This window comes from Amblyomma americanum, chromosome 1 (genome assembly GCF_052857255.1).
Source record: "Amblyomma americanum isolate KBUSLIRL-KWMA chromosome 1, ASM5285725v1, whole genome shotgun sequence".
In the NCBI taxonomy this organism is placed as follows: domain Eukaryota; kingdom Metazoa; phylum Arthropoda; class Arachnida; order Ixodida; family Ixodidae; genus Amblyomma; species Amblyomma americanum.
The window spans coordinates 111,167,128-111,288,623 of NC_135497.1; the positions used below are offsets into that span (position 1 = coordinate 111,167,128).

General features: G+C 47.5%; 1 protein-coding gene across 1 annotated transcript; it reads left to right on the plus strand.

The window, feature by feature from the left end:
- The first annotated feature begins 23,815 nt into the window (after positions 1-23,815).
- Positions 23,816-86,543, plus strand: LOC144113452 (forkhead box protein F1-like). Its single transcript, XM_077646539.1, has 2 exons — positions 23,816-25,195; positions 83,501-86,543. Exons 1-2 carry the CDS (start codon positions 24,046-24,048, stop codon positions 83,662-83,664), a joined length of 1,314 nt encoding a protein of 437 aa, XP_077502665.1. The 5' UTR covers positions 23,816-24,045; the 3' UTR covers positions 83,665-86,543.
- Positions 86,544-121,496: the final 34,953 nt, after the last annotated feature.

Sequence of the window (121,496 nt, forward strand, 5' to 3'; positions counted from 1 at the left end):
GGGCTCCAGAATAATTATCGACCACCTGGGGATCTTGAACTTGCACTGACATAGCACAGCACACGGGCACCTTAGCGTTTTTCCTCCATAAAAACGCATCCGCCGCGATAGGGTTCGAACCCGGGAACTCCGCATCAGTAGCCTAGCGCCCTAACCACTGAGCCACCGCGGCGGGTCAAATGATGAAGAAACTTCGATTTTTTCCCGCGCATCACGTTTTTTTTTTTCTAGCGGTCCATACAATACAGGAGCACTGCCTACGTTTAAAAAGGGGAAGCTTTGGACGGCACCGAATAAGCGCCTGCGCAGAAAATTGTACGAAGTAGGTGTACAAAAAAATATTTTTGGACGATATACAAGATCCGAAGTTCCCGGGTACGAACCAGACCTCGGCGGCTGCATTTTTATGTTGGAAAAACGGTAAGGCGCCCGTGTGCTGTGCGATGTCAGTGCACGTTAAAGATCCGCAGGTGGTCGAAATTATTCCAGAGCCCTCCACTACGGCACCCCTCTTCCTTTCTCCTTTCACTCCCTACTTTATCGCTTCGCTTACGGCGTGGTTCAGGTGTTGTCCGCCGATATATGAGACAGATACTGCGCCATTTCCTTTCCCCGAAAACCAATTATTATTATTATTATTATTATTATTATTATTATTATTATTATTATTATTATTATTATTATTATTATTATTATTATTATTATTATTATTATTATTATTATGCAGGACGCTTCTAGTCAAATAAGAATACGAACAGTACATGCAGCACAGCATGCACGTGCGGTCGTAGAAAGTGCATTCTTAAACTTGAACGCCCAGCTCGGGCACGCTGTGGCTTGAATTTCACGGCAAAACAAGTATCCGCATATAAACGGCACGTACTGCGGTATCATTTCCCGCAACTCCTCCTCTCTGCGGTAACGTCACCACAGCGATCGATGCGTTTCCCGGTGTCGAAGAAAAAGACAAAAAGGCGAAGTGTGCGTAATTTGCTTAGCTTTGAAAGGTAGCCGATTGCGGTATTTAATGAGCAACTATTGTTAGACACCATCGCAGTGAACCTTCGCTCAAAACTGCAGTAAACAAAATTACGGCGGCGGAAGGCGACGACGTGCAAAGGCAGTGCACGAGCAGGGAGAAGAAGAAGAGAAAAGAACGCTCTTGCAGATGGTGGGGGCAGATTCGTTCAGCGTGCTTGGTCCGAGCCTTGGTGTCACATCTCCGTTGCCCAAAATGCTACACCGACACCAGACTCCAGATGCGGACGGCCACGCGGACGCTCGAGGAAGAGACGCCTTCCGCTTGACCCGCAACTCCGCCGTCACCACCGCCACCAGAAGCGACGCAGTCCTTCGCCAGCCGCAGCGGGTGAGCACTGCTTCTCCGGCGTCGCGGCGCCACATCCAAAACACCGATGCTTCCTCGCGCCTTCACCCCCGCCTCCTTTTCCGCGGTGGTGGCGTGGAAGCGAAATTTTGGCGTAGTCCGGGAGTTGCTTCGACGGCTGCACCTGGCTCAACTGCTCGGTCGTCCAGGACACCACGGTGCGGCAGACGTCGAAGTCATCCTTCTTCGGGGACGACGGAAGACGTTTGCGGGCAGGCATGGGCGTACCTGTACGGCTGAGGACCACAGCATCGCCCGCGGACTTGGGGTGGAGTCTCGGCCGTCGCTCGCGTCATTCGAGACGGTTGTATTAAGCAGGAAAGAGAAACTGCATAGAGCTCAAAGAAAAAGAAAATACGCAGTAATAAATTCGTTATTCGATAAATACCCGTGTAGCAAATGTCTCACTTCTGTCAGCCGCGCCTCGACTGAAGTCTCGATAAAAGAGGGGTGGAAAGCAGTGAGAGAAAATGGCGCCGTAGTTAAGGGCGTCGGATTAATTTAACCACCTGGGGTTCTTCAAAACAAGCACCGATATCGTTCGCACACGGGCGGCTTTTTGTATTTCGCCACCGTCGAGTTGTGGCTGCCGCGGTCGGACTTTGATACCGCGTCGTCTACAGCTGCTCAGTGGCCGAATCGGCAGCCACCCCACCAGGTTCGAGCCAAACGGCCAGAAAAAAAAATGCACCGTTCGAAAACGACGACATGAATTGCCAACTAAGTAAATTATAAAGAGAAGGTGTCGTAGTCGTAAAGCGAATCACATTGTGTGTAATAAAAAAATCAGCTGCGGTTCAACTACAGCTGAATCTAGTTAGCGAAAGCTGCAGTGCATCCGGTAAGTATACCCGGCTTGGCCTCTAACGTTGAGTGCGTTCCGCACACTGAATAGGCAACGCGCCTACCCTGGCAGGTGGCGGTTAAATTAATGGTTGATCTCGAGTGGTTGGTCTCCTAATGAACGTTGCGGCTTAGTGGCTTAGCTCGGCTATGCCAGCATATGTGTAGAAAAAGGTAAGGCATAGCATGGTTAGCCTTGATTAATCTTGATTGCAAGTCCAGGTTAGTCTGGTTGTCTAGCTATGTTGTTGTCGCATTAAAGACGACACGACTGTGGTTACGGCGCACGTGAGCTCTCCTTTTCAATCCTCCGACATGTTATCACGCATGCGACGGAGCTGGCGAAGCGAGCGGACGCGAGCGCAACGAGGAGGAGCGCGGTGTGACGTCATACCAAGCGACGGCGAGCCGCGCGGTGTGACGTCATGCCAGATTACGCGGCGAGCGCGCACAGCAGTGTAACCGTCTCACATATCTCTGTGGACACCCGAATCGCGCTGTAAAGGAAGAGATAAAGGAGGGAGGGAACGAAGAAACAGAAAACTGAAAAGTTCGCTCGGCTAAGGAAGAAAGAGGTGCCGTAGTGGAGGGCTCCGGAATAATTTAGACCAGCTGGGGATCTTTAACGTGCACTGACATAGCACAGCACACGGGCACATTAGCGTTTTTCCTCCATAAAAACTCATCCGCTGCGATAGGGTTCGAACCCGGGAACTCCGGATCAGTAGCCTAGCGCCCTAACCACTGAGCCACCGCGGCGGCTCAAATAATGAAAAAAACTTCATTTTTTTCCCGCGCATCACGTTTAGTTTTTTTTCTAGCGGTCCATACAATACAGGAGCACTGCCTACATTTAAAAACGGGAAGCTTTGGACGGCGCCGAATAAGCGCCTGCGCTGAAAATTGTGCGAAGTAGGTGTACAAAAAATTATTTTGGGACGATATACAGGATCCGGAGTTCCCGGGTTCGAACCCGACCGCGGCGGCTGCGTTTTTATGGAGGAAAAACGCTAAGGCACCCTTGTGCTGTGCGATGTCAGTGCACGTTAAAGATCCGCAGGTGGCCGAAATTATTCCGGAGCCCTCCACTACGGCACCTCTCTTCCTTTCTCCTTTCACTCCCTCCTTTAACCCTTCCCTTACGACGTGGTTCAGGTGTCCGCCAATATATGAGACAGATACTACGCCATATCCTTTCCCCGAAAACCAATTATTATTATTATTATTATTATTATTATTATTATTATTATTATTATTATTATTATTATTATTATTATTATTATTATTATTATTGTTATTATTATTATTATTATTATTATTATTGTTGTTGTTTTCCAAGGAACTTAGAACAGCGCTGAAACTTAAGGAGCGGGCCCACCATAAAGCGAAGCGCCCTGGGCTGGATACATGGGCAGATGAATTTTGCCGCTTGCGTTCCCTTTGCAAACGCCTGTACAAGCGGGATCATGAGTCATATCTTGAATATTTAGAGAATAGTGCCTCTAATCGTCCTACTGAATTCTGGAGATACGTTCGCAAACGCTCGAATAAATCTGATAGTCATATTCACTTAGTTGACTCTCATGGGAATGAAATTCGGAACGTCGCTGACGGCTTTGCTCAACACTTTTCCTCCGTGTACAAATATCCACGTTGCGATTCCGTATGCCTTCCAGCTGGCGCACCTAATTCCGTTCTTCTTCACGAGAAGTTAGTAAGTGAGAGTCTTAAGTGTTTGAAACCATCTTTGTCCCCTGGACCTGATGGCATTCCAGCCGCCATAATAAAAGCCTTCAATAGTACCTTCGTCCCTGTTTTAACCACGATATTTAATAACTGTTTGAAAAATTCTGCCTTTCCCCGCGTGTGGAAAACGGCGCGTGTTTTCCCTGTCTTCAAATCAGGAAACAAATCTGATGTTTCGAACTACCGCCCCATTTCTCTTCTTTGTGCAACCTCTAAGCTTTTTGAATTAGCTTTGCACAAAATACTTTCCTTCCACCTCAAACATGTAATCATACATAATCAGCATGGTTTCATAAAAGGTCGTTCTACTACAACTAACCTTGTGACTTTTATGACGTATACATCAGCTGAAGTCCTTCAGAGGAGTCAGGTAGACGCTGTGTACTGTGATTTGTGCAAAGCTTTCGACGTTGTTACTCACTCATTACTTCTTCAAAAGCTTCTGCTGCTTGAGATCGACGTTTCAATTGTAGCCCTCTTACGCAACTATCTTCTTGATCGGTCCTGCTTTGTCAGTGTAAATGGACAGACCTCATTTGTTTACACTCCAACCAGTGGAGTTCCTCAGGGCTCGGTATTAGGCCCGCTTCTGTTCTCTGTTTTTATCAATGACGTTTCCTCCGTGGTCAAAAACTCCTCGTTTCTCCTTTATGCGGACGATATAAAAATGTTCAAGGCAATACATACTCTTCATGATTGCTTGTCATTGCAATCGGACATATCCGCCTTCTCTGATTGGTGTTTGAAGAATTGGCTCACTCTCAATTCATCTAAAACCAAGGTTGTCTCATTTACGCGTAAAACGCACAGTCTTCTCTACTCTTATTCTCTGAATGGTAGGCCGCTGCCCAGGGTTGATGAAATTAATGACCTCGGCGTACTTTTCGACCGTAGCCTCAGCTTCTCCTCTCATACAAAACGCATTGCTCTACGGGCTATGCGTACACTCGGCTTCATCTGCAGGCTTTCGAGAGAGTTTCGATCCCAACTCCCTTTCTTAAAGCTCTACCTCTCCATATGCTTGCCGCTTTTGGAATATGCGTCTGTTGTTTGGAGCGGCACTTGCCAGTCGAACTGTGAAAAAATCGACAGAGTTCAGATAAAGTTTTTACGCATATTTCAACATCGGTTTTCTTGCAAAACTTCTAGCTCTCATCCCAGACGGAGTAACTCACTGCAGCTTCCTTCTCTTAGCTGCCGTCGCGTGAGGGCACATATAATTTTCTTGCATAAACTTCTTCATGGTCACATTCTATGCCCTCAGCTCCTAGAGCGTATCCTTTTGCGTGTACCGCGAAAGAGCATAAGGGAATTCAGACCATTTCAAGTTTCTGCGCTCCTGCACTCCCTCTCCCCTCTGGACAGAATGCAAAAGTTGTTTAATTCTCTTTGTCCTCACCTTGATATATTCGAAAATTCTCTCCCTTCCTTTATATTGAATGTCCGTGACGTTCCACTTTGAGCACTCTTTTTCTCATACATAACTTCCCCTTTCATGCATTTTGTCTTTACTACACTTGTGCGTTTGCACCGGTATTATATTGTTTTTTTCTCTCCTTAATTTTACATCACGTGTACTTGTTTTCATTAATATTATTTCTTTAATACTGTGTTCTCACGCCTGATTGTCTGTAACGCGTTCTCTAATTACATTTCTTATTGTGTATGATTGTATTTCTAGCTTGTATTTCAGAGATCTCTTATTCGTTCATATTAGTATTGGCTTTATTCTTGTTTGTATTTTGATATATGCTGTACTTGGCTGTTATCGGTCGTTCTTGCGTTCATTCTCTTTGTTTATTGTTTTGTTAGTTATTTATATGTCTGTTGCCTGTTCTAGCTGTTTTCATTTACCGCTGCTCTCGCTGTTTTCTGGTTCTCACTTTTTTGCTTCATGCTTGCTGTCACGCCTAGTTTATGTGTCTTTTTTTCCTATCGCCTTGACTGCTGCATTACCTCCCCTGAGTGTCTTCCTTTGTGGTGAAATAAATTTACATTTTGTGCGTGGGAATGGTGTGCCAGCACCAAGACCTTCGGGTTGTTCCTGGGCCCCGCCAAAACATGGTCACTGATTAATCATATCAGAGGCGTTAACAGAAATGAGTCTTCTTTTCAAGAAATATTTGCATGCAATCTTCAGGAAACCGCAGAATTGTTCAACGAACACTTCGCACGTGTGTCTCGCTCAAAATAATCCTTGCCACAAAACAGCTGTTCCTTGACGCGTACCATATCGGCGTCCGCCTATTTACCGAAGATGTCGTCAGTAGACCTTGCGCGCATAATCTTCAATTTCAAACGGAATAAACCACCGGGCCTTGATGGTATTACTGTGGCCCTGCTTCAGAGAAATTTTGAAGTTCTGGAGAATATCCTTCTTTTTATCCTTAACGGATTCTTAGAGACTGGTATGATACCAAGTACGCTAAAAACAGCGATTGTGAGGCCGGTATACAAGGGTGGCAAGAGAGAGAACCTTGAAAATTACCGACCAATTTCGATTTTGCCAATACTTTCACAAATTTTAGAAAAATTTATGCTAGAGTGCATGTCCTCATTTTCGAAAAAGTTTTCTGTTCTATCTGACCGGCAGTTCGGATTCATAGAAGGCCGTGGAACGATTTCACTGCTCGAAGAATTCTCGGACGAGTTATACGCGGCTTTTGAACACAATCTGTTTGCTTGCTGCCTGTTTCTGGATATTGCCAAGGCTTTCGACACAGTAAATCACGAAATATTGTTGCGAAAATTGTACCTGTACGGATTTAGAGGACCATTTCATGAATTGTTGAAAAGCTACTTACAAGATCGCTCACAAGTCGTAGCCCTCGATAACAACACAGTCATTAGCAGCCGTCAGATACTGAAAGCGGGCGTTCCCCAGGGATCTATTTTATCGCCATTACTTTTCAATCTATTTATAAATGACTTCGCATCAACAGTGTCTAATGCCTTGGTCTTTCAATACGCCGATGACACAGTTTTACTTTCAAAGCACATTCCTACAAACATGCTGTTGCTGTACTACAAGAAAACATCTGTAATGCGATGAACTGGTTTTCTCTGAATGGCCTTTTGATAAACCAGCAAAAAACGAAATTAGTCTGCTTTAGAAACCCCTTGAAGACAACTGTACTGAATGAATCCATCTTTTTAGACTGCCACAATGATAAAGACTGTCATTGTTCTCCAGTTGAAAGTGTCCATTGCATAAAATATCTGGGTGTTTACTTTGATGCTGACCTCACGTGGAACAGTCACTTGGCACATATTTGTAGCAAATTGCGTAGCACTGCCTGGTTACTGTTTACTGTCAAATCTTTCATACCATTATCGGTAAAAAAGACAATTATGCACGCTCTAGCATACAGTGTTCTGAGATACGGCATCACACTGTTCGCGCACTGCTCTCAAAAGTGGCATGACCGAGTAGACACGCTCTTAAAAAGTATGTTAAAAAGTACCGCATATGCACATTCCTTTCCACCTTCAGATAACTTATTTAATATCCTTGGTCTTCCTTCCTTTGAGCGCTTATATAACAAACCGTTGTTCTCCGACACTTCTGGAATCCTGCGTTCAAGACAAAATCAGTTGTGGCCAGAACGCTACGTAAAGGCCAACGCTTTAAGGTCCATAGATACGCGACCAGATACGGCAAAGCAAGACGCTGTGTATACGTCCCTACATTATTCAATAGCCTGCCTGATGATGTGTTATCCGCTACTTCTAAGGCAACTATTAAACGCATGATTAAAACTCTGTGAAAAGCGTTTGTGCCAGAAAACGAATGACACTTCAGATTTGTAGTTTTTTTTTCCTTTTTTTTCTTTTTTTTCTTTTCTCTTCATAATATGTATTCAGTGTGTGTACTTTATTATGTGACTTGTACTGCCATCACTTTTCGCTCGCCGATGTTGCCGGGCCTAGTCCTGCAAGCCTCCTTTTGGCTTTGACAGGCCGATTCTGTATGTATTTCAATGTGCTGTGACAATAAATTATTATTATTATTATTATTATTATTATTATTATTATTATTATTATTATTATTATTATTATTATTATTATTATTATTATTATTATTATTATTATTATTATTATTATTATTATTATTATTATTATTATTATTATTATTATTATTATTATTATTATTATTATTATTATTATTATTATTATGCAGGACGCTTCTAGTCAATAAGGATACGAACAGTACATGCAGGACAGGATGCACGTGCGGTCGCAGAAAGTGCATTCTTAAACTTGGCCGCCCAGCTCGGGCACGCTGTGGCTTGAATTTCACGGCAAAACAAGAATCCGCATATAAAGGGGACGTACTGCGGTATCATTTCCCGCAACTTCTAACGCGAATTTCAACGACATCTTCGGCTGCACGCGCTGCTGAATGTTCGCGAGTCCGCATTTTTGTCACGATCTCGGTGGCGCGTACATTTCTATCTGGCATCTGTCGGATGCTTTTGCGCCGCGCGTTTGTTGCCAGCGTTCTGTGCGCAGCTCGCATGTAACGCACTTACAGCGTTTGTGGGCCTCCGGCTGATGTTCAGCGTCCCGTGCATGACGCTCTCTCGCGGTTGCATCCATGGTCGCCCAGCGCTGACATTCGCCCTCTCTTCTTTCCGGCCATGGCTGCATGAAGCGTCTCAAGCACGAACTCTAGTTTTCCTCACGTGCCCCTTCATCCCTCCCCTTCCCCCACTCTCCGCTTGCCCTCCATTGCGAATTCCTCCGCCTATCTGTGGTAACGTCCACCACAGCGATCGATGCGTTTCCCGGTGTCGAAGAGAAAGACAAAAAGGCGAAGTGTGCGCAATTTGCTTAACTTGAAAGGTAGCCTATTGCGGTATTTAATGAGCAACTATTCTTAGATACCATCGCAGTGAACCTTCCTTCAAAACTGCAGTGAACAAAATTACGGCTGCGGAAGGCGACGACGTGCAAAGGCAGTGCACGAGCAGGAAGAAGAAGAGAAAAGAACGCTCTTGCAGATGGTGGGGGCAGATTCGGTCAGCGTGCTTGGTCCGAGCCTTGGTGTCACATCTCCGTTGCCCAAAATGCTACTCCGACCCCAGACTCCAGATGCGGACGGCCACGCGGACGCTCGAGGAAGAGACGCCTTCCGCTTGACCCGCAACTCCGCCGTCACCACCGCCACCAGAAGCGACGCAGTCCTTCGCCAGCCGCAGCGGGTGAGCACTGCTTCTTCAGCGTCGCGGCGCCACATCCAAAACACCGATGCTTCCTCGCGCCTTCACCCCCGCCTCCTTTTCCGCGGTGGTGGCGTGGGAGCGAAATTTTGGCGTTGTCCGGGAGTTGCTTCGACGGCTGCACCTGGCTCAACTGCTCGGTCGTCCAGGACACCACGGTGCGGCAGACGTCGAAGTCATCCTTCTTCGGGGACGACGGAAGACGTTTGCGGGCAGGCATGGGCGTACCTGTGCGGCTGAGGACAGCAGCGTCGGCCGAAAACTTGGCGCCGAAGTTCAAACGCTTCCTTGACGTCAGCGACGTCTCAGTTAATGACTCCGGCCTCCGCCGTGGCTGCCGCTGGGGTCAGTCGAGGCGACTTTAGTAGTGAAATAATCTTGTCTGAAGTTCAGCAATAAAAACCGCAAAACTTAGTAAATTCCTTAGCAAATTCGTTATGCAAAAATAAAACGTGCAGTATTGTCAGTCTCTCGGTGGACACCTCAATCGTGCCCTTGATGGAGGGAATGAAGACGGAGTGAAGGTAAGATCAAACAGGGAGCTGTAATGGAGGGCTCCGTATTGGTTTCGGACACCTGGGGTTCTTCAACGTGCGCTCACTTCGTACACCAAACAGACGTGTTTTGCATTTCGCTTCTATCAAAGCGCTACCGGCGCCGCCATGGTTTGTTCCAGCGTCACCGTGTTCAACAGATGAATGCCCTAAGCACTGGGCAACCGTGGCAGGTTGGAGCTCAAACGACGAGAAAATGTACAGCGCTTCAGAACAAACACCAGGAATGTGATCTACGTCAAAGATCAATAGATTGTTGCGAGCTTGTAAAGCGGAGCACACTGTACAGCCTTTGTCAAAAGTTTGAAGCACAGGGGGCAGTCTTGCACATAACGTGCTACAGGTAATTGATTACTAGTAATAAATTACATTTTCATCGAATTTTGTAATGCACTGATTTCTTTTAATGCGATATCATTAGACTGTCTTCTCACACACACAACAAAAAGTCCGTCACGAAATTAGCTTCTCTGTCACGAAATTCCCTGATTGGTCGAGGGATGTTACTCGACCTTGTGACGTCATCACAACATGGCTATCGTGACAGGCGGCAACCTGCACTCAGGTTTGTGAGTAAACTGCATAGGATGCTTAGGGGAGCTCAGGATGAGCAACCTGGATCTCACAGACCCCACCGGTGGCTGTGTTTGAAACAGGCAGCTGACGGAGGAGGAGGAGGAGGGAGGAGGAGGAGGAGAGGAGGAGGAGGAGGAGGAGGAGGAGGAGGAGGAGGAGGAGGAGGAAAAACGTTTAGTGACCAAAAAATAAGCGGAGAGTAGCCTTTGTCAAAAGTTTAAAGCACAGGCGGCTGTCTACATGCAGTGAGGTTTAAATTTAAAGCACAGGCGGCTGACTACATTCAGTGAAGCTCTGTCCCAGGTCATTTCAAGTGAGGTTGCTCATTCAACTGTTGGCCTTCCCGTTCTATCAACTAGTCCTTCCCATAGCCTCTCTGGTGTCTCTCCCCTGGCTCCTATTCCTGCTGCGTCCTTGTCTGTGCCTGTACATGGTGCCGGGGATACCAGCCTGTCTACCGTTTGCACTAGGGACGTCGAGATGGCGGATCCTTCCCAGAAGCGTCGAGCTCCTTCCTCTGCGTCGAAGTCTGCCCTTCCAAGCAACAAAAGCAAGAAAGGTTCCGCCAGTATACCGCATAAATCTGATGTGTTAATGGAGGCTGTCGCAGCCTCACTGCTTTTACAATAACAATGGCGGGGTTAAAAGTACTACAGTGGAATTGCCGTTCAGTTGTATCTTCTTTTCACGATTTACAGCACCTTGTCTCACAATTAGACCCAGACATAATTTTACTTCAGGAAACTTGGCTTACTTCTATTAGGTCATTCTCTCTCAAAAATTTCCGGGTATTCCGAGCCGATCGCAATTGCGGCCGGGGTGGTGGCTTGTTAACATTAATTTCTTATAAATTTATCACATCAAATTCAAAGACCTGACTGCGAACTGTTGGCTGTTGATATCGCAATTCCACAGTGTGCTCCCCTTACCGTTGCTAATGTTTACTTTCCTTCAGGTGTACACAGCACAGATCATTTAAATGTTCTTTTGCGGTCTAACAATTGAGTGGTGATTGCTGGTGATTTCAATTCCCATCACGTAATTTGGGGTTTTCGTACTAATGCATGTGGGCAGCTTCTTTGGTCATGGATGTCGGCAAGGAACGTGTGTTGCTGTAACAGTTCAGGGGTTACTTTCTTGCGTTCCGACTTTCGGTCTGTCATTGACCTAACACTGGCTGTGAACGGGGCGCAGGTTTCTTCGTGGTCTACAGTGGATTGTGGTTCTTCCAGTGACCACTTTCCGATATCTTTCACAATAGCAGCTTCTCCCCTAAGGACGACTGCATCTCCACAAAAATTCGCAAACCACACACTTTTAAAAAACTTGTGCAATCCTCTTTCTTTTTCATTGCATCATCTGATAATTTGGATCGCGCTAACCAAGTTCTCTGTTCCGTGTTATGGGCCTCTGAGCGTTCCGTCTTCACGATGCAGTCTACGGTCAAGAACAAACAGCCCTCCCTGTGGTGGAATGATGACTGTGAGAGAGCATATCGACTTAGAAAAGCAGTCTGGAAAACCCTCTCTCATAACCACTGCCGGCGGAATTGGATAAATTACAAATTTTTCGCGGCTTCATTTAAAAGGACGATTGGTAAGGCGAAGGAGGAGTACAATGCGAGTTTGAACAGTTATCTATCAAGCCCTAATAACCGCAAAGCTTTGTACCGATTCATGGAACGCAACCATAAAACGTCGTCCTATCATGTTACACAATCAGTGGTGTTAACACCCGAGGATGCAAAAAAAACAACTTGACCAGATAACACAAGGCCTTGCTCTGCGCTTTCAAGCGCGGTTGGTGGTTCCGTTCGTATTACCCCCTCCGCGCGCAGACTTCACTGCGGTTATACCCTCTGAATTATTTTCCATTGTTACTTGCCTCAAACCTGCAACTCCCGGATGCGATGGGATCTCTATCGGTATGTTGAAGTCTCTTGTGGAAAAATTTACCTCGGATGTATTGCATATGGTTAATATGTCCCTGGAGAGAGCTTGGCTCCCTCTTGAATGGAAAATTGCGAAAATAATCTTACTTCTCAAAGATCCGAAAAAGGGTTTTGTAATTGATAACATTCGGCCGATTACCCTCTTGTCTAATTTAGTTAAACTTATTGAACGCATTGTGCACAGCCGTCTTACAGATCACGTTCTTGCAATACAAGCCTTCAGTGCTTCTCAGATAGGGTTTCGTCGGGGGTGCTCGATTTGGACCGCACATTTGGATTTGGAAAGCAGAATTAGGATTGCAATGGAGAAGAAATAGGTCGCGGCTTTAGTTACTTTGGATATCGCTAAAGCATGACAGCGTAGAGCATTCGATACTATTGAACAAGCTTGACGAAATTCGGCCGCCTTTTTACAATCTTGCATGGGTTCAGGAATTCCTAAAAGATAGGCGTTTCTTCTGTTCTGACGGTTCCTTTACTTCCGAGACTTTTTCACAGACTAGAAGTGTGCCTCAGGGTTCGGTACTGTCTCCGTTACTTTTTTAATATACTTGCGCGAGGCATACTAATCCAGGGTGACGTCAAAGTGTATGTGTATGCGGACGACATCGCATTTTTTTTCTTCTGCTAGAGACATTCGCTCACTTTACCAACTTTCGCAGGCCTACCTCAATGCACTGAAAGTATGGCTGGGCAAGTTACATTAAATTCTTAACGTGAACAAATCTTCCGTTCTCATTTTTCCTCCAGCGTCCCCTCTTTAGAAGTATAGTCTTAAAAGGTGAGCGAGCTCTCGGTAGCCTAATGCGAATCAGGAATAAGAAATTTGGTATGCGCAGAAACACACTCTTGTTTCTCTATAAGACTTACGTAAGACCAATTTTGGAGTTCGGTTGCGTTCTGTTCTCCGGTTGCCCTAGATACAAACTTCAACCTCTGGTTATTTTGGAAAGGCGCGCTCTACGGCTTTGCCTGGGTTTACCAAAATCCGGGGCGAATTGTGTCCTCTTTCTGGAACCTCGCATACGGGACTTGAACTCTCGCTTCCAGCTTCTCACAGTGCGCACCTTCTTACGGGGACTTGAGCCAATGCCTGGAGTGGCTCCTCCAATTTTTTTTACTAACCCAGCTTTTTTTCTAGATAAACATTGGCCGCTTTACAAACTGCCTCAATTAATTTGTGTTTACTGAGCACCTTTTGTCTAGAATTGCAGTCTCGCTTAGGTCTATGCAATGCGTCAGCAGTTTGCAGGCTGCACCAGCTGTTTGCTTCGACCATATGCTGCCGCTATATGCAAAGCACTTATCTGCCAACGTGCTAAACGGTCTCCTGGAGGAATATCAGTTTCAGTATCCGAGCCATGCTGCAATCACAGATTCCTCTCAATAAGGCGAAAAGGCAGCAGTAGGTGTTTATTCCTACACACTAGATTGAAGTTATTCTCTCCGGGTCCCTGATTATACACCAATTTTCGCTGCTGAATTTCTCGCTATTGGTTTGGCCCTTCAAAAAGTTCCCAGCAATATTTCTTAAGTTAACATTCCCTCGGACTGCCTCTTAGTCTTGGCTGCACTAGAAAGTTCGCAAACTACTCTCCTGTACCGATCCCTAATGGACTTTGTGCCACGTCATGTCCTAGTGGTGCGCTTTCAGTGGATCCCAGGGCACTGTGGCATTACTTCGAATTCGATGGCCGATTTCTTAGCGAAATCAGCCATCAATTGCCCTGTTGCCCATGTCGTTCCAAACCTCACGCTTCTGACCAAGTCCCGTTATGAGCGTTACCAAATACACCATTACCCGAGCCATTTGAACTTCCCATGGAACATACGTTCCTGCGTATCAAGACAATGTGAGGTTTCCATGACGCTGTTGCGCTGTAGGATTCCTCGCCTTAATCTATATTTATGCCGTTCTTGGTTCACGCCGTCGAATCTATAGTGCGTCATGCGGGGACGTTGAAACGCTAGATCGTTTCATCCTCTACTGCCGGCGGTTTGCACGGCAGAGAATTCAGTTTTTGGAAAATCCTCTCGCTCAGTTAGGACTGCCGTTTACTCTTCCCGTCCTCCTCTCCTTAGGTGCAACCGTCAAAGGGCATGCCATTTGGCAGGTGTGTCAGCTCCTTCACAAAAATATTGTTGAAACCGGGAGATTTTTGTGTTAACTTCTCGATGCCTTTTTTTTCCTCTCAAAATTATTTTCTTTTTGATTAATTCTTAAAATTTAGTTATTGTACTCGCACCGCTTTGTTTCCTTGATTTCCATTCCGATTTCCTCAAGGTCTCTCAAAATTCGTGATTTTCTTTTTCACTCAGAGTCATCTCAATTTATGAGCCGCTTGAGATAAACCTGGATGAGATTATCCCTGTTTGAAGCTGCACCAAACCCTGGCCAATCCCCCACCGTGGGTATGCGCCATCGTATTTGAGGCAACAACATAAGTGTTGTCTGAGCTAGCGGTGGGAATTCTCAGTCCAGGGCCGCAGTGGCCTTGGCCGACTAGCGCGCCACTTGGACGAGCGCTTGTTGGCACTTCAAGGTGACGCCTCCCCCCCCCCCCCCCCCCCCCCCCCACTGCTCGGGTGGCGTGTCCGGTGTCTAATTGTTGCGGTTTAGCCGGGCACCCCCTTGATATATGAAGGAGTGTGTGGACTAGCGCGGCATCAAGGGCAGGCGTTTTGGTATTTGCTTGGTTGCATTGTCTGGAATCTTGAAAGGTTTGGAAATGTACCCGTTTGAATTTGACGACAGGCGTAGGCTTGCTCTGAGGTGAGGCGCCTATGGTATGGTGGTTAAATGCGGAGTCGATCCGCTGGGTCTCAAGGCCGTCTGGATACGTGGGAGGTAGCGGGTAGTGGTGCATCGCTTAACCGCTGCACCACTGCGCCACTAGTGGTAAGAAAGCATTCCGCGATCCATGAATGCGATTGCGAGGGAAGTAGCGTCATCTATACCACGTGACCACCAGCGGACCAATCATAGGGCACCGCCAAATTTGAAAATCTGAGGATCCTCGAAATTTGGAAGTTGGCCCACTTCCGAAAATTCCGTACTACCCCCCAAATTTTGAAAATTAGGTCCATGCCAGAAAATGGACTAAATAGATTAAGGTGGATTAGTGGGTGGGATAAGTATAACCCAATGTGATAATCCAATGGATGGTACTCGAACATTCTGGAATTTGATTACTCATGCATAGCATATAAGGGCGATGGAACCGGTTCCAACTGGAGTTCCGACGGGAGAAAGAGAGAGAATGAAAAGGAAACGCAGGGAGGTTAACCAGATGCGAGTCTCCGGTTTGCTACCCTACACTGGGGATGGGGGATAGGGGTTAGAAAAATGACAGAGAGGAAAACGGAAAAAAAAAGGAACGTGCACAACACACACACACACACACACACACACACACACACACACACACACACACACACACACACACACACACACACACACACACACACACACACACGCACGCACGCACACGCACAGGCGCGCGCACACACACACACACACACACACACACACACACACACACACACACACACACACACACACACACACACACACACACACACACACACACACGCGCACACACAACACACACACACACACACACACACACACACACACACACACACACACACACACACACACACACACACACACACACACACACACACACACACACACACACACACACACACACACAAGGCGTTGCAGTTAAAGTTTTTCACGCAGGCCGGTAGATTGTAAGAAGCGCAAAAGCGCTTGCACGGCCTTCTTCTGCACGGTAGGTCCTTTCGATGTTGTAGAATTCTTTTTTCGGATAGCGGTTGGTCGTCCAGTTGGTCAAGTTCGTGGCTAAGGCATGCCCTCTGTGGACTGTACTGCGGGCAGGAGCACAATATATGGCCAATTGATTCTTCATGACCGCAGTGGTCACAGGTTGGGGTGTCGGTCATCCCTATGCGGAAGGCATAAGCTTTAGTAAAGGCAACACCCAACCAAAGTCGATATAAAAGCGTGGCGTCTCTACGGCGAAGCTGTGATGGCGCTGAAAATCGCAAGAAGAGCATTAGACACTCATTGTAGACACCATATCAGGCAACGCAAATGCTATCACATTTTCTTCTTTAAGAATGTGGTTAAGAAGGCCCGCGAGTTTTTTAGAAGGCGTACAGGTTCTCGGCAATTCAATTATATTTTCAGTTATCAATTACTAGCAATCTGTTGCAGTTTCTTTTCCAAAAGAAAGTTTTAACCAGAGATATAACTTCGAGACCTTAAACTCGGTGGCAAACACTCGTGTATAATGGAATTGCCTCGTGTTAGAGTGACAACGGTCGAGCTGCGGAGCAGCCGCGCACGCAAGGCTTTTCACACACGTAAGCCCGAGCGGCCTGCACTTGACTTGCCCCGCGGTCCGTGTTGCACCCTTTGCATTTCATCGCGACGGCCCGACGGAAAGTTACGTTTAGTGAGCTTGGGCTTTGTCCCGTCAGAGCGCCAATAACAGCAGAGCGCGACACTTTGCGTAGCTTCGTGGTGATGCGCTCACGGTCTTCGTATGCTAAAGCAGCGCTCTTCCCTCCAGGCAGTACGAGACAGTCTTCGGTGTGGCTACTGATGCGTTCACAAGGAAACGTGGCAAAAATGCTGAAGAAAACTTCGAATAACAACTGCAGGGGAAATTACGAATATAAGCACTGCAACAGACAGATCAAACAAGCCGCAACAGCTCATTCTCGTCCCTGTATATTTGTGCTATGCTAATAAAAGATGGCCCAACGTTTACAGGAATCCATCAAAGTGGACTGGATTTGCAATAAGGGAGCAACTGCTCATTAGAATCCACTCCGGCGCAGCCATATGGCTACAAGGGAAAACTAAGCAGCTTCCACAGAAACTTCGAAATTAAATAAAAAAATCGTCCTGGTCTGGGGTTCCAACCCTCACCGGGGCAGTCGCTCTACCAACTCAGCTAACCGGGACGGCTAGCTAGCACACTGTAGCGCGAGGGCGAATTTATCGGCAACTCCAAGTGGGAACAGTGTTGTTCCAATGTTTAGAGGAATCCCCCAAGGTGGAGTAGATTTGTAATAGGGGAGTAATTACTCATCATCATTCAATCAAGCGCAGCCATATGGCTACAGAGGAAAGCTATACAGCGTCCTCATAAACGTCTTAGTTAAAGAAAAATTCGTCCTGGTCCGGCGTTCGAACCCGGGACCACCGTCTCACCGGGGCAGTCGCGCAAAACAACTCGAAGTGAGTTGATAAATTCGCTCTCGCCCGGCCATCTGCTAGCCGTCCCGGTTAGCTCAGTTGGTCGAGCTACAACCTCGGTGAGGCGATAGTGCCGGGTTCGATTCCGAGACCAGGACGGATTTTTCTTTAGCTAAGAAGTTTGTGCAGAAGCTGTATAGCCATCATTTGTAGCCGTATGTCCGCGCTTGAGTGGATGATAACGGGTAATTACTTCCTTACTACTAATAAAAATGGATGAAAAATAACGTAATTGTAATCGATAACTTCTCTGTAATTGTTCAGTTACTTTTTGAAGGCTGTAATTGACGACTGAAATCAGTTGCATTTCAGATGGTGGTTGTAATTTCAATCGGTTATTTGTTTTCTGTAACGTGTGTTTTCTGTAATACTGCCACGGGGGTTTGCTTCTAACCAGTGCAATGGGGCTACAGCAGTGTCCGTGTTGAGCCTTTACACTCAAACCCGCATACTACTGTGTGGCAGTAAAAAGGGAGTAAGCTGTCTTCTTTATCACACTGCCTTTCCTGAAAGGGAGTGTGCTGTAGAGGACAGCTTACTCTATTTTTACTCCTTTCTGTTTAGAGTGAACCTTCGAAGAGGGGAGGACCAGAGCTCCTCTTACCTTCAAGAGATTTGGCATAGCGAGCCACACGGCATGGCCCAGAAGCAAACCCCACGGGGCTCTAAACTTGTGACAACGGCTGTACGTAATCAAAGAACTAAATCCTTTCGCCTACATTGTTTTAGTGAAAGGGAAACAAAGGGATCTCTCTCCATCATTACGAGCGACGGCTACTATGGGTCATCTTCAGCATCATATTTGAAGCAGCTTGCGCTGTTCTATGGCTTCGTTCTTCGCTCTCGCGTATATCGTAGGTGTCGTCCCATTAGCATCACCTGCCTAGCACTACCTTCGTTGTCGTGTGAGGCACGTGCTTTCCCACAATCACGTGATCCCTACGTTAACGCAGCCCCTGTCTCACACCTCATGCTCATGTTATCTTCGTCGCCACAGGGTAGGGCGCGCGGTCACAGCAATGCGTCACCAAACACCTCGAAACGCTTCTCGTGAAAACACCCCAAAATTCGCCATGCCCTCCCACATCGCCGGTTTCTATCGCACTTCGCCAGTCGTCCTTGTTGGGGAATGGCGCCATTAGCTGTCAGAGTAGTACCGGGGGACTTAATTCACTCTCGAAACAAATTCAGTGCGGTCGTCAACGTCACGAAACACGGCCATTGATCTGGAGTTCAGCAGGCAGTGCACTGTAAAAGCGAGTAGACCTACAAGCACGCATTTGACCGACTAAAAACAGGCATAAGCTTCAAGAAATACCATACAAATATCATTATTGAGTATTTTACTAATATCATACGGAACGCGCAATAGAAGTAGGTGGGAGGGTAGCTAGACATGATACTGGCAAGCTCTCTGAGGAGACGAAAGACCAGTTTAAGGAAAGCCAAAGTATGAAAGTCTCATACACCATAGATAGGAGAGGACTGGAAAAACTGTAAAAGGTAATCAATAAACGGCATAAGGAAGCATAATATGGAGAGGATTGATCAGCTAGGCTCTAAAGAAGGGAGGTAGCCGAAATGCGGTCGAAAGGATATCAGTCATTGGCAAAAATCATATTTACACCCTAAGCGACAAGGAGAGCAATGCCATTACCAATATGGATAAGTTAGTTAAGGTAGCCGGTAAATTGTACCCAGACCTATACAGTAGCCGGAATAATCAGGATGGTAATGATGAAACCAATGATGTGGTCGTGTCGGACATCGTGTCGGTACCGAAAGAAGTAAAGAAAACCTTGCATGCAGTGCGAAGGGGGAAATATGGCTACTTGGGATCAGGTAACTTCAGATCTGTTGAAAGATGGTAAGACATTGTTTTTTGTCGACAGATTACCACAGCGCTATGGAACACGGACACAAGAAGAAGACACGCAATACAGGGCGGGCGCTGACTTGTCTTGCGTGTCGTCTTCTTATGTTCATGTTACATCGCGCTGTGGAAATCTGTCGACAAAAACAATGAACCAATTCGCCCACACGAATATCCTCGGCGAGACATTGCGCTAGAAAAACTTGCCAGCTGTATACGCAGTGCCTCACGACTTCGCGAATGTCAGAATCTTGGAAGAATGCTAAGATCACTTTAATCCATCAAAGGGGTATGCCAAGTACTTCAAAAATTACAGGCTGATCAGTTTACTGTCTGTTGTTTACAAGATATTTCCTAAGGTAATCAATAATCGAATTAGATCAACCTTAGACTACAGTCAACCAAAAGGCCAGGCTGGCTTTATGAAAGTCTACTTGAAAATAGCCCATACTCGCAACATCACTCAGGTGATAGAGAAATGCGCAGAATATAACCAATCTGTATATAGCCTTCACAGATTGCGAGAAAGCATTCAACTGAGTCGAAACCTCAGCAGTCAAGCAGGCATTGCGAAATCAGGGTGCGGAAGAGGCGTACTTAAAGGTACTGTAAAATATCTATATCGAGATTGCACAGTGATCATAGCCCTTCAAAGGGAAAGGGATAAAACACAAATCAGGTAGGATGTCAAGCAACGAGAAACGATCGCTCAAGTGCTATTCGCCGCGTGTTTACAGCAGGTATTCAGAGGACTGGAGTGGAAAGAGTTGGGGATAAAAGCTAGTGGAGAATACCTTAGCAATCTTTGATTTGTTGGTGACATTGCCTGGCTAAGTAACTCAGGAGACAAGCTGCAAAGCATGATTGAGGACCCAGACCGGCAAAGCAGAACTATGGGTCTAAAAGTTAATGGGAAGAAAACTAAAGAAATGTTCAGCAGTCTCGGAAAGTAACAGTTTACGATAGGCAGCAAAGCATTTGAAGTGGTAAGGGAATACATCTACTTAGTGTATGCAGTGACGGCAGATCCGGTCCACGAGAGGGAAATAACAAGGAGAACAAGTATGGGGCGGAGTGCATTTGGCAGGCGCGCTCTCGGGCACGGTACTCTCAGGTGATGAATAGCAGTTTACCAACGTTTACCATTGGACTAACCTATAGAGTTGCACTTGAACTGAGCGCAGCGCAGCGAGCTATGGGAAGGAAAATTATAGAGGAAAAAGGCAGAATGTGTCATGGAACAAACGCGAGTTAATGCATTTAACTCGCGTTTCAATGCCCCAGTGGGCATTGAAACTCCCCTGGACGTCCCGTGGACGTTCAGGATGTCCGCAGGACGTCCAAGGAAGGTTCAGTGACCGTTGGGAATGATATCCTTGATATACCGGTCCCTGAGAAAGCGAGGCTTCGCGGCGGGCACAATATCAAGAACGGAAGCTCAGTGTACGCGAAGACCTAGCTCGTCGTGCTGCCAAAACCGCAAGGCAGAGAGAGAGGGCAAATGTCAACGCTATAGGCTCCCATATGGATGTGGCCGAGAGGAAGCATCGTGCACGGGACGTTGCATGTCAGCTGTAGGCCACGATGAGCAGAGTGGGTCAATGAATAAACCCGAATTAATGACATCCTATCGTCGAAACAAAGAAAAAGAATTGGGCTTGTGCAGGACATGTAATCCGCAGTCCAGTTAACTGATGGTCCAAGGTAAGGGAGCGGATTCCAAGAGAGGGCAAGCGTAGTAGATGGGGTCAGAGAGTCAGGTGGGCGAAGGAGATTAGGAAATTTGTGGGGATGAGGGGGGCCGCAGCTGGCACAGGACAGGGTTGATTGGAGACATATGGGAGAGGCCTTTGGCCTGCAGTGAACATAGGCTAATGGGGATGATGATTACGAACTCGAGCTATGTGAAGCGCGGCTGCGATCTTTCGCTCGAATCTCACACAAACGACAACGCTATATACTTTTAGAAGTACCTGCGTTGGGAAATGGAATTGTTTACAGCATGCCATGCCGATGCAAGAGCAACGTTAAAATCAATCGATGTGGGTTTGCGCTACGATGGAAACGTTGCCAACTCTCGCATATCGCTTAGTACACTAAGAAGACGTTGAGACAACTATACAGCGATGCTTATAGCAATGATCAACGGCCGTACCATAACATGGTGACATCGCGTGCCTCTGGTGTCAAGACAGGATGTCACTGCACGCCCGTTTTTAGCACAACTGCTGGTGAAAACCATCACCTCAGCTCATCCTTACAGATTTAGTCTTTCCCTTGGTATAAATATTTCCCTTGCTCAGTTGCCCTGAAATGTCGTGTTAGGCGCCCTTGGGTAAGAAATTATTACAGGCTGAGCAAGCCACACGGTCATCAAAAGTCGTGTTGGGGAAATATTGCATACACGTTTCGTTTCCAGGTTAATGCTTGCCAATACGCCCTATTTTTCCTGCGTCCAGTGGCGTCACCGTACTTGACGTCAGCGCAAAATACCGCGAACGGCAAGGCGATGAGGGGTGGCGTGGCTCGGTAGGGTAGGAAGGGGAGGTTTCCTCGTTTCGTGAGGGCCATGTGTCGCTTTGCCGTCACAACGTTGTGTGCGAGCAAAATAAATAAACGCCTGTCATCAGGCTGCCTCTGTTCTTCCGTCGCAGTGACACACGTGGCCATTCAGACCGCTAGAGAGTGCAGCGCGTCGTGCGAGCACAGTACGATCAAGTTGCACACACACAAAAAAAAAAATACAAACCAGGCTGCTCGGATACGTGCGGTCTCATTTTCTACACGTAATGTTCACTCCTATACGGAGAAAAAAAAAAGGTGATGTCAGTTCTGACTCACACAGTTCAAGAACAGAATAAATAGCAAAATGTCTTCCTTGGGTGTCCTTGTATGACAACTTTGTACTAAATAGCATCGTTCAACACTGAATCGAAGTCGAGTTTACAACGTTTTGCCTATGAAGCGGCGTGGTCTGTCGTCAACGGCGTTCGGTTATTCAGTGGATGGCATGCACATGTCATATAGCAGTCGAGGTAAAAGGCCTTTTAAATGCCAATATCGCCTGCAGAACGAAGTGTTTAAATGCGATCCTATATTAAATGTTAGGTTCATATTAGAGATTGCTATATCAAATTCTAGTATAGTCAAAAGTTATGCCTTAGTGTTATAGCACATAAGTAACCAAAACTGCAGTAACAGGCATTCTATCCAAATCAAGACTCATGGGGGACCAAAAATTTCCACCGACTAGCTTTGGAATTCAGAACCGCATAAAAGTTTGTGTTTAAAGAGCCCAGAGTACGTTACGGTTAGTTTGCGAACGAGCAAAGCGCTTGGAAAGCATAAAGTGGGACATAAATGCGCGATAGAGCCTTGATGTCAGGTTACCACTTGTCCAGTCGACTTATTCAGATGATAGACAAGAAATGTTTAGAACAGGAACTACCCCCTCCCCTCCCCCTCCTCCCTCTCTCCTCCCCTCCTGAAAAATGCAAAAAAAAATGTTTGTCACGACAATACATCACCATATATCAAGCGGAAGTATTGTGATGAAAGATTATGTTGTAATGCTGGAGATATTTGAAGTGAAACTTTAATCTAAAGCCTGTCTTGAAACTTACAAACACGCAAGCATCGATATAGCTATTGTGGGCATGCAGTGTAGTTTTGTGGGCAGGCAAGGCACTGCACGTTTGAATGAGTATGAGAAAGGGAGACAGAGAATTCAAATTATGGTTTTGGTGCAGTGGCAATTGATAAAGACAAGCCGCGTATCTGACTCAAACGCAGGCCCTCTAGTAACAAGCAAAAGGCGTAACTACGCTATTTCGCTTCCTGTGCGTCTTTAGCGGCAAAATCTCGCGAATGCGTCTCTCTGGTGCATTTTCCTTCTCCTCTTTGAGCGCCAGATCGCGATGATTCTGGACGCAAAATAAACAGCTTCTTCCGGACCGACGCAGAAGTGAGCTGTGCGCCAGCAGCATTTTCGCAAGGGCTGGCCAGTGCTGGCCCTCGAGCAGCGGCAGCGGGGCAGTAATTGGAGGTGTCAGTGACTTTAACGCGAAGTGTAGCCGCCGCGCGGTAACCAGGGGGACCGCGTCAGCGGCGGAAACCGTCTGGGTGCGCGCCCGCCGCGCACGGGGCACGCGACCGCTGCCGCCCCGCTCAACGCCCTCCCCCGAGGCGTCCGCCCACTCGAGGGAGACGTTCGGCCCGTCCTGATTTACGATTAGCCCCGCAACCAATGTGGGCAAGGCCCGCCCCCCTTTGCTCTTGTTTTGCTTGCCCGTTCCCTCGGGCAGCCTCCCCTTCTCGCCGCGTGCTGGAGCCAGACAAGTGCCCCCACAGCCGTCAGCTGCCTCGCCTCTGGGCTCTTCTTCCCCGGCTGCGTGCGACGCGCGAGGAGTGCGCGCGCGACGGCTCCACATCGTCACGACTCCGCGGTTTCGGATAGTGAGCCCTCGTCGCCAGCGGTGCCCTGATTGACCGTAGCGGAAGCTACCATGGCCGCGCGGTACCTTAAGCGCGGACCTTCGACCCTGTGAGCGGCAGTTGGTCAGAGCAGCGGCGCGAGCGGGCGCCTCTTGGCAGGCACACAATGAAGATGGTCAAGATAGAAATGCCAATGGCCAACGCCATGGACACCACCCACGACGCCAACCAGCTGTGCGAGCACACCCGTTTGGACGAACTGTCGATCAGCATGCCAGCAGTGAGCACCACAAATAACTGCTCGTCCAGCAACAACGCCAGTCTCAATGCCTCCAGTGAGCCAGATTCTGAGGACAAGGTTGTGTCTACTACAAAGAAGTCTGGGGCAGGCGTGCGGCGACAGGAGAAGCCTCCGTATTCCTACATCGCCCTCATAGTGATGGCGATACAAAGTTCCCCTACAAAGAGGCTGACGCTGAACGAGATATACAACTTTCTTCAACAGCGGTTTCCCTTCTTTAGAGGAACCTACCAAGGATGGAAAAACTCAGTCAGGCACAATCTGTCGTTGAATGAGTGCTTCATCAAGCTGCCCAAGGGACTCGGCCGTCCAGGCAAGGGACACTATTGGACTATTGACCCCAGCAGCGAGCCAATGTTTGAGGAGGGCTCTTTTCGCCGGAGACCCCGAGGGTTTCGGAGAAAATGTCAGACCATGAAAGCTTACACGACCTACTACCCAACACCATCAAGCACGAGCCTTCTTTCCCCGTCACCGTACGACCTGCTCAGCCAGCAGCAACATCACACCGGTGTCCTACCAGGCCACGCTCAAGTTGGAACAAGCCACCACCAGGCCTACATGTCGCCCGACCCGCAGTCAATGATGTCGTCATCCACAGCTGCACTGGCACCTACGTCTCACTGCAGCTTCCCGTCGACGGGCCAAAACTCGCTAGGCCCCGTGGGGCACCACTACTTGGCCAACTGCTCTCTGCCCCAGCCGATGACGCCCATGTCCACTGCAGGCTCTGGCGACCTGCCCCTCAACTCGTCCATGTACTCCGCCGCAGCTCCGGGCATCACCATGGACACCATGTCGGCGGCTTGGAGCAGCTGCCCGCCGCACCCGAGCGTTACTCACAGCTCGCAGTACATTAAGCAGCCCCCGCCGAGCCCTGTGCCCAGCCCGGTGTCCCAGATGCAAAGCCTGCCGCCGGACCTCAGCTCCATGTCTTACTCCACCGGATCGCCGAGCCTCCACGGGCAGTCGCTGCTAGGAAACACTGCAGACAGCATGGACATCGCATTAGCAGGTGAGTAGCAATTCGTTGCACACCGCGAATTAAGCGGAGTTAGTCTTAGGCAGCACTCCTAATATTCCGCAGTCATTGCAACCACACTGGTTGCTTCCAAATGTATGCTCGCTCTGTGAAAAAAAAAAGAACTCTAAGTACGCATGACTGAAGCTGATGTCGGGCTTTGCCGCAAGGCCTGTACGCCACTCCAAGCCTTTCGAAGTTCTGGAGAATGGGACTGACTATCTTTCTCAATCTCTGGATGTTTGGAGCGCCTGGGGTGGTTTGGAGCGTTCGGGGCACAAGCCGGTGTCAGCTTCGCTCAAGAACACGTTGGACTCTTCTAAGTGTTTTTCGGCACAGAAGACACGGTCTGATGCGATATTACTTATTGGGTTTTCTAAATTTAAATATAACACAGTATGATTTTCGACGTTCGAAAACTACGCAACGGAACCCGAAGCGGAAAATGATGGTAACACAGTGCGTTCAGAACCCCTGGCGTCGCTATTTTCGCCCTTACGCGTGCCTGTGAAACCATAGTTTAGTATCCTGATCCGGCCACACCGAACTCCTAAGAGGACTCTGTCTGGTCGAGTCAGGAAACGCATGCCCGAAAGAAAACGGCGCTAAAAAATGAGTGCTAAGTTTTCATGTCTGACCAAGCGCCACTGCGTCCATACATGAACGAACTGAACCTCTGCCTGTCACGAAAGATGTAAATGTTTATAGTAACGCCGTTTCGTTGTATACAAATAGAGACATATACCATGTTCAAATATATACAGGCCAACAGGGTTCGTTACTGGGCCACACATGCGCTTCTTGTAGAACTTTAAGGGCTACTGAGCTCTGGATAAGTGAGTGCGATAATACCCCTCATCCTCTGTAAGCCTGGAACGCCGACAACGCAAAACAAACCACAATACAACGTCCAGAAGCCACCCAAATGATCTGCTTATCTTTGACGAAATATGGACATGAGCGTTGGTAATATCAGAGCGAAAAGTCGTGAAACGAAGGGCGGAAAGCGCTAAACACTAAAACTAATTTCAAGTTTGTTCTTTTTTTGTGCACAAAAACGAAATTGGATTAATTCTTTCATCTGCCACAAAGCAATGTTATACTACTGTCACATTTGCGTATTGTAAACTCCCACCGAGATAAAGTTAAACTATGTGGATACTTTCTTGTCTTGCTTTTGTAATTGAAGCTGAGCGGTAAGCAGTAAATATGCGCTCAAAAGAGGATATCATGCAAAAGGAGTCAAAAGATACGCGCTTAAAAGTGCAATATCGGGACATTATCTGCAGTCCTCCTGCTGCAATGAACTTGGCTAAGTCCCTCATTTTTGGTCGCTCCTTGGCTCTTGTTCTTAGGCACTATACCACACGGAAACGAAATGCAAATGCATCGTTGTGCATTCACAACTTGGACACGCTACTTCGTCCCCTTAGCAACTGTACGGGCCTCATTGTGCAGAGACAATAAGCGCTTCGCGCGGCACTGGACAGACTTGTATACCAACACGCAGCGAAAATGAGAATTACGTCAACCAGTTTTCAAACGGCGCCCGCTAGCGACACTTCTCAAATATTGAGGCTTGCCGGCTTGAGCGACCGTTCGTAAAAGTGTTGCAGCTTTCTTTATTTGCACTGTTTTTGGGAACGTCCTGCTCTTGCTTTGTTCTCTTTCATCTTTTTTTCCGCTCTTTTCTCTTGTTGCCCCAGTCGAGGGTGAGTACTCAAAGCGAATGACCTCCCATTAACATCCTGTGTCTTTCTCCCCCCCCCCCCCTCCCCCCGATCTTGCCTCTATCTTTCACGTTATCCATTAACCTATATACGCTGCACTACCTGTTGCGACTGACGCGCGACAATGTATAGAGTACAAAAAAGAATAAACCAAGAGGAAATTTGATGTCGGTTAAGAAAGACAACACCCCCGAGCCCCTTCACCTATCCATCGAAGCGAAATTGAAGCATTGATTTAGCGCAGTGAGCTGGCGTTGTGGTGAGGTATGATTGGAAATATTTATATACACACGCCAAAAGCGTACTCATTTCTACCACAGCGCTAAGACAAAGAACTATAATGCACCATCCACGGTGTGTGTCGCACATTGTGTCGTTTCGTGTGGGTGACGCACAGACGGAAGCCGAGAGAGTTAGCCATTCCTCACAATTTTTCTTTCGACTGATAGACGACTATTTTTTCTTCCTTGCAAGTACAACGCCCAAAACACATTTCCGTCAAATGTAACCAGTCTGGGAACATTTATTCGCTTCACACCACAGCTCAATTTGTAAAGTTATTTTCTCTCCTTTTTTTTTTGCGCTGGCATTTGGCCAGCGCTCATTGTTCGATAGAGCGATATTAACTAAAGTTGATTACATCTCATATTTGCACCTCCCAATTAATGGTTGCACGAAAAGTCACATCACTGTATTTCTCTGCTTTCATCTTTTTTTTTTTTAGCTTCCACTTCTCCTCATTAACGGAGACCGCCTGCAAAGCATAATAAATAAAGAGCATAAACGGCCACCAAGCTTCGTGGAAGCAATGCCTTTTGAGGAATTTGAACATCATCGCAGATATTTTTGGACATCTATACGTTTCATGATTTGATGCATTCATTGGCTCTTCACCGACGGGGAGAGTTCCCTGAATAGGTCTGTGTTGAAGCGCGCTTGACAGAAATCTTTACCTCATAATTTCTCAAAAGTTTCTGCACCATAGCTTAATGAATTATTCTAGTGTGTTAAAAAAAGTAATTACCAATACCTGAACGCAGGAATGTATACACACAAAAAAACAAAGCAAAAGTTCTCCTCTAATGCTGGTTGTGTTTAGAGGCTGCAGTGATAATTGATTGTTAATGTATTGATAATTTTCATCTGTGCAGGAAAATTAAGAATTTGTGTGCACTTGATAGCTCTACAGTTACGCGGGGCAAAACCGGTGCGCGTCCGTTGTGTCTCCTTGTCCTTCGTAACTGCAGCGCTATCAAGTGTTGAAAATTTTACACTAACTAGCCCAAGTAAAAGTTCTATTATTAAAATTAGTAATACTGCTTAATCACAAAACTACAGACAACAGCAGCTACACTGTGTGCCGAAATTATTACATCGACGCTGTGATAAAGTAAACATTATCGACAATAATGTTAAGAGCGCCAGCTGCATCGCTCTTAATTTCTATCGTCTTGCGGTTTCATGAGTATTCACACAATATCGTAGCCTTGCGCTGAGCTTAATTTGCTTGTCTCAGTATTTCCGACGCCTGCAAACAGTGATCGTCACTGGCCAATCTGTTTTCGGAACGTAAAGAAATTTTACTGTTGGTCCGAATGACGCCTGGACAAAATCAGCGTTTACGATGACGTCTGTGCTTATCACGAGAATATGTAGCTTGCTGTAGTTATTACGAGATATGTTCATACATATTGAAACGTGGAAGTAAGTGCATCTGTATGGGCCAAGGATTGACCACACATCCAGACCGCGAAAAAGAAACACAGGCAATAGTGGAGAGCATTTGGCAGGCCCCCAGAATATGAGCAGCAACCTACAAATATCCATTAAAATGAAAGTGTATAACCACTCACCAACGGGGCTGAACTGGGACGCTAACGGAAAGGCCTGAACTCAAGCTGAGGACAGCGCTGCTAGCTATATGGGGCACCAACCAGGGGCACTTCATTTCCAGTCAGTAAAGATGTTTTGAACTTGTGAGAGGAGCAACGTCAACGGAAAGAGAAACACAGTGCATTAGATAACTCGAGTTAATGATATTGATGTCAAGAGGAGAAAATGAACTTGGAGGGTAACACAGCGGTCTAGAAGCAGAGGAAAGCGTATACCACGTGTTTCAGGGAAGACGTTAAGTAATTCTCAAAAATAGTTTTTTTTTTAGGTAAAAACATGGCTTTTCCAGCATAGTGTTACCAGTGTTCACGGACACCAGAAAACCGGTGAATCGCCTTTAAGTAGCAAGCTGGTTAACTAAGTTTTAATAATTTACTTTTTATAGATTTATAGCCGGTGATTAGTAACAGCCACATGTGTTTAGAATTTAAAAAAAACGCGATTACCCTTGGCGCTGTGGCTCGACAAAATATGGCTCTTTTGACTAGTTACGTGCACTGGAAAAGTTGCTTTGCCTGCATGCTTTTCGAAATCGCATGGATTTTGGCACGATGCAGCCAAATTTTGTCGAGCCACAGCGGTGAGGATAATCGCGTTTTCTAAGTTCTAAAAACTGATATGACTATTAACCGGCTACAAATCTCTAATTGCAACTAGGCGCCTAACTCTAAATGTTACAAAATTAATAATTAAAAATTACTTAACCAGCTTACTACTTAAGACAATTCACCAGTTTCCTGGTGTCCGCCAACACTGGTAATACTCTGCTGAAAAGCCATATTTTTACCTCAAAACACTTATTTTTGAGAATTTCTTAAAGCATTCCCTGAAACACGTAGTATATGACATGAGGGCGGCAGACAGTCATGCGGAGATGTGAGATGACGAAGTTTGCGGGGACTGAGTGCCGCAACTAGAGCACAACTGCGCTGATTAGAGATTGCAGGGAGATGCCTTTGCGCTGCAGTAAATGCAACCTGGTTGAGAATGAATGCATTGGCTGTCCGCTCTCGTGAGAGTCAGTACTTTGAACTTGTGCTGTGCATACCGTAACACCGCCGAAAAAAAAAAAACTCGATCGGTCATAATCTATGTTGCGCCATGACATCTATACCAGCAAATGCATGATAATGAGCCTCCTTGTGAAAGAAAGCCCATTGAGTCCTCGCTCTTCTTTGCTTTGGTTTTCCTTGTGGTACATACAGTGGCCTTTCTCATTTAAATTCCTTCATCTTGCTCCAGGACATATTAAATGAGTTGAATGAAGACGTGCACACCTGCTTCGTGGAACTACCGTAAAACAGACTTCTAGAACTTGTCGCTCACCGAACGCGTTCGAGACGTAATGTGGACGCTCTCAGCGCCCTGTTCCAAGGAGCCTTAGCTCTTCGACACAACCGGAATACGTAAATGGCGAGCACGTGCAGTATCCACCGCAGTGCTCTTGCTAAAACCTGCTGTATCCTCCGAAGCGTAGCATCTCTGACAACACCACAGGGTTCTCTGGCAACCACCCTGAGGTTCAGGCGACATGATGTGTATGCGTTCGGCCGCAGCCTTTTTGCCTCCGGAGAGAGACTGCCTCCCTTTACAAAAGTTTCTTTAGACATTCTATGAACTGTCCATAGACTTTTGTCAATAAAGTCTATAGACTATCTAAAGACCAACCCTAAACAACAGTCTATAGGCAATACAAGACAGTCTACAGGCAATCCATAGATTTATGGCCACATAATTTTAGTAGACTTTTGTCTATGGACAGTCTACAGACTATGAAAAGACAAAATAAATATCTCTAGGAAGGGATGTCTGTAAGAAGTCTATAGACTGTCTATAGGCCACTTTTATAAGTGTCCACCCAGGAAAGATTACGAGGAGGAGAGCAGGTACACGTGGAGTTAGAGATTGACGAGATCGACACGTCTCAGACCCTAGATTACGGTTCGGGGCATCGCTACTTCTGTTCAACAGAACTTCACAAGATACGTCAAAACTAAATATATTGCTGCGAGACGCAGCCATCATCTGGACGTATGAGGTCGCCAAAAATGCGGTGCCGTCCCTACTAATGAAAACCTGATAAGTCTGCGGTTTGGCTAATTGGCGCCCTGTTTCTCGTCATGTTAATGAAAACCTGTTGAGGTTCCTACCCTCAACTGCATCACACGCAACTTGTAAATCCAACGCCCAGTGCTATTTAAGGAGATCCGAAGCCACTTCGGATGTGACCGGAACATTCGCCGAGCCGTGCTCAGTGATAGTGACAACGTTACAGCCCTGGCACTCCAGAGGCTTTCGAAAATGAAGGGGACAGTCCTCCTCTTCTTATAAACGTCTGAAGCGCCGCTATCGTTTTTGACTCAGGACAACCAGCAGTGCACAAGGAGTGCCCTCATACTGCTCAGCGACATATCCGATCCCACAGAAAATGTTACGAAAACTCTCGAAACGCATTCTGGGAAGCTGTATACAGCAGAGTAAATACGATCCATGACTAGAGGGGCATGTCTCGGGCCCTAGATTATGATTCGGGGCATCATTAATTGCATTCTCCTATACACAGCTGCAAAATACGAATTGCTGCTTTGAAGGAACTAACTCAGCTTTGTGTTAAAGATGGAAGATTGGGAATACAGTAAATGACAATTCTTCAAATTCAGCATCGCAGAAACCTTCTATCTGCGTTGCAAATAAAAACTAGCAGACAGTTCAATAGTTTGCTGCGAATTGTAGCGCTGTAGCCGGTTGCTAAAGCCTGTTTTTTTTTTTTTAGAAGTTAATGATGAACGAGGCCGTTAAGCGGGCAGCTGCCACTGAAATTCTCAGCATCTTCGAGAGTCTGTCGCAGAGCGAACAAGTGAATCCGAACGGGCTGGCGTTGAACTGGCGCTCAAATGACACGAGCGGCAACATCGTGCCCTGCATGGTGCCGTTGTCTCATATTCTCAGCATCATGAGCTCGCACATCGGGATCCTTTTGCCGTTGACGCTTTGACCGCTTCACGGGCGTGCATGGAACTCTAGATTTTCAAGTAGTCGCAGCTTGTGCTCGCGGCGACGTTGGGCGAAGTTCTTTCAAGGGCTGCTTCGGGCGACCTATCTTCTCTGCCACAGTATAGAACGCGACCGAGTGGCAGCGCACTCACTCAACTCAACTCAACTCAACTCAACTCAACTCACGAGCCACGTGCCGCGAGAGCCTGACGTCATGAAAGCGCACGCCTTCAGACGACGCAAAGCCACCGCAGGTCCCTCTAACGGATTGCGCAGTAAAACGTCACTCCGATTCATCAGTCTATAGGAGACCTTGTCCAACCTTAGTGACACTACTCTTTCATATCATCGCCATAAATCCATGCCATCTGCTAACACGTTCCGCAGGAGGTGCATCATCTTTCGCATCAATAAGCACTTCCAGCTAACTTCGACAGGCCTGTATTTGCAATCGCCATCCAGGAGACGAGGCATTATGTTGGTACTGACACGACACATTGTTTTACAGTAATCGTTTTATGCCAAGATCTCGCGATGTTGCCTACCTCACCAGCAACTTCTCGATCGTTCAAACAACGCTCTGCAAAAATGAGTTCATGGGCCCCTTTCTACATGATTCCCCTTTCTTGATGAATGCACATATAAAATCATATGTGGTCCCCTTGACATAGTGAATAATCTGAATAAGCGGAACTGCAAAACAATTACGACGAAAATAATGTGTCGAAGCCACTTCAGTACGACGTACTTTCGACCCCAGCCAACGTCTTTCCTCCAGAGACCGGACACTCTGCCCCAACCGACAAATTACCCGCCACACTTCGCCTCGACGGCTTATCGAATGAGGAAAGGCCACAGAAGAGCAGCACACTCCCGCTGAAGCTATCGTGTGGAAAATTATCTACTCTCTGTACACTCACACGAATGTGTTCTCTGCTTGACTGCAGGGAAAATCTGGAAAATCTATCTCATGCACGCAAGGCAGAGCTCCGCCGATTCAGAAGGGCGCCTTACTCGAAAGGAAGCTGAGATCCACGCGACTGCAAGGCCGACGCCTTACCATAACGGAACTCCTACTTATGTCGCCTCCTTTAGTACATCGTATACAGTAACGGCGGACACTTATGCACACAATGAATCAAGATACTGAAATAGCAGACAGAGGCTAGAGTTATTTCAGGTACATTTGTAGCTGTCATCTTCGGGGCGTCACTAGCGCTGGATTCTGCTCCTTGCACAGTTTCAAAATCTTAGTGACGAACTCTCAGAAATGTATACCTGCACACCGGTCGTGCGTCAACGTCTGCATGATCTACCGCCATGAGTCAGACACTATGGCTCGCAGTCAGCATAGCATGCACATCACCATCTTTGTGTGCCGGTGGAAACCTAACCCCGTACAGATTTAACGGTAAATCTTTTCATGTAATTTTAGAAGAATGTCTCAAAGGAACTTGGTCTCCCAGCAGTCCAGACAGATGCGATCAATTTTCTCTAGTTAGTAGCGCCATCGAGTGCCCCCATGAGTAACCACGTTTTAACAATTACAATGTGCCTTGCGAAGTTTGAAAAATAAAAGAAGGGATTTGACTATAAGCATTGTATATCCTATCGCATGTGGAGCTCAGCGTCCCAAAGTGACACACGGGCTTTGAAATACGCCTCAGTCAACTGTCACAATCATGTTCACTATGAAAAAAACTCCTTTCGAAGTCTCTTCTTCAAGTGTCTCTTGATTCTTGCATACGGCACGATGGCGCCATTCTGTCGAAGGAAAAAGACTTATTTTTATTGTCTTCCAAGCAGAAAAATTGTTCTCAGCGAGTCACACTAAAAGCAATGCATTCCCTTTAAATTCACAGTGAAGTGAACAACAGTGCTTCGCCAAAGCCTGCCACCTCGCGGTGCGTGCAAGAAGAGCTCTCTCACACCGAACCCACTTTCTGTGACTGAGAAAGATGGACGCGAGGCAGCGACTGTGGCAGGCGGCCATTCGTCATTAACTGGCCAGCGTCACTGACATGCGTCATTGGCAATGCGGCCACGCACACGAACTCCGCTGAATTAAGCCTGCCGAAAGACAGAGACGTCAACAAGCAAAGCCGCCGGAATTGGCCGCGTTCCTACTGGCGAAAGAGGCGAGAGCTGGAAGGCTAGTGGCATTGCCACTTACCGCGGGCGTAGACTGCAAATGACGCGCCTATTGCAAACGGGATGCCGGGCGCAGAGGCAAACAACAGGCCGACAGACTGTGCATCCTGCGGACTCGGAGAGGAATGTTACGAAATGGATGACCGCTTTTAGCCATCTAGCAGTGCACTGCGATTTACTCTTGAAGGGTGGAAAGTTGGGCGTCTTGGTTGCGACCTGACATGGTTGACAGAGAGCGCCTTGTTGTCTCGCCCTTGTTTGTCCTTCGGCTTTTGCGCTGTTGCACCGACATCAGTGCGCTGAACCAAGTGCACTGACATAGTGCACTAAGTGCACTGACTTAGAGGCTTATGATTGTGCTATAGCGTTTCTTCCGTTGCATTAAACAGCGGTGAGTTGACCTTTTACAGACGCATGTCAGGCGCGCATCCGGGCTTGTGGGCGCGTTTCCAGTTTCTGCGAATCATAGCAATGGTCGATGCTTCCAACTTAGTAATTTGTTGAAGTACACGAGCTCGCGTTGGCCATGTGTGGCCTATAAAGAGAAATAGTTTGCCACTGTATTGTATATATGGTTAGTAGCAAACTTGTAGAAAGCGTTCCTGCCGTTTATGCGCTAGGCATTGAATAAAACAAGTTTTGACACTCTGCACTAGCCGGAATGATTTTACTTCGGGACAATAGTGAGGGGAAGTGCTGGCCTTGTTTCGTCGGAGCAGACATGCGCTCATCGTCTGCTGACATACGTACGTGTCGCGCTGTGCGAAAAGTGGGGATAGCGTCGTGTCCCTCATCTCCTGTCCAGCTTAGCGCTGTTTTTAGCCGCATGACCACACACCAGCCAGGCCGACTTGTCCTCTTATTAAGCTGGTCGATTTGGTGAAATGTTTTTATTTCTAGAATTATTTTCTTTCCTAGCCCTGAAGTCTACTTTCGTGACGAAAAATTATAGCAAAATATTGAGTACAAATTTATAAATTACGCTTTTTAGAAGTGTGGTCGTCAAAAATTGTGAGGTAATTTCTTTGATTTCAGTGCCGCATTTCTTTGACCAAAGCGAAAGCGAAGATGCCATAAACGAGGGAATAAACTTTAAGGTTCGTTTTTTGACCTCTCACATTTTCTGCGACTGGATCACTCACCTTCGTAACTCGCATGAAAATCAAATGATTCCATTTGTCGCAAACTATTCCTGAGACGTTGAGGAGCGTAATAAATCTCTCGATTTTTTCCCTACACGTGCAGTACTGTGTTAGTTATTTCTTGTAAGAAACGTTTTCATGTAACTATGCATGCATAAGTACTGATCATATAAAAAAAAGAACTAATCGCGTCATCGTAATGAACAGGGCTTTATGTACATGCTGGCATAAAAAAACCGCACTATCTACTAAATTATTTGAGACCTTGGGGGGACTTGACGACGGTGTTAATTATAATTACCCAGAACTGCACCAGGTATAGCTATAAATAAAAGGAATTACTGAAACTAGCGTAGGAATTTCATATTTGCACCAAGTTTAGTTACATATCGCATGCATGAATAACGAAAACACTTTTCATTGCCGCGTCCCCTCTCAATCTCGCCACGTGTCTGTTAGTAGCACGCCTTCGGCTGCTTCTTTCCAAACAAGCTTCGCGATCATGTACTACCTCATGAAACATGACACATGCATTATGCAATGTAAAAGCATATGGCGTTTAGCACACTTAAGGTACGCTATTCTAAGCGCACCAACGCGACCGTGCAAGATTGACACAACTTACCAGACTTCTTTCTACTTGAATGAAATAATTACGTCGTCATATCAAGAAACAGTTTCAAGTAAATATTGAATGTCATAAAACGCGCCATTAAAACATGGTGTGCTATTAACAAAAAAAACGCATAACTTGGGGGCGAGTGAACCTGTCGGCGCCCCGTGCACTCCGGCTCAAGATGATAAGTACGTGTGCAGCTGTATATGTCTTTTTTTTCCTTGAGCAATTATCAGCCTACTATCCTGAAGTTCAGGTGAATGAACGCAGTAACTTGCAAGTTATTAAGTGCATTGAGTTGCAGTGCCCATCGACTCCCAGACTTCGCGCTTTACTACCGTGGCCCAATGCCTGTTAGCCAGTTTCCGAATGCGGCATTTATGCGCGAGAAACCTATCGAGGCTAATTTAATATTTTTTATGCTACTACGCGGATCCAGCAGTGACGCAGCTGGCCAATACATGTTGCTTCTGCAGTGCACAGGCTTGAAGCAGCCGCCGGTAGCTGCGGTAGGCACGGGCAAGCGGAACCTGTTTTGCCTACCATGCGAAAGTCGCTGCTAACATCAGCGCCACCGCATCTTCGTGACGTCGCGGGGTGAAGGAGGTCCATACGTCTCCGGTAGTACGTCTCCGGTATGCTAAAAACGTCTTCGTACACCGTCGCGGGTGACGTCATACGATTTCTCGTCGCACGTAGCATACGTCTCTTAGTCAGGTTGGAGGCTAGCTCGCGACAGGTATTCGAACCGAGTGTCCGAGTGTTTCACTCGGCCCTTTGTGGATTCAGCGTCTGTGGAATCAGCGTTCGGAGGCGCGTCTTCGTTTCATTTCTCAGTGCGCAACTTTCGCCGTGGTCCAACGCTCACTGTGACGCACCAATGCTTTCGCCTTCACAGAACGTAAGCATTCTTAAGGGCTCTCTGAAATTTTATCGATGATTCATAGCATATAAAAGATCTTGAGGCTGTCGCGGTGATTTTAGCCACACGCGGTTTGCCATTTTGGAGAGATGCACAAGTGACATTTGAGGTAAAAGGGGAGGGGGAGGACGCTGACCTTTTCGGCACCCCAACTGAGCGCACGCCTGTTTCTTTTAGTCCTGAATGTTACTCGTGTGCTACAAACACGTAAATCGCGCGGAAAACTAGACATTCGTTCCGTGTAAACAAAAGCTTTTCTGCGTGTCTTTTATTGGAACGTCTTTCTGCGCCACATTTTTACATCCACACGTCGCAGCAACCAAGTGCCGAATTCTTACGGCACAAATTTGTTGCTTCCACCGCCAAAGCTTTGTCTAAACTGCAACTAGAAATAGGGGAAATATTTACTAACTGGCTAAAAGGCCGCGCAGTGATAGACAAGGCCGAGTGGTCTGTTGTTGTCATGGGATGTTACAAACCTGGATTTGCCTGGGTGCTATAACGCACAGTTTGGTTATACACCCGTTATTTACACAAGACTACAAACGCAACCCTTTGTGGAATAACAGAAAGAGGGCAGAATAAGGTGGAAGGAAGCAAGGTTAAACGGAGCGGTGCTCGGTGGTTTGGTATACCCCAATCAGGGAAAAGGGGCACGGGGAAGACAGTGACAAATTGGCGAGAAATACGAGAGTTAGTAGAGAGAGAGAGAAATACTTTACGGGCGGGGGAGGAAACACGCCGCAAAGTCAGAGGCGTCAGGACATGATGGCAGACTTGAGGAAACGTGTGGTGTATTCCAACCCGCATGAATCGACGCGTGATGAGGACAATGAATTCCCGAACGTCGACCTGCAGACATCGGCCGGACTCTACATGTTCCATTTCGAAGAAGAGGGACTGTTGTTCTCAACTGTATCGGGGACAGTGCAAAACAAGTGGATGTATGCTGTCCGCGCAACCACAACTGTTACATACAGCACTGTCAACAACTTCAACGAGGAACCCGACCATAGCATATACGGACGGGTACAGATGGATGATGATGCTGACTTATTTTTATGGCGCAAGGGCATCTGTGGCCAAAGAGCGCCATGGCACAAGAAGTTTTTGATCCACTCAAGGTGAGGTGAAAGACCCATTTATCTAAGCATTTCACGGCAAATAAACGGGTCACCAGGCCAGGGAAACGCTTGTACCTATTGTATCACCTATGGGTACCCGACGGCACTGGGGATCGAACCCCGCACCTATCGCATGCGAAGCGGATGTTCAGACCACTAGTCCACCGCTGCGGTGGAGTGTACAGATGTAGGTGGGCCGTTCAGTAAGAACGAACGCAAAACTTTGAAAACATCGCTGATGGAGTCATTTTCGCCAGACTGTATAGCGTCTGTAATAAGTGCTGTGTGGTGCTTGCAAAATGGAACCGTTCAGGACAACGGCATGCTCCGTAAGAGCGACAGCAAATAATTTTGGGGAAAGCCTGTCAAACGAAATCTCTGTTTACAACCCATTTCAGATAGAGAGGGCAGCATCGCGTCGCACCCTTAAGGCAGAGCTCGAGTGGCCCTTCCAACTTTTTTTAAAAACTTTTGTCGTCGATAAATCTGGTTCAGCATGGTCTTTCTGTACAAAAATTTCTCTTTTAAAGGAGGGAGGGGGGTGGGGGGGGGGGGGCAGGGCTTCAGCGACATTCTTACCGGCCCTATGCGTCGAGAATGACGCACTGTCATCATTCGCACGAACATTTTCCAGTGGTACTCCCAAGATTTCTGTACCAAAGAATGAGTATGAGAATGCTGAGGGTGTGCTTGTCGAGGAAATATGGGATTGGCTTACCGCAGTCAACCCGCAAATATTCGGTTACGTAGACTGTACACCTATATCATTTAATAATAGTGATGAGTGCATTCATATTTCCGGATGCCGTTTCCACCCAAACATAAGGGGAACAAGGTCGACTGATGATCGTAAAAAAAAATGTCCTAAATATTTTGCAACATGCCAGGTAAAAGTTCACATGCGTATGTGCATGCGAGGAGGAATAGTGTTTATCGCTTGTTATTATGTGTCGATACATAATTCTTTAATGCTTCTGTCTGAGTGTGCGCGCGCGTGCGTGTATAAAATATATAGACGAGCGGGACACCGCAAGGCGCTAGACGTAAATTAACTTGTCTGTGAATTGCCAAAGAGGACGAGAACTCGCGCGCAACAGAAAAGGCCTTACAAGTGTTCGATGAAGTCCCGTCCGCAAATATAAAACAGCGATATATGAAAAATGAAAATAACAGTCGCCGCGGTGGCTGAGTGGTTATGGCGCTCGGCTGCTGGCCCGAAAGGCGCGGGCTAGATCCCGGGCGCTGCGGTCGAATTTCGATGGAGGCGAAATTCTAGAGGCCCGTGTACTGTGCGATGCACGTTAAAGAACCCCAGGTGGTCGAAATTTCCGGAGCCCTTCACTACGGCGTCTCTCATAGCCTGAGTCGCATTGGGACGTTAAAGCCCGATAAACCGAACCAAACCGAAAAATGAAAATAGACGAAGGTAAGGATAATGTAGGTGTTTAACCTGGGGGTTTAAGCGAAGCGTTGGACACGACGAAAACGTGCAAACGGGGTGTATCACGGAATCTGATTAAGACCGCTATTACTTATTATATTGATCCGAAGAGTTTTTGATTTCATTTTAGTAAAGTATAACATTTCTAGCGCCAGCTTCACGGCAGTCGTGTCGCCCCTAAATTTCAGTAACTGCAGCCAACAGATACGCCAGCCTCGTTAGAGCAGGCGAAGAACCAGAAAGGAGCAAAAACATGAAGGGTTTCTGAAAGGGAGGTGAGGGGGCAAATAGTGAGCGAGAAGTCTCCCTTGAGCTTATATTTTGCAGAATAAGAGTGGTGATTTCATCATCTCAGAGTTCCTGATTAACCACACACTCGTCCACATTCGAAAGTGTGAATACGCCAAGTTGACGGGAGGTTGACATGCTATCTCGCCGTTGCCAGGCGTCGAATTCTTAGCTTTGAGAAAACGACGCACACATCAACAGCGAATAACTGTCCAAAATGATAAACGCTCGTCCGGCCCAAATTTGTTGCACTGGCGGAAGATAAAGGCTGCCTGTGCTCGGCGTGCTTGCGCGTGCGACAGCGGCGGCATCGGGCGCTGGGTTGGGGAGCTTGTGATTTATTCCGGCGCTAGAGCGAGCCGACCCCAGCTAGATGACGCCTTTCACGAGTGCCATGCCGAATGTCGAACACCACGAACGGCGTGTCCCGCCTGTCCGTCGGCTACAGTTTCAATTTTAGCGCGGCCCTAATTTTTTCTGACGAGCGTCGTAAAAGAGCTCCTATCCCGGCACCGGGCGCGGGCCAAGCTGCTCGCTCCAAAGAACATAAACAAGCGGCCGAGGCTTCCTCCCGCCGGCAGCCCACGGCGTTGCAATGGCTCGGAGGGGGGAAAAGAAAAAAGAGCAGCCGAGTCCTCGGAGGGGGGGCGGGAGCGCGCGGTTTCGGCAGCAGCACGTGGCGGCGGCCAGCAGTCGGGAGTTCGCGCGCGTTCAGCACGGAGGGGGCACCAACATAGCCAAGAAGCGATCCGAAGAAAGCGAGGCTGCCAATAGCCACAGCAGCGCATGCACGGACGGGCACGCCGGACGGCGGAATGATGCGCGCAGCGCTTGGAAGCCTGCCCATCAGCCGACCGGCTGTTTGCTTAGCGCGCGGCCCCACTGGACTCGGGGATCCCGCTGCGCCCTCTGGCGGGGACGCGGAGCGCAGCCGGCGTCGGCCGCATACGACGCAGATGAATCTCGGAGGGGCGCAGGGAGGCCAGGGCTCACTTTTTCGAGAGGGCCTCTCCCGGCATCTTGGGAAGGTGGTTTTTGCTCCACGACATTTTTCTCGCTTTCAACGGCACGAAAGCGTTAGCTAACCATGTGACTCCAAACGTTTTCCTCAAAATGCAGATTTGCGAAGCACACCAGAATTCAGCGCATTTCTTTATTTCCCGCAAATATTACGGTGGGTCACCTGGACTAAAGGCTGCCATTATCTGTCAGCTTCACGAAGCACAGGGCCCAGTACACTACAGGGCAGGGCACACCATGCAAAGTAATGAGACACAAATATAAAACTTCATGAAAGCATAAATATATAGCAAAGGTGTGTATACGTGTCAAATATCGTTCGATCTAGGATACTGTTTTGTAGTACTGTAGAGATCTGAAATCATACACATCAGAGATTATCAAAGTGAATACCTAAGCAAACTAAACAACATAAGTCAAATACAAGATACACAATCAGGAGCAATTTAAATACACGCTGGGGTGAGTCAACAAAGTCTTCAAAACGCGATGCCACTGTAAACGACCTAATTTTCACGAGGACCAAATTTCTGAATTTTTCGCGAATGGCACAAAGATCGCGAAAATTACGGCCCACAAATGATTTCCCTAAAACATCGAGCTTATAATTCGGCAACAAATACTTCTGAAATCAACACGTTATTTCGACCTGCAACCACGCGGGACGGGCAGAGCCATGTCTACTCCCATTCTGAAAGGGAAGTTATTAGGCTGCAATCGTCCTAACCCGCAGCCCGAGTTTCTGTACGTTCAGCTTGTTTCTTTGCGTTTTTATGTCGAGCTCTCCTCTTCTCCGTGAAACATCTGGAGCCAGCGACGAGCACAGAAAGCGTCATATATAGCTTTTGACGGCGCTTACGAATAAGATTCTTTATTACTCGAAAAACACACCAGAAAATTTTGTCATAGCAGCTTATTTTCGAGCAGTCTTTTTGGACGTGTCCTTGAAGTAAGAAGAGAAATTCTCGTAGTAACAACACAGTTTTCTGTAATCCTTGTCGTAGAGACAGAGCCAGTTATGTTCTGTCGCCGCAACAGGCGACTTCGCAATACTACAGAAAAACCTGTCGTTGCGACAGGACGACATGCCATGCTATCGTATTTTGGCACCGACTCGGTCGTAGTTTTCTCCGGGGCACACGTAGCCACGTGAACGAGGTCAGTTTACGAGAAAAAAAAAATAAGGGGAATGTTTACGTCCTGGCTGGAGGATGCAGAATTCACCATGCGCTCGAATTACTTGCAAGAATATCATATGTACGGAACAACAGCCATCAGTGCGTTTTATTTTTACCTATTGTGCCGATTTCCTGCTGCGAGAGTGGGGCACCGTGTAGAATGAGTCATGCATAGCCTTTGCGGCGCCAGAAACCTCGCAGACCTCAGGGTAAAGGGCAGGGCTAAGGGCACTGTCACGCCTCCTTCGCGAAACGCAGTGTTCGCGAAACATGCCTAAACTGCGGCCTTAGCCTAATTCGCGAAATACTGAGTTCTCGAAAAATAAGTCGTTCGCAGTATTTGTCCTTAAGGGTTGGGTGAGTCTATAATAAACTTTTAATTGAGTATATATCAGAAGCGATGAAATAGAAGTCTTTGGCGAAGGTTCACGAGTAAGTTCTCCATAATATAGTAAGACAGCTCAAACCGTGTTAGTCTGCACGTAATACGACGTGAAAAGTAAACAAGACGCAGCTTCGAGATCAGAGTGTGCAGACGCGAGGCCTTGCGGGATTTTGCAAACCTGTCTACCGTATTTACTCGCACAAACGACAAATTTTTTTCGCCAAAAATATCCGAAAATTTAGGTGATGCGTTCATTACGCTGGGTAAGATATTCATAAAAAAATGGGAAAGAGCAAAAACGAGACATGGGCCGGTGAAATAAATACTTCAGCCTGTATACGACTGACCTGCTAAATAAAATAAAGCGCACTCTTCAACACAGTATCCGCGCCCGATAGCCCAGCCAACGACTCCTATCTTGAACCCGCACGTACAACTGCGTAGCGGCCCATATTTCTATCCAAAGAAAGCAGAACGAGATTTCAATCTAGCACAATTCACAACATTCAGCGCAGAGCCCAAGCACAGCAAGTTGCTAACCAGAGCGCCCGTGGAACTGAAACCCGTTGTAAGTGATGCTGTCGCAGCAATAGCAGAGTCCGTTGCGGCCAGGCATTGGTTCTATTTGTTCTCGGATTCCTCCCGGAACATTGTTGTTACCTGCTCGTCCCAATCGCGGAGGTGTAGCAGTCTTTACATTCAACTGATGTAGTACTGCGTAATTGTTCCGACGTTCAAAAGAGACGTTCAAATTGTTCAGACGTTCAAAAAAAAAACACACGTTCTAGTAATCATTTCCATGATCAGCAGACTGCGCGAAAAGAAAGGGGTGCATCCATTACAGGAGGGGGGAAGAATGCACTTTTTAAGAGCCAAGGTAGGGGGGGGGGGGGGGGGGCGTTCACTGTGCGAGTAAATACGGTACGTAAACGTTTCAGTGTCTAATCACCGCAGCAACATATTGCGCCTCCAAGTTATAACTACCCAAGAGGGGAGTGCACATACATCACTGGACCTTGTTCGGTTTAGTTTTCACGCGAGTTGTGCTCAATAGCGAGAACGGGACAACTGCTCTCAAGGGACGGGCGTACGTGTCTCGAGCGTCTTCGCGAGACAGCGTGGAGGGTGCCTGTTGTAGTCCAGGCGCTTCCGCGAACCCGCTGGACGACCGAAATCGCATCGAAACGACACTGCGCACCATGCAGCACAGAACTTCGAGCCCGTCACTGCGTGAGAACGTAGGAAAACTCTCTCGGCCTAAGGATTTGGGGTCAGCTCTGGGACACTACAAATTATCGCTTCATAACAGCGTGGAATGCCCATGGCTGAGGCACGGAGACCCGGATGCTGCGTTTAAAAGTACTGAAACCTTTTTCAGCAGACAACTCAATGATTCAGCGCTGTGAGCCTCGGCGCCCGACCACAAATTTCGCGACTGCCGTCGTGGGACATGCCATTCACTGCGCTGAGTCTTAACTTTCCACCTATTGCGCGCATACCGGGGGAAAAAAACGCTCCGATTCAGTCGTGTGCGAGCCGAGACGCCCTCGCCCAAAGCGAAACCACCCAAAGAAAGGAAGAGAGCGGCGCCGCGTTGCGCGAGATGCGAGGCATGGCTCAAGGGCCAAGGCCTCGGGGCAATCGCCTTCCCCGCTCTCTCTGGGCATAGGTGCTTGTTCGGAGCCCGGATCGCTTACAGCGCCCGAGTCCTTGGTGCCTCGCATTTCAACGCGCCTGTAGAGAAACTGGCAGGCCGTGAAAGAAGACGAAATCCGAGACTCCGTTGCGCTTTCTCTACAGGCGAGGAAAGGCCCCGAGAAAATATGGGCGCCATTCTTTTTTCCATCTCGCCCTCATTTTTTTTCCCCCCGTTTCTTGGTGTTGGTAGGTCCAGGGCGGAGATAATTTATTGCTCGCCCTCATCGCCACGGGATAGCGGACGGAAGCTGCGCACGCGCCCTCGGCCATTTCTCTGGGTGCCATAGGCTGCAGCTCTCGGAAATATGCCCGAGCATTACGGTACATCGAAGCGGTGCCCCGTGGTTAGGCTCCCCATAACTCCTTTTTGTAGTAGTCTCTATTTCTTCTCTTTACTGGATTCTCTACCGACGCATTTATTACGGGAACATAAACCAAGTTCAAAACAGCGCGAAAAACACGTGGACCTCGAGAAACGAAGGCGCACTACGAAATATCAAGTCTATATAGCGGACGGCAATACATGGACTACGCCTGCGGTGGTGTAACTTTCCTCACACGTCGCCTGGGAGAAATGAGAAGTTTTTGGCAAACGCATGGGTAAACGCATGGATGACAGTGTCGGTGGCACGGTCGTCCATGAAGATCTTAACTCCTGCTGGAACATACATGAACGTAGTTAGTGCAGCTCCACACGCACTATTTACTTCTCTGTCCACGTGTGCACGCACGTAAGCGATTTCATCTATTATTATCCTGTTCTCAAATTGCATAATAACGCCATGTTATTAGCAAGTGTATCCTTTGTCGAAAATAAACGACCCAAGGGGTTTCCTTGAGTTCTTTGCAGCAGGGTTCGTTTTGCATTGTCGCCGGTCAAAATTGCTTGAAGGTGAGAGGAACTCTTATTCTCACCTTTTCGACGCCTAAGGGCGCTAGAGAGCTCCCAAACCCCTCGGACAGTATATTTTTGACAAAGGCTGTTCATAAACAGGCACCAGGCATGCCAGAATATATGTGCTTTAATGCGGACGCTACACGTTGTAACATATGCCATGTTTCGGCAACTAACCCGACTCTGTAAGTTGGGGACCTCATTTTCATTGCATTATCTACGCCAGCTTATGCGTTGGCTCGGCTGCTCGGGCGCCTTGCTTCAAACAGCGAACCCGTGTATCCAATGCCGGGATCGCACTGGCTGCTCCGCGAAAGGGGGGCGAAAGGGAAATAAATAAAGGTGCTTTTAACATTTCAGAGCACGTTAAGGAACGTACGAATATCATTATCCTTGAGAGCTCACTGTGTAGCGCTGGTGTGCTTTACTAAAATATGTATTAAATAATCTAACCGTGGATTTACAAAAGGTGTGTATCAACAGGTTCCTCTAACGCGAGGAAAATTTCGCCTTCGGCGCCGCGCTAGCTACCTAGCCTGCAGCGCAAAACGTAGTATAAGCGGGAGCTAGAAGAACCGTGACGAGCTTGCCATATATGCGTAAGCTAAACGTTAGGCGCAGAGCACATATACGAGCACGCTCATGGCTTGAAGTATAAGCGCCCACGACGCACTTGTGCGCGCACTTCAGACGCACTGCTGTACGGCGGGAGGCAACCCGGTCGACGCCCCCAGACCATCTCTGAGTGCGTCGAGGTTTCCCGCAAACTATATCCCGCTTCACACTTGGCGCACGTAGGCTGGCCACTCGAGATCCCCGCTTTGTGTTCCACGGGCAACGACCAGCTCGCAACGCGAGTGAGCGCATCGCGCTCTTCCGCGTCACTTGTGTGTTGCCGCCTTAAATCACACCGCGTGTGACTCCTCGGGCCTCCTGCATACGTAACGGCGTGCATGCAGAGAACGTTACTTGCTGATGCCGTTACCTGAAATGCGCTGTCCGTTGCTCGCACCGCCTGCAAGGCAGCGAGTCAGCTGCAACTCCGCTAAGTGGACGCGCGGTTCATCTAAACTGGTGTTGTTTTCTCGCGCATGACGAAGCGCACGGCGCGGACGATGGTGCCGTCACGTCGCCGCGGACTTCCTGAGCTCCGAAAACCGCTGCACGCGCGCCGCGCACCGTAAACAGGGCAGCAGCAGCATACAGGCTCATGGTGCGCGTACAGGCGCCCACAGCTGTCAGCAGTGCGTTTGCGCGCTGAGCGTTATAATGACATTACTAACGAAGCATACGAAATGCACGTCCCGAGCAGCCCGCTTATTTGTGGGCGAGAGATTGTTTTTGCAACGGTCAGTATAGGTCGCGTACTTGGTGCAAAGCAGAGGCGGACTTTGAGCGGCGGAAAATATAAGGTGATGCTTGGGGTTTGCCTGCATGGCGCAGCCTAACGAGAGCAGCTGGATCCGCGCTTAGCCGAGCAACACTGAGGATGTTGCACTGCTGGGGTGGGGCTCAGCAAAATATTAGTGAGGAAACGGAGGTAAAGGAGACAGAAAGAAAGGTGTGGAAGGAAAGAATGCAATGGGAAAATCAGCGCTGTATGTGTACATAGAAGGCACGAGAACAGGAAATAAAGAAATAGCGTTTATTTGATAACTCACGGGCCAGTTCATTGCTTTTAGAAGCTGGGACAGGGGTTTTGAGAACGAGTGCGTACAGGTCCAAATTTGAGGAAGAGGATATATTGTGCGATGCCTGTAGAACTAAAACGGAGACCATAGAGCACGTTGTTTTGAGGTGCGCAGAGGGAACAGCGACAGATATAGAGGGGGCGCAGGGATTTGGTGGGGAGGATGGACGAGTGGATCAGAAAAGCGTGGCTTTAACAAAAGGGGAGGTTAGAAGACTGGTGGAGGAAGTCAAGGGAGGGGTGAATTTGGAGGGAAAAAGGTAGTCGAATTAGACATTTTAAAAACTAAATATAGAGGGGAAAAAATTTGCAAGGCGGAAATCATAGCCTAGGGGGCGCAAGCTGACACCCGATACAAAGAGTAAAGCCATTATCATCCATCCATCCATGCAGGTTCCCGAGAAGCAATAAATTATGTTTGTGGTTGTTAAGAGCGATCACACAGTAGCAAAGTATGGTTACAAATTTTTTTTTTATTACCCCTGTGTGACGAGCGCACTGTCCGGGAAGAAACGATGTCATTCATTGGCTTTTTCCCAACGAATTGCGTATTATTAGTGCATGCATTTCAGCTGCGCCGCCTAAAAAAAAAACGGTTCACGTGCATTCCTGAGCAAAAGAGTCCACTGGTCCGGTTTTTGTGGCTGTTATCACTTTAAAAAGCAGCTTTTTTTTTTGTACTCCATCCCGAGTTGCTTCCTTGATTTATTTGCTGATTACGCCGCGTTACAAGCCCTCGACCCGAGCCGCTCGCATTGTCAGCCTCAAAGGAAAGCATGCTTGTCTGAAGTGCTGTCTTCTGACGATGCCTGTCTGCGTGCACTGTTCACGAGAACGTTAAGTGTTGTGTTTACGCGCTGATGAGTGTATAAGCACCACGGGAAGAAACATGCACGAACGCGATGTACGGACTGCTTACGACCACAATAATAAACACGGTCGGGTTGTTGAACACCAAAAACAAGCCTGGGAGCCTGGGCACCGTGCAGAACGCGCTTTTGCTCTAGCGCATTTGGAAACGCGCTGGCACTAATAAGCTCAGGCGTTCCAGCGGCAGCGCTCAAAAGGCGCCGACACTGGCAACACCGACATGCAAGAACTCGAAAGACGGGTGCGCACGTCAAAACCGCATTTTCGCAGGCCTGTGTTGGAGCAAGAGCGTCACGCTGACGCATAGTTTGGAGCCATTTACTTATTCACAGTTCGGTCCACGGTGAGAATTCAGGTATCGGTTCGTCTTGACAAGAAAAATGCTGTTAAGATGCACTGAGCTATTTGAGCATTGTATACAGCCAGTGAATCGTGTATCTTGCTTGGCTGTCGAGCTTGACGGCCATTGAAAAATTCGGCTCGAAAGAAAATGTTACGCGGGATAAAGGGCCTGCTGAAGACTCGCCACTATTTTGAAGTACTTCAATAATTTTATACTGTGCCTCTATTTATAGACACACTTTGTAATGCTTCAGACAGTGTTCACATGTCTGTATCACATTGTTCCACTTAAAGCCATACAAAATGAAGCTATTCCCGCCATCTCTCGGAATTGTCGCGACGCTAATCTTACAGCACAGAACATGTCTTTCAATATTCTGTCTTTATAGGACCTAATCCGATATAACGTTGCCGTATTTGCTTACCGAGTCAGTCGGGACTGCGACCTTCTACAGCATATTCACCGTCACCAGAACATTGATATTAACCGAACTAAACTTGCATACATCAGCAGTCAACGCAACCAATACGAGTTCATAAAGTTAGAATTGCGGCATCGAGTCATTTAGTTTGGAGATAATTAAAATATAGAAGTGCATACTGCGTAACACACAGTTCTTTGCGTCCTCTTTATTGTTTTGGTTTGGTTTATGGGGGTTTAACGTCCCACATCGACTCAGGCTACGAGAGACGCCGTAGTGAAGGGCTCCGGAAATTTCGACCACCTGGGGTTCTTTAACGTGCTCTGACATCGCACAGCACACGGGCCTCTAGAATTTCGCCTTCATCGATATTCGACCGCCGCGGCCGGGATCGAACCCGCGTCTTTCAGGTCAGCAGCCGAGCGCCGTAACCACTCAGCCACCGCGGCGGCTCCTCTTTATTGTGTTCAATAACGCCTTCAGCTGTTCATCTTCATCTGAAGGCGAGGCAAAAGAATAGCCGACCTCGAAAAAAAAAATAAACTGATGCCAAGTACACAGTTATACCGAGCGGTACACAGAGTTTTCTGGCCAAGCATATTCCACGTGCTTATTCTAAGCGCTGAGATTGCAGCATGTGTAGATTATGAAAGTGCAGTAGTATTTCAACTTGCCGTTCCGCTGAAGTCTGTGCCATCATTTAATGCCGACGGAAATTTTCCTTCCGCACATAATAGATAAATAAATTTACTAGACGCATATGCGTATAAGTATATACAAATATACGCATGCGTATATGCGCTGTTATTTCGCTTCGAGGGCTTTTGATAACTCCTTTTTGAACAGGTCTGGAAGAAATATACTTGGGAACTGACACCGAATGCTGCTTCTAACTTGCAAACCAGAAACATGGTTTTAACTCATTTGGCGATCGTTTTATAAAATACACAAATATGGCATCCGGCGTCTGCTGCTGAGCCCCCTAGAAAAGAAGCGACCTTGCCAGTCACTGAGTATTTTGCGGCAAAATATGCGTAGCAGTGGATATGTACTCTACCAACTGAAAATCTAGACGTATGGGCAACATCCTTTAAAAATCGTATTTGTATAGCAGTGTGGCAAAGCGTTAACGGCTTCAAATTCCTGAAGACACGGGTTGGGATGCCGCAGGCGCCAAAGGGTTTTTTCTCTTCTTTTTTTTTGAAGAGGATTAATTTGTGGCACAAACGCGGACACGGTCGGACGTTTTTGAGAGCGTCGAGGTTCCCAAAGCGTGGCGCATTGAATTACTACACTCGCGCAAGGTTCTTGCCGCCTGCTTAACACACTCCGGGCCAAAAGCAACGAGCTCGCACAAATAATCGCCGCACAGTTGCACGTCCGACTGCTGGAAAGCTTATGCGAGCCCTCTCCATAAATATCACACTTTCTCCTCCGCTCTGAGAAAACGCTCTTCCGGACACAGACAGCGGTTAGCGACTAACGTGCGGAAGCGTCGGCGCTGGCCCCATTTGCGCGAAATCGCCGGGGCGGCACCCCGGCAAGCGGGCGTGAAACGAGCAGCGATCTCACCGCCGGAACCGGCCGGTGTCGGGTTGCGGCCGGGGGGCCCCGCCGCTGTTGTCACACGTGTATCCTGTCCGCCGCCGGTGGCCACCGCGACGCACGTGCGCTCTGCCGACGCGGCAGCTCCCTTTACGCGCTGATTCACGCGCCACTCCTTCGGATGTTGCGGCCACCTCGATTCCCACTGGCATCGCGCTGTCACCCTTGTTTACGAGGCAGCGTGCAGCGAGCCTGCGCGGAACTCAGCAAGTGCAGTGGAGCGCCGACGGTTGAGCGTTACAGAACCCGCCAACAGCTGCGCACTCCGCCGCATCGAGCTCGCAGCCTGTTCATGGGGGGCGCGCAGTTCGGCCAGCCTCCCTCCGTCCGCCATTGAGCAAGCAACGTGCAGCTGCAGCGTTCACTAAAGTCACCGGAACAGGAAAAGTACCGCAACCGTCACCGGAGCCGTCATATTTGGTCCAGCGCCGCTGAAGCGACGGCCGCGCGCAGTCTCTACGCAGGCATGAACTGCACAAGCGTCACTACGCGACTGGAAATGCTGTGCACGCTTATCTCGGCCCATAAGAGCAAGTGCTACGCAATGCTCCGGACGATCTGTGTGCCGGCGGCCGCGAGAAAGAAGCGAGCGGACCATTTATGGCGGGGAATGACCACGTAACCGCGGAGAACGAATCGGGAGCCCGCCGGCGCGGCGGCGAGAGAAAACGAATGCGGTACTTTTCCCGTTCCAGTGACTTTAGCGTTCACAAGCATGCGCGGTATGGTCGTCTTCTGGTGCACCAGCAACGAATGGCGAGCTCAGTTCTTCGAGGAACTCAGTACAGATGCTCTGTATGTCGCGTCCAGTAACTGCATGGTTCTGTAAATTCATCTTGGTGCGGAAGGGCTACGGCAACACCTGGATGACGCTGTTGGGGGCATTCAAAGTCGTAAAGACCGGCACCAGCAACGGAGCACTGAAGGCCATCTGGTATAAATCAGGGTACGACAGATACAGCTGCTCTAAACACGAATACGCCTCCACGGGAGTAAAAAGTGGAGTAAGCTGTCCTCTAGTCCACTCCCTTTAATTAAAGATAGTGTGCTATAGGGCAGCCTACTCCCTCTTTTAATCCTTTCTACTTAGAGTGTACGGCAACCATTGGTAGCGTTGCCACGCACATCGCAATAAGGGACAAAAACAACCCAAGGAGAAAGAAGCTCATACTCGTTCAAGAACGAAAACTGGATCTGAGGAAGTGCAGGGGGCTAGAGGAGGAAATGACGTGGTTACAGGGAGCGAAAGAAGAGAAGGAAGGTCTGTAAGTCAGCTTTCATATGAGTAACATGCTTCTAATGTTACAAATGTAGAGCAGCTCATGTGCATATGGGCACCGTGCTAAACCGACACCCCGCTAAAGAAGCAGCAGTGGGGGTTTCTGTGGGCAAACCCTCAAAATACGAAAGGCGAGCTGTCCAAACTATGGCCTGTTGAGAACAACAACAAAAAACAGTATACAGCATAAAACGTGTATGCACATGCATACCACAAAGCCACTTTACAAGGCGGTGTTTATGGGAATTTGCACATGCTCCGCTAGTTTCGCTGCGCTGTTGAAACTGTTTATGCAAACTGTCAGCTTCCTAAGCCGGATAAATGTGCGTGCGAACATACCAGGCGTTTCAGGAAAGCTAGCCACTAATTTTTTTTTAAATTGCCTTTTCGAGGTATGAATGCCGCTTCTCTGGCACGACAATACCTGCGTTGGCGTACACCAGGAAACAGGTCAATAATGTTAACTAGTTAGCGGCTTAATTATTTTCCGGTAATACACTTTTTAACTGTTATAGTTAGACACCTGGTTCCAATTGGCGATTTGTAGCCGGTCGTTAATAATAGCAATATCAGGCTTTAAAATTTCGAAAGCGCAATTATACTCTCGGCGCTGTGGCTCGACAAACTTTAGCTATATCGACTAGTTACGTGCACTGTAGTGGTTGCTTTCCGTGCTTTCTTTTCGAAAGCGCATGTATTTTGGCACGATGTAGCCAAAATTTGTTGGGCTGCAGCGTGCCCTGAAACACCTGGTATATCGCTGCATGACATCAACTCAGCACTCGCGATACTGCTATCCCTCTGGGGCTGACACACAGCGCAGGCGCACGACTGTACAGAATATAAGAACACACAACTTAGAAGTTCTCTCTTTTATCTCTGGGTGGGCTTTAACACATTAAGTTCTTCAATTACAGGCGCATTTTGTCATTCATGGGCTCGCAAAAAAAAAAAACGCCCGGAACGACTACATTACCGAAAACCGTACGTCCTGAAAGAAATCCTCTCTCAACCCGGGCTACCACATAACCCTACAAGAGAACTCTAGCTGGGCCTTGTCATTCAACAGATCGTCCATTGACTTGACAACACTGGACGCTCCCAGCACCAGCCGTTACTGCCGGCGAGCGAAAATCAGTCTTCGGTGCGCGCCCCCCGTCCGCGCGGCGATCGAGAGCCGTCTTCGAGCTGAGCGGAGCCCAGTTTCTGCGACGACGCAAACAATAACTGTAGAAGTAACCTTTAGGCTCCGTCGGTTCGGGGGTAACTCTACACCCGCGGCTGCGCGGCTGACAGCGGGCGCCTCATAAACAAGCGCGGCTCCGCGCGGGGCCCGGCGCGCCGTCGCCTCACGGCCTCTGGCCGCGCCAAGATCGCTCCCGAGGCAGTGCGGCCTGCATGGGCGCGCCACGCGGAGACTTGCAGCCTTGTAGCCGCTGTGCGCGACGGAGTCCGCTTTCGGGCTGCATTCCAACGCCTGCACGGATCGCGAACTCGATTGGCTTTCCCTTCTGCTCCTCCCGAAGACCACGGGTTTTGAGAGTCCCGTCATCGCCTGTGGAAACGTGACGTCACTGGGTGCAAAGAAAGCGCGCAACCTCTCGCTGAACGCCGTCGCTTTTCGGTCCTGTTTTTGGGTGCCTTGGCGGGACGGTTAGTTACTGAGACCTTTTTAATCGTTGTAACGGTACTCCAACATAGTTTGGTCTTTAATGCCATTGGTATACAGCTTTGCAATACAGACCGCTAACGCGCTTCTAATCCGACGCCAAGCACTGTGGTTAATGCAGTGAGCGCATCTTGCCGTCTCGGCTGCGCGCATGTAGAGCTTAGCCACCGCTTCCGGCGCCAGTGCGCCGCATCTCTGATGTCGCGGCATGAAGGTGTACTCATATCCCGTCCCTCGTATCATGTGTGTTCGGAAAAAATTACACGAGGGAATTTTATCCCACATGGCAATTCGTAACAATGGCTCAGCGTCTAATACTATATCTTCCAGGAGTATTACCTACTGTTATTACCCTTATACAACGGACCACAACGCGTTGAAAATGTTTTGATAGCCCGCATGCGAACATTTTTTCCCGCTTCAGGCGAGAACAATGACCATTTCTAAAGAGAGATTCTGCAGTAGCCAACATTGAGTGGTGCTGCAAGAAGAAGTGAAAACTTCCCAAATGAAAACTTGTGGGGTTTTAAAGTACCGAAAAGTCATATGGGCTATATGGGACGCTGAAGTGGAGGGCTCTGGATTGTTTTAGACCAGCTGGGGTTCGTTAACATGCACTGACACCGCACAGCACACAGGTGCCTTTACATTCCGGCCGCCGTAGGCGGGATTCGATCCCGCGACTTTGGGATGGCTAGCCGAACGTCAAAGCCACTGTGACTTGGCGGCGGGTAAAGATTGAAAATTGTAATCAAGATTGTAAATTAAATAGAAAACGAGCGGTCATATTTAAACGGAAAGTGTTGTAGGCGTGCTTCACTGTCAATCGGTTACGCTGTAGGCAACTGCAGCGTACGCGTGGAAGCATGAATGAAAATAGTAAAAAGGTATATGTCAAAGCTCTTCACGAAAATTTTGACTTTTTCAATAACCTACTCTTTGAAGTTTTATGCTGGAAACTTGTTTTCCTACATGCACGCGTCCATTAGCTTACCGTCGTGGTCATTTGTCGTTGTTTATTATACGTCTCTCCGAACAGATCATGCTCCTGACGTGTCTCGAATAGCAGTTACATAGGGCTCGGATAGATGCAAGCTTGAATAGGAAAATTTAATCCTCGCAAATAGATGGCAAGAGCACTACATGTATATCCCACACTGTTTTAAAGCCGCGTGTATTTGAAAGCCTATATTCCGATATGCAACACTTAAATTTCAAACGCACACACCCACAAGATAGTTTACCTTCTGGCGTAAACGACATCAGCAAAGATATACACACTACACTGCGCACACGTATGAGACTGCCGCATGTAGTATTCATGGTCTAGACCACTTGAAACAACCATGTTTGCTTCATACCACCAAAAAGAAGATTCCAAAGCTACAATAAGTGAGCATTGTACAACCGTTACACAGACTCTCTTTTCGCATTTGATCGTGAAACTGAACTATATTCTTTCTTATAGCTTTATTTCTTACATATTAATCTCCTTTTCTAGATATATGCTTACGTATGCACTCGGCGAATAATAAAAATAAAAATTAATCTTCTCCCCACATTACGTTTTGCTGCTTTCAGGAAAAAAGAAAGCAAAAAGCTACAAGAAAGAGAACGAAAGAGCTTTAATAAAGCAAATACAGTCAATGCATTCGTTCCCTGTTTACATGCACGCGTCTGCTCTGATGCTGTTGTGAAAGACGAAGGTCTGACTATCATTATCACTGCACTCTATGCTTTCCCCGAATAATGATCTGGGGCATGAGCGGACTCGCCGACGACGTTATAGACTAAACAAATGCTCGCCGCGAACTCCACAGCGACACAGAGCTGGCGATGGCTTTTGTGCAGACAGACATAACACTGCTTGCAGTGCGCAGACGCGTACCACGTCCTGGAAAGAAGAAGAGGCTTTACTCGCGCTTTGGGATCTGCTCACGTTCGAGACAAACGCATAGCCACAACATTTAGCAAAAGGGTTAATAGAACAAAGCATAGTAAAAAAAAAACTTTTTTCTTATTGGTTTAACTATTCCTACACTGCTTTTTCTATTATACTGACTCCCTCAGATAACGTGTTCGTATTTACGAATGTTTCACATTGAGTTTTGAGTCTGCCATGTGCAAGTAACGTGAGACTCGGAAGCAATAGCCAGTCTCACACATAAGTGTGAAAGAAAGCCATTAAATATTGGTTAATGTTGATGTGGTTCTAGGAAGAAGAGAAAGAGGTTCCCAAAATTTCTCAAGTATAAAAACAATAAAGCTGATGCAAAAATTCCCGGACTTCAGCTCTGACCGGGAGCAGCGACAGCGATATCTACTCCTCACCCAACTCTCATCGCCGTTGAGTGCTTCCATTCCCTGGCACAACTGGGACACGTGATCACATGTCGCTTATTCTCGAGAGAGTTTCATACAATTATCCTCGCCATTTTGCTATAGACGTCAGGTCTATAGCAAACTTGACGCGAGATAGAAGCTGTTATGCTACAAGATTTCTGGAATATTGGTTTGTGCCATACCCACGTACCAAATATGCGAAACAAAAGCTCTCATACACTTTGCCGAAATTATTGCATAAGCTAATTCATGATGGTATTCATAATTCTTCTTGCAGTAAAAACACGGAAATAAGATATGTTGGTGCCTATTAATCTTTTATTTCTGTGTAAGTAGGTTTCATTTTATATATTTTTGATTGCTACATTCTATATGAATAGTTGCATCAGAATGTTTTTCCCCTCTGTTTTTTCTCTTTTTTTCTTTTTGCCACATAATACATGCTTATGTCATATTTTTCTGCTGCTACGGCCACGAGGAGGCTTAAGGACTAGTCAAGTTGCTCTTTTGCAACTTTTTTCCTTATATCCTCCATAAAATTGTATATTTATGGAAATAAATTGATTGATTCATTCATTCATTCATTCATTCAAAATGCTATTATTCAGAGTCAACTACAAGTGGTAAACTTCTGCTGCGAGCGTAACATCGCGGGTTCAATCCCTAGCCAAGACTTGTGCCTGTGCTCCAAGAACTGATGCTGAGGTGGTAAAACGTTCTATACGTGAGAGCCGCGGGATCCAGCACAATGTTCAGCGCAACTTGCGCACGGTTTCGAAGAAAACGGCGCATTTTGCGCACGGAGGAATTGGCAACGTGTCAGCTCACCGCTTAAATAACACACAAAGCGTACTATGCAAATAAGAGAAATTTGGGCAAGTCGGCTTCGTTCTATTATGGAATAGCTGAAAATATGAGGACGAAAGACGAAGTAAAGCGCGGGTGGTGTCCTTACTTAACTCGTCTTTGCTGCGGGGCGTCATTTTAAATGTCAATCTGGGGGTGATTTATACAATTAATATAAGCAAGATGGATTTAGTATTATCGAAAGAAAGAAAAGGGAAAAGTGTGACCTCTGGGCTAAGGGGAGGGTTCTTCCTTGACTGCTGTGTCTGGCTACTTTTTGGTTGGCGCGCTCAGTACAGGCAAGTAGAGATGTCAAGCGAGGTCTAAAGCCGGTTAGGGTCTTCTATTTGCTCTATATACCGGCATTTCTCGACGCACCGCAAATTATACACCGACGAATGATACTACTGTACTCACATACCTGAATAGTATACAGTGGCGTGTTACTTATACCCGAATACATTAAACTTGTTTCTGTCAGTAAAAACCATGATATGTATAGCAAGCCACCCGTGCGATCACCGTGTGGCGAGCAAACCACATCATTTGCAATAGCGTGGCATTGGCTCCCGTCGACCTTTATTCTGCACAAAGGATCAAGGCTGCGTGTTTCAATACGATTGCTTTTGGAACTCTCGTAACACTGAAACCCTGCCGATGGCTAGTGTCACCAAAATCACTGATTTGTCCAGAATGGCCACGCGTCTTTGTGACATCATCGCAACCTGCCCATCGGGTTGTGAGCAACCTAGTTTCTAGACAGCAACGTAGACAGAGAATCGAAAAAAAACTTAATTTCATATATAAAAATGTCGGCACCGTCACAGTATAAGTTAGAAGCTCGAATATGGTGGTTGATGGACCGGCAATTGCAAAGAAACTTCCGCAAACACACAGAGAAGTTGCAACAGAAGAAGCTGCGACAAATGTGATATCTAATGCTGCCGCATTCCACTTTTAAGGTGACTAAGCGTCCCCACAGTTTCTGTTAGTAGTTCGGCGCGAGGAAAAGATTAACAGGATAATCATGAAACCTGAGGTGAGAAAGCTGCAATAGCAGTTGGATTTACCTTTGATGGTTACTATGGTGCTTTCACTTCAATGAATGCCCCTCCTCTAAGTCGTGGCTTCACATGCGCGACAGAATTTTCCTGGAGGATGAAGGTGGGCGTACCTGGGTGGTGGGTGGTGCTTATGGAAGGTGGGGTGGGGAGATGGGTGGCAAGTGGCGCTTCTGGGGGGCAGTCTTTGAATTCGATTTCGCCGCCAGTTTTTCGTTCGGCTGATGCATGGGCTTCTGTTGGGTGCAGATCCCGTGGAATGTGGAGGAAGGTGGATTGGTGGTGGGTGGCACTTCTGGAAGGTGGAGTTGATGTGGGTTGGTAGTGAGCGCTTATGGAGGGTGGCGGCTTCACGCGCCGAGGCTTCACGCAGAGAGGCCAGCATTTTCGCCAAGTGCCATTGTTATGCTGTCGCGGTAAAATATTTTCATATATTTTAATTTGCTAAGTAGTGATGAAGAGTAGGTATCGCTGCAGGGATCGGTCGCGTGAAGAAATTATCAGCCAAAACACAGTGATGAAATTCTTTATTACCGGCCTTTGAGCACAAGCTTACACTGCAAAGTTGCGGGCTACAGAGCACAAAAACTAAACGATATTGTGAAATTTACCGCAAAACCAACTTTTAAGACATTACATACAAAAGATTATCTCAATATTTCCTCATTATAAAGCCAAGAGCGAACCCAGCTGCAAGTCCGTTGCTTGATTTAACCAAACGGAGAGTCGCTTACCTTCACAGTGACAGACCGCTATCCACTTCGACGTGTAACGTTCTGAGCCCGTACTGGAATTATTGTGCAGCCGCTGTTTCTTACTTGGGACAAATTTGACAACGAGGTCTCCAAATTTGGTTGAGAGAATTTCACTAAATCGGTTAGTGTCGGCCACTCCTGCAGTACTGCAATACAGGCATATTCGTTAATTTCTCTATTCATAAGCCCAACGTGCACATTTTATGTATTATTGCTGCATTGACAGACACTGCACCACATAATTTCCGCCTTGCATAACTGCAAACATGCAGCAATGCATTCCGCGAAAGTTGTAGCTTTTTTCAAGCAGCAGTAGTAGTAAATTTAAGCAGTTACGTTGTAAAAAACAGCTATCCTTTCTAGCATGGTGCGGGCAAGAACCCATATGTGGGACACAGAAATGTTGGTCGCTTTAAGATATTATTATATATTATTTCAGCATATTCTGCGAACCCTAACTGAGGTTTTTGCAGAGTGGGTACAGAGCGGAAGAAAACGGAAAATAACCAAACATGCCAGTTATACAGTACAAAGCGTTTGGTGTCATCACCAACGCACTAATACAAAACACAATTGATTTCATGTCAACGCAACCTGCTTGCGTTAGCGTTAAGGGTCCTGTTCAGCGCTGTAGCAGACCCGCAGGCGAGTCAGCGCTCCTATATCGGTTACGGATACATTGCACAGCCTTCCGCTCTACTCTCTAGCGCGGCCACGCCTCTGTCTGTGTACGGAGACAAGGCCATGTTACCATACTGGACGTATGAGTGACGCGTAACTCAGGAGTTTTGTTTCCATGGCAAAGGAGAGTTGTGTTAGGCACGTTTAACCCTTTGAACCCAGCGTTGTCAAGAGCAAGCTGAAATATTTTTCTTCTTGCATAAGACGCCAGCTTAGATCTTTCTTTTGCCACCTTTTGTAAGTCAAGGCCTTTTGAACTTCGTAACAATAAAAAAACAGACAGCCGCTCTCACTTCTCTTTGTTACAAAGACGCAGTGAATGAGGCCGGTTCACCAGCCGTTGCAAGATGAAAAAGGTGAGCGAGAAATGATTGCTAACATGACAGCGGGACATTGTGCACTCACAAATATCTTAGTTCAGCCCCTTGAGAAGAGAACAGAGAAGCTAGTTGTTTCATCTACACAGTCTAGCAATGGCTTGTGAATGTGAGGTTAAGGACAACAAAGAAAAACTCCTCACTGGCCTCATGCAAATGAACCTAATTTTTTTTGACACCATATCTATGTTTCTTTACTCCCTGTAAATCATACTAAGTTTCCAGCTGCTTGATTAACGAGCTAGAATTTTTGAGAATTCAAGGGTTAAGGAAAAAAAACGATGTGGATGTCTTTTTTTCTCGTTTGCTTGCTGCATATTAAACGTGGGTAGTCCGGAATAAGTCGGAAGTTATAATACCCAGACCTATTCCGCGATATTATGAGAGTGTCATCCGAACCATACGTAAACTTGAGTGGCAACAGACATGGAAATTGCATTTTTTTCTGTTAATGACTACATCCAAGTAGAGATACCATTGAAAAACATTATTTAAGCCTTCATTATGTTATTAAGAATCATGTCTGGTCGACATAACAAATTTTAGCTTAGTAGTAGAGCACGCAGTCATCTGCAAATATAACATCTGCACTTCGATTTTTGAGCCACCGCGGGGGCTCAGTGGTTATGGCGCTCGGCAGCTGAGCCGAAAGACGCGGAGCCGATCCCGTGCGTGGCGGTCGAATTTCGATGGAGGCGAAATGCTGTAGAGGCCCGTATACTGTGTGATGTCGGTGCACGTTAAAGAGCCCCAGGAAGTCGAAATTATCCGGAGCCCTCCACCACGGCGTCCCTAATAGCCCGAGTCGCTTTGGGACGTTAAACCCCATAAAACCAAACCAAAATTCGGTTTCGCCCCTCATATCAATATTAAATAGCCAAAATACAAGCGGAACCAGCGCAGATGCCTTCAGAACGCATGATAATACTGAGACAATTTCGAAGACGTACTCATCGGGTTGGACATTCTGGTAACAATCAAATAAATAATCGCTAATTCCTTAGGCTACCGGGTCATGACCAATTAGGCGATCTTTTTTTCTTTATGGGAGTCTAACGTCCCAAAGCGACACAGGCTATAAGGAACGCCGGATTGGAGTGCTCAGGATAATTTAGACCACCTGGGGTTCTTCAACGTGGACTGACATCGCACAATGCACGGGCTTCTAGAACTTCGCCTTCATCGAAATGCGACCGCCGCGGCTGGGATCGAACCAGCGTCTTTCGGGTCAGCACCCGAGCGCCTTAACCACTGAGCCACCGCGGCGGCTTAAATCTAGGCGATCTAGATCATAGATCAATTGAGCGGTTATAGTACTGGGCTGCTGACCCGAAAGACGCGGGTTCGATCCCGGCCGCGGCGGTCGAATTTCGATGGAGGCGAAATTCTAGAGGCCCGTGTACTGTGCGATGTCAGTGCAGGTTAAAAAACCGCAGGGGGTCGAAATTTCCGGAGCCCTTCACTACGGCGTCTCTCATAGCTTGAGTCGCTTTGGGACGTTAAACCCCCATAAACCAACCAATTTCTTGTGACGCGTGCGAAGCGCAAATGCAAATGTGTGTGTGTGTGTGTGTGTGTGTGTGTGTGTGTGTGTGTGTGTGTGTGTGTGTGTGTGTGTGTGTGTGTGTGTGTGTGTGTGTGTGTGTGTGTGTGTGTGTGTGTGTGTGCGTGCGTGCGTGCGTGCGTGCGTGCGTGCGTGCGTGCGTGCGTGCGTGCGTGCGTGCGTGCGTGTGTGTGTGTGTGTGTGTGTGTGTGTGTGTGTGTGTGTGTGTGTGTGTGTGTGTGTGTGTGTGTGTGTGTGTGTGTGTGTGTGTGTGTGTGTGTGTGTGTGTGTGTGTGTGTGTGTGTGTGTGTGTGTGTGTGTGTGTGTGTGTGTGTGTGTGTGTGCGCGTGTGTGTGTGTGTGTGTGTGTGTGTGTGTGAGAGAGAGAGAGGGAGGGAGGGAGGGAGGGAGGGAGGGGGGCGTGAGAGAGAGCGAGAACACTGGAGGCTTCGACCCCCTCACGGGGCCCTAGCGGATCGGAGCGGATCGCGGCACCATTCGGCGCACCTCCCAGTGGGTGCGCCTCCCAGGACCCCCGCCCCCCGTAAAAGGCATCAGGCACCCACGATTCCCACCAGGAGCCCACGGCGAAATCAAGTTCGAAGACGCAATGGGAAGGCGATCAATTTAAAAGTTAAATGTACAACCACTATTGCTAACGCATATTTCTCGCAGCACATCGCATGATCGTCTGCGCATTAAACAAAAATTCGACCATGGTTATCACGATTAGCCCACTTATGACCACTGCAAGACAAAACCTTTCTCGACGACCTCCAACAAACGTCCAAGTGAAATTTCATCACCATCACCATCATCATCAGCCTGACTACACCCACTGCAGGGCAAAGGCCTTTCCCATGTCTTTCCAATTAACCCTGTCCTTTGCCGGCTGCGGCCGCAGTATCCCCGCAAACTTCCTAACCTCATCCGCCCATCTGACTTTCTGCAGTGCCCTGCTATGCTTGCCTTCTCTTGGAACCCACTCCGTTACCCTTAAGGACCAGCGGTTATCTTGCCTTCGCATTACATGCCCTGCCCAAGCCCATTTCTTTCTCTTGATTTGGACTAGGATGTCATTAACCCGTGTTTGTTCCCTCACCCACTCTGCCCGCTTCCGGTCTCTTAATGTTACACCTATCATTCTTATTTACATGGCTCGCTCCGTTGTCCTTAACTTGAGCGGAACCATTTTCGTTAGCCTCCCCGTTTCTGCCCCGTATGTGAGTACAGGTAAGATACAGCTGTTGTACACTTTTCTCTTCAGGGATACTGGTAGCCTGCTATTCATGATCTGAGAGAACCTGCCATATGCGCTCCACCCCATTCTTATTCTTCTAGTTATTTCCCTCTCATGATCCGGATCAGCTGTCACTACGTATTCTTTTACCACTTCCAGCACTTCGTTGCCAATTGTGAACTGCTGTTCCCTTGATAGACTGTTGAACATTACTTTTGTTTTACTGCATGTTAATAATAATAATAATAATAATAATAATAATAATAATAATAATAATAATAATAATAATAATAATAATAATAATAATAATAATAATAATAATAATAATTGGTTTTGGGGAAAAGGAAATGGTGCAGTATCTGTCTCATATATCGTTGGATACCTGAACCGCGCCGTAAGGGAAGGGATAAAGGAGGGAGTGAAAGAAGAAAGGAAGAAAGAGGTGCCGTAGTGGAGGGCTCCGGAATAATTTCGACCACCTGGGGATCGTTAACGTGCACTGACATCGCAGAGCACACGGGCGCCTTAGCGTTTTGCCTCCATAAAAACGCAGCCGCCGCGGTCTGGTTCGAGCCCGGAAACTTCGGATCAGTTGCCGAGCGCCCTAACCACTGAGCCACCGCGGCGGGTGTTTCCTGCATGTTAATTTTTTCTGCATGTTAATTTTTAGACCCACCGTACTGCTTTGTCTGTCTAACTCATTGATCACGATTTGCAGTTCGTCTCCTGAGTGACTCAGCAAGGCAATGTCATCAGCGAATCGCAGATTATTTAGGTATTCTCCATTAACTCTTATCCCCAACTGTTCCCAATTCAGGCCTCAGAATACCTCCTGTAAACCGGCGGTGAATAGCATTGGCGAGTTCGTGTCTCCTTGGCTGACGCCCTTCCTTATAAGAATTTTATTGCTGACTTTATGAAGGACTGTGGTAGCTGTACAGTTCCTATATATATCTTCCAGTATTTTGACATAAGGCTCATCTACACCCTGATTCCGCAATGCCTGTATGACTGCTGAGGTTTCCACTGAGTCAAATGCTTTTTCATAATCAATGAAGGCTATATATAGGGGTTGGTTATATTCTACGCATTTCTCTATCATATGATTGATAGTGTGAATATGATCCATTGTAGAATATCCTTTACGAAAGCCTGCCTGATCATTTGGTTGTTTAAAGTCTAAGGTTGCCCTGACCCTATTAGCGATTACCTTAGTAAATACCTTGTAGGCAACGGACAGTAAGCTTATCGGTCTGTAATTTTTCAAGTCTTTGGCGTCTCCTTTCTTATGAATTAAGATTATATTATATAAAACACCATTAGTTTGCAGATTTCTAAATCTGATGGGATGCGCTCTTACAATATAACTGCGTGTGAACTTGCTCGCTTCAAGGGCGAGTGGAGAACGTAACGAAATCATCTGATTGATGGCCTCCAAAGCAGAACGAATGTCATGGATCAAAAAACGATGGTCTGAGGTGGCCAAAATTCGGGTGGTTACCGACTGCTGCTACATCCGCGGTCAGTAACTTAAACAGCATGCAAGTCGCAAATTTCGAGAGTATTGATAAATGATGGCGAAGTGAAAATGATTGAAATGAAAATGATTGGAAATGATGGCGACCAGCATAATGCGCCTCAAACTTCTACACTTACCCGATTTACACGTCACAGCCCTTTGCTATGCACAGAGGTAGACCGTAATCATCGTGTTTCAGAATATTTCGTTGTTTTTCTTCGCGACTAGTTATTACAGCCGACGCTCTCTATGCACACTTTTGGCCGGAGACCAGTGTCCATATTAACGAGGCAGGACTGCATTTCGGTTCACTTGGCATCTTTTTCGTGTTTCACCAGCCTCATCATCATAACCCCAGCTATCCAGGTAGCACCGAACATTATAATAATATTATAAAATTGTTCTGTAACTTGTCCAAACGTTATATGTTACGTCGGAATGATAGGCTAATGTTAAAACTGTTAAAAATAACCTTATTATGGTGAACATTAGCTTAAAGTTAAAACTGAACGTTATGCCGTTACTTTGTTCTAAATATTATTTTAATCTTCAAAACAAACATAATTTAAAGCAACATTTTGTTATTATAACGCTCAAGCTATAACCCTAAACAACATTGCCAATATTCTCAAGCACTGTCTCTGAACATTTCCCACTGTTTGTGCAGGAATGATGTTTTTCAGCTAGCAGAACTTCGTACTTAACATATGGGTCATTCCATGCCAAACGTACCAGAGTTCGCGCTCGACCCCGTCCGATCTTTTCGATAAAATTTGTGGCTCTTTATTCAAGCGGCTAAAGTAATTACCCTTAATAACTTTGGCGAAAAAAAATTCCTGGTCATGTGACAGCCCTTCGAATTTCTCAAGAGGACTGCGAAAGTTCGTTTCACGAAAAAATTTACAAAAAATAAAATATTTTACTCTTGCGCTTGAAAAGTTTTTAGAGATAATGAATATGCACTGTGGGTTTTAATCGCACTGCCAAAAAATTTCTAGGGCAAAGTTTTTGTGTTGCTTCATGTCATTATTTTTCTCCAAAAAACAGCGTTTTTGCAATTTTTTAAAACTTTTTCGCTAAATTGGCGAGCAATATCACATGTTTCGCCGCTTCTCTATAATGTATAGTATCTCATTAAATGGCTTAAAGTATGATATAACACAGTATATTCCAGAAAAAAATGTCGAACTTCAATAAAAGTGTTCTGTGCAGCGTTTCCGGGAATAAATTTACTACAAAGGCGTCCTTAGTAAAAATTAAATTGTAGCTCAATTGATGGCTAGTTGCATTGAAATTTTGCGCAGGGTTTATTTATAGGAGCCTTTCTTTTTTAAGCGAGAAAAAAGACTTTGAAATTCAGCGCTGCACCCCGATTCATGGTTGCCCCGTACCGCCACTGCACTGAAGAGCACGGCCGTGGCGCCGCTCACATTTCTATGCTGGGCCAGGATCGAACACGCTTCTGTAGGGTCAGGAACAGAGCACCATAACCACTCAGCCAACGCGGCGGCTAGTGGAAAGAGAAAAGATGTGGTGGCCTATATATCTCCATCAGCTATTAACAGTATGAGCTCCTTAAATATAGTTAGCGCCACTGATTTTCTGTACTATCAGAGGGAGTTTCATCATTGATTTTATCAATCCTGATGGGATACTAGTGAGGTCATGTCATACATTCTTGACAACGCGAGGCGACTGGATGTTGAAGCGGTAGCAATGAATGCTACAATGAAAACGAGCTGTTATATATAGCCAATGAATGCTCTTTGCTTCGTGGCGTATGCCAGCGGCACACGCGCAGCATAGCACGCTGCGTCGCGAGGAGCATAGCCTCACGCAGTTCCAGTTTAATGTACGGTCTAAATTACGCTTATAGCGGGAGAATAACTGAAATATGGTGGCTCACCTCCATGACGATTTTCGAAGGGCGCAGACTGACTTGCTTGCATGGGTTCTTGTGTTGTCTCCATAACCACTGCCGAAGTCACGGAGTATAGCCGATGTCTTGCGTACAGTGCACAGCCTACTAAGTCACCTTGCTGCCGCTAGCACAACACCGCTCTTGCGCCGCCTAGCGATCGGCCCATGTAGCAGTGGTGGCGACAGAATTCAGTTTCCCTTTCATGCGTACTGGGCCACTGCGATTAAGCCATCGCGACAGCAGTCATGGCGCCGTGGGCCGATTTTGATTTTCCAGCCGGCTAACACACAGGCTTCGTTGACGAGACAGAGCCCCCGGGATTTGCATGCAACAGTTGTCGTGCATTGTAGTGCCTGACTCCCTCGTTTCCCCTTGCTCCTTAGCTGTGTTAAGTTGTGGTGGATAACAATTGGCGGGTCTGGTCTTTCAAAGCTACGTTACTTTTTTTAGCAAAACCGGCACATATGTTGTTTAAGCGTTTAACGAACTCTTCCTTACCGTAGGAGAAATGGCCGTATTTTTTTTGTTCTAAGAACGCTAAGGTTTTAAATTGAAAGCAATACATCAAAATGAAGCCAATTAAACAGTTTTTAATAGTGTGAACTTCGTTAAAGTGTTGCATGTCTTGTCATCAAATTTTATTTGCGAAATAAAGGTTTTTAGATAAAATTTGATCAAAACTTCCAAACATATATCTAAATAAAAAACTTTGGAATATAGAAAATGTCTGCCTGTCTAATAGAAAATACTTGAGAAGGCATCAGAGCTCTGGCTCATACAGCTTTTCGGCTAGAAAACAATCCCTTTGGGCCCTACAGTTTGGCGCGCCATTTTGCGAATCCATCGCAGCCCAGGTGGTATCAAATCCTGACAAATGATGTGGAAACCCTAGAGATTAGGAAAATAACGTCGGTAACAGCGATCCCCCTTCTCAAAACGGCAGCTTGTTTGAGCAAAGCGGTCCCAAATAACAAACTGACAAAAGCGCCGCCACCGATGTTCCGGGCCGGCTCCTCAGGTCTTCCTTCCTCGCCCTATGAGCTAGTGGGATGCTTGAGGCAGCGTTCTCAGAGTCACTGCAACCCAAATGGCTGACAAAATAAAATCGTGGACAGGGCTGAATCACGAGATTTGTCGCTTTTGAAGGCGCGTGCCACACTGGTGGAGCCAGCCATTATACCTGCGTCCACGCTCGGCTGTTCTCACGAGCGTTTCATAAATTATCGCTACGCGGAATGAAGATAAACTAAAGAGAAAATGGAACTAGTCTTCTAGCTTCAAGTCAGATTGCGGAGCATGTTCAATAACGGCGTCTAAGCGTTTGAAATTAGCATTCGCATCTCTTGTAAGCGGGCTAGCGAAGCTCAATAGGCGCGGGATAGGTAAATGGTTATGGTATTAAAAAATGTTATTCCAAAGGTAATTTGTAACGTTTTCATACGTTGTAAAAAGGACATTGACAGCAATGTATTAGTGTTTGACCAAAACAAATAGTAGCATTGTTGTAACGTCTCGGTGCAGCCTGAGTGTGTCCACTGCAAAACAAATGCCTTTTTCCGCTGATATCCAATTAACCGTATCCTGCGACTGCTGCCGCCACACTCTCCACACAACTTCGCTCTTTCGCATAAAGAACACCAACATTTCTTCGCGAGATTTTAACAAACCTGTGCTGTGTGGTGCTTATTATAGCGTCCTTTGTACTGCGCGTTATACTTTTAAGTATATTAGTTGATGAATTTAGGCAAGAGTATTGGTCGGGTATGGCAAGAGTGTTGGTCGGGTAGTGTCGGTCGGGTATCTTCACTGATAGAAATTCCGTAGCCCTTCAGCTTGAAACATTGCTTCACAATACGGACCTTATCACTATAACCGAGCAGTTTCAAGAGTAATAGCCTGTTTTTTGTAGCGTCATCTTCGTTCCGTCTACCAAGTCGATAGATCCTTTCGGTTGGGGAAATGTTAGATCCTAGCATACCCTGAAAATGATTTGCGTAGTAAATTAATATGGTACGGGCCGATGATGAAATTGAATTCCTCAGCCAGAACGCACCTCAAATTCTAGGCGTTCTTCACGTCAAATCACAAAATTTAGTAATGCACCGATTGGCTGAAATTGCTAAAAATGCTCCCGCATTTAGTTTTCATCCGTCGTCTGACCTATCTGACTAAAAACAATGCATGTAGATTTACTTCTTTTTTATTTTTATTCATTTCGTTTGAACAATTAGAAAAGGAAACAACAGATAAACAAGGCGTTGCCATTAATAGAATTAGCGAAAAGCTGCTTTCAGTACCTTAATTCTCCCTAAGAAAAAGTAGCGTCGACGCCCGTAATCCCCTTTCGGCTATTTACCGAATACTGTGCGGGAACCACTCAGAGATAGCTTAGTGCCTGTCATTCTCATTTGTATCACTGATATTTCGGCAATTACGTATCTTCTCACACGCGGCGGTTCGCAGGTGGGTCGGTCGTCTACCGTGAAATAAATGGCGAAAGCTTCCCTTGCGTCATAAAAATTCATCATCGTCATCATATAAACAATGAAACAGGCTTCCATTCACCGCAAAGTGCTTAGGCTCATAGTATACCTCTGTCATCAAGAACGGCACATGCAGTGAGCACTTTGCAAAAACGGTACACATGCGTCCGTGAAAAGAGAACAGAAGGTGAATATCTGCAGGCGAATAGTTCCTGGTGAGGAAAGTAGATGGCGCCATCCTTGTTTTGCCATCGTCATGCTGATTGTGCTGACGACAAAGGCGTGTAGACCTTTCCACATCTGCCTTTTTGGGCGCAGCCACGTTTCCACTGGGCTGTGCCAGCGTCGTTATTGTGACTGGCGCATTTCATACAGACATCTACTGCGCATGCGCAGCATAGTCCAACACGCTCGCACGCTCAATCATTCTGTAAGCAGTGAAAAGGTCTGTAAGATATCACGTTCTATGCGCCAGAGCATGAAACAACTCCCTCCCGCCGCTCGTGATTCGCGTGGTGGTTTGTGGGGGTTTAACGTCCCAAAGCGACTCAGGCTTTGAGGGACGCCGCAGTGGAGGGCTCCGGAAATTTCGACCACCTGGGGTTCTTTTACGTGCACGGACATCGCACAGCACACGGGCCTCTAGAATTTCGCCTTCATCGAAATTCGACCGCCGCGGCCGGGATCGAACCCGCGCCTTACGGGCCAGCAGCCGAGCGCTATAACCACTGAGCTACCGCGGCGGCTCCGCTCGTGATTCGCCACGTAATATTTTGGTTTGGTTTATGGGGTTTAACGTCCCAAAGTGACTCAGGCGATGAGAGACGCCGTAGTGAAGGGCTCCGGATATTTCGACCGCCTGGGGTTCTTTTACGTGCACTGACATCGCACAGTACACGGGCCTCTAGAATTTCGCCTTCATCGAAATTCGACCGCCGCGGCCGAGATCGAGCCCGCGTGTTTCGGGCCGGCAGCCGAGCGCCATAACAACTCAGCCACCGCGGCGGCTCGCCACGTAAAAGTAATGCTGCGTTCATATTAGAAAAAATTCAGGTGGGGGGGGCTCTTTGTTTACCTAAAGTGCGGTGAGGCGAAAGCCTTTAGCGCGGTGTTGATGCTTGTGTCACTGATGTGTGGTTAAGATGTTAATTAAGTACACAGTTGTTTGTGAATCTTAAATGCTGGAGACACTGGAGGGCGTTTGGGAGGCATCTGTCTGATGCGACGCCTTTCCGCAAACACTCTCCAGCGTCTACGAGGAGACCTACATATGCGTTGGCAGGAAAAAGCGTAGTCGTTAGCACGCTCGGCTGCGGAACGGAAGGATAGTGGTTCGAATCCCATCGTTCACAAATATATTTTTCTTATCGAGTTGCTGAAAAGCGTAACGAATGTACGGACGGACAGACACGGTCGCGAGCATGAGCCATTAAAGGCTTTCGCCTTAATATGCGCGCACGCCATGGAACTCGCGTACAGGCGCTGACAAAAAGAAGACCGAGAAAGTTAAAAATGGATCACCAGGATATTTTACCAAACAATTAGTGGAAACAACAGCACTAAAAGAAAGCCTACGTTGGGAAACTCGCACACCGCAGAAAGAAATCTGCGACTGAAATTATTTCGTGGTACGTTGACAATGCAACTCAACATGCACAGTCTAAATTGTGTAATTCGGTGTTTTGATCCTCAGCCCAAAAAACATATTACAATTGCTTCGCTGTCGCATATAAGTTATCTTTTTTTCTTTTTTTTTTTACAAAACATGATTAGAGACGAACTGATCACCTCCGGCAGCTGTTGACGTGCGCACGTGGGAAAATGAATCACTTAATTGTGACCGCGCTGCGATTGGCCTTTCTGCTGCTCACTGTACTTGTGCGGGGGTTTGAAAATTGTTTTCTTGTCAATTCGCACCCACACTGTATCGAATGTCACTGTACTGTGCAAGGAAATAAATCATTCCGTTATATTTACACTGTTTCGCGAAAAGGCAAAAGCTCAAGTGACACAGTGCGACTTTCAACGATATCGCATTTGTAACTGCCGAATGTCCCAATATGCACAAATGCTGCAGCCATACGGACGTACACTCCCTATACGCGAAAAAAAAAAGAAAGAACCTGTTAGATTCACTAGATGGCATAGCAAGCTACTGACAGTTAGTGTTCCTGTATCTGAGAGTTAAACTGAGAGAGAAAGGTGTGTGTTTCTGCCACGAACAGTAGCCCACAACCCCGTATCCACTAGGGGGGTGCGGGGGCTGCTGTACGCACCGGGTGCCGCGCTGAGGTGGGGGGTGCCCAGCTACAGTGCGGTGATGTGGATGTTGTTGCGCTTGTCACTTACGGCGGCTTCGTGTTTGAGATGTTGCAAGTAGCGATGAAAACGCGCTTGCGCCTCATTTACTCGCGATTTGCAATCAGAATGTGGCTCACGTGGTACCGAAAGGTGGTCGGCAGCAGCATGGAGGAAAAGGGGGTGTGGGGATGTAAGGTGAGAGTTTATTTATTTATTTCTTTTCTGTATTCTCAAGGCGTGGAGGCATTACAGAGAGGAGTATACAGACCGGAGTATTGCGTATCAATACATGCGTTGTCACATACCCGGCACAGCGCACACTTTCGTTCATGATGGCTGTAGCCGAGCGCCATAACCCACTGAGCCACCGCGGCGGCCGATGGCATGAGGCTACATCGACCCTTCATGCACGATGCGCTCATAAACACGCTTTCTTCTCCTGTGCATGGAAGCCAACCAGCGGCGATGCTTGATTTCCATGACGCCATAAAGAGTAGGCTAACACTAAGAAGTGTGAAAAGAGGTAATATAAAAACAGGGATGAGCTGAGAATAGTGTTTCGGGGGCCTTGTAACGGACTTGACAGTAAGACGTGTGGAAGCGAGGTGTTAGACACACGTGAGCGACTAGGAATACTGCTACAAGTTTAAATGTTTCATTTTACAGCTATAGCTGTTAGGGGCTGAAAGCGCGAGGTCTCGGCGATGTGCGCATCACGCGCAGCTGGGGGCGGAGGCCCGCACACGAGATGCCCTGAGCGCACCGGCCTTTCACAGAGAGTAGTGACGTAGGCGCCTGGAGGAGTAGGTCGTGCTTGGGCGTTTTTCGTATCCTAGGCAGTGTTGTGCAAGCGCCGTACGTGGATAGAGGGGCGCCACCCATAGAAGCCGGGAGCGGAGAGCATGTCGCGGTATGTGGCGAGAGGGGAGACAAATGCGGAAGCCATTCGCGGCTGGCGTTGCAGGGTGGGGATTGGTCGCTATCCGTTCCGTACGGTGCGTCAATACTGTGGAAAAACTCGCTGCGTAGCGTTCGCTCCCTCGGATGCGATGGGAAAGGCAGGAATAACAGCTCCCTGCTGCTGCAAAAGCGTGACGCCCCCAGAAGCCAGTGAATTTCGAACCGCGTGGCGTAGATTTTTTTTTATTTTTCATTTCGCATTCCGCAGAAGAGTGCGGCACCATGCTAAGCTCCATTGTAATTTTGCCATTTTCCCAGAATGAGGAGCCAAGCCTGGTCTTACACTATATGCGACCACCACACATACGTGGTGACACGACTTGGTGCTCTGCGAAGGGCGCGCAAAGTGTGAGCGCTGACTGGTCCCGCCTCGTGTGCAAGCAGCTGGACGGCGGCGCGCACATCCGTCCGGCGTCAGTGCTGCGGGCGCGTCGCATGGCGAGCGGTTGCGCGGCGTCCATCTTTTCGCATTCGATCGGCGCTGGCTCTATTGCGAATACTGTGCGCACGGCCTGCTCTCTGGGCACAGAGGAAGCCCGTTGTTGGCTCGTTTTGTCCGCGCGAACACTGAGAATAGCTGGCCGATGCCCTCCGTGGCTGGCCCTCGGCCTCTGACAGTAATGGCCGGGAGCCGCCGGCGCGAAGCCGCACCAGCGGCCGCCTGACAGGCCTCGCCGAGGAACAGGAAGAGGCGGCCGGGTGTCTCCAGCTAAGACAATACGGCTGCCTGTGTGTGGGCCCGGCCCGCTACGAGGCGCCGTGTTTTTCTTTCACCGGATCAAGGACAGAACGCACGCGGGCACAGAAACGCACAAAGCCAAGTGGCGCACCGAGAAGTTCCCAGACAGCTCGGCTGGGTCAGGGCCCCATGCGCCCGCCGGAGGGTCGGGGACGCGACTGTCGCAACTTCCGCTGCGCGCCCAGAGCGCAACACGGTGTCCCGGAGCCGTAAATTTCGCCCTAATCACCTGTGTCCTCCCAGTTCCCGCCGGTGTGACGACGGGCCGTTCGTCTATCCTCGCGTGTTTGCTGTAGCGGATGGATCCGAATGGGAGAGCGAATAAGGCGTCAAAAAAAAAAAAACGCTAGCTTGCTTCGTCGAGCTTTTCTCCCGCAGTGTGCAAGGTCGATAGATTTTGCTGACATTTTCTCTCTACTGGCGAAAACTGCTGTTTAGAGAGAAATAACAAGTGTGCGTGCTCTGTGCTATACGACTTTTCTTCTCGTGGGCCTCAACACTTCGCGGCCGAATACAGGCTGTGCGCGTGAATAACTTTTAGTTGTAGCCAACGAACTCATTTCATATATGCGCCAGTAAAGTGTCTAGCAATGCGTTCCTTGTAAAGACAACGCATGCCAACGCGATCAGTGCACAACACTATCGCGTAACGCAGCACAACCAGAAGAAATGTACTGTACGTGTCAACTGAGCGCTACAAATTAAAAAGCGCTAGGCAAGGACGCTGGGAAAGACGGACCCCACTGTATTCAGATTTCTGTCACTTGGTGTGCAAATATTCAAACTGCTAAAAAACGTAACGATTCATTTACTCTAAGTTCTCAGTGTACGCCTATAGAAGCGCAATGAGAAGTATTCATTCAAAACAGCGCGTCGACATCGTAGATGTTTGTTACTCAAGTATTTCTTATCATCCCTCTTTTTAGAAAGCGGGGCCTTCTGTGAGGCAATGTCAATTACACTGCACCCAAATTGCTAAATTTTCGGCTTTTCGAGATTTTTTTTTTATCGTGCAGCAATGACCGACTGACATATAGAGCTAGTTCGGAAATGACCGCAAGAGTATACAGTTAAAGCATGAAGCCTCGAATTTTTGGTATTTTTCGTACGTGGACAAAAAGGTCCACCTGTGCAATGGTGGAGATTGAAATCGATTATAATGAATTTCCATAGGCCAGCGTACCTAACTGTAGCCACAGAAGTCACGGGTAATCACGCCATACAGAATGTCAAGCTAACGACATAAAAAAGCAAAATCACGAAAAAGATCAAAGTTGCAAAGGTCTAACTAACACTTACTACGAAATAGTGTACAACAAGGTGCCTGGAAAAACATGTTCAGCGGGACCTAAGCGCACGTTACGTAACAAGCGGCAAGAAAACCGCAGTATACGCCAACTAAACTAACAAGCCCCTTCCTACAGGCTATGCCTTATAACTGTGACCTGCATTTTCAGATCGGCGGTTCGCCGTGGCGCCAGAGAGAGGAAAAAAAGCTTGCAGACTTCCCGCTAACTCCATTAAGTTTCTCCAACCAGCGGTTGACTTCAGATACATGCCCTAATAGAAGTTTATACTCTCACTCATTTACCCAGAGGAAAAAGTAGCGACGTGGCACACTTCATCGTCTCAAGGAATGCCGGGCAGTGGACACGTCGTATTTGGCTTGGCTGATGTTTAGCAAAACACGCGGACGCAATCGTAACAATACGACTCTCCCCAAGACAAAGCTTAAAGGGGCTGTGAAGGGGACTCTAATAAAGTTGCGGCATGCCTGGGATATTGAAGCACGCCGCTTCACGAATAGTGCCCAGCAAGGATTTTTAAATTGCGCTTTGTAGAAGCTGAGTTATCTGTAGTTAAAATTTGATTTTCAGCATCTTCGCGCCTTTCCCTCTCCTCTCGACACTTTTTGCACGCTGGAAGGTAGGCGCTCCTCCGCCGCCGCCCCCCCCCCCCCCCCCCCCCCCCCCTCTGGGAGCGGAGCTTCCCGACCCGCCGGAGCAAAGCGGCTTATTGGCCGCGGCCACGGTAGCCGCCTGACGTCTGAAATAATCTAACCAATGGCCACCTGTCACCCTGTCTCCGCAGATGCGGGGGACGGAGGAGGGCGCGAGCATGAAAAAGTCGCCGGGAAGGGCTCGCCAACTTTGACGCGTGATTGTAGGTCGTCTGCTGGGTATAGAAGAGTATTATTTGGCTCTGGTTTTCATGGCAACACAGTGCAGTGATTAAGTTAGTTAATGTGCTCTCCTCAGAAGGCGTTTCAGGGCGCCTTTAAAGAAGTGCTTTGCTGCTTGCCGTACGAACCTAATGCTGGCGAGCGATGTGAAGCCCGGCCAATTGGACGGAGAAGGCGAAACGCCCGTTCGAGGTGGGCCGCGGGCCTCCCGGAAGCCCGGTACGAATGCTCGCGGGCAAGCGCGTGAGCGAGCTCCTTACGTTTGATTAAAGGAACGAAGAACGCTCTATTCAAATAATTTAATCAACACAGAGCCGAGAGCATTGCGGTACAGATATGGTTCTGGGCAAAATCCACGTTTTCGGTCCAACTCTAGCCAAGGCTAATACGAAGTGGCCACTTCTCAGCTTTTCCGCGGTGGATGAAGTGCTTTTCAAAAATCGCACAGACGATGACGCCGATTTTACTTCTAGATAGTTTTGAAAAACCCTGCGGCTAATGCTAACGGACTGGCAACTCTTTCCTCCTTCAGCTTATCCCTCTTGTATTATGCGGGGCCGATATTTCTCATGGATGTGCTCTAATTCTTCCTCTCCTGTGCTGTCTCCACTGGCAGCTTCTTCTGCCCGACGATATGTCTCCACCAGTTCTCTCTGTCTCCTCTTCGCGTCGATGTACATCTCAAACGCTCAAAGAATTGACAACGACAACTGTGCGATGCAGTTTGCCGATACCTACCGTAATCGAGCGGCATACATTCACGAAGCAATGATAATTACCTCTATGATTGCAGCCAAACTGTAGCCGCATGTCACGCGGCGTTCCGTCAAATGCCCAGAGGTGCAAGGGGGAGCGAGAGAGCACAACAAAGCAGGCACGTAGAGCGATTAACGAGAATGGTATCGCGCCTTTCTACCATACTGCAACCGTTAAGGGGGTGCATGGAAAGGTAAAATAGCAAAAAAAGCCCACCGCAGCACACACGCCCTCAAAGAAGCGCTGAGCGCAAAGTTTCACCGACCTGCAAGACCTTGAATAACTGCTAATTAAGGCATCAGTGGCAACTAAGTAAAGGGCTTGTAGCGACGCGGGCGGCGTCCATGATACGCGCATCTAGGAAGACGAAGAATGCCTCAGAACGCTATCGGGGGTCCTGCGGAATTAAGCCGCAGCTTGTCGCCTATATCGTTTGCCTCCGGGATTCTCTTTGACAGTAAATGCGGCCGTGGTCGTCTCGCCTTGGATCGCCACGAACTCACTCTGTTTGTACAAGTACTACCTGCAACCATGCACGGAACTATATGGCTCCATTATATTCCTGCAGCTTCTAACACCAAAACATACTGCTGCAACATTGGAAGGCTTCACGTGCCTACTACAAGTTATAATAGTGTCTAAGTGCGTGAAAGTATCCGAGTTTCGACTTCATTTTTCAGTCCTATTTCGGCTGCTGGGCCTAAGGTCGCGGGATCTAAACCCGGTCACGGCGACTGCTTTTTCGATTGAGCGTAAAATGAAAAAAAAAAAAAATCCGTGTGCCGCGTGCTCGGAAGCCCTCCAACACAGCATCCCTCACAGCGCCCCCTCCCCTCTTCCTACGCGTATATCTTCGGGACATTAAACCTCACACGCCATTTTTTTTCATCTTGTGCTTGTGTCGCAGGAAATTGTGCATTTCATCCTGCTTCCCGAATTACGTAGGATTCCCGCTCTAGGGCCGCACCAGTGTAAGCCGCCTGCCGTGCGAAGAAACGTCACTGTATTGTAAATGCGACACTGCTATAGCTGGTGCTGCTCTACGAACGTTGAGCCACCCGAATGCACAAGGCTTGCGCGCGCACTTTGGTACACAGGTCCCCGTTCGCAGGCGCTTGCAATGCGGAGCTCTCCCTGGTCGCGTATCGCCCATTTCCTGAAACCCTCCCCAGGCTGTACGGAAGATGCGAGAATCGAAAAGGGAAGGAGAAGTTACGGCGCGGAAAAATAAAGTTTTCCCCTGTTTTGTGTGCGTTTGTTTAGAGAGAGCCAGCGCTGCCGCGGGCCGCTCTTTGGGTGCGGCGATATATTGTTTGGCTCGGCCATGGTACAAGAGAACCGTTATATCACTCCGCACTCAGTTTGTTGATACATGCGAGTTGTCGCGTAAACTCACACGGAGAGGTCATGCAAAGGCCGTATGTAAATATACACGAAAACCCGCGCGTATCGAGCGATGCTGAGTACCGGGGCAAACACGCCGGCAACTCTTGTACTAATTGCTTCCACACAAGTGCCGCGTGTATGCCCTACACGATATGTATAGGTGAAAACGTACCACTTTTGCTAGGACTATGTTTGGAACTCTCGTATTAGTAGTAAACATGCGCGTTCGACACGAAAAAACAAACAGCATTGCCTGGATCGGCTTTATTGACAAAAGGTCGCCTTATCGGCTTGACGCACTGGCCTCGTGCTCTTCCTGATCCCAGTTCCTGCGCAATGAAAACATGTGTTTGCGATAATTTATTATTAACAGTTGTTTCGTGTTCATTCTGACATTACAAAAAAAAAAAAGCAGAGAGAGGTGGGTAAGCTTGCGACGCAGCAAACAGGCTAGTCCGTAACCCCATCTCTGGCGATAGCGCAATGTCACAGCTATGAGGATATAGGAGATCATAATCAGTACTCCTGATTTCTTTACTTGCTTTGAAGTCTATTCCCTTGTTTCTCGGGTTATCTCTTTACCTACTGTTTTTATTTTTTCTTGGTGTGATTTCTGCTGCAACCTCCCTCCAGTCCGGATGTCTTCGAAAGCGTGATGCCGGTCTTTCCTTGCTTGTTTTGTAAATCGAACTCTAGCAGCATCCTCTTTGTAACATATATATTACCCGCTCGCCTTTCTAGAACTGAGGACAATTTACTCCGCGTAATACAATACAGCAGCTCTAAGTAGACAGTCAAGCAAGGACACGCATCAAGCTTTGAGTTTAAACTTGGCTTTATCTTCATCTTCCACAGGAAATGTGCATGTATGTTGTTGTTTTTTTAGCTTGAGTTTTTTTTTTTCAAATGAAAGTTTAAGACAAGGCAAAGGGCGTGAAGTCTGACGAGGCCTTGGCTCTCTTCTTGTGCGACCTTAGAGATATTGCTTTAAAGTTTGACATCGAAGGTATGACAAGCAAAAACTTATACGTGGCCGTTTTCTGACAATGAGAGAGATAAAAGCTTAAAGTCAACGCTTGCATTGTGCACTTCTTTCCTTCCTTATTCCTGTTCTTTTTTTTTTTGCGCTGTTGAGTATTGATGGATGACCACCTATACAGGTCGCACTTCCGCTCTTCCCTCTTTTCATTCCCTACCGCGTGGCAGGAATGAAACGTGGTAGGGAATGAAACCAATTTCTCTCGCCATGCAGTCACCTACAATTATAAATAAATACTTTCACGCCCGCACAGGTGTTTCAGCAAGTGTGCATTTGAAAAGAGCAGCCAGTAACGAGCGCCTGCAGTTCAGCTTTATTAGTGCAGCATTTTTACTACGTCTCTATGCTTGAAAGTGCGTACATGTGTATAACCTTGACTAAATTTAGTGTCCGGCTGTTTCGTGCTCACAGTTCTGACCAGAATTTCCATCGTACTTTAAAAGCCAACTTACGAAGGCGACAAACATGAAAAAATAGCTGTTCAAAAAAGTATGTGTCTCGGGAGTTGCGCATGCAACATGCATATTGCAATGTCCAGTGGTTATGCGCTGAATGGGCCTGCATGTCAAAACATCCGGTTCCTTCCAAGCCTCGCTCTTTATTCTCACATTGCGTATGGTACTGAAGTCTCGTGGTCGCTCATACATAGGGTATAGTGGAAAAGCCAAGACTGCCGCCTAGATGCTCGCTCACACCGGGCTACTCCTTCTGTTAAGATTAGTAGCCGTGCCACAGGCGCACAAGAAACGGCCTTAAATTGGTTAATTCCATTATTTTCGGAGTTTTTGCTACACATCCACATTTAATGCCATTATATGAAAGTCACGATGGCGATAACATTTGCGAGGCAGTCAGAAATTGCACCTGAATATAAACAGTTGTAATGAGCACAGTATCTCGGCATAGTCATTAAAATGTAACATAAAAGTGTCTGCTGAAAATTACGCCGTTCTTGCTTGACAAGACGAAAAAGTTGCCATACACTCGCGTGTCAGCAGCACATAAGCCGTGAGTATCTGTCAGAAGCGCTGGTAAAAGTGGCGCTCGTCGCATCGAAAATGCAGTAGAGATGCCTCATCTGACTGAAAGTTATGAAGGAACCATTTGCTACTGGATGGGAAGTTGTTACTCTCACAAAGCTGCGCGCTTTTCTGAGTGCGGAATGGGGAAGAGAGTACGCATTGCCCGGGCGAATGAGTTGTGGCAAACTCAGTAGGTTGCGAATGGCAGTAAGGCTAATGCCATTAAATTTACGCGTGTGGCACCGCGCGAATGCATTAAAACTTAAGACAGTAAGCATTTCATGGGAATGAAATTGCCCGTGCGGCACGAGTATAAGCTTCAACTTGGAGCTTCCGCCTAAACGATCGAAGAACGAAAAGAAAGAAAGGTCGCCAAGAGGCCGCTAAAGTTTCATTAGCTTCACTCTTTTTAAAACAAAAAAGTACGGGTTAAGTTACTGATGGACCCGGAGTTTTAACTGAGCATTGCGATATTTTATTGCATTTTACTTGCTCCACGCATGCAATCTTTACGACAGTTGCATTATTTCGTGAATGGCCGTGCCTTTAAAAGGACGGCAGTGTACCGTCAAAGCGAAGGCATGCCAGCCGCGGTGGCTCAGTGATGTATGGCGTTTTCTTGCTGGACACGAGGTCGCAAGCTAAATCCTGCTCTCGGCGGCGGCATTTCCTCGGAGGTGAAATGCAAAAACGCTCGTGTACTGAGGTTGTGACGCACTTTAGAGAACCCCGTGTAATATAAAACATTGTTCTACATGTAAACACTCTAACAGGTGTAGTTTTGCAGCAATTTCATTTCTGCCTTCGTAGTAGCGGTAAAGAGTCGCAAAACATTTTCGAAATACTCGAAAAAAGCATATATATCCTCTTCAGACCTGAGCAAAAGCTTGGCTTGCCAACGTTATAATCAAAATGTACTGCTAAAGTCTGGATGCTCTCATGAACGCAGCACACAAGAAACTTTGCAGCCGTGGGCTCAGCAGTTCGTTTTCCACCACATTCCTCCGTGTTCTGTGCTACGGATCTCCGTGTTTTCTGAAACATATACAGCAGCGTTTTATGACGCATGCTTAGTTCACGGCATACGTGCCAGAATAGATATTTAAATCAAAATTACTAATAATTTCGTAAGGATGGGCCAAAAAATGGGAATTACTTGGCCGTTGGGAGCAGGAAGCTGATTTTTAAAGCGAGGTTCCCACGCGTGCTCGACCACTGGCCATTTCTCACAATATTCTGCGCGATCGCTGTGGTCCTTCAGCTTAAGACAGAAAGACAAGTTGTAGCTCATTAGAAAGATAAATGCATTTACGTTTCAAAGGTATGCGTTGTTAATAGCAATATTAGTTGGTACGAGCACACTGAGCAAACAACGTAGTGCATAAAACAATACTGTTGGTCGACTTGCTTGCTTGCGGTTGCGTACGGGAAAAACTACTGCACAAAAAAGAGGGCTACTTCTGCAGCATTTAAATAAAATGTTAATCTCGGTACGTTCGGAGCGGTTTTTGGCTCCAATGGATAGTTATTTAGAATCGGCACTCTAAAAAAAAGACCTAAAATCATAAAAATGACGCATATTAATAGCTCCCCGTCTAATTGACAAAACACATGCATTTCATTAAGTGTGAAAAAATTCTTTGCACTGTACGTTGTAGTCATTTAGTTTTCGTCGTTCAAAGCTAACCGTCATCGCGAAAACGCGACCCACGGAGGCACGCCGTTTCATGGTTAGGCTCTTTTGCCTTTCGCCCTTCGAAATGCGGCAGCTGCGGGCCTAACTGAAACCTGGATCTCGTGCTCAGCACTATAGCACGCCGCAGATGCCCAGCCCTGGCGCTCAAATACACCGTTCGATAAGCCCGACGTCAAAGAGCTATTGGTCAGGTTGCTGGTGAAACGTATAGGGAAAACAGAGACTAAATAGCGAAAAACACGCGCAGAACGAAATTACGGCAACGCCGGAAGCCCGCGCCAACGCTTTACCAGGAAGCTTGCCTTCACCATGGCGCCCGGTTAACAGAAGAGGAAAGAAAAACAGAGCGCGGGTGGAAGCGCCACGCCTGGGCCGATGCGTCAGCGTAGACTGGTCTTCGTCATGGCTCCAGTCGAAATGTTGGCAACGGACTCAGTCTCCCACTTTTAATAGCTGGTACGAAAATTCAACGCGACGAAGTTAAGGGTCCCGTGTCGCAGAAAAGCTGGAGTGATCATTGTCGTGTGTCGCAGAAAAGCTGGAGTGATCATTGTCGTTGGCGTCGTTAGCTGTGAGCGAAAAATCCTGATGGAAACAAGTAAATAATAATATTCAGGAACGGGTCAAAGTATGTTCGGGCCGACGCCAAATCTCTCAGGAAGGTTCAAGACACTGAAGCAAATTAAATGAGGCGAAAAGAAAATTGGGTTATTTCTGGATTTGGGTGTGAATCAGACCCAAGACCTTCGGACTGCGAGACGACCACTCTACTCTACCCATAGGCCACTAAGTCTCGTTGGGTCAAGCTGTATGAAGGTGGACCTACTGAATGCGTTGTGGTCTTTGACCGTGATGAACTGTCCTAAAGACACGTACTTATGCGTAGTAATTACGATTTAATTATTATTTAGGTTTTTTGTGTAAGTGTTGTGCAGGCGATGCGAACGGGACCCGATAACGCTGTCGCTTTCTATTTTTAAAGGCGAAGTATAAGCGTCCCTCAAATTTTGTTGTCTAAATATGCAACAGCCACGTCATGTAGCCTGTTCACTTTTCTTGCACACACTCATGACGGTTAACGATAGTTGCTTGTATTTCTTTTTTTTTGTTCTATGTGATGCTCATAGGCCTTTGTAATATAGCGAGTGTATCATTACCAATTTGCTTACACCGATATCCGCAAAGTGGATGAGTTTCACGAACAAAAATTTACCTCCCGCCTAGTTAGGAAGACCAGCTGTCCTAGTCTAGCGGGTGTCCATATGTGCTTGATATCGCGACAAGGCTGGACTTTTTCTCAATTACGCGGCTTATACGGCGGGCCATCGCACCAGGTGCCACGGACCCCATGGTGATGACTCTCAATTTGGCGAGGATAAAGAGATGATCCGCCAGTTTGAATCTGTAAGCACAAGGACGAAAGAACGTGTGCTGATCCTCGGTGGAAAAAGGCATAAGAAAAAAATTCACAAAATTGAAACCTGATTGAAACCTGAGTTGGATTTACACTCGATGATTACTCTGTTCTTACTCTAAGCCGAGTCTTCATACACGCGGCAGAATTTTTCTTTATGGTGGAGGGAGGCAGAGGTAGGTGGGTAGGTGAAGGTGGGAGAGGAGGTGCAGCCCCCTAGCGAGGGGTTGGGGTGAGGAGGTGGCTTGGGGTTGGTGCTTCTGGAGGACAGTTGGCTTTCACACTTTGAATTCGACTTCTAATTTTCCAGACGTGATGCTCGACAGATTGCCGCTTTATATCAACTAGCGCGATATCCGAGAAAATTTTACTGTTCTAACAAATGAAGCACAGCTGCTTTTCTCCTCAACCGCCGGCGGGCGCCATATGCTTTGAATGTATTACTGTCACGGTTCGGCATCTTGAGAGGAGGCTGCACAGGTGCTGAAATTTTTCTGCATGAACCCTCCTCTGGTGCATGTGGCGAAGATACTTTGTTGCAAAAAAAAAAAAAATACCAGGCTAATACTCGTCAAACTCACTAGAGCTGCCTCACAATTTGTGGAAATGTTTACCGTTATTTCCAGCATGTGTGTAGAAGCTCTAAATGGCCAGTAACGAAGGATAATTGCTATTTTCCCGAAAAAAATCAGGCGTGCCGCTGGTGTCGAGAAAGAGTTCTGATGGCCCGCTTGGAGGGGCCAACGGGAAGGTCTCGGTAATAGAAGATTTGCAAGGAAAGCAGTTGGGGAAAGTTGTCGCAACAGGAAGGTACTGCAAGCCACAAGCTCTGCTCTGAGGTTGTGAGCAAAGGCGTCAGTGGCATATGTTTTCTGTTCCACCAGCTACCTAGAAATACCGCGGTTAGCCCGTAACTTCAACCAACTGAACGGACGCAGGCGGAGCGTACGCTGCAGCGAAGGAGTCAAGTGCAGTGCATCTTGCCGCACGTTTAGACGAAAAGAAGGTGTACAAATAGTACTTTCGCTAAAAGAACCAAAAAATAGCAGACACTTTTTTCTTTCTTTTTGTTTTAATCATTTCTCTCTTTTGCTCTCTTGCAACAAAGATTACCCTCCACTTTCAATTCGCTAACAATGCATTCCACAGCGTACGACGTTTCGTACCAACTGAACCTTCCATAGCCGATCCGAAGCAAAAACGGAACTCGTGCCACGATACCAGATAGAACCATACAAAACGTCGAGATAGAACCGGGCTCGCCAGCACGTAGTACATATATGCATGGGGCACCATCGACAAGGAGCACGTCGTACCCTCGCTCACAAGACAGGGAGCGCTTGTCTCGCGTCGTGGCTTCTCTGGTTTTTGCCTTCTTGGGTGGCTGCGAACAGACGGCGTTGCGGCATAAAGGACGATGGTCTTGCGAAGAGCTCGCCTTGTGTGTTGTAGCCAAAGTCGGCCACCGCCAACCGACGCCCGTTGGCCGCGACACAGTCGCCTGACGGACTGTCGGCTCTAATATTTTACGGTATCTATGCAAGAGACGACAAAAATAAATAAGTTCTAAATTATTTCTGAAAAACTGAATTTTCGCGCAGCCTATAGTATGCAGCATGGAGTCGGGAGTGTGCACTGCCACACAACCCGTCATAAAAGTGCCAGCTGCGCCTTCGTATCACAGGCTGCATGACCAGGGCTGGGAGGCAGTTGATTTTTTGTTTTCTTTTTCTCCGTCCCACCGTACGCACTTTTTTTCGCCGACAGTATGTGCGATATTTAACACTAACAACTGATGGCGGAACTCACTGAACTAATCTTGTTTATTCTAGCTGATTCCACAGTTCTTCCAGTCCAATGAGTAAAAACATTTTTATTTCAAAGCACGTACCTGACTAGCACCGTAAGGACTTTGCACTTACTGCGGTACGCTTCATGCAGCCCTGTGCATTTGTGACAGAAAATATCATTGCCCTAAATCAAGCTAGCGTCGCGGATGCGAGTTTATACTAAACATATATACATACCCTGCTCTTATAGCAATGACATGAGCAGCGATTTTTCGTTCTCTCTTTTTTTTAAATCTGCAATCCTGAACACATTGGCAAGGTGAAATCCCATTGCGAATGACAGCTTGTTCCTTGAGCAACTCTGCCTCAGTACTTCAGCCGTTGTTCTCTGGGCGCTAAAATTAAATTGCTGAACAAAACCTGGCAATTTATTATGGGACAATATCCACAAAAAGAAAAACAAACATTCCGTGCCTCCTACGGTAAGCCGAGACCACTTAGATTGAACGGCATGCGTATATGTACATACCGATCTATCTTAAGGTACATAGTCCTATCCTATCGCACATTATTATTCCCCATACTATTAAGTGGTACACTATTTTGATACTCCCGCTTGTGTCAAGTTTCCTGCTCACGTCTAACCATATATCCTGGATAACTCGGCTCTTCTCCCACGAGCGTTCTTGCGGATGTGTTCAGGCCGCATTCGCAACGGTCGCACTGAAAAAGCTAGAAGCGAACGCAAAATGCTGGCCTTTATCGGCCGATGCGCATAATGGCGTCGCTTTCTAAGGGCGCGTCGACAGTTGCGACCGCGCATGCGTGGCGACAAGAGCCCCATTTGGCGAACGCTAACCGCTCCCTCCCTCCCTCTTCCCCTCTCACGCAGGCATGCGGTTCTCCCACAGCGGAAGCAGCCCGTGCGAGCGCAAGGTCTTCTCCGCGGGCCCCTTCTCGGCCGCCCCGCTCTCCGGCCTGGGCAGCCTCAGCCCCGGTGCGCCCACGTCCGCGCTGCCCCAGCCGCTCTACTACGAGCCCAAGTACGCCCTCTGAGCAGCAGCCGCCTCCCCTCGTGCACCGAGTGGTGCACAGATCAGAAGAACGAAGTCAAATTGCTAGTCGACTTTAAACACGATGCCGCCTGCAGCCGTTTTAATTAGGATCGGCTTGCAAACCACGCGCCACAGGCAATCGAGAAAGTGTCGCGACTCTGCCGACCATTACATTTCGTGCCAAATACCGAGCTTTTGCTGTCTTTAGAATGCCGCAGGGTGGTTACTCATGTTCGAGAAACATTTCACTGTGTCTCGAGCGAAAGTTGTTCGGCAGCCAAGCCAGTGTCCATCCAATCAATGCCCAAGGTAGTGAAGTCTTTTTTTATTCCAAGTGGGCGCGGTTGACTGGTCGTGGCAACCACTCGCCTCATCACAACTGCTATGGCGTGCATCTGGGTGGCGTTTTGTTGATTTCCTCATTGAGCGCCAGGAGGAGAAAGTACAGCTATCACAATGAGGCGACCTCTTCGCAGACTTTGCATTGCTCTTTTTTTTTTTTGCCTCGTAGAGCTAGCTAGTCAAAATGTCAATTTCTTACGCAATCAGTTCGTTGTCAAGCGCCCAAATTAATGGCAGTCTTTGGTGAGTACTGAGGGCAAACTAGTGCAGTTAAATGCAGTAAAATTGTGCGCTGTACTTTTTAAAACACATGACTTCGACTCTTGGATAGCCTGCATAATTTTTTACAAATATGCCGCTCTGAGGTTACGTTCTTTTCTTGCTCAACACGTCTGCCGGCTTGAAAAAACGAAACTGGAAATGAATGTTGCTGGAGAGCGGATATGGCGGTTTCGCTGATTCCACCGCCCTGACCTGACGCGCTGGGGGGATTTTCAGCTTCTATACGTGAAGAGTAAAACAGTTTCAGCCCTCTAAAAGAAACTGAAACTATCCACCCCATTACTCGAAGACAAAGAGCTGCAAGCCGGATGTGCCTTGTCCATACTCCTGGTGACGCTTCTACAGCCCAAAGTGCCCTTTTCGGATCGAAATGCGAAGCCGGGTCTTAAAGGGTCCCCGAGCCTTCTCTTGAGCTTGGCGAGCAATGTCAGCCAAGTCACAAGACGACAAGCGTAGCGCTGCAACACCAAGCAGCCAACTCGCCCAAACATCTACCCTGATCCAGTCATAAGACACTGCGAAAAGCAAGAGTAAGCTCTTTCCTTTCTCACGGCTGCTGTATGACGTAATAGCGCAGTGAACTTATTATGGGGAAAGAGGGGGAGGGGGGGGGGGGGGCTCAACGCACGCACTAACCAGCGCCGCCGCTCAAGGTACTACTGAGTAGAGTTGTAATGGGGAACGGTGCCTGCCGCAGCTTTTTGGTGAGCGGGGCGTTGCTCTTGGAGCAGCAAGGCGAAGGAAAACTACGAGAATAATTCAAGTCAAGTTAATGGCAATTAAGGGCTAAATATTGTACATTTAAATTTCCCGCTCCTGCTGCGCAACGACATCGATCGTAAGGCGCTCACAGGATCCTGGTGTTTTTGCGATCAATAACAGAATGAAGAGAGGAAGGCGGTTCTGGGACCCTTCAACGCCCATTTGACATTTAGATATGTCTGATGTGTAAGATCGTTTCAGTTTGTAGTGCGTGGTGTACTACCATGAAAACAGGTTTACCTGTGAGAAGAAAAAATGTGCCTTCCGTCGTCAGTTTCGTTCTTCCCACGCGTAGTCCATGGTTGTGAAGCTCGGTGACGGCTGCGTCGGCGGCATATACCAGTGCGTTTTTCTTTCAGATGTCCGCTGCATGCGAGGGAAAAAGGCACAATAGTGTTTTAGCATGCACAGGGTTTCATATTGCTGTCATCTGTTACTGCTGCGCGCATAGGGATTGCTTGTACGTTACCGGCGCGTTTCTTGCACCTCGAAAGTAGTATTCCGCCAAAATTATACGCCTACATTCTTGCACAGTTGGCGGCCTACCGACAGTATTAAGCCACGTTTCTATTCGTCGACCTGGGCGCAGTTCTCCTTCCCGTTCCCTTTTTTCTCCTTCCTTTCGAGCCTCAAAGAATCGGCGCAAGATACATGCGAGGACTCCATGTCGCTTGCCGACCTGCAAACAAATAGGAAAAATCGCGCGTCATTTTTCATAACATTTCATCTGCCAGTTTCTTGAGGGTTCAGTGCCCGTGCTTCTGTTCTTTACGCTATGGATAAGAAGACTCAGCGGAATCAGTCAGAGTTTCGTCTCACTGCGTGGTATAGCTTTGAGACAAGCTGAACATAGCCGCAGTGGTGTATATTTTGAGGGGAAGGGCATACCTGAAGCCTCTACTTGTTGTAGGACGTCTCGAAGACGTTAGCATACTGCAATGGTTGTTTATTTAAGGAAGCGCTCGTATGTATGTGTATTCTTAGATGTGTTAGCTCCGGTGACTGTTGAGTGTTTCGTTTATTTTCAGACTCGAATTGTGCCTTTCGTCTTACCGCAAGGGTACCTGCATAAGATTGCCGCGATGAGCGCTGCGCCGTCTCTTCTAGTTGCTATTCGAAGATGTGCTGCGAGGCGAGCGAAGCGATGGAAGCAGTAAGAAGTGTGTTTTCTTGTGCTTCTGATGAAGCTAAATTCCTAGACATGCCTCTGTTAGTATTTATGCCCTGCGATAGCTATCAAACCAAGGACCCTTCCTGTATTTTTAAGGCTCTCCTTTATTTGTGCTGATCTTGTTCCCGTAAGTCTTGCTAAAGCAACTGCGCGAGTTTGAAAATGTGCAACCTGAATAGCTGTGAATTACTATTTCACACACTGCATTCTATACATGAGAAAAAAAAAGACCATGTTGTATGCAGCACAGTTGTGCTTCATTCTATCTCCTGACCCAACTGCGCAAAGACCTGGCTGTAATAAAGTGATTGGAAATTTCATCCAAACGTACCCGTTTCTGATGTGCGAATTTTTATCAGCTACATAATCCACAATTTACCAACAGCGTATGCACAAGCCGATTATTGGGCCACTGGATTGCCAGCGAGCTAATTTGAGGTGCATCAAGTATTCTAATTGATGTAGCGATAGTGAAAGCAATATGTCACTGGAATTATTTATTTGAAAGTCAGCAGACGTGATCATTTCCGCAAATCGAACAATTCCGCGTGGAATGTGATAGGGGCTAAATTGTTAGGCCCTTAGTAAATTTCTTTCCTTTTGCAGCCTTTTCGTTAGTTACGAAGTTCGACAGAGCACGAAACGACGCTGTTAATCCTATTAGTCGATACGGATCGCCGCACGCAAAGTATGAGAGATCTCAGGAATTGGAATTTTTTGAAGGTTTCGGTTTTTCAGCTATGGCAGTACCAGTGCCGCTTGGCGAAAAATGACGGCGTCGTCTGTGTGAAGCCCCGGCGAGTGAAGCCTCCGCCCTCCAGAAGGGCCACCCACCTCCACCCTCCACAAGGCCTCCACCCACTAAAAGAACACGCAGCAGCCGAACAAAAGAGCAAGGGCTTAATCAAATTAAAAGACAAAGCGGGAAAACCAGCTGCCTTCCAGAAGCGCTACCTACGAGCCACCTCCCCCCTAGCTAGAAGGCTGCCCACCCATCCACCTCCGCCAACCTTTACCCTTCGGAAAAATTCTTCCGCGTGTGTGAAGCCTCGGCTTAGAGTAAAATCATATACATTACAGTAAAAGCATCAAACTAATCAACGAAGCCGCAGCGGTGGCTGAGTGGTTACGGCGCTCGGCTGCCGGCCCGAAAGACGCGGGTTCGATCCCGGCCGCGGCGGTCGAATTTCGATGGAGGCGAAATTCTAGAGGCCCGTGTACTGTGCGATGTCAGTGCACGTTAAAGAACCCCAGATGGTCGAAATTTCCGGAGCCCTTCACTACGGCATCTCTCATAGCCTGAGTCGCTTTGGGACGTTAAACCCTCATAAACCAAACCAAACTAATCAACGAGGGTAAATCTTACTGATCGCAGCTTTCTGGCATCAGATTTCAATCGTCCTGTCAATATTTCGGTAATGATTTTGACCATGTGGTTTGTGGCGGTGCGCATAGTATGTTGTCCAACTAATATTGGACACTTCAGCCGCAATATTGCACTAAATTTGTTGTACAAACGGATAACAAACCACATTACGTCAAGGTTTCGGCGTATGAAACCTAACGTCCTCGATGCCTGAGCTGTCTATGAAAACTATGAGCTATGAAAACTAGTTAAAAAATGAAAAATAAAAACTGCGCTTGCAACAAATAAATTTGTCGTGATCAATATAAATGAATGCTCATACTTTGTTCCCTCTCATATTGCTCACGGCTGTATGTGCCCGGCCTTTAGCACTGCATATGATTCATCTGTTCTCGCAACCTCACTAATAGGGCTATTACAGGGCTTAGTGAGGTTACGAGGACAGATGAAACATTCATATCAGTTAAATGACCTTCTCTCATGCCTTTGATTTACTTTGATTTGATTTAATGCACTGCTCTCGGGCAATATGTCCATATCCACTGGCACTGACGGAAGCGCCTGCACAACGCCCAAGTACCAGCATATTCCACGGACACGAAACGTCGCATAAAACGGTAAGTTGCAAGTCTATCTAACCACAAGTGCACAGGAGCGTACACTGCTGCACCACTGTCCTCCTTGTGAGGCGTCACTCATTCCTTCCGCAAGGTACTTCTTTTTTTTTTTTTTTCGGGTCGGGGCGGCGACTCCGGTGGAGTTCGTTTGCCATGCTAAAGTGTACAGAGCAGCGCCGGAAATGATCCCTTGTCACAAGAGCTTCTTTCAGAGGTAGGAATCGTACAGACAACGCTACAATGCGTATCTAGCCGAAATCCTTCTGCTGTAGTTCGCTTGCTTCACAATCCTGCCGACAGCTCATCATGCGTATATGGCCACCCGGTTTCCTTACAGCGCAGCATACTCGTATCACACTATGAGCAGTTTCATTTTTTTTTTTTTTGCGATGTACGTCGATGAGGCTCACGATGCAGCTTGCGTCGGCACAAGATAAGGGGTTTTTGCGCCGCAACTATACTACGTAGGTGCATCCTGAAAAGTAAAAGCTTCAGAACGCGACGTGACAGGCGGTCGTAGCTCAAACCTTGCGCGAGCCACAAACGGAAGGAAAAGAAATACCCCTCATGTTGCCGGCGGCGCACAAAGCCCTGCCCGACGCGAGACGTCGAGCGAGCCGCCGCGGTGCTTTCCGCGGCTCGAGCGATAGGCACGGCAGGAGCCTCCAGCCCGCGACGGACAACCGTTATCGGGCGAGGAGCCCCGGCGGCCCAACCGAGACTGCGGGCCGCCGCATCGGCGGCGTGTCTGCGCTTCGTCACCTGACGCCTGCGTGAGGTCGGCAGCGCATTTTTTACGAGCGCCGCTCTGGAACGCCACGCTTTCCTGAGATGCGTGCGCGCTTTCTTCGCCAGTGCAGCCCCCCCCCCCCCCCCCCCCCTCGTCCTCTGCGGCGCTCCGTGCAGCATGCAGCCGCGCCGATTGTTGATCCTGCCCTGGCGCTCACTTCCTTCTTTCGGGCAGTCTACCCGTTTTAGCAAAGGCCGCCCCATGACTTCACCAGCTAATCTCGATGACTCTCGCTGCTGCCACTTCCTTTCACGTGTTCGCGTTGCACAGCTAAGTGGTAAAGCCTCTCGACTGCTGCGCTGATGACATGCCCGAGAACAGCTGCAAAGGCTCGCGCGTCTCTCTTCGGTGCTGCACTTCCTAATGTCCCCACACCATCATACGTGCGACCGCAACAGTCGCCAAATGTCACAAACGGCACACCGCCGGTATCGCCACCGAAATGAAAACTGTTTCTGGCATCGCCACATATCGCTGTGTGATACATGTTCACGACTGCTATCGCTGTGTGATACATGTTCACGACTGCATTACGTTGCTTGTTGAGTGAGTTTATCCAAAGGCGCCCATTTCTCAACATGATGTCTTCATTCCTTGGAAATCCAACGGTCAGCCGACGGAATTTTTCATGAAGTGCAAAGTTTGCAGTGTGGTCTCTCCCGCCGTTATTTCATGCCCCTTCCACTCGCAGGCTCTCTCATCTGTGTCGCCCAACCCGTTGAAAAGACTACAATACAAAAAGTGCGCATGTCACACGGCACCGTCGTTGAGTCTGCCACTGTGTTCCGATTACACTAGTGATTTTGCATGCGATGCTCCAGATCAACAATAGGGACGACTGTCTTTCCTGGTCAGATAGCAGTCAGGAGCATTTTTTTTCTCCAATGAGCCTACCAGTAATCACTGGTTATGGAGATCGTCACACTTTGAGGATACACACAAATTAATGTTCAGAAAGATGAACATCAAATGAATCACCCAGCAGCGCGAGTTTCAAAATGGCCTCATTCCATCTTGTACCTCTGCCACTCCTCCGTTTGAAGCCGTAGTACTTCCTCCATCCACTAGTAAGTTTCCATCTTTTCTGTGCACCGATGCTTAAATCCACGAGCGCACACACTGAATCGAAGCCATTTATGGCGTGTAGGGGTGTGCGAATAGTACTTTTACCAAACCGAATCGAATACGAATAGTGCAGCTGTGCTACAGAATTGAATAAGAATAGTTGAATACGGATAGCCTACGAATAATTGCTACTTGTACGAATATTCAATGAGCAATCGTGACGAACAGCGAAGCGCTACTTTCGCAGTTACATGTTTATCTGTTAAAAGACGTCACGCTGATCATTATTTGGGAGTCGCAACGCTAAATCAGTGTATTAACTTTATCATTGTCATCTTACACTTATAGGTAAAGTATATTTTGCTACAACGGAATATAATAATCTAGTGCCACATCTCGGTGCATGAGACGGGGCGAAGGCTTACGTATGAGGAATGGCCTCTGATGTCAGGCATAAAGGCCGGGTTTGCTGAACCTGCCTGGGCCCTGCCGCGTCGTCCAATCTCGGAGGCCATGTATGAGTATGGCGAACATCGCCACGCGAATGGACCGCAACGTGGCGCTGAACAACTCCATCTCGCGCATACCGATCGCGGCAGCATGGTAACGCGTGTATGGTCTCTGTTTTTTGGAGTAAACGTGGAAGAAAAAAAACGGCAGGCCCTATTCGAACTTCGCGCCAATTATTCGAAAAGTATCCGAAAACTTTACGGCATATTCGATTCGTTTAGAACAATTTTGAGCACACGCTATTTGATTCGTTCGAAGAATCGAATACGACGATATTCGATTTGGTATTCGCAATTTCCGGATATTCGCACAATGTTCCTACAATACAAGCAAGAATAAACCCAAATGGGAGTATAAATGGTTGGCATCGCCTCTTAAACTTCATATGCGAAAACATTTACTCCATCAATATGGTGTAAAAATGTACTAAATGACCCATTTTACTACTTGCACTCAATAATGGGGCATAAAGGAGGATTCTTCTCCTTATAACCAGAGGTGGGCAACCTGATGAGGCTCCGACCTCATGAGGTCGACCTCAACCTCAAAATGACCTCAACCTCACGTCGTGAGGTGAGGTTGAGGTGAGGTCGGCGACGGCTCGATATTTTGTGAGTGAGGTCAGCAAATCAGACCTCAACCTCACGCGTGAGGTTGAGGTTGAGTGAGGTCGTCATTCAGTGAGGTCGAAATTTTGAGGTCGAGACTTTTTGCAGTTGCCGCGACTTACTCCGACGAGTGCCGCTTCCGAAGCGGAGTCGGAGCGCACCACCGCAGTGTTCATGCAGTGACGCTTGGTGTTCGGTTTCCCCTGTTTAGACAACCGGATGGCACAGTCCGCTCTTAGCTTTTGGTGTTGCGCCGTAATGTCCGTTCAGCCCGAGCCTACAGGAAGACGCACCCCTCTGGTCTTCCTGGGAGGAGTGCTGCTGTCACAGCACGCCGCTCACCCTCCCCCTTACTCTGCTGGCGTAGCAGCTGTAGCTGCGTCTCGGTCGGCTCAAACTCCCGGGAGCGCGCAAAGCACATAGCTCACGTTGACTCGTGGTATATTTGTCTGATGCCGCAAACAAATAAGTCCAGTATAACAAGCATGTATTCGTCGCAGCGCGGATGGCCCAAAGCAAGCTTACTTCGTGTACTTCAAGACTACCGGCGCTGTCGTCACGGCTCTTGCCCTGCAGTAGAGTAAAGGGATCCTGCTGTACATTACACGGTGACCTAACAGAAACTAGAGCAGCCGGCACAGGAGAGAGAATGTGATTCGGGTAGTTCCTAGCAAGGACGCATGCTGATTCGATGAAGAGAGGACGAAGCCAGAAAAAGTTGTATAACACCGTCGAAGCTTTTGGTCGGTGTCTTCCCCTTTCGAATCTCACCCTACTTCTGCATCTATTCCCGTTACGTAATGCAAGCAGATGCAAATATAATTTCACTTTTATATCCTTCCAGACAAGCTCTCTGTGGTCTCATGTGCCTTATACCTTCTCGGAAATTCACACATTATGCAGATATACCGCAGCACGGGGCGAACGTACCAGCATATAGCGGTGTAATAGCGGTAAAATATGCAAAACTGCAATGAATGTATGGTGATGTGGTAGCTGATTCCTTTTACTTTTTTTTAAAATGAAGATGTCTGAATAGAACTGATTACGTGCTGGTGCTGTGCTGCCGAGTCGATGTTTCAAACCTTCTAATATGACGTTTAATGGGGCACTCTGTTGTTAGCTTCTGTTTTTAGTGTGCGATTTTTGTTTGAAAGTTTGTAATCAAACTCTTTGTCTTTTTTTTTCTCGTATGGGATCAGTTAAGTTGGCGGCCGGCCTTGCAGACGACCAGGCACTGCTCACACTGTTACCTTTCATGTAACTATTTTACACAGACCCATCGTTCACCCTAAACGGCTTCGCAGAATGATCGCGCGGTGCTCTCGGGTAAAAAACTTCGAGGATGCCGGCGTATAATTTATTAGTTCAGTTTTGAAGGAAAGCAAGTGATTGACTCTAACAAGCTTCTCTCAGACTGGTTGACGAAATGGTACCAAGGATTCTGGTCAGGCGTATAGTATTTAGGCATTCTTTTTTTCCCGCGTTTGGGGCGGGGGGGGGGGGGGGAAGGGGGGCGGGAGATTTCGCTGCGGTGAAATTTGTACGGACAGCCGTGGTGCTCTCGGCAGAGAGAGCGATTCACGCGCCCCACTCTAGGCCAGTTGTTTTGGCTCGTGTGATTTCAATAGTCGGCACAGTATTCGAAGACGTAATTTAGCCCATTCCGGCAAAGTGCCGCGGGATCACCGAAACATCGGAGAAATCCCAGGATTTTAAAACCATTACCATGCCACCTGGAGGGAAGTGGCGTAAAGGGCGGAGGGTCTTGACCTCCCATGAACATCAACATTATTATCATTAATTGTTACCTGCAATTATTTTTCTTGCAGGTAATGTACTATATTTAATCAATATTCTGGACAGTTTTCATTTCATAGCGGTATATCGACTTCCCCGAGCTCATAAAAATACACATTATAATCGTTATCATCATCGCCGAGGGTCCACGGCATGTGTCGTTGCATGATCATTGCAGTATGTCACAAATGAGAACTGGCGTGTTTACCTGCTGGACAATCCGGATGTCATTAATGTGGACAGAGCTGTGGGCACTCTGTAATGCGTCATGCTCGCATGTGTAGTAACGTGGGATCAATATGGACCTTGAAATGGGGGTTGATGGGGACCTAGTATGACGTCACATTACATCTTCGTCACGTGATTAGGTTTGACGTCACATTACATCACTGTCCCGTGACTTGGTATTATGTACCACTCTTATGATGTTATAAATAATACTAATTAGTCTTAGCATTACCTAACTGCATTAATAAGCATTGGTAAGACATGTTGATCAATGTGTGTTAATTAGCATTAATTAATAATGTGACGTCATCGTATTTGTCACGTGACTCGTCGGATCGTGACGTCACCTGGTGCCGTTTCTTGCAGGCACTCTTTTGCGGATATGACTTCGAAACTGAGCCATCTAATGCTTTCGCATTAATAAATGTAGCCACTCGCTTCTACACAGACATAAATACAACGCGCCCCTGTTGGTGTACTACAGTCGCAGATCGTTTTCGAAGGCAGCATACCGAGTACTGAAAAGAGCGTTTGTTGAGTGGAAAATTTTTTATCTACGCTGAGTGCTCTCGCTATGCCGGATAGAGCTAAACAATCGAAATATACTGATATGCGTCTGCGTAGCGATCACATTGGAAAGCACATCGGAGACCAGTTTCTGTATATACGCAATTCTCAAGTCTAAGAAGAGCGTCGTGAATACCCCCTCCCCCTCCCGCCCCCCTAATTTCTGGTAGATGGCGTAGAAGGTCTGTGTTTGTCAATTGCCGGTTCGTGCGTGAATGAGCGAGAGGCTTCCAGTACGAACAAGTATACGCGAAGCAGTTGCCGAATATTCACACTTGATAAGCTTACAATTAGTGAACCCAACTTCATGAAAAAAGTACCCTCCGACGAACTGGTGGTAACCGCGTAAAGGACACCCCTGTCCGTAGGCCCTAAACTCTCCGAGGGTTCATTCCAGATTATCATCATCATCATCAGCCTGACTACACCCATTGCAGGGCAAAGGCCTCTCCCATGTCTCTCCAATTAACCTTGTCCTTTGCCAGCTGCGCCCTTATTAAATAATTACAGGCCGCTTAGTGCCGCTATTGTAATAACTAGTAATCACAATTATACCACTGTCATTTTGGCTTTCCTGTCGCACAGGATTACCACAATTGTTTTTAATTGAAAAACTTCTTAATCGCTTTTTTGTTTTTTGGGGTGTGTTTTCTGAGGTCGAGCAGCCGACCTCAACCTGAAAATTTGAGGTTGAGTGAGGTCGCCAAGCCAACACATTTGCCCCCGAGAATTCTATGGTAACTGTTGACTGCTGACTCCGGAAGCACTGCCGGTGGCCTCAGGAAAAGTGAGATGAGGGCGTCCCAGGTGACCTTAACCTCAACTGATGAGGTTGAGGCTGAGTGAGGTCAGCAAATTTTTTTTTGAGGTCGAGATTTTTTAGGTCAAATGCCCCCCCCCCCCCTCCTCCAGCTTATAACTCCCATTTCAAAACGGAGTTTCTTGGTCTCCATGTGCCCCAAGTTCCCGATGGAATAAAAAAAAAACACCATTTTGCGCCATCCTCCCCGCCACTTAGCGTCTCATCTGCTTCTTGTCAGTCGTCCGATAATGGCGGTGAGTGACGACCCTTGGTTACACTGTTAACAAAAAACGCCCAAATGGGAGTAAATGGCTTGTCCTCTACCGCACATCCAAAAGAAGGTTTTATTTAATCCATATAAATGGAGTATTTTATTTACTCCCTTATACAAAGAAGGTATTACGAGTACAAGGGGGTAATTTTTTTTCACTAATACAGACATTGAGCCCAAAAATTGAGTCTTGTTTATTTATGCTCATTCAGGCTCATTCTTACAGCAGTGCCAGCGGTGGGAACGGGCAGTAGCTGCGGGGGCCGCCGGCCATCCAACTTGGGAAGCTGCGCTGCCCTAATGTGACCCCACGTCACGCGTTCTTTTCGCCGTCTGCAAGTCCAGCGGCGGCGTAGGCGGAGGCGGCAGGTGTCGCCTGCTTGTCATCTGTACGAGCTCGTTTGCTTGACTATATTCGTACAGGAATATAGCATTAGAATCAAGAGTTCAAATCTGGAAAAGAGTCGAGGGGTAGTTTTCACGGTCAGCACCACCTTATATTTGACTAAACCCAGAGCAGAATAAATTTAAAATGAAAACACCCCTGAAGGTAATTTGTTATGGCAGTGTTTGCTTTCATATTCACTTATTTAAGGCTTGGCATTTCAATATGACTGAGGAAAAATGTAGCCTCATCAGCTCAATCAAACTAAACACTTTTATGTTAGTTTGGTTTATGGGGGTTTAACTTCCCAAAGCGACTCAGGCTTTGAGGGACGCCGCAGTGAAGGACTCCGGAAATTTCGACCACCTGGTGTTCTTTAACGTGCATTGACATCGCACAGTACACGGGCCTCTAGAATTTCGCCTCCATCGAAATTCGACCGCCGCGGCCCGGATCGAACCACTTTCATGTTCATGCAACGCATTATAATATGCTGCAACACACCGCCACCCACAATGAAAAAAAGCTGTGAGAATTAGGCCTAAGCGGAGGCTCTGAAGGGGTGGCGACACTAGCAAAAGGCCAGGTATACGGTTAGAGCAATGGAGGCTTCTTAGGAGGAGTTAAATTATGTAGCTTCATCATCATCATCATCATCATCATCAGCCTTACTACACCCACTGCAGGGCAAAGGCCTCTCCCATGTCTCTCCAATTAACCCTATCCTTTCCCAGCTGCATCCACCCTTTGCCTGCAAACTTCTTAATCTCATCCGCCCACCTAACCTTCTGCCGCCCCCTGCTTCGCTTACTTTCTCTTGGAATCCACTCCGTTACCCTTAAGGACCAGCGGTTATCTTGCCTTCGCATTACATGCCCTGCCCAAGCCCATTTCTTTCTCTTGATTTCGACTTGGATGTCATTAACCCGTGTTTGTTCCCTCACCCACTCTGACCGCTTCCGATCTCTTAACGTTACATTATGTAGCTTACTGTAACGGAAAACGGCGACAAGTCGATATCTTGTACCGCGGCAGGCTTCCGTGAAGGCGCAGAAGTGAGGAGAGATCCAGCGACGATGGTAACCACGGGGTCGTCACCCACCGCCATTATCAGACGACTGATCAGAAGCAGATGAGACGCTAGGTGGCGGGGCGGATGACGCAAAATGGTGTTTTTTTTACTCCATTTGGGACTTGGGGAGCATTGAGACCAAGAAACTCTATTTAAAAATTGGAGTTCTAAGGAGGAGAATCCTCCTTTATATCCCATTATTTAGTGCATGGAGTAAAATAGGTTATTTAGCACATTTTACTCCATATTGATGGAGTATATGTTTCCGCATATGGAGTATAAAGAGTGGCGTCAACCATTTAAACTTCCATTTGGGATGATTCTTGTTTACAGTGTACCATCACCGCTGGTTAACTGCTCAATTCTGCTCCTTCACTAGGCGCCCGCCACGGTACAAGATATCGGCTTGTCGCAGTTTTCCGGTACAGTAAGGTGCATAATTGAACTGCTCTTGCGAAGCCTCCTGCTTCCTACCCATACAAAAATGTCCTATGGCCGGCTATAGAATTTTGGCCCAAATAGCTATAGACCTTTACTATTTCTGTCTATAGCTGTCTATACAAGCTGATATATTTTTCTATAGAGAGCTTAAGACAAATGTATGGTTCCAAAGCTATAGCTTTAGTGGCATAGATTTTTCAATAGCTGGCAATAAGCACCTCTATGGGTGCTTATAGACGTTCATAAAAGGTCATAGACGGACATAGCTTTTTCCATAGACGCCCATAGGACTTTTTTGTATGGGTAACCATGCCTGACCACCCTTTGTTAGTGTCCCCACCCCGTTGCAGCCCCCGCTTAGACCTGATTCTCACAGTTTTATTCAGTGTGGTCCTCGTGGTGCGTTGCAGCAGATTATAGTTTATGGCGGATAGGAGTTTATGGAGAATACCTAGGTAATTTTCGATTAGCTGATGATATTTCCTTGCGAAGTCGCTCAGGAGATGAGCTGAAGCGCATAATTAATGAGTTAGGCAAGCAGAGCAGAACGGTAGGTCTTAAAATTAACATGCAGAAAACCAAAGTAATGTTCAAGTCTCGCAAGGAGACAGCAGTTCACAATTGGTAGCGAGGTGCTGGAAGTGGTAAGGGAATACTTCTACTTAGGACAGGTAGTGGCTGCTGATCCGGATCATTAGAGGGAAATAACCAGAAGGATAAGAATGGGGTGGAGCGCATATGGCAGGTTCTCCCAGATCATGAATGGAAGTTTACCAATATCCCTTAAGCGAAAAGTATACAACACCTGTATCTTACCGGTACTCACCTATGGGGCAGAAACGTGGAGGCTGAGGAAAAGGGTCCAGCTTAAGTTAAGGACAACACAGCGAGCTATGGAAAGAAAAATGGTAGGTGCAACGTTAAAAGACCGGAAGCGGGCAGAATGGATGAGGGAACAAAAGCGAGTTAATGACATCCTAGTCGAAAAGAGGAAGAAACGGGCTTGGGTAGCTGCATGTAATGCGAAGGCAAGATAACCGCTGGTCCTTAAGGGTAACGAAGTGGATTCTAATAGAAGGCAAGCGTAGCAGGTGGCGTCAGAAAATTAGGCGGGCAGATGAGATTAGGAAGTTGCAGGCGTAGGGTGGGCGCAGCTGGAAAAGGACAGGGTTAATTGGCGAGACATCGGAGAGGTATTTGCCGTGCAGTGGGTGTATTCAGGCAGCGCATATGCTAGCTGCCTTCAGGCCTATTGTGCGGGGCAGCCAACCGGAACATTTTGCCGATTAACCTCTCTGCCTTTCCTCTACCACTTCTTTCTCTCTCTCAAGTTGCATCAGCCCTCCATACTGATGTTATTTGGAAGAAGAAAATTGATTGGCACATCTTTACTTACAAAATAAAGGTATGACCTGTGCTCATAACATGCCTTACTGGTAAGTCTGATACTTTGCCCTCTGTTTCCTCTCATACTTGTCTCCCGAGATCATGTCCTTTCTCTCTGCTCAACACTGTATTTTTTCCTGAATTCAAAAATGTAAATGATGTCGTTTTTATTGTCACGATCGAATGTAGTAGTGGTGTCAACGCGGTCCAATTAACCCCAGCTGTCTTTTTGTGTGGCAAAAGAAATTACCGATTTTTACACGATCGTCCACACACTTGTCCGGAGAGCTCGAACACCGCGGTCTGTTGTGCATTTATGACAGTCGCCGCTGCCTGGCGGGCGCGATACAGCTTTTAAAGATATAAGGAGTTAAAATCGATCAAAGGAGGTGTGCATGCACAATAAGGCATCGTTTCGAGCCCCTAAGCCACTCTAGCGACTCCAGTGTACTCCATGGTCGAGCGCTCAAGACAATTATGTGAATGGCAACTTATGTGAGAGTACAAGATTTTACTCCATTGTTTTTATGGAAGAAAAACGCTAAGGCGCCCGTGTGCTCTGCGATGTCAGTGCACGTTAAAGATCCCCAGGTGGTCGAAATTATTCCGGAGCCCTCCACTACGGCACCGCTTTCTTCCTTTCTTTCACTCCCTCCTTTATCCCTTCCCTTACGGCGCGGTTCAGGTGTCCAACGATATATGAGACACGTACTGCTCCATTTCCTTTCTCCTAAAAAAACAATTATTATTATTATTATAAAATGGTTCAGCTAATTTCCCATGCGGTGAGCGAAGCAGACGGGAAGACAGACGTCTCGCCTCTGCACTCATTAATTTCAGGAACAGACGGTAGGTAACACGCAGACAATGTGCGTGACCTGGAGCTCGAAGTGACGGTGCAACAGCGCAGAAGATTGGTCGCATTGCATAGTTAAAGAAGAATTCGAATTTTTCCTCAACTACGAAGTTTCTGAGAAAGCTGTATAGCTTTCCTTTGTAGCCGTATGGCTGCGCTCGGGTGGATGCCAATGAGTAATTACTCCCTTATTACAAAGCGGTAGGCTTCTCTGACTGAGGTCTATGATTAACAGGGACCGAGGGATTCAAAAAGCCCAAAGAAGGGCCCAAAAAGTACCACGCCAGGGTTCGCGCCGGAGACGAGTCCCACAGCAGGATACGCAAAATGCACTTCAAAGCTAACAGCGAGGACGTGATGGACAAAGATGGAAAGGCAAAACCGCCTCTCTCCCGTGGTTGTCCTAGAACAGCAAGAGCCACAAGCTCGAGTCCGCCTGACCAAAAAAAATTAATGTGGATTAGCTCAGCTAATCCAGGATATACAATGCGAAAGATGTCGGCGTTCACTGTGTTCATTGGCGTTGGCGTTGACAATGTTCTAGATGGCGATGGCTTTGAGCAAAGGAAGGGCGCATAACTGGCTCCCTGGATATGCGGACGCCTCATTCGTGCTTTGATACATGTGGCGGTGGTGAGAGAGATGTGGCCTGAATTCATTAGCGCTGACAGCGTTGTGGCCGACATGCGGCACTGCAGCTGTAGCTAGGCCGCAGCGTTCATTTGGTGATCAATCTCTCGAGATCAACCATTAACTGCATGCCACCTCCCAGGGTGGCAGGGAGGGCGCGCTGCTTATAGAGTGCGCGGAACGCAATCAAAGAAGGCTTTTGCAGTTGGACACCAACGCTACATACATGAAAGCGTGATTGAAGTCTCCACTAACGCAGGAGAGCTGTGCAGTCGCCGTCCTCTTCTACATCGAGGATTAGCGCCAGCACTTCTAGTACCTTGTCTTCGGATGTTGACATAGCCGCTTTGAGTTCGAGCTTAAACCGTCCACATGCGTCGACTACGGACTTCGGACATTTCTGCTGGTCGGCCAAGGAGGCCGCGTGCCTCCTCTGGTCCGACCTTACGAAAATATTGCTGATGGCCTAGCTCTGTTAGGTCAGGATATAAGTAGCGAAAGCGCGGCGACTTCTGCAGCGGAAGAGTGCATTCACTAGATGCGCCTTTATTAACGGTTGCAGCTAGAGCCGTCGTGGCGGAGTGGTAGCGTTTCCGCCTCAAACGACCGAGCCCCTGGTTCGATTCCGACCTTGGCACGGTTTCTTTTTTTTTTACGCGAAAAGCTTCACTACGCTAGTCATGGCGGAGTGGTAGCGTTTCCGCCTCAAACGTCAAAAGCCCTGGTTCGATTCCGAGCCTTGGCACGGTTTTTTTTTAAGCGAGAAGCTTCACTACCCTAGTCAACACCACGCTTTGCGCGAGCCGGCGTATGTCGGAGCACGAGTGACGTCATGCACGGCGCAGGTGGTCGCCGTTGACTCTTTTGTATTCAGTGAGTGTGCGGGGGGTTTCAGTGGCTCCCATAGATGCCGCCACCGAATACATTGGTCAGCGGTTAAGCGCAGGCTCTGTTCAGGCGCGTTTATACTCCAACGTAACGCGCGCGCGCTGCACGGCGAGGTCAAGTCGGTCAAGGCGAGACCCTCTATACTCGAACGGCGCTTGACAGCCGACGCGTTCGGCCGCTTCGGCGCACTCTGACCGCACTGGCGGAGACTTGGAGCATGTCTCTATTTCCCGCCGAGTGCGCCAGCAGCCGCCGGCCCAGCCAGACCGGTTCGGCTCCGTGGCGAGGCGCGCGTTGTGACGTCATGCGCCTCCTCGGACCACCGCCACGGCGAAATCGCAAGTTCGCGGCCAGTAAAGCTTTCGCTTAAAAACGTGAGGTGGTTTGGCGCCGTTCACGGCGCGCTTTGTATTGCCTAAACATCACGACTCCTCGTTTCATTTTGAAGCGAAAAGCTTCACTACGCCAGCTTTTCGAGCCGTCAGCGGGGCCGCAAGTTTGACCTTGAATGTAGCTAGAGGTGAAACCAAGAGCATAACTGGTGGTAGTCAGGTTCGACACATGACTTCAGCTACAGCAGCGACACCAGCGCCTGTTACACCAACTACCTCGACTTTGACCTTGACCTTTGACTTTGACCTTCGGTCAAGTAAAAGCTTCTGCCGGCATCGCATGCGCAGGTCATGAAAGTAGGTTCTGCATAAAACACCGGTGCCCTTGGATGCATTCAGCGGGACACAGTAGGTTTGATCGATGCGACGCCTGTCGTGGAGAGCGGCAGATGTGCGCTCCATCACCGCGTTGCGGAGAGGAGGCATCCCAGGTGTGATCCGGAGTTCCTGGGTTCGAACCCGACCGCGGCGGCTGCGTTTCGATGGAGGCGAAACGCTAAGGCGCCCGAGTGCTGTGCGATGTCATTGTAGGTTAAAGATCCCCAGGTAGTAGAAATTATTCCGGAGCCCTCCACTACGGCACCTCTTCCTTTCTTCTCTTAGTCCCTCCTTTATCCGTTTCCTTGCGGCGCGGTTCAGATGTCGGCCGATATGTGAGACAGATACTGCGCCATTTGCTTTCCCTAAAAACCAAATTTAATAATAATAATTGGTTTTTTGGGGAAAGGAAATGGCGCAGTATCTGTCTCATATACCTTTGGACACCTGAACTGCGCCGTGAGGGAAGGGATAAAGGAGGGAGTGAAAGAAGAAAGGAAGAATAGGTGCCGTAGTGGAGGGCTCCGGAATAATTTCGACCACCTGGGGATCTTTAACGTGCACTGACATCGCACAGCACACGGGCGCCTTAGCGTTTTTCCTCCATAAAAACGCAGCCGCCGCGGTCGGGTTTGAACCCGGGAACTCCGGATCAATAGTCGAGCGCCCTAACCACTGAGCCACCGCGGCGGGGCAAAGAAAAACAGATTTCAATTTCAATTTTTTTCCTAGGTGTGCTGCCTACTCCCTCGGATACGTCACCCACCTTGACCTAGCGGAGCGGGAAAGCGTCTGCTGGAATCGCATGCGCAGGTCATCAAAGTGGGTTCTGCATAAAACGCCGGCGCACTTTGATGCGTTCAGCCTAACGCTAGGTAGGTGTGTTCGATGCGACGGCTGCCGTAGAGACCGCCATTCGCTCATCCACAAACGTAGCCAGGGATGGATGGAAACAACTTTTATTAGAAAAAAAGGAAAGAAAAGGTCTTCCAGGGTTGTCTCCTACTGGTCCAGGAGTCCACGGGCTTGTGCCTCACATAAGGCCCGATCCACCAGCCATTTCTGGCCGGCGGGCTGAGCGGTCCGTAAAGCAGCCTCCCAGGAAGAATGAGTGGGATTGGGGATGGGGGTACTGCCTGTGGGAAAGGACATTCCTAAAGGTAGTGAAAAAGTGTGGATCTGGGCACGCCACAGGTGTAACAATGAGGAGGAAAGGTGGGGTCAAAGCATGAGAGACGGTAGGGTGAAATAAAGCAGCCCGTGTGTAATTGTCGCCATGTGACGCTGGATAAGGGCGACAAAGTACTGTGGGGTGGTGGTAATGTCATGCGGCTGAGTTTGCAGAATGCGGTGATTTGATGATATGTATAAAGGACCGATGGGGCCTCTTGCGCAGGGTTGGGTGCCTCATCGTCCGGGGTCCGGGAGGAGAGTTCTCGGGACAGCGCATGAACGCGCTCATTACCGGGAATCGAGGCATGCCCAGGGATCCACGACAGAGTAACCGTTCGGTCGAGAGAGGTGGCTGTGGCAAGAATACGGTGTGTTGCCGGCGACGCCACACCCTTTAGGTAGTGGCGGTATGCGGCCTGGAAATCTGTGCAAATTTCTTATATCTTTTTGTCAATGGTGGAGTGGGCCAGCGCAAGTGCGATGGCGGCTCCTTCCGCCTCTGCAGGTGAATTAGTTCGGATAGTGGGGGCGGCCCCCACAGTGCCGTCTTCATAGGCTGCGACTGCCGTGAAGAATCCTACTTTAGAATGTTCTGCCACGTCGACATAAAGGATATCGGAGCGGTTGCTGTATGTCTTGGTGTAAAGCTCGCTCGATCCTGCCGCCTACCCTGATGGAGGCTGGCGCTCATATTGCGCAGTAGGGGCTTCTGATATATATGATCCTGCGTGCGCAGAGGAATTATGTAAGGTGTAGGACTTGTTGGGGTGGGAATGGTTGGGTTGAGACGGGGCTGTCGCAGTAGGCATTGTCCTGTTTCCGTGCGACTCAGGCTGACTAATTGGTTGGTGCATTGAGCCTCTATTAATTCGATCACGGTATTGTGGGTACCAGTGGCCAGGAGGCGTTTCGTGCTAACCGTCCATGGAAGACGTAGGGCGAAGGTGACTGCCGTGCGTATTAGGATGTCTGCCTGTTGTGTTTGACGCTGAATATGTGGTATAGGAGGTGATATGTAATGCGGCTGATGATTAATGCATTTGTCATATTGAGAGTCTCGCGTTCAGGCAGCCCATGATTGCGTGCTGCCACCCGCTTGATTAGTGCAGCCACCTGTTTGGTCTGTCTTTGTAAGAGCTGAAGGGTGGGGTAGCATCGAATGTGTTGTTAATGAGAAGGCCGAGAATCTTCACCTGAGAAACAATGGGCACTGGATTCCCGTACATGTGCAGTTCAATGGGGGGGGGGGGGGGGGAGGAGATCACTGGGCAGGGGTTTCAGCTGCAAGAGTTCCGATTTATTTGGAGAGCAACGGAGGCCTGTTTGCTAATTGGGTGGTGGTGATGTCTATGGCAGAGTGCAGGATATCCTGGGCTGTTCCAATGGATATTCCCGTTGTCTAGAGGGTTATATCCTCTGCGTATATGGCTGTGTGGAGCCCTGGGATATCAGCAAGGGCCTTTGCCAGTGGCGCTAGGGCAATGTTAAAAAATAAAGGTGATAGGACCGCCCCTTGTGGGTTTCCCCGGTTAGGCAGGGGGAAAAGCTGGGAGGCGACATCCCCAAGATAGTTTTGCCGTGCGTCCCTGAAGGAAGGCCCGAACATATTGCCATATGCGGGTGCCACAGCCGGTGGTGGCTAATGTCGTCAGGATATGGTAATGGCTTACTGTGTCGAAAGCCTTATGAATATCCAGGGCCAGTATGGCTCGCGTAGCGGCTGTACGGCGCTCAGTGTAAAAGAGAGACTCTTTAAGGGCGAGAAGTACGAGAAATACGCTGAGGCGTCTCGTATATCCCACGCCATTGCTTACCTGTAGCCAGGGAAATGCAGCTTTTCGCTTTCGACCAGGGTTATCCAGAGCAAAACAACCAGAATTTTTTTTAGGAAAGGAAATGGCGGAGTAACTGTCTCACATATCTCGGTGGAAGCCCGAACCGCCCCGTAAGGGAAGGGATAAAGCAGCGAGTTAAAGAAGAAATGAAGAAAAAGGTGCTGCAGTGGATGGCTTCAAAATTAAAGGTTAAAATTGGTTTTTGAGGAAAGGAAATGGAGCAGTAACTGTCTCGCATATCTCGGTGGACACCCGAGCCACGCTGTAAGGGAAGAGATAAAACAGCCAGTGAAAGAAGAAAAGAGGTGCGTAGTGGAGGGCTTGGGAATAACAATAATAATAATTAATATTTTTGTTTTGGGGGAAGGGAAATGGCGCAGTATATCTCTCAAATATCGTTCGACACCTGAACCGCGCAGTAGGGGAAATGATAAAGGAGAAAGTGAAAGAGGAAAGGAAGAAAGAGGTGCCGCAGTGGAGGTCTCCGGAATAATTTCGACCACCTGGGGATCTTTAACGTGCACTGACATCACACAGCACACGGGCGCCTTAGCGTTTTTCCTCCATAAAAACGCAGCCGCCGCGGTCGGGTTCGAACCCGGGAACTCCAGATCAGTAGCCGAGCGCCCTAACCACTGAGCCACCGCGGCAGGGTGGGGGGGGGGGGAGTTAAAAACTGAAAATTGGTTTTTTAGGAAAGGAATTGGCGCCGCAACTGTCTCGCACATCTCGGTGGGCACCCGAACCGCGCCGTAAGGGAAGAGATAAAGGAGGGAGTGAAAGAAGAAAGGAAGAAAGAGGTGCCGTAGTGGAGGGCTCCGGAATAATTTCGACCACCTGGGGATCTTTAACGTGCACTGACATCACACAGCACACGGGCGCCTTAGCGTTTTTCCTCCATAAAAACGCAGCCGCCGCAATGGGGTTTTAACTCGGGAACTCCAGATCAGTAGCCGAGCGCCCTACCCACTGAGCCACCGCGGCGGGGGGGGGGGGGGGGAGTTAAAAACTGAAAATTGGTTTTTGAGGAAAGGAAATGGCGCCGCAACTGTCTCGCACATCTCGGTGGGCACCCGAACCGCGCCGTAAGGGAAGGGATAAAGGAGGGACTGAGAGAAGAAAGAGGTGCCGTAGTGGAGGGCTGACATCGCACAGCACACGGGCGCCTTAGAGTTTTGCCTTCATCGAGGCGAAATACTAAGGCGCCCGTGTGCTGTAGGCGAACTCTTATTATAAGTTTGATGCAGACGTGAAGTACACTGCTGCCGATGGGTCAAAAATGATTTTCTTGCAGCCAGGCTTAAACAAAATAACTATAGAGTGCCATCTCAGCCTACAAATGTTGTAGCGCTCACTGCAAAAGCATGAGGTTACCCACGCGGCACAGAACAGGTTTATCAGCGGTAACCTTAAGGCTGCAGACTTGGCGTAGACGCAATTGGAATTTAAGCCTAGGTTTGGCATAGATACTTTCTTCTCGTACTCCAGCACGCGTTCTAGCGGCGTTGTCATTCTTGTTTTGAACCTCATACTCCTGAGAGACCATCATGTTACCTACGATGCGCTTGGACGCGTGCGGGCGTTCGACTGCACGTTCAACGCACTTCTCCTGAGCATTCTTTGCATCCATGCACGAGCGCATTCTAATTTGCTATTAATAACAATTGGATTTTTGAGGAACACTTTTAGAAGTTTTTTTAGTGGCATTTCGGAAAACAAACCTTTTATTGGCGTCGTGTGCTGTTGCGTTTTCGCTACTACGGCCAGTCTCCTGCGCGCGGAGCGCGCCGTGGATACGGAATGGGCGTCTCAGTAGCGGCACTCTGTGTTCACGAAAACAAATCCGACTTTCCCGCAATAAATAAACTCACCGGCCCATGATGCTTTGAGCGCCCATGGTGGCTGAGGTGCAGCCGTGGATACGGAATGGGCGTCTCAGTAGCGCCACTCTGTGTTCACGAAAAAAAATCCGACTTTCCCGCAATAAGTAACTCACCGGCCCATGATGCTTTGAGCGCCCATGGTGGCTGAGGAGCAACGCCGACAGCTTTCCCTCTAGTTAATAGTAAGAGACTCTATGATGTAAAATGACGCTTGCTCGCGGCTGAACTGAGCGCAGAGGTCCCTAGACATCAGTTCAGGCTTGGGGCGCGGAGGGATGAAGATGGAGGGGGACAAAGGCAACAAAGGCCTGTGTCCTTCCTTTTTCTGTCTAGCTGCTACCCGGTCTCGGCGACTTCACGTGCCATAGCCGCACTCATGTAGGCGGGCGCTGCTCCGCACCGACCGTGCGCGCGGCAGTTTTGCAGCAGTCGACGGCGCTGTCGGGTCTATGACGTCATTCAGGCTGCTTCAATATGGCCGTCGCTGCCATAGGGATGGGCTTACAGCCGATAACTTCAAATTACAATTTCTGGCTCAAATGCGCGCGTAGAGCCATGGTTCCTTTTTAAGAACGCATAATAACCTCGTGGCTAGTAGCAGCAACGTAAAAGCACGATTTGCAGACTGTGTCATGCCCCCTTTAAATGCTCTCCGTAATTTTTGAGACATTTGGAGGGGTCTAACAGCTCCAATTTATCCACTGAGAGCTATTCTAGGCAGTGCTTAAGTTGTCCTGACCCACGAGATAGAGAGTGGCCTCTAGGAATAGAGCTTTGTGCATTCGACCATCTGAAAACATTCTACACCACCTTGAGTTTATTAGTGCCAGCCCCCTCCACATAATAGCAGAAAATTACTACTCCAGCTCATAAAGCACCTAGTGGGACAAAGGCAGGAAGTGTCAGCTGTGCCAGGATGGTTTTGCCGCTGCTGCTGAACCCTACCACTGGAAAAGATATTTAAGCCTTTCAGTCTTTCTATTGCTGCTCTGAGCCATCATACTCCCAAAATAATTCAAAATATTTGTATTACATACTGAAGTTTGCTCGTGCTGAAACCACGCAATTTTGTTTAATTAACAATCAGATGAAATGTCAGGAGTCCAGTGCATCTGATGGCAGCAGGAATGGTTTCCTCGTAGCTCCACATGGGACTTTTCTTCTTCACCATGGCTGTAAGTGCAGACCAAAGTGTCCACCATCAATATCACACACCAGAAAGTGACACTCTTTGGGACACCAAGCGACCATGTAGCATTGCAAACTTTGTAAACAACAATCCATGAAAAAGTGTTTTCGGTGTCAAACTTCGGGCATACCTGGATATAAATTATCTGCCTATTGTTTTCAGTAACTTCCCAATGTTACCAATATTTCCAGGGAAAAAAAAGCCCATGTCTTTCCTTTCTTAGCATTCAAAATTTAGGAAATTTTGCGTCTCTATGTATATCCCATATGAACCGGCTGCACAAGCACTTACTCCGAGGCAAAAATTTGTCTACCTGCAGTGTCCTTCCATTGTGCCTGATGTCCCAAAGACCCCTCCTGAGTGTACAAAGTCCTGTAATACTTTTACTGCACATGAAGCTTCGCTGTCACGCTATGGGAGAGCTTTATGCGTAGCCAGGAGCAACTGTACCGTGGCGCTGGGTGTCATTTGCAGTTTTTTGCCTAAGGGCACAAGTTCAGTTGAGATTAGAAACAAATCATAGAGCTGTTGGAAGATTAGCCCTAGGTGCCCACAGCAAAACGAAAAACGAGGCAGAACAAGGGGATATGGGCTGGGCATCGTTCAAAGCATGGGAAGCTCATATTATATGAAGAACGTCTGAGGAAATTGGACAATAACAGGTGGGCAGCTAAGGTATTTAAATACTTATACAGAAAGGGCATTGACTCACAATGGCGGAAATGGACTAGGAAACTAACCAGAAAGTATGAGGACACAAGGACGTAGAAATAAACAGCTTTAAATGACAGGCAAAAAAATGCAGAATAAAAAAACTGGATTGATTCAATGGAAAAGAAGAGAAGTGTAGAACTATACTGAAACTGAAAAGGGCAGATCAGGAATGAATCATTCTGTGATAACACAAGGGGCAGTGCCCCATTATTGGAAGCTAGATCAGGGTATCTCAGAGTGCACAGCTACAAAAAGAAATTTGACCAAGGTGACACATGTGCAGTGCATGGTAAATCATTATAAACAACTGAACAACTTATACTCACGTGTGATGGTAACCACCCAGACGTCGATGCAGGCAGTCACTCTCCCTGAGGCCCTAGGGCCTAGGGTTTAGAGATAACAATGGTCATGCGAATGAATCCGGTGGAAGTTAGCAAAAAGCGATTGGAAGATTGATGGCTTAAAAGCAGAGAAGTGACATAAGTTTAGAGGTATAGGATTAAAAATGTATTTTAAGAAAATGGCAAATTTTTAGACCAATTTATAATATCGCTAAAGAAATTTTAATAAAAAAAGCCGCGCATGGTGGCAACTGTCCCCAAACCATTTCGAAGGGGACGCTGTTAACTTCCTTCCTTCCATCCATCTATCCGGGCATTGAGCAGACGAGAGAGATGGCAGCCGCCGCTGTCAATTAGTGATGTCTTGGCGGATGGGCACGTAGTTTTCACCATTAAACTTTCATGGTCCGAATAATATTATGTGTGCGAGAGCCGTGAAGGAAGCTGAACAGCTGCTGGGTTCCTGGCTACCCTTATAATCAACAGAGTATAGTTTGTGTTCAGGCTAGTCAGTTGACCAATGGAAGCATTTGCAAACGCAGCATAGTGACAAGAAAAGTGGCTAGTCCAGTCTTCACTATGGAGTGCTTGAAAATACTTCCAGCACTAAAGGAACGGAGGACATGTGTTCTGCTTTTCTGTCACCAAATGGCATAAAGAGTGGAAGCACGCCGCACTGTGTCAACAAAACGGAATAGGCAACTACCTTGGTGTACGCCACAAACCCCATTGAGCAGTTTTTAAGCTCAAATTTTTTTCTTGTTAGATAAGTTTACTCTACTGCAAACCTTATAATAGTTGAGTACAGCAAATGCATCCATGTTATTAAATAAGTCACCTGATATTAAAGAAATGTCTGAATTCAGAAGACTGTGTAAGCATTTCTGAACAATACATTCTATGGAGGATTCTATTGGGCGTTCTGAACACCCCTTCTTGAGGCCAATTAACTCGTGAATGAAGATTGACACTTGCTGCTCAGCAGATCATAAAATATGCTACTTAACTGGCAATACCTGCAGCACCACGTGACCGTGCACCAAATGAATTACAGAAAAAAAAAGCCCGTGCCATATCTTGGCGGCCGGTGGAAGTCTGGTCTACGCTCTCGCCACTTGCACTCTGTGGCAGGATGGCCCCATTCACACCTCCCCTATTCTAACACCACAAAGCTAGCTATGCAGCAAGCTGGTCAACTTACTTGTTAATTCCTGGCTGGGCGACTTCTGCACTTGCAACACTCTTGAGCATTTGTGATATGGTACGACAAACAGTGAAGGACAGAATGCATCGAGAAGGCAACAAATGCCCTGTAGAATGGCTGTTGTATTTCATTCTAGAGTTTTCCATTAACTGCTGAAAAAAATACTAGGGCCAAATTGGTCTGTTACTTAGACAGACAGTTCAATGACAGATGGTTTTATATCACTAGTTCCAGTAATTCCAGAACAGTCAGTGCACGAAAACTTTTACAAAGTAATCTAACAGAGAAGTTTGTTTTTATTCAAGGCTCTTAAGTATGTCACACCTGAGAGTGATGCTCCTCTGAGGCGTACATGCATATGCCTTTAAAAAGTTGCATTAACATACACAAGTATCGATGCCAAGTTTAATTACACACAGTATACACGCAGCACCGGTTCACATTTTTCAATCCCAAACCTAGAAACCGCTCTTATGAAATGCATAGCAAAGTAAAGAAACTTGTTCCTTGAAGTCCGCAATCTTTTTCAGTGAAGCGTTGGCACAAAAGAATAACTTGGTGCATTTTAAACACCTGTTAGCTGCCAACTCATATCTTCATGAAAGATTTCAACTCACCACATTATTCAAAACACTCGCAGGAATCTCAACAAAACTAAAGATAATGCATACCCATAGAGCATAATAAAAGTAAAAAAACAATGCATTAAAAAGCATTCAGCATCCGAGAAAAAATGCACTTCACACATTAGAGCCGACATGGCTGCTACAGCATTAAAATCCAGCTCAGCACCATCAAGCATCATGAAGACCCTAGCCCCATTTACAAATGGTAACAAAAAAAAAACAGCAACAGTTGTACTGGCTAAGAGGACCACAATTTTTTAAGAAGGCCTTGAGAAGCCAATCTTCTGAGCCACAATTTATCAAAAAACAATTGGCACAAGCCATCACTGCTTTGGGTGTCAGCCACAGAGAAGAGCTCAGGAAATGAGCTGCCTAGCAGGTTCTAAAACTGAGCATTAAATACTGCTATCATACGGGCACTTTTGACCCAGATCAGGCTGATTAAATTTAACTCAATGCTGATCCCACATTGCTACAAAGCCATTTCAGTCACAACTGAGCCCGATCCTGTGCGACGTCAAGCTGGTTCTCAAACGTGATTTCAGACTTTTGATCCGCCTCAAGGAGCTGCCACCGCTGCCTTCAAGCCCAAGAAACATTCAAACATATACTAATAAGTGGCCACACTGCTTTGTTGCATATAATTAGAAAATTACACACCAACATCTCAATCGAAAGCAGTTTTGTTTACTTTTAATTCATTACAAACTACTTGTTCACCATAATTATATGAGTGCATATGCATGCAGTGCCACCTGGTAAGTAGCGAGCCAATTTATTAATTAGAGTCAAGTGAACACATGCAGCAGTGTGACAAGTCAGGTGCACTCAAAATTTCAATCAGTATCAGACTCTATCAGGACTCAACATGCCTGTGTGACAGCTCCATAATACAAGCACAATCATGACTAGCAACATTTTCCTGTTTTACCTCTGCTGGGGCTGCTATTGATGGAAAGTCGAAAAAACACACACACGCATAAACCTCATTTTTATCCCTGTCAGAACACTGCACATGAAGCTTGCTTATGATGTTTTTTTTATTCTCATATCTAAAATGTTTGCATTAATTTAACTAGTGAAAGGACACGGAGAAAAAGAGCAATAATAAACCTGTCCTTGCTTCCTACAAGAAATTTATTTTTACAGCCAAACTTTTCTTTGTAGCAAAGTTGAGTCCTGGAGTTTAAGCTCACTACTTGACAATATCATGACTTCAGAGAAAAAGAAACTGCAATTTACAAACTGCACATGCCTAGCATCACCTTTCAAAAAATGTCATCATTAAAACCACATTCAGCTTGCTTTGTACTCGCACAAAGATCAATCTAAGACAATGTGAATCTTTCAGTGCCGCCTGCTCTTGCGTTCCAATTTTCTCTGCTTTTTGTCATCCACCTCTGGAGGGGCTGGCTGGAAGAACCAAGGTCCCAAGACGTTGACCCAGGGTAAGTAGAATGCATAGCCAGGAGCTTGTAGTAATAAAACTCCATATCAAAAACAGCTAGCATACCCACATCACTAATAATTTGCCACCTTCAACTCCGCCTCTCTGCTTGCACATCTTTTACCTCTGCACTGTATCCTTTCTGCTTCCAATGCCTCTCTGGCAATCTGACTCTTGAGCCTTGACATGCATGATTAGAAACATGTGAATAATAACATTCACAGTGATAAATTTCAGGTGACCTTTGATATCAATATGTGTATTGTAACTATGTTTTTGACTGGTTAATATAAACATCACTTGAGAAAGTCAAGTCTTACTACTCTTTAGTGCAGTGGGCAGTTTGAGAGTTTTGCTACTCTTTAATGCACTGGACAGTTATCTCTAGTTGAACACACATCAACTACACACTTCACACAAGATCTGCAACTTTACAACTGAGAAAACGATACTATGGCATGTAGACCCATCATATTAATGTTGTGCAAGATTTTGCTGAAGTTGCGAACAACAGCTATACAACCATTTAAGGGCTCACAAAAAAAAGGGTACTAAAATTGCCGATACTTTTTTTTTTATGACGTGAAATGCTACAGTAACATGTTCAAAAGAAAAAAATATCAGCGAAAACATTTTACGACACAGAATAATGTTTTATTATCCATTACGTGTGGTCCACTCTTGAAACATCGAAAAGAAAGGGTTGGTTTTGAATAGCAATACACAATCTGTAATATTCATCCATTGATACGCTCCAGGCTATTGTAGACTGGAGACAGATAACACTCTTCCATATTATGCCACATGGATGATGCTGTTTGTTTGAAAAAGAAGGATAATCTCATGCTAACAGGCTAAGCTTCCACACACAAGGAATGCCTTCTGCCATCCAGTGAGAGCTCTTACTCAGTGGAAGCGTGGGTGAAAGAAGGGGTGCTGCCATCTATGTTTTAAATGTAAAAACACCATTTGACAAGCATAGGTCATTGAAGGCCATTTAAAAAGCAGTGAAACGCCAACGACTAGGTGCGCCCTTGTGATGCTTATGATCTCATGTGACAAGCTGAGGTCGTCATGAACCTTTAAGGAGTTAGAGGGGCAGCCTACTCAATTTTATCAAATATATATACATATATTTTTTCAACAAATTAAAGCTCCTTGCCCAAATAAACGGATACTTGGCTGTAGTGCCGAGAAAAACGGCAGAACAATTTAAAACCAAAATTTTCCACATGGTAATTTTGCCTTTTCGTGAAAGTCGGCATCTAAAATCCCGACACCAGGTACACAGTATATAGTAAATACAGTAACTCTCTGCAACTCTTATACACAACGCCTGAAGTGCGCAAGGCGGCATGCAGCGGCAATAATGAACATAACATCGACCCACATGTATAGATTGTTAAAATTGTAACTGAGAGCACTACGGTGGTTTTAAATATACTACCAATGAAATAAGACTGTTGATCTCTACCACGAATACCGGCAATCATTTTTGGCCAATGGCAGTGCCATTTTCAGCAGTGGTCTGCCTTTTCAAACCATTTTAAGAGATGATGAGAAAGCAGCTTTAAACTGCTCAAGGAACAGTGGCTAGTTGCAAGAGAAGAAACGATTAAGTCATCTGATGTTTCTTGAAAAAAAATAACATTATGTACTGCACTCAGTCCTATTCATAAATTGTGTTACATCAACTCCAGGTGACATAGCACGGTGTAGCTGTAAACTCTGGCCAGACTTTCTTTACCACTGTAAAAAACAAACCTATGCCAAAAACAAAAGTTCTCCCCTCACTACTGTCAACATACGGAAAGATCTTCAAGAATATGCCAATATTTTTATACTTGTCTCTAGTTTCAGCAGTAAACTGTCCCTTTTACGTTTGTTAAACCATCTGGGCCTTAAGCTTGCTGCATGCATGGTCCATGCTCTTCTGATATTTGTTTTCTCAAGAACACGCTCTTCAAAAGACATCGTTAAACAGCAAACAACCTACGGCATGAATAAGTGTTAAGTTAAACTTTTGCTCAAATAACTGTGAGCAGGACTTCTGTTAACGGCACCAGAAAAGTTTGATGGCACAACTCCATCTTGTTAAGTTTACATGTGTCAAACAGTATTTTGAGACTTCCAAGCTTGATCAGCCAAATGATTGGTTTTTATTCATTAGCAGGTAGTCCTGCTTCAGAGCTGAAAACACATAATGTGCTCCAACTCCTTCGTCAAAATCACAAACCTCCTGTCTGCACTAAATAGGAATCACAATATGTTTTTATTGGCACCTTGTTTTTACAAGCAGAGAAAAAAAATGCTGATGGCCTAGATCAGTTAGGCCAGGATATACGCAGCGAAAGTACGGCGACTTCTGGATAGGAAAAGTTTATATATGAAACCCGTGCATTCACTAGATGTGCCTTTATTCATTATTAAACCTTGAGCCGTCGTGGCGGAGTGGTAGCGTTTCCGCCCCGAACGTCAAAGGCCCTGGTTCGTTTCCGAGCCTTGGCACGGTTTTTTTTTAAGCGAAAAGCTTCACTACCCTAGTCAACACGGCGCTTTGCGCTAGCCGGCATATGTCGGGGAACGAGTGACGTCATGCACGGCGCAGGTGGCCGCCGTTGACTCTTTTGTATTCAGTGAGTGTGCGGGGGGTTTCAGTGGCTCCCATAGATGCCGCCACCGTATACATTGGTTAGCGGTTAAGCGCAGGCGCGTTTATACTCCTACGTAACGCGCGCGCGCTGCACGGCGACGTCAAGTCGGCCAAGGCTAGACCCTCTATACTCCAACTGCGCTTGACAGCCGACGCGTTCGGCCGCTTCGGAGCACTCTGACCGCACTGGCGGAGACTTGGAGCATGTCTCTATTTCGCGCCGAGTGCGCCAGCCGCCGCCGGCCCAGCCAGACCGGTTCGGCTCCGTGGCGAGGCGCGCGTTGTGACGTCGTGCGCCTCCTCGGAGCACCGCCACGGCGAAATCGCAAGTTCGCGGCCAGTAAAGCCTTCGCTTAAAAACATGAGGTGGTTTGTCGCCGTTCACGGCGCGCTTTGTATTGCCTAAACATCACGACTCCTCGTTTCATTTTGAAGCGAAAAGCTTCACTACGCCAGCTTTTCGAGCCGTCAGCGGGGCCGCAAGTTTGACCTTGAATGTAGCTAGAGGTGAAACCAAGAGCATAACTGGTGGTAGTCAGGTTCGACACATGACTTCAGCTACAGCTGCGACACCAGCGCCTGTTACACCAACTACCTCGACTTTGACCTTGACCTTTGACTTTGACCTTCGGTCAAGTAAAAGCTTCTGCCGGCATCGCATGCGCAGGTCATGAAAGTAGGTTCTGCATAAAACGCCGGTGCCCTTGGATGCGTTCAGCGGGACGCAGTAGGTTTGATCTATGCGACGCCTGTCGTGGAGAGCGGCAGATGTGCGCTCCATCACCGCGTTGCGGAGAGGAGGCATCCCAGGTGTGATCCGGAGTTCCTGGGTTCGAACCCGACCGCGGCGGCTGCGTTTCGATGGAGGCGAAACGCTAAAGCGCCCGAGTGCTGTGCGATGTCATTGTAGGTTAAAGATCCCCAGGTGGTAGAAATTATTCCGGAGCCCTCCACTACGGCACCTCTTCCTTTCTTCTCTTAGTCCCTCCTTTATCCGTTTCCTTGCGGCGCGGTTCAGATGTCAGCCGATATGTGAGACAGATACTGCGCAATTTGCTTTCCCTAAAAACCAAATTTAATAATAATAATAATAATTGGTTTTTTGGGGAAAGGAAATGGCGCAGTATCTGTCTCATATATCTTTGGACACCTGAACTGCGCCGTGAGGGAAGGGATAAAGGAGGGAGTGAAAGAAGAAAGGAGGAATAGGTGCCGTAGTGGAGGGCTCCGGAATAATTTCGACCACATGGGGATCTTTAACGTGCATTGACATCGCACAGCACACGGGCGCCTTAGCGTTTTTCCTCCATAAAAACGCATCCGCCGCGGTCGGGTTCGAACCCGGGAACTCCGGATCAGTAGTCGAGCGCCCTAACCACTGAGCCACCGCGGCGGGGCAAAAAAAAAACAAATTTCAATTTTTTTCCTAGGTGTGCTGCCTACTCCCTCGGATACGTCACCCACCTTGACCTAGCGGAGCGGGAAAGCGTCTGCTGGAATCGCATGCTCAGGTCATCAAAGTGGGTTCTGCATAAAACGCCGGCGCACTTTGATGCGTTCAGCCTAACGCTAGGTGTGTTCGATGCGACGGCTGCCGTAGAGACCGCCATTCGCTCGACCGCAAACGTAGCCAGGGATGGATGGAAACAACTTTTATTAGAAAAAAGGGAAAGAAAAAGTCTTCCAGGGTGGTCTCCTACTGGTCCAGGAGTCCACGGGCTTGTGCCTCACATAAGGCCCGATCCACCAGCCATTCCTGGCCGGTGGGCTGAGCGGTCCGTAAAGCAGCCTCCCAGGAAGAATGAGTGGGATTGGGGATGGGTGGTACTGCCGGTGGGGAAGGACATTCCCAAAGGTAGTGGAAAAGTGTGGATCTGGGCACGCCACAGGTGTTGCAATGAGGAGGAAAGGTGGGGTGAAAGCATGAGAGACGGTAGGGTGAAATAAAGCAGCCCGTCTGTAATTGTCGCCATGTGGCGCTGGATAAGGGCGACAAAGTAGTGTGGGGTGGTGTTAATGTCATGCGGCAGAGTTTGCAGAATGCGGTGATTTGATGTTATGTATAAAGGACCGATGGGGCCTCTTGCGCAGGGTTGGGCGCCTGATCGTCCGGGGTCCGGGAGGAGAGTTCTCGGGACAGCGCATGAACGCGCTCATTACCGGGAATCGAGGCATGCCCAGGGATCCACGACAGAGTAACCGTTCGGTCGAGAGAGGTGGCTTTGGCAAGAATACGGTGTGTTGCCGGCGACGCCACACCCTTTAGGTAGTGGCGGTATGCGGCCTGGAAATCTGTGCAAATTTTTGATATGTTTTTGTCAATGGTGGAGTGGGCCAGCGCAAGTGCGATGGCGGCTCCTTCCGCCTCTGCAGGTGAATTAGCTCGGATAGTGGCGGCGGCCCCCACAGTGCCGTCTAAATAGGCTGCGACTGCCGTGAAGAATCCTACTTTAGAATGTTCTGCCACGTCGACATAAAGGATATCGGAGCGGTTGCTGTATGTCTTGGTGTAATAGCTCGCCCGATCCTGCCGCCTACCCTGATGGAGGCTAGCGCTCATATTGCGCAGTAGGGGCTTCTGATATATATGATCCTGCGTGCGCAGAGGAATCATGTAAGGTGTAGGACTTGTTGGGGTGGGAATGGTTGGGTTGAGACGGAGCTGTCGCAGTAGGCATTGTCCTGTTTCCGTGCGACTCAGGCCGACTAATTGGTTGGTGCATTGAGCCTCTATTAGTTCGATCACGGTATTGTGGGTACCAGTGGCCAGGAGGCGTTTCGTGCTAACCGTCCATGGAAGACGTAGGGCGAAGGTGACTGCCGTGCGTATTAGGATGTCTGCCTGTTGTGTTTGGCGCTGAGTATGTGGTATAGGAGGTGATATGTAATGCGGCTGATGATTAATGCATTTGTCATATTGAGAGTCTCGCGTTCAGGCAGCCCATGATTGCGTGCTGCCACCCGCTTGATTAGTGCAGCCACCTGTTTGGTCTGTCTTTGTAAGTGCTGAAGGGTGGGGGTAGCATCGAATGTGTTGTTAATGAGAAGGCCGAGAATCTTCACCTGAGAAACAATGGGCACTGGATTCCCGTACATGTGCAGTTCAATGGGGGGGAGGAGATCACTGGGCAGGGGTTTCAGCTGCAAGAGTTCCGATTTATTTGGAGAGCAACGGAGGCCTGTTTGCTAATTGGGTGGTGGTGATGTCTATGGCAGAGTGCAGGATATCCTGGGCTGTTCCAATGGATATTCCCGTTGTCTAGAGGGTTATATCCTCTGCGTATATGGCTGTGTGGAGCCCTGGGATATCAGCAAGGGCCTTTGCCAGTGGCACTAGGGCAATGTTAAAAAATAAAGGTGATAGGACCGCCCCTTGTGGGTTTCCCCGGTTAGGCAGGGGGAAAAGCTGGGAGGCGACATCCCCAAGATAGTTTTGCCGTGCGTCCCTGAAGGAAGGCCCGAACATATTGCCATATGCGGGTGCCACAGCCGGTGGTGGCTAATGTCGTCAGGATATGGTAATGGCTTACTGTGTCGAAAGCCTTATGAATATCCAGGGCCAGTATGGCTCACGTAGCGGCTGTACGGCGCTCAGTGTAAAAGAGAGACTCTTTAAGGGCGAGAAGTACGAGAAATACGCTGAGGCGTCTCGTATATCCCACGCCATTGCTTACCTGTAGCCAGGGAAATGCAGCTTTTCGCTTTCGACCAGGGTTATCCAGAGCAAAACAACCAGAATTTTTTTTAGGAAAGGAAATGGCGGAGTAACTGTCTCACATATCTCGGTGGAAGCCCGAACCGCCCCGTAAGGGAAGGGATAAAGCAGCGAGTTAAAGAAGAAATGAAGAAAAAGGTGCTGCAGTGGATGGCTTCAAAATTAAAGGTTAAAATTGGTTTTTGAGGAAAGGAAATGGAGCAGTAACTGTCTCGCATATCTCGGTGGACACCCGAGCCACGCTGTAAGGGAAGGGATAAAACAGCCAGTGAAAGAAGAAAAGAGGTGCCGTAGTGGAGGGCTTGGGAATAGCAATAATAATAATAATTTGTTTTGGGGGGAAGGGAAATGGCGCAGAATATCTCTCATATATCGTTGGACACCTGAACCGCGCAATAGGGGAAAGGATAAAGGAGAGAGTGAAAGAGGAAAGGAAGAAAGAGGTGCCGTAGTGGAGGTCTCCGGAATAATTTCGACCACCTGGGGATCTTTAACGTGCACTGACATCGCACAGCACACGGGCGCCTTAGCGTTTTTCCTCCATAAAAACGCAGCCGCCGCGGTCGGGTTCGAACCTGGGAACTCCGGATCAGTAGCCGAGCGCCCTAACCACTGAGCCACCGCGATGGGTGTAAGGGAAGGGATAAAGGAGGGACTGAGCGAAGAAAAGAGGTGCCGTAGTGGAGGGCTTGGGGATACAAACTGAAAATTGGTTTTTGAGGAAAGGAAATGGCGCCGCAACTGTCTCGCATATCTCTGTGGACACCCGAACCGCGCCATAAAGGAAGGGATAAAGGAGGGACTGAGAGAAGAAAGAGGTGCCGTAGTGGAGGGCTGACATCGCACAGCACACGGGCGCCTTAGAGTTTTGCCTTCAACGAGGCGAAATACTAAGGCGCCCGTGTGCTGTAGGCGAATTCTTATTATCAGTTTGATGCAGACGTGAAGTACACTGCTGCCGATGGGTCAAAAATGATTTTCTTGCAGCCAGGCTAAAAAAAATAACTATAGAGTGCCATCTCAGCCTACAAATGTTGTAGCGCTCACTGCAAAAGCATGAGGTTACCCACGCGGCACAGAACAGGTTTATCAGCGGTAACCTTAAGGCTGCAGACTTGGCGTAGACGCAATTGGAATTTAAGCCTAGGTTTGGCATAGATACTTTCTTCTCGTACTCCAGCACGCGTTCTAGCGGCGTTGTCATTCTTGTTTTGAACCTCATACTCCTGAGAGACCATCATGTTACCTACGATGCGCTTGGACGCGTGCGGGCGTTCGACTGCACGTTCAACGCACTTCGCCTGAGCATTCTTTGCATCCATGCACGAGCGCATTCTAATTTGCTATTAATAACAATTGGATTTTTGAGGAACACTTTTAGAAGTTTTTGAGTGGCATTTCGGAAAACAAACCTTTTATTGGCGTCGTGTGCTGTTGCGTTTTCGCTACTACGGCCAGTCTTCTGCGCGCGGAGCGCGCCGTGGATACGGAATGGGCGTCTCAGTAGCGGCACTCTGTGTTCACGAAAACAAATCCGACTTTCCCGCAATAAATAAACTCACCGGCCCATGATGCTTTGAGCGCCCATGGTGGCTGAGGAGCAACGCCGACAGCTTTCCCTCTAGTTAATAGTAAGAGACTCTATGATGTAAAATGACGCTTGCTCGCGGCTGAACTGAGCGCAGAGGTCCCTAGACATCAGTTCAGGCTTGGGGCGCGGAGGGATGAAGATGGAGGGGGACAAAGGCAACAAAGGCCTGTGTCCTTCCTTTTTCTGTCTAGCTTCTACCCGGTCTCGGCGACTTCACGTGCCATAGCCGCACTCATGTAGGCGGGCGCTGCTCCGCACCGACCGTGCGCGCGGCAGTTTTGCAGCTGTCGACGGCGCTGTCGGGTCTATGACGTCATTCAGGCTGCTTCAATATGGCCGTCGCTGCCATAGGGATGGGCTTACAGCCGATAACTTCAAATTACAATTTCTGGCTCAAATGCGCGCGTAGAGCCATGGTTCTTTTTTAAGAACGCATAATAACCTCGTGGCTAGTAGCAGCAACGTAAAAGCACGATTTGCAGACTGTGTCATGCCCCCTTTAAATGCTCTCCGTAATTTTTGAGACATTTGGAGGGGTCTAACAGCTCCAATTTATCCACTGAGAGCTATTCTAGGCAGTGCTTAAGTTGTCCTGACCCACGAGATAGAGAGTGGCCTCTAGGAATAGAGCTTTGTGCATTCGACCATCTGAAAACATTCTACACCACCTTGAGTTTATTAGTGCCAGCCCCCTCCACATAATAGCAGAAAATTACTACTCCAGCTCATAAAGCACCTAGTGGGACAAAGGCAGAAAGTGTCAGCAGTGCCAGGATGGTTTTGCCGCTGCTGCTGAACCCTACCACTGGAAAAGAAATTTAAGCCTTTCAGTCTTTCTATTGCTGCTCTGAGCCATCATACTCCCAAAATAATTCAAAATATTTGTATTACATACTGAAGTTTGCTCGTGCTGAAACCACGCAATTTTGTTTAATTAACAATCAGATGAAATGTCAGGAGTCCAGTGCATCTGATGGCAGCAGGAATGGTTTCCTCGTAGCTCCACATGGGACTTCTCTTCTTCACCATGGCTATAAGTGCAGACCAAAGTGTCCACCATCAATATCACACACCAGAAAGTGACAGTCTTTGGGACTCCAAGCGACCATGTAGCATTGCATACTTTGTAAACAACAATCCATGAAAAAGTGTTTTCGGTGTCAAACTTCGGGCATACCTGGATATAAATTATCTGCCTGTTGTTTTCAGTATCTTCCCAATGTTACCAATATTTCCAGGGAAAAAAAGCCCATGTCTTTCCTTTCTCAGCATTCTAAATTTAGGAAATTTTGCGTCTCTATGTGTATCCCATATGAACCGGCTGCACAAGCACTTACTCCGAGGCAAAAATTTGTCTACCTGCAGTGTCCTTCCATTGTGCCTGATGTCCCAAAGACCCCTCCTGAATGTACAAAGTCCTGTAATACTTTTACTGCACATGAAGCTTCGCTGTCACGCTATGGGAGAGCTTTATGCGTAGCCAGGAGCAACTGCACCGTGGCGCTGGGTGTCATCTGCAGTTTTTTGCCTAAGAGCACAAGTTCAGTTGAGATTAGAAACAAATCATAGAGCTGTTGGAAGATTAGCCCTAGGTGCCCACAGCAAAACGAAAAACGAGGCAGAACAAGGGGATATGGGCTGGGCATCGTTCAAAGCATGGGAAGCTCATATTTTAAGAAGAACGTTTGAGGAAACTGGACAATAACAGGCGGGCAGCTAAGGTATTTAAATACTTATACAGAAAGGGCATTGACTCACAATGGCGGAAATGGACTAGGAAACTAACCAGAAAGTATGAGGACACAAGGACGTAGAAATAAACAGCTTTAAATGACAGGCAAAAAAAATTCAGAATAAAAAAACTGGATTGATTCAATGGAAAAGAAGCAAAGTGTAGAAATATACTGAAA

What these genes read in the sequence shown, in the direction of transcription:
- LOC144113452 (XM_077646539.1), top strand. Translation starts at nt 24,046, where the DNA reads ATGAAGATGGTCAAGATAGAAATGCCAATGGCCAACGCCATGGACACC. An exon ending in CATGGACATCGCATTAGCAG is followed by an intron (nt 25,196 to 83,500) that starts GTGAGTAGCAAT and finishes CCTCTCACGCAG; the next exon opens with GCATGCGGTTCTCCCACAGC.